Source organism: Durio zibethinus, chromosome 2 (genome assembly GCF_047325235.1).
Source record: "Durio zibethinus cultivar Kanyao isolate XHJ-2024 chromosome 2, ASM4732523v1, whole genome shotgun sequence".
In the NCBI taxonomy this organism is placed as follows: domain Eukaryota; kingdom Viridiplantae; phylum Streptophyta; class Magnoliopsida; order Malvales; family Malvaceae; genus Durio; species Durio zibethinus.
This window is the reverse complement of record NC_143163.1, coordinates 2,515,460-2,653,189: the sequence shown is the minus strand read 5'-3', so window position 1 is coordinate 2,653,189 and position 137,730 is coordinate 2,515,460. Positions and strand designations below refer to the sequence as shown.

Here is a 137,730-nt window from a genome sequence, read left to right as displayed (position 1 = left end):
AATTTTTTTCTCTTAGAATTCTTCTTTTGCAAGTCTTATTATCCATCAAATAATATTTAATCAATCCCAAACAAATATGTTATAAGATTTGAGTCACTATTTCCAACAGTAGCTATATATCAAACTCTTTTAGGATTCATTGATTCCATTCTAAACTTCTTCCTATAAGCATGTCTGATACATCGTGCTCTTTCAAGTATTGATTAGAACTGAAAACCAATATTGGATACTTAAATATATAACCTCGACTGAGTGCAGATAAAACATGCATATACCAAATGTACTTCACTATAATCTACAAGTGAAAATCAAGAGGGAAAGTTCTAGGACATAGCAACCCTTTTGTCATTTGTGTACAATTCAAGCTCAAAATGCTGGCAATGTGTCCGGCGAGAAGAACTTTTTTGCAGTTTTGCTTGCTGCTACTGCTATCACTTGGGATAAGCAAGTAGCTAGGACTAGCATACTATAGCTACATACCATGCCAGCAGCTTACTTATATAACGATACTGATACGTGTATGCAGCTGGGTTTATTTGAGTACGTACTTATACGACTATGCCATCCAAAATAATGAGTTGAAAAGTCCCATAGGGAAACAGTGTGACCCACGTTATAAAAATGAAGTTGGGAACTATCGAAGGAGTCAACAAGCAAGGTCAGTTCAGAAAGCAGGATTCAGGATACCCCACACAAATGGATGCATCAAATTTTCAACAGATGAAATGAATTTTGGGTATGGTATCCCAAAAGATGCTCAAAGTTGGTTTGTCGTTGCTCGCTGGAATCTTCATTGCGGTTTCGGCAGACTTCTCCAGTGGGGGCACAAAAGATATTCACCCAGTCCGAAAATGGCTATTTTGTACGAGTCATCTCATCTTTATTTTTATGCTAGTGTGACCCGTGACTTATCCTTGATGTCCTCCCCTATATATGGCCTACACGGGCACTAATTTGGAACTTTAAATTGACAACGGTGGAGAGGTTGCTCTACTTTAGACTGGGATCAAATCCTGTCATCACCCTGAATGGTTAAAGAAGCAGATGGCTAAACTTTGTTGTCTAATATAGCCATTGGACAGGGTGAAAAAGATTATTTGAAATTTTGATTTTTTGATGCCATAAAATTACCCAGGAAGAGAAACTGGTCTTAACCATGTTGTTAAGGAAAACTTCCTGCTTCCACTTCAAGTTTTGATACAATATAAATTATATAATACAGCTAGCTACTTCAAATATTGTACAATTTCAGGGATTGAGTTTCATTAATGCCTCCTTAGACACCAATGCGTGGTGAAGTGGATACCACATTACCAAAAAGCAAGGAAATGATTAGTTGAATTTGAGCAGGTTTGACACGAGGTCATTCTGCTTTTTTTGTTCTCCAATAGGAGAGTTGACAGCATCTTTTATTCAAAAGTTTACATAATCAAAAGTTGGACTATTGAAGCATGGAGCTACTGTTTCACATCCCTTCCATCTATTCTAGTGGGCAGGGGCTATGCTTCTACAATCCGACAAAACAAGTTCTAGCAGAAAAGAAAATTCATGGGTTTCAGAGAGATAGGTTGTCAGGCATAAGCACTTTCTAGTTTCTCCTTATAATTTCACTAACTCATTTATAAATTGATTCTTACTTTTCTACTCAGGTGAGCTGGCAAGGAAAAATCTATAGGATAATCTAAATTCTTTTTTTTTTTATTGAAGTGAAAAAAAATTGCAGTTACAGTCATCTCAACCTCAGGAATAATTATCATGATTATGATTTTCTAGAGCTCATTCACAAATTAGATAGAAGCTTTTTTGTGTTTTCTACAGGTTGCCCAAAATGCAATGGCCACTTTGGTAGATTTATTCTTCCCTAGTTCATGACTAGTCATAATCAATAAAGGCTGGATAAGCTTGCTGTAAATAAATTATAAGGGTGAGGAAGTTTCAATGCTGAACAATCTAGTTGAAAAAGGGGACATTATCTGGCCTTATCCATGAAAAGGAGACTCTTCAATAGTATGTAATAATTCTAATTGTACAGTATGACTACGATATTCTTAACTTAATTCTCTTTTTGTGTATATTATATATATAGAACACTCCTGGTATAAACTTTTACATAGTTCATAACTATCAGAATTTCTTTTCTTGTAACATGATATTAAGAAATTTTATTTATCTAATGAAGCAAGGATAACCTACTACAATGTTTCAATGAACACATTCAAGATCACATTATTTTTTATATATAACAATGTCTTAGATTTTGATCCAAAATTAATTGGAAATCAATTTGGATTTTAGTTATATAAATTCTATTGGTTGGAAAGTTAGTTGATAATTAAATTTGTTTAACGGATAGATATATTTTAACGGGTAAGAATTTTTAATGAATAAAATCTTTTGAGGATCATGTAAGAGGGCTTTTATAGATATATGGTGGATCTTAACTTTAAGATTTATGATAGAATTATAATTATTGCGTGATTTGCCAGAAATGAATTTGTAGGAATGTGAGAAAAAAATTACGAAAAATACCAGAGTTTGGGGTAAAAAATTATTTCATATGTTTAAAATTAAATTTTTTCTGTACTTTGATTTATTTCTCTTGTCATTAGATGTAAGAAATTATGATCGGATCACGTTAAATATTAGCTTTTTTGTATGTAATTTATTTTGTGTTAATCTCCAATATATTTCTACTTGAAAATCCCAACACAATGCTTGTTTAGCATTCAGGAAACATATCATCTCTGGCATTCATCATTTGAAATGCATGCACGTAAGGTTAAATTTGCAGTGCAGCATCCTAGATGGAGACAATCAGATAATAGTAGTATGGCAAATTTTTTTTGCAGACAAAAAAGGGGCAGGTTCATTCCATATGAAGCAGATTGCAGTCTTTCATGCACGAAATATTCAATTAAGGGATGCCAGAATCTTCGCTTCAAATCACGGAACTGTGTCTTGCTTTAATATGAATATATTACATATGAAGGAATATGGATTCAAGCTTGCAGCCGGAAGGAACAATGTCAACAGATTCAACATCACTGTCATATATGTAGACAGAAATGAACGTGAAACACTGAATTACCCTGACAAACCGCTTTAAATTTTTACCTTTATTCTTTTGTCGTGTTACTAATTATTCATCCGTACACCAATAATAAATTAGTACCTTAAGGGGACAGCACAGATTGGATTGCTGCAAACTTCTGTATTTTAACCCTCTGAAAATTACACCAGGCATTAAGGACAATTGTTTGAAGAAACTTAGAGCAGAAATGGACAAAAAGCAATCAGAAAACGTGGTTTGAATTTGAATCATTCCTTTTTTTCTTTTTTTTTTTTCATTTTACTCATGCCTATCTTCACTGTAACCCACCCCCTGGTTTAATTTGTTTCTGCAAAAAAAGTTGCAGTATTATAATCCATATAGATTAATTTCTTGAGTTTCTCATTGCTAACTAAATCCTACTGCAATTCATAGAAATGAATATACAACTTTTGTGTTTGTTAATAGAAATTGAACTCTTAATTTTAATATCAAGAATTCAATCTGGGGCAACCTCAATTATCAAAAACATAACTAAAAGTAAGAATTTCATTGCCTGCAGGATGATAACTCTTAATTCTAAAAATGATAAAATCTGGGGTGACCCGAACAATCAAAATCATGACTGAAAGTAAGAATTTCACCGCCAGCAAGAGGTGGATCCCAGGTCTTTTTGCTAAGCCAAGAAAAATTCCTTACCGGCAAGACTAAAACATACTACTCATCTTTACTAGTATCAGCACTTACTTTAACCTTTTCGTTTATTTATACGATGGACAAATCTCTGACAACCACAGGATAAATCGTCCATGTTATTTCGCATTGCCTGTAAAACAAAACTATTTGGCTATTGTTCCTTTTACTATCAGTTAAATTCTTCCAACTTACATCTGATCACATGCATTCAGATCATTTATACAGAATCAGAAAGATTTCACAACCTTACCGTACGCCATTAGTTGTTGAAAATGAAAGTTTAACCAACCATTTCACGTTTAGTGTACCAGAAAAAAAAGTAACTCGGATGCTTCCAACTTTGAAATGATGAAGATAAGAAATAGACAGAAGAAAAAGTGATCTGCCCTTCTTTTTATTTTTGTGCCCCTGTATAGCAACAAGAATCCATGGTGCCCAGCACGTAATTCAAACCTTCAAGGCCAAACTTGTCTTATCGAAAGTTAGGCTACCCAACACTTTATATGTATGTTTTTTTCTTGAGAATTCTATTTACATTTTTTTTTTTATATATTTCACTATTAAATACATTCTAAATTCAAAGTTAAATTTTTTATTTTTACTAAATGCACTCCACCTTTCACTTTCTTTGTTCCCTTCATACCCTTTCACTCCTTCATTTTCTCTTCTTCTCTCTTCACTTTCAATAAAATCAAAATCTTAAATCCATCAAACTAACCCTAAATCACCTATGTTTTTTAGTTCTGCACTAATTAAAACTAAAATTTTTAGCTTGTTTTCAATTGATTTTGTTGAAATTTGGAGGAAATACATGTAAATATAAATTAAGATTTACAGTAAAATTTAGGTAAATTGTCAAAAATACATTTTCAAAAAAGCTTAAAACTTCTCAAAAATCAAAAAGCCTAAAAGTTTCTTGACAATCTATTTTCTTATAAAAGCTTTTAAATTTTTCGAAAATCTATTTTCAAAAAGACTTAAAACTTCTCAAGAAATAAATTTTCAAAAAATTTTAAAACTTCTCAAAAATCTATTTCCGAGTGCCGTAAAGAATAAGAGAAAAATAAATATATGAGGTGTATGAAGGTAAAAGTATAATTTATTAAAGAATAAATTTTATATTTAATATGTGGATATTTTTAAAAAGAAATTTAAAAGTGTATAAAGAAGTTTGGGTGATACATTTAGAAGCCCCTTCTCTCTTCCTTCATGTCTTTTCTGGCTTGAAATGGAGAAAAATAGAAAGCCTAAAATACCTTTGTTGCCTGACAAACTCACAAGAGTGGAACCTGAATTTTGGTATTCATTACAGTGCATGAAAATCGAAAACTACTGTAGAAATCAAAATTACTCAGTATATTTCAACTATGTCATACCCATCAAACTGAAAATACAAAAAAATAAATAAATAAAAATAAAATCTGTAACATTATCCTCGTCACAGATTCTAGATGCTAAAACATTTTCAATTGGGTGATTGATTAATTTGCTGAAGAATATATCGATGACATCGAATCTTGTGACTTTTTTTTGGTGGGTTTCTATAAGCAGGATGCATATGCCATTTTAGTCCTTGGTCTCTGTTTAATTCGATAGATGCAAATATTTGTGGGGACATTGAACCTCTTCCTGCAATCTCTTTCATTGTCTCTGTTTGTGTATTCTCTCTTACCAATAATGCTTTAATTGAATTCAAATTCAAATTTTAATTAAATGTCAACAAATTTAGAATTCAAATTAATATATGTAATTTTTTTTGAAATTTTTAATCTATCGTTAAATTTTTTATCTTATTTTATATCTGACTGAAAAATATATTACACGCATAGACTCTTTCAAATCTATAATTTTTAAATACCAACTTCAATTACATATCAACTAATCTAAAGGATAATCAACACTAATACATGTAACTCCTTTTCTATAAAACATAATAACTTGAGGAATTAAAAATAAAGTGTCAATGATGTCCTTGTTGATTTAGTTTTCTTTTTTTTTTTTTTTTCTATCATAATGTGAATAAGTAACTTAAAAGCTTAAAAAGGTAGTTTAATAAACCACATCAATTTTTGGCAAAAATATGTATACATTTTAAAAAAACTAAAGCAAATCAATAAGTTCTTATTTGGTAATAAAGTCCATAAGTGAATTACCAAGTTATAATATCTAAGATTGTTAAACTATAAATTTTTGGAAGGATTAAAGGCAACATGCACTTTTACTTTTTTTTTTTATTCTTAAGAATATAAATTAGTCTATAATTTATAACTTGTAAAATAAAAATGATTTCTCAATCACTACATGAAAATAGATATTTAGTGACTGTTTTTTAGCGACGTTTTTAAATAAACGTCACAAAATTTTATGTTTTTATAAGATTAGCGGCATTTTCTTATAAAATGTCACTAAATTCTTATATAACAACATTTAGATTTAAAAACACAATCAAAAATATATTTTTGTTGCGTTTGTTGATCTAAACACCGTTATATATTTTAATTTTTAATTGAAGAGAATTTTTCAAGGCGTTTTTTGGCCAAAACTTTTTTGAATAACCCAAAAAAAATTGAGAAAAATTATTGAAGGTATTTTTAATAAAATATGCCTTGAATAATCCCCTCTAATTTTTAATTGAAGGAAATTATTAAAGGCTTTTTTGATAAAAAAATACCTTAAATAATCTATTTCAATTTTTAATTGAAGATGATTATTCAAGGTATTTTTTGTTAGAAACGTCTTGAATAATCATATTCAATGTTTTGTAAGGGATTATTCAAGGTATTTTCTGGCCAAAAATACTTTGAATAATCTCTCAAAAAATGAGAGAGGATTATTGAAGGCCTTTTGATAGAAAATGCTTTGAATAATCCCAAAAAATTAGAAGAAAATTATTCAAGATATTTTTTTGTCAGAAACGCTTTAAATAACCCAATTCAATTTTTTATAAGGGATTATTTGAGGTGTTTTCTAGCAAAAAACATCTTGAATAATCTTTAAAAAAAATAAAAAAAGATTATTCAAGACGTTTCCCCAAAAGAAATTTGAGAGAATTATTCAAAGCGTTTTTAGCCAAAAACACTTTGAATAATATCTTAGAGGGGATTATTGAATGTCTTTTTTACCTAAAGCGCATTAAATAACCCCACTTAATTTTTTATAAAGGTTATTCAATGTATTTTCTAGCCAAAAATACTTTAAATAATCTCCTAAAGAAAATTAGATAAGATTATTGAAGGTATTTTTTGCAAATACACCCATTTTATTTTTTGGGGGATTATTCAAAGCATTTTCTAATAAAAAAAGTCTTAAATAATCCAAAAAAAATTAAAGGAGATTATTAAAGGTATTTTTGGCCAAAAATACCTTCAATAATCACACTTTTCATTGCTAAATTTCTCTTAAATTTCAAACCCGCGAGATTCCTATTATGTTTTTTTTTCTTACTCATTTCTTCTATTTTTACTCATTTTGGGTTGTTTTCTTCTCATTTTCTGCCCAAGTTTAAGTCAGTCGTGGTCAATTTTCATTTTTTTTTCTTTCATTTTTGTAATTTTTAAATTAGCTTTCTTGCATTTTGGGTCAAATCCTTAAACTTTATGTCTAATTTATTAGGTTAAATCCCTAAACTTTTTGTCTAATTTGTTGCATTTCTGTCGTCGTTCAAGCTCCATTTCAACATTGACAATTTTTTGTGTTTGGCTGTTCTTTTTTTTTTATCAATTTATTTTGTTATTACAATTTTGAGTTTAATTTTATTTTATTGATGAAAAAAATTCAAGATAGAACAGAAAGAGAAAGAAATAGGATTTTTCTATAAAAAACTTGAAATTAAACATTGAATTTAGTTACAAACATGAATTAGTTTTTTTTTTCAACAGAATATTTTGAAAATTACTAAAAAATTGTTACTTGTTAACATGAATTTGTTGATTTATTCAAGATATCCTTAGGAAACCATTCTGAAATAGTCTATTATGTTTTTTTTAATCTCATCTCGGCATTTATTTTATTTATTTTTTTCGATTATAATGTTTGATGAAAAGACTTAATCTTACTTGAAATGATTCGTTCTATATGAAAACCATCAACAACCGAAGATAGAGAATAAAAAAAAAAAAGATATCTATAGTCATTTGTTAATACTGCAAGGTAAAGTATTTGTCATATATTTAATCTTCCTCTGTGACATTGTAAGTTTCTAGATGTGTGAATATTTTTGTATAAATTTTTTGTTGATGTTATCTTTGTTCTTTTTAGATTTTTTATTAATATACTAAAATAATTTGAATGTTATTGCATGTATTAATCTTTGTGTTTCATTCGTATTTGAACAAATTATATATTTATAATATTCAGTTTATGAATTTAAGTTCGTTTTTATTTCTTTTAATATTTTTTATTTAATGATAATAATTAATATTAAAAAAATTAAAAAATAAATTTATTAATTTAGCGGTTTTTGTGCCTAAAAATGTTGCTAAATGCCAAAATATAACGACGCTTTCTACTATAAATACTGTTAAATTTAGTGACATGTTTTACTATAAACGTCGCTAAATTTAGCGATATTTTATAATAAAAATGTCACTTTTTTAAAAACATCATTATTTTTTTCGATGTAGGTATAAACAACACTTTTAATGACATTTATAAATACTACTAAACGTAAAAAAAAACGTTGCTAAAAACTTAATCCCCTATAATGAATGTATCGTATGCTTGCATTTGTTACTCGATGGCAAATGGATTGGTTAAGATTATATTGATTCATATTGTTTCAAATTTTAGTTATTTTAACTTTAAGTTTGAATCTTTTTGAACTCATTTAAATTTGGGTGGAATTCATTAATAAGTTATATTAAGTGGGTTTAAAATTAAAATTTTAATATTTATAAATTTTTTAATATTTAAATTATGATTCTTTTATCAAAAAAATTAATTTTCATTAATCATATGGAAGGAACAATGAAAATTTTTTTGAAGAAATAAAATTATATATATTTTTTGTCAAAAGGATAAAATGAATTTAAATTCGAAAATTAGTTTTAAAAAGCTTGAATCCAAATTTGATCAATTTCGGTTTGGAAAAATAAATTATGCTTAATACCAAACTAATTTTCTAGTTGAAGAAAAATTAATTTGGCAAACGTCAATACTTGAATTGGTTTCCACATTCCTTTAGAGGAGCGTGTTTTTAACTTCTATAAAACTATTTGAGTCGTTTTAACAACATTTTATTTTTGTCCGCATAGTGGTGGAGCGTGAGTGTCACAGAGTATAAAACGCGCTTTGAACTTTTTTAAAAACTTTCATATTCATATTACCAGAGTTTTGTAATAATTTATGGACCAACCAATTCAATTCCTATATATAACGCAAGAAGAGTGGTGGTTTTATTTTTGGACATTGGGAGAAAATCTCGCTTGACCGTTACAAAACTCTCCGTCTCTATACCCCTCTCCCTCTTTTCATTCATTGGCGGCGCCACCAATCCTTCTCGGCCACCGCCACTGCCTCCACGACGGAAAACCAGGCAATTCTAATGCCAAGAACCTCATCCTTCACAGAAATTCCTTGCACATCTTTAATTTAACCCCAAGTTTTTTCCGGTTCTGGTTTTGCATTTTCTTTTTCCAGGGTCCAAGACTCAAAAACAATAGAAATTCTCCATATATAGAAGCATCTATCTCTCTCTCTCTTCATTCGTCAAAATCTGACCCTTTTTATATGGAAAGTGGGAATAAATAATTCACCGTTTGGGGCCAAACCTTTGTCTCTTACCCTTCTTTTACTCTTCCTCCGGAAAGGATCGTTGTCATAATTTGATTTTGTCATTTGAAAGGTCCTTGCTTTTGTTTCCGGGTCCGCTTAGGCCATGGCGGACATTGTGAAACAGATCCTGGCAAGGCCAATACAAGTGGCAGACCAGGTGACCAAGGCCGCGGATGAAGCACAATCTTTCAAACAAGACTGTCAAGAGCTTAAAGCCAAGACCGAGAAGCTATCAGGCCTCCTTCGTCAAGCTGCACGTGCGAGCAACGACCTTTACGAACGCCCAACACGCAGAATCATCGATGATACTGAACAAGTCCTGGACAAGGCCCTAGCTCTTGTCATCAAATGCCGTGCAACTGGTCTCATGAAACGAGTTTTCACCATTATCCCTGCGGCAGCCTTTAGGAAAATATCAATGCAACTCGAGAATTCTATAGGAGATGTTTCATGGCTCTTACGCGTGTCAGCCTCGGCTGATGATCGTGATGATGAATATCTCGGTCTTCCTCCCATTGCAGCCAACGAACCGATATTGTGTCTTATATGGGAACAGATTGCAATTCTTTACACAGGTTCATTAGATGAACGATCCGATGCTTCTGCTTCGTTGGTTTCTTTGGCTCGGGACAATGATCGATATGGTAAGCTAATCATAGAGGAAGGAGGTGTCCCTCCTTTATTGAAGTTGGCAAAGGAGGGGAAACCGGAAGGTCAGGAGAATGCAGCAAGAGCAATTGGGTTGCTGGGACGTGACCCGGAAAGTGTGGAACAGATTTTGAATGCAAGCGCTTGCTCGGTGTTCGCGAAAATCCTCAAAGATGGTAACATGAAGGTTCAATCTGTGGTGGCTTGGGCAGTATCAGAATTGGCTGCGCATCACCCCAAATGCCAGGACCATTTTTCACAGAACAATATAATTCGGTGTCTCGTCAGTCATCTCGCCTTTGAGACCGTTCAAGAACATAGTAAGTATACCATTGTGAGTAAGGAAACAATGTCTATTCATTCAGTTGTTATGGCTAGTAATACTCCAGAGCAAACTAATAAAAAGGAGCACGAAGATGAAGATAAGCTACGTAACAATAAGAATATAGCTCACCCTATGGCGAATCAAACACCTAGCCATATGCATAACGTGGTTACTAATACTATGGTTATGAGAAGCCAGACTCCGGACAGTTCTAAGACAACGCAACCAAACAACTCTTCTACAAATCACCACCATGTTAACCATCCCAAAGGCAACCAGCAAACTGCCAAGTCACACCAGCACCATCCACAACATGTTTCATTATCTGGAACTAGCATTAAGGGAAGGGAATTTGAAGACCCAGTCACAAAAGCACAAATGAAGGCAATGGCAGCAAGAGCTCTCTGGCAGCTTTGCAAAGGAAATCTTGGTATATGTCGTACCATAACGGAATCAAGAGCTCTATTGTGCTTTGCAATTTTGTTAGAGAAGGGCGCCGATGATGTACAGTCCTATTCAGCCTTGGCATTAATGGAAATCACAAGTGTGGCTGAGCAAAATGCTGAATTGAGACGCTCCTCTTTCAAGCCTACTTCCCCTGCTGCCAAAGCTGTTGTGGAACAGTTACTCAAAATCATAGAAAAGGCAGACTCAGACCTCCTCGTGCCTTGCATCAAAGCCATTGGAAACTTGGCCAGGACTTTCCGAGCAACTGAAACAGGGATAATTGGGCCATTGGTGAAATTGCTTGATGAAAGGGACGCAGATATTTCTATGGAGGCTGCCATTGCACTTAACAAGTTCGCCACACCTGAAAACTACCTCCATGCCACTCACTCAAAAGCCATTATCAATGCAGGAGGCGCCAAGCATTTAATTCAGTTGGTTTACTTCGGTGAACAAATGGTTCAGTTTCCTTCTTTGGCCCTGCTTTGTTACATTGCGCACAATGTTCCTGACAGTGAGACCCTTGCACAAGAAGAGGTGCTTATAGTACTCGAGTGGGCATCCAAGCAAGCCCATCTATCTGAAGATCCTCATATTGCTGATTTATTACCAGAAGCCAAAAGTAGATTGGAACTCTATCAATCAAGGGGTTCCAGAGGATTTCATTAACTTTATCGTTTTGGGTAAGAATATTTTCTGAAGTAGTTCAGTTTTGTAAGTTGTATTCACCCACCCTGATGAACTGTATATAAATTAGCATTGATGTCAACACTGTTATGGACTTATGTAGTCGTGTAGGAGACACTTATGGCTAATAGGAGCTATAGCTCATGCTTCTCACCTTTACTCTCTTCTTTTTCTCCTTTTTAGTCTCGTCTGTTATCTTTGCTGCTGGCAGCGCCTATCATCCATTATCTGCTTGGAACTGGCTTTGAAATCTTGCCATTGGCATTGTTTGCTGGTAGCTCTTATAGTTTATACTATCATTGCTCTTTAAAAAGTGTGGTTGGCAAACCCTGCCTAGGTCATAAGACTCGTATACATCAATCTCAGGCCAAATTTTGGACAGCTGAGAATTCTAAAAATTTGGCATGTATTCTTAGTCTCAAATTCGTTATTTCATGGTAGTCCGATTTAGTTTTTTTTTTTTTTTTTTGGCCAAATTTGATGGTGGCAGTGAATGATTTGTAGAATTTAAGTCATTAATGAAGCACATTTTAAATGATGGTATAGTTTAATTGAAACAATTTCAAAAGCTGCTTTTATTGCCTCATATTTTTCTTTATCTGACTATTAACATCACACTGTTCATGAACATAAGAAGTATTCCTTCTTTTTTTTTTTAAGCTCTATTCCCTTTTATGAATTTTGAAATTGAAATTTGTTTGTTTAAACACTGGGCACAGGACATTCAATTATTGAATCTGTGTCGGTTCACTTTAGAACCTGTTCGGTTCAGATATAAAGAGGGTTTCCATTTTGAGGAACTGCTATTTAGTCAACGAACAGAGCATACAAGCCAAATTTGTAAATCACTTTGCTTTGAATTTGTGCATGAAAAAAAAAAAAAAAGTGTGGCGTGCCGAGCCAATGTTGGATTAATTTTTGACAAACACTAGTCCTTCCTACATTTTCATGTGAGACAAAAATTCATGATGATTACTGGACAACTTTACATATAAATGATAATGAAAGAACTTGGACACCACCATTTCCTCGTGCATATCCAAACAAAGTTCCTGTTTTCTGCTTTTGGAGTTTGGTTTTGATTAGATAGATGAAGCTTGCTTGATGCTTGGTTGCTTGCTTTTCGATAAGTCTAACCGGATAACACATTCGAAGAATTTTCTTCATCACAACTGTTCACGAGTAAGAATTACATTCAAATGACGTAAACCTCTCAGGCTCTGGGTGAGTTTTCTGGCACATGAATTGATGGTTAAGCTGTACATTTTAATAAGGCCCAACTTGGAGTCGAGTCTCAATAAAAAAAAAAAAAAAAAACTTGAAGAAAAAGTGGGTTGGGCAAAAGACTGAAACAGTACGGCAAACACGGTTATAAAACATCTGGGCTTTTTGGGTGCCAATGTCCATGTATGATGTTTCTGAGCCTAAGCTTTGAACTGATCTAGTAATGATTTCGTTCCTGATACAACATCTGGTTACGAATTTCGTTCTATTATGCAACAACCTTTCCTACTGTGAAGGACCTGACTGATTTGGTGGGTTGTGGAAAATGAAACTTTGAATTGGAAAAGTGGAAAAGGAAAGGGGTTGAGCAAGGAAGGAACAAAGGCAGGAGCGAAGGAAGAACAAAAATGCATCCCGACTGCGTTCAGGCTGCGCTGTTGTTGTCCGGATCAATGACATATAGTACGTTATTTTATCACATGATTGATGGAGGAAGAAAAGGAAGTTGCAGTTGAATCAAACTTACCATCAACGGGTGAATGATCGTTATTTCTAACAAAAAAAAACCTATTATTATGAAAAAAATATTGTATTGTATTGTATTTATTTATATATTTATTTTAGCCAATTTTTGTTTTGCTGGTTTGCTATTATAACCGCTAGGGATATATAATTTTGTTTTGGGTTAAGCTTTCTGATGCAGGGGTTCAGGCCAGATTCAAAAGCTTTTAGATAGGCCTAGTCGCCTAGACGTGGGTAGACAGCAGATAGATCTGTAACCTTTTAAATACCGTAAAGTCCCATCAGATTTAAACTCCTAAAGACCAAATAGACTTAAAAATATTTAAACTATTTTATTTGGATCTAATCCTTTAGAATAGTTTAATTTTGATCTTTATACTATAGTGCAGCTGTAACTTACATGAAAGCATTACATGGATATTACCTTGGCAAGTCGGATAGATATTTTTTTACAATAGTTAATGGAAAGGTATAACAAAATTATCAAAATGAACCATTTTGAAGGAATAATCCGTCAAATCCATCAGCTTGTTCTTTTAATTATCCTAAATAAATAAACAAATAAAAAATTTAAAAAAATTGAGGATCCAGATTAAATAATTCATAAGTTAAGTATAAAAGTGGAATCAAAATAAAAAATTAAAAATGTTATTAAATGCACTCCTTTTTTTCACATTTTTTTAATTTTTTATAAATAAAATTATTTAATTATTCTTTTAATAACTTTATAAAATTTTATAATTTTTGAAATTTTATTTTCAGAAAAATTTATGATTTTATGTGAAAAATAATGGATAATTAAATAATTTTACTTATAAAAAATTTAAAACAAAAACTGAGATGTGAAGAGAATAAACTGAATACATTTAGCAATATTCAAAAAAAAAAAAACTGTTTTCCTTTTCCCAATTGTGGGAAAAATGCCTTGAACCTCAGCATTCAAGCTATTAAAAATCAAGTTTGACTTTTTTTTATAAAAGATATCTTTTTTTATTGATTAATAAATTATTTTTATTAAATTTACTTTTTTACCAAATAAATATCAAAAAACATGTAGATTTACCAAGCACTCCTATAATGCATTGCAATGAAAATTTGTAACATAACCAAATATCAAAGTCTTTTGGATATTTTTTAAAATATGAGGGTTAGACAAAATGTTTCAATCACTTTCACTAAAAATTGAATTTTAATAAGATTAATATTTGATCTCCAACAATTATCATTTTTTTTATTTTCTATAAATTTTGACATCTTTGTATCAAAAAATAAAAGATGCTTAGATTAATTAAGTTTAAAATAAGCATATGATAATGAGATTATTAGTTTATAAATAAAAAGAATGGGATAATACTAAAACAAATATCCTAACTTAAAAAAATTTAATTTTGAATTTTTATTCCATTGTAATTGAGGGAGATTTGAGAAAGTTCTGATAGTTTATCATCAAGTTCATCTAAATATGAATATTTATTTATTTCATTATAATTATATCAATTAAATTTAAAAATTAATAAATAATATTTAATTTTCATAATTATTAATAACAATTCCTCCATGTATTTTATCATCCAACTCATCTATATCAAATTCAAATATAAACGTCAACAAATCAAAAAGAATTTACACATCATGAAAGTTAGCATTACAATAAAAAATATAATCTTAATTTTATATAATAAAAATAAAAAAAAAAACTTATTTCAAAATTTTAATTAAGTTTGGGAACTCATTTGAGTTTTACCATAAAAAATAAAAATATAAAGTTTATAATCCTCCCTTATTATTTAAATTTTCCTTACATGTTGTAGAATATTGAAAAAGAAAATCAGAATAGATTTGCTAGGATAATAGAGAATATTTTATCTATAATTTCAATTATAATATTAAAATTATCTAATCATAATAAAATTAAAAAAATAATACATTAAATAGATTTATTATAATAATATGAGTAGTAAATATTTTAATTATCATTAATTAGAGCCATAACAATCATTTAAGTAGTAATTAAATTTAAGGAGTTGTGTAAATGATGGTACAGAAGCAAGTCAAGACCCCATTGAAATGTCCCATCCAACACATGCCTGTCAGTCTCAGACTCAGAGTTTTTACCCCACTCCCAAATTTACCCTTTGACCACCTTTTTTTTTTTTTCTCTTAAAAATTCACAATTTACAAACTCCTTGCAGTCTGCAAAGCAGGAGATAGACGGCATAGTCTTTTCAACAGATTTTTTATTTTTACTGCGGCTCCCATCAAAACAACTTGATCCCTCCTCATTCACATGATCACATCTGTCCTCTCAGGACTCCGGACCCTTTCGTAACTTAAAATAATATTCCCTCCATCATATAATCAGACGCTCCATATTCCACATGATCCAAATCCCCAGCCGTCCGATCCCCTCCTCTGAAACCCCGCCGTCGCCATGATCCCCCCATCGATAAGATCCTCCCCTTAATTTTATTAATTAAACATTTATTATTATTATTATATTTCCAATGCTGACGTGGCAGTCACACCATTTGCGTTGTTCTGACCTGCACTATAAAATTCCCACCTCGCTTTCGTTTCTGCGTCTTTCTTTGTTCTCTTCCTTCGTTCTTAGGCGGGGGGATTTTGGTCAGGGTTTTTAGATCTGGGCTTTGCAGAAAAGATGGGCGAGAGTAGGATGACTGGGAAGGTGAAGTGGTTCAGTGACCAAAAGGGGTTTGGCTTCATAACCCCTGACGAGGGCGGCGAGGATTTGTTTGTTCACCAGTCTTCGATCCGTTCCGAGGGTTTTCGTAGCCTTGCTGATGGTGAAGAGGTCGAGTTCGTTATCGAGTCTTCTGAAGGTCGCACCAAGGCTGTTGATGTTTCTGGCCCCAACGGTAACCCCGTTCGTGGCACCACCAGATCCAGTCGCGGCGGCGGAGGTGGTTATGGTGGTGGTGGGTCCGGGGGTTATGGTGCCGGTGGTTACGGTGGTGGAGGAAGGAGAGGTGGGTATGGTGGTGGCGGTGGTGGCTATAGCGGAGGTGGCAGCGGCGGTTATGGCGGAGGTGGCAGCGGCGGTGGAGGATGTTTTAAGTGTGGAGAGATGGGACATATGGCAAGGGATTGCACACAGGGTGGCGGTGGTGGCGGAGGTAGATATGGTGGAGGCGGCGGTAGCGGCGGAATGGCCTGCTACAACTGTGGAGGCGCTGGGCATTTCGCCAGGGATTGTCCAAATAATGGCCGTTGAGGTGGAGTGGGTGCAATGTGTGTTTTTCACTTTTACCCTAACCGTTCCTTTCTTTTTCCCTTTCGGTACTGTTTCTGTCGGTTTCGTTTTATCAGTATGGTTGGCTGTTATGTTTTCTTTTTTATTTCTGAAGAAGGATTGCTCCTAGTAAGTTTGTTGTCTTTTTTGCTTTTTATTTTAGGTTTTGAATGCTGGGAAATGGTTGTAATGGGCACTTTTGTAGGGTTACAGTGGAGTGGATTTAGAATTGCTAATGGAAAAATATGAAAGGAAACTGATGTTAAAACCCTCACTGTCATCAAGTGTTTATACACATATAATATACCATCTGGTGGTTTTGTGTTTCTCTTTGTATTAACAGTCCTCTTGAAATGATTTTCAGTAGTTTCCTTTTCCTGTATAATTTGGACGTCTTGGTGATGATTTGATATCTCTGTTCGAATATTATATTGCTTTTTTGGGATTTCAATGGTTTTGGAGGGAGAAAAGGAATTGGAGGGAAAGTGGTAGGGGAGAGGGGCTGAGACCTGAAATTGTGTTAATACGGTTATTATTTGTGGCAATAAGTTCCTTGTAAGTGACATTTTTCAGCATGATACCCTTTTTCTCGGGTTTCTTTTGTTTGTTTGTTTTCTTAGACGTGTAGGGACGGAAATTGCAGATGGGGAGGAGCTGTGCTCCCATACTTGTTTTCCTTTATGCTATTTGAAAAGGGTTGGGACACATTTGGTGAATAAAGCACATGAATAATGCAACATAAAGCCATCCAATTATAGGGTGCTTCCTTGCTTTTTTTTAACCAGAAGTGGTCCATTCCATTCCTCTGCTTTGACCCCTTTCTCTGTTTTTGGAGGTTTCAATTAATGGTTAATTCCTGTTTAGTAATGTGTATTTAGTCAGTTTTAATAAAACAGTCTCGTTGAGACAGGCTGGTGGTGTTTAATGCGTGCTTCGAGTGGAAGTGGACCTCTTTGCTCCTTTTAGGAAAAGAACAGGGATGGTTGGAAATTGCCGAGAAAAAGAGAAAATTTCAGCTGCGTAGCTTTCGCTTGGGTGGATGAGCCTGGGGTTTAACCATATTGGTTTTTTGTGTTTCCACTGTCAAAGCCTTGGTTAGATTCATCGTTCAATTTTTTTCCATTTACTGCTGTTTTCCTGTTTTGTAAATTACTCTTACCTCTACCAAGAGTCTTGGGTTTTGAAGTCGAAATTTCATTGTTTAACTAATGAGATGAGATTTTCCTTGGGAACGACTTCCAATACTCAATTAAAAGGATCCCATTCCCAGTTCACACCCCTATTAAAGAATGACCTAAAAGAAGTTGGGAATGATGAAAAGGTTTGGGAGTTCCTTGGAATGAAAACTTATTATTAATCTTCTTAGCCTGAACATACATTTTAGTTGGATGTTGAGAAGGGAGTCGGCGCTATTTGTTCGACTTCAACCTAGTTTTGGTTGGAGGATTGGGGTTTGGGTTGGCTTTGAACCATCTCAATCCAAAAATCCTCCTTATAGATTCGTACTACGAGCCGAGTATAACGACGCCAATTGGACTAGGATGGTGATTGATATTTTTACAAAAATGGGGGGCCTAATTTAGCCTTACTGAATCTGATTTCCAAAACGCTGACGCCTATGACTGACGCCTGCTTAGAGCCCTGTTTAAGGATGCATTGCATTTTCTTTCATTTTAGAATTGAGAGTGGTGGCCCATTGGCTGTTGGGACACAACAATGACCTTTATTACATTTTAAGAATGGTGCCCATCACGAATCTACAATATGGACAAGAAACACTCCGATTGAACACCAACCAAAATATGGACAAGAAATTCTTAATTGCAATCCAAGTGTAGGAAAAAATATATCCAAACTGGAAAAAAGAAAATGAAGAGTGTTGCACATGAAGTTCAAAACATGACGAGTAACGAGTCAATCAAAATTGATGATATGATTTGTTGATAAAATATTAAACTCTTAATTTTAAGAATAAAAGAAATTTTCCTAATGGCTAATATTCATGCATGTAACTAAACTTTGCCTTGGTATTATATTATCAATCATTCTTTTACCAATTACCAAGAAAAACAACAATCAATCACTCAAAAAATTCAAGCTATTAGAAAAACTATAAATTTACAATCAGTGCCAGCTTATTTTCAATTATTTGAATGCCGGTGTGAAATGGGTTCCCAAGAATTGAGGTTAACTAGCAGATTGGGCTCAAATTTCTGTTTTCTGGTGGTTTTATTCTCCATGGTGGACCATCTCGATAGGGGCAAGGTTTTTTAGCGGAGAAAGGTCGAGATTGGACTCTTATCCTTCATTTGAAACTTGTATCAATCACACATATTTCTGGCCTTTATGCAAGTACTACTTTTCAAATTTACCCAAAGCCCAAATCTTAGTTATTTTGAGGAATTTTCAATTTCTAATATTAGAAATTTAAAATATATCTGAATATTAGATTAAACTTTAAACTCATATTACATATTCCTCGAATAGACTTTGATATTGGGAATGGTAGAGGAATCTTAAACTTAATTTGGACTTTCTTTTTCTTTATAAATGTAGAGTATACTAATAATTGTTGATAATTGATATTATATATATATATATGTTTTTCTACTATAGGAATAGCAATTCTTTTGTATTTTGTTTAAAATACTACTTTTTCCAAATAAATAAGAATAAAAGAACAAATAATTAACATTTATTTATGATATTAAAACTGTAAATATTAAATCTAGCATTGGGTTTTTTTTTACTTGTTAGAGATGAAATTTTGATTATTAGAATTAAAGATTTCAATTTTATTTATATCCAATGAAAAATCTAATTTTAATCCGAATAAAGATGAAAATAAGTATGATTTTAATTTTTATAGGATATGAGGATATAGACAAAAAATATAGCACTCGCTTCGTACTTTACATATATATATATATATTTATATATTTAATAAATAATTTTTTTATTAAATAATATAAATTATTTTTATAAAATTAATTAGAATTACTATATTTTTATTTAAATATATATATCAATATATATCTATAAAAATTACATAAATATACAACATAAAAAAATAACAAAAATAAATTTTAGTTTTTTTTTTGTTTAAGTTATGACTCTTTAAATAGCAACGAGAATAAAAATAAAAATATGTTTAAAATATTTATTGGATATGAGTACGAAAATATATAGAATATAAAAATTTGAGAATGAAGATGAAAAATACTTTACATGCCCCAATCCTACCTATTAATATCCCTAATTAGAATTAAGAATCTAATAATATACCAACATATCGTATAATTGATTGCAAAATCTAGCACGGTTAAATTTTCATCCCTTGAACAAATCGGAGGCAATGAAAAAGAAAAATAAAGAAAAATTTTATAGCTGCAGGAAACAGGTAGAGCATTGTCTCGGAGCTTTATATCATTTGTCTCGTTGTCTAACGAATAAAGATAAAGACTTACACTGAAAAGCCTTGAGCCTTTATTTTTTATCTAGGGCCGCATGCTCTTGCAAAGGGAATATAGTCTCTTTCTCTTGTAAAAGGAAGCTTTGACAACTTTGTTACTACTGCAACATTTTAGCTTTTTCATGGCTGCAAGATTATTAAGATTCCCACAGTAGTATTGCAGTGCTGTATCCATGTCTTACCAGCTTTATCGCCCAACATTCAAGCAACATCACCAATACCCCTTACGTCATTTTTACCTTCTTCTTTAATCATTAGGGCATGCCTGGTAAAGCCTTTTCATGATATATCATCACTTCATTTCTTATCATAATGGATAACATAGATGGAAAAAGAAAAGAAAAAAAGAATGAAAGATGCTTTCAAGTTTCAACTATTCTTTTCCCCTTTGCTGCATGAAACTGCTTTGTTGCTTGAATTATCCTTTTCAAGGTCCAACCACCAACGTCCTAGATATGAGAGATGAAGGTGGGAATCAAAAATCAAATTTCATCATAAATTTGATTCTATGGCATGCTATTAATCTCCTTCAGTTCTAGCAAAGGGTTTAAGGTTGTTGTTTACTGTTATAGCTGTCGAATTGCATGACAGATTGATTAAACATTTGTCTAGATGGCGAATTGCAAAGAACCATTTTTTGTTTCTGTTCTGTGAATCGTTTGTGGATGTTTGCTACAACTTCCTTGTCCTCAATACAGGATATACATGCTTGATACAAGCAAAGATTTCAGTACTTCATAATAGACATCCCAATTTGAAGGCTTTCAGACCCATAATTTTTTTCCTAATGAAAATTATTTGACTAAGCCTTTGAACAGAGAAAAGTATAGAGTGGAAAAATAAAAGGGACAATTCACTGCCAATTTTCTTTGCAGCAGAATCTTATAGATCTAATCTTTATTAGAAGGTTTTGGACTTCATATTCTGTCACCTTATAGTAAAGTAGATTCCACTCTTATTTTTTGTTTAACGTCTCGTGTGCTTTCCACTAGATCTGCCAAATTTGTGCTTTAGTCTTCACTTCTTTCCAAGGGTTGAGAATATCCAAAATCAGGATTCAAATATGTACATACAAACTACAAACTTGGAAGTTGAGGCATTGAACCCATAAAGCAATGGAATGCTTGACATTATTGCAAAGGGCGGGGGAAAGAGAACAACTCTTATACTCATCATGAGAAAGTGAACCATAGCTAAAAGTAGAGATCTTCAATTTTGGATACAAACTTTGTTGCCTTTTTTTTTTTTTTTTTTTGTTCTCTTGCAAATGCATTACAGACTCTCTAAGGTGACATTAACTGATTTATGAACTTCCATTGAACTCCAACTTTTATCTTCTCTGTCTACAGCAAGTAACAAAGATGATCAAAGTGTGCAAATGACACGATGACATATTCATGGTTGCAATTTTAGTTAAGCCATGAGGGGAACCCCTTGGAGTTGAGCAAATCAAGGGCTGCGAGTGTGATTGAAGGGATGGTGTAGAGGAGCAGCTGCGGTTGCGTTGAGGCCGTGGTATGGAGGTGAAGTGGGCAGTGCTGGTGGTGGGCATTGGTAACATTTCGTGAAGAGCCCAAATGTGTCAACCTGGTGTATGAAATTAGTCATGCTCGCCCATCCACCAAATCCAAATCCAACAATCAGGACCCACACCACAATAAACACGTTGATCGTATATGTCCCCACCCATCTTCCAAAGTACTTCGGTGGTTGCTCCACTGCATTCTGCTTCACAGCCGTTAATCAAATATCACATGTTAAATAATCATACATGAATCAATAAATTTAACGGTCAATATCAGCCCAAATCTCATGTTTGAACATGGGTTTTTTGTTTTTTGTGTAAATCAAAGATAAAACGTATCAAGAAAAGACAAGTTTTCTGTAGTACCCCCAGATATGGGGAATCAGGTACGAACATGAATACATTGTGATTAACAGTCGCAGCACGAATCTCGTGCCTTTTGCAACAATATTTACTGCCTTTTTTCATGAAATTTGCAAAGGCAAATAATATTACTAACTCACAATTATCAAAAAGATGTCCAAAAATGTTCAGTGTTAAATCTAGAAGATTATCAGTTCAGGAGAAAGACCCGGGACTGGTCTGCTAGACTGTGACCACACGTTACCACCCTGTTTTTCATATTCGAATTAATCAACACTTGCTCATGACATCAATTTTCAATTCTCTCACTTCTTCAGTCAAACGTTTGACTCTGACATATAGTAAAATTTTCTCAGATATCTTACATTGCCTTTTCTTACTTTAATTAGCTAATCTTTGAGGTTTGTTTATTTTCCAGTTGATCGTTTTTCAGGATGATGGAGTGGAGTGTAATACCTCTCGGGCAGTGGCTGATCTGAAGGTGAAAATGTGGGCTAGTGCAGGAATGATGTAGACAGTAAAGCTAACAAGGAGCGATCCAACGGTTGAGTTGATGGGTCCAAAGAATGGGAAAATAATAGCCAAAAACCAAATGGGAATGACCACTGGCAATCTTGCAGCTGCTCTCTTGCACAGGCTCTTGCACTCATGCATCCCAATTGCTTTCTCCCATACAAAATATAGTGGCGTGCATGCAAATCCAAATGTTATGAACTGCACATTACCCACCAAAAAAATCATCATAAAAGTGACCATTTCTTAGTATATATGATAATATTGATGTTATGGATGGATGTACCAAAAATGAATATTGTTATGTATGGATGGATGGATCTAGTAATGGAATTCATAAACATGCCTGGTGGATGAGCATTAAAATGACAGCCATGTCTCTGAAGGGAGTTCTTGGGAGAAGAGAGAAGGCATTTGAGTGATTGAGAAGCATGTCTCCAAATGCCCAATAAACAGCCGCAGCCGAGGGAAGTGTCAGAGTCAGCACATACAGTGTGGCTATCAGGTATATAGCCTTGAACTTCTGGGGCTTCCACATAGCGTGCATGATCTCCCTGCATGTCCCCCACCACTGACAAAGTTAATTCTTAATTAATTAGCAATTAATTCATGCTACTACTAGTATTTATTAAGCATGCATCATTTCTTAGGTGCTAGTCTTGGTATCAGGGATTCAGGGCCTGGAAAAGGTCTGCTCTAGGATGATTAATTTTGGGTTTATGGCCTTAAGCCACTGCTTTCAGCTCCATGAACTTTACGGGCTTTTTCTGTCTGTGGGGTGTGTTGAATTCACTGAAAAAAGCTGGACCCCATCTTGGCCTCTTCTCGTGATAAAAGTGAAACTACAGGGAAAAAGATCATTGGCTTTCTACATTGAAAAGGAATAATAGGGTTTCCAAGAAGAAAGCAACTTTTAGCCTTCCACGCCTACAAAGGGCAATTTAGGATATGGATTGGTCATTAGATCATTAGATCTCCAATGGTCAGATCATGTCTAAAGAACTGAAGCTCTGGTCATTTTCAGAACGACTTTTATGCATTTATAATTCTCAACAGCTGTTAAGATAATGAATTAAAACAAGGCACAAAACATTAATTATACAATTTATTGACTTGTAACAACTTAAGCAGATTTGTAGATAACGTAAAAGACACGGATTCTAAAATATAAATTTTGTCTTACACAGTAACAGCATGTCCCCCAAATGTATAGAGAATGTTTGTGGCCCCAGTAAAATATAGCACCAGCTTGGTCGGACCAGAATGTCTAACTCCCTCAACCTAAATTTAAATCAATAAAATTCCATATTAATAATGACAATTATTACGTTTAATTTCATTGATTATACATTATGCTAATAAAATAACCTATCAATTTGCAATTGTCATTCTTGACAAGAAATGGGACAACCTGGTTTCCTTTGACCGATTACCTGGCCATGGAGGAGTGAGGCAATGGTGAGATACCATGCAGTGTAGGTGGTCATTACAAGGCCAAGAAAGGACCAGATTCTGTAATTGTGAAATGAAGGAATAAAGACTGTGGTGGCACAACAAGCCCCAAAGATGTAAGTCCAAGTCCTCTTGTCCAGATTATCATTTATGTAATATATGTTGCTGCAACATCAAAACAATAGATACCCAACAGTAAGGAATTGATTGTCAGGTTCCCTGGTGTGATTCCTACTTATTCATTTGGACACAACAATTTTAAAATATGGACACAGATAAAAGCAAAGAGTCAGAGATGAGTAGGTACCTTGCACAAGCTATGAGTTGAATGACAGATCCAAACAGAAGAAAAGTGCAGTTAAATGCCAAACCCACGTTCCTCCAGTGTTTTCCAAGGAGCCCATCAAGAACTTCAAACCACTATACAATTAAAAAAAAAAAAACGAAGGATAGAAAGTTAAGATTTTGATATTAAAAATTGCTTTTCACTATCATTTTTCTTCTATTTGAAGTTGTTTTGTATAGACTATAGAGTTGAAACCTGAATGACATGGTTCCTGAAATCAACTTTTTCTCTTTCTTTTCTTGTTCTATATTCTACATAGAGTATGCTAATGAGGTAAGCAGTCCAACTACCCATCAAACCATAAAACAGCTGAAAGAGAATGCCAGAGAGCATCCCCAACTGGGAAAATGAGTATGGCAATGTAAGCAACACTTGAGCCACCTGAAAAAATGAAAACCCAAGAAACCACAAATTTTAGTCTCTATCAGTAGTGCAAAAACACTGTCTCATAGCTAACTTCAGAGCGGAAAACCAAAGATATGACAAAAACCTGATTAGAAGCACAGCTAAACCAAGCATCATAAACAGAACCACCATGCCAAAAGAGGTTAGAAATCCTGCTTTTCATTCCCTTAGGCCTCCCTTCAGTTTCCATCTCCGCATAATTCGCAACAATCACAGTCTCCACCTCCTTATCAGTTGCCATGATCTCTTCCTTCCTCTCACTTCCTCACAGTCTTCAGCTCTGTTTTATCCACTAAATCCTCACTGTCTTTCCTCTAATGACAAACTGGGTAGTATTGTTTCAGTGCAAAGAACAGGATTGTTAGATAACAGAAGTGAAGTTGATGAAGCAAAGAGTATAGACATAGAGGTCATATATATACACGAGACATGAAGGGGGATTCCCAAAGAGTGGGAAAATGGCTGTGTTTGAAAGGTATTTTAGAGAGGGGTTTTGGGAAGCGAGTGAAGTCCACTTTTTACTTTTAGAGCTTAAATGTAATCTTTCTTTTTGTGGTCTTTAACGAAATCCTCTGGTTTTTGAGCCCTTTCTTGTAATTAAAAATTTTGTTTTTTAGTTCATTGTTAAATGAGTTTAATCTTACTTTATTAACCAAAAAATGAATTCATAAGCGAGCATGAGTGGCTTCTACGCACGAGCGGGTCTCCCCGCTTCCCCAGCTTATTATTACATTTGTCTCTATGCCTAATCTAACCTTCATTTTTCATCATAACGCTTAACATACCATTTTACTGTTAATTAAACTGATCAAGTTACATGTGTAAAAAATTTAAAATATGTTTCATCAAGATCGATACATGTATTTGCTTTATATACAAAAACAAATAATGTCAAAATAATAACTCCACACAATTTAACATTGATTTGATAAAACCTTTATTTTGGTGAGGATTTTATTAAAGATAACAACAAGAGAGATTGGGTCAAGAAAATTGAACGGATTTTTTTGTTTCGAATCAGATTTAATTTTATACACTAAATATATATATTTAATTTAATTTAATTTTAAAATATTATTTTTTTATATTCAATTCGATCTGTATATATATATATATATAATTGTAACTTTTTCAATTTGAAATTAATAAATATTATTTTTAACATAAAATGTTATTTTTATATAAATCTTATTTTTTAAATATAAATATAAAATTAAATAAATAATAAAAAAATATTTTTATATAAAAATTTTAATTCAACTCGAAATATAATTTTTTTCTTTTAAATTCAATGTTATAAAATCAGATCGAATCAAAATATGACAGATTCAGGTTGCATTGCCAACTTTAGATTTTATTCTTCCCAAAGTGAAACTTTGATAAAGATAAAAATGTCATTGCAACTTGAAGGTCTCATTTTAGAAAGTTGAAGTATGCAAATTTTAATTAGTAGGCTTGAATTAGTATTTATTTTCTTTAAATTATGAAGAGAAATTATGTTTTGACGACTAGAAGTAGAAGCGAACTCTACAATATATCAATAAATCTTTAGGTATAATATGAGTTTCAATTGCTTTTAACAGAAACAAGTAGTACAAGATTTAGTCCTCAAATTTTATAATGTTTTTTAATTGAATATGAACCATTTGTAAAGGGTTATGATAATAAAAAAAAAATTAAAAAAAAGCCATTTATGGGTTAAAATGTTAGAAGAACAAGGCACATCGGGGGGGAGTTAAAATTAAAATTTTAAAATAAAAAAGGTAAAGTATAAATATAAGCATAAGCAAGGGAAGGAGTGAAGGGAAATTATAACGAAGTAGACCGCATGATTGCAGGCAAACGGGCGTGGTCGCTTTACAAGAAGAAGAAAGGTGCTTTTATCACATGGCCAATGGCTTTGTGGACTCGAGAATCCATCTTCTTCCCCACATCCTAAAACCCAAACCCCAAAATTCCTTCTTCACATGGAGTTTACTCAATATATAGATGTTATTGGCATATTTGCTTTGAAATATCCTTGATGGTTTTTCGACTATAAAAATATTTGAAACAGAATAAAGAGTCAGCTTGGAGAAAAGGGTCTAAGTAAATGGGTTGCAAATGATAATAACCAAGTGTGCCAATTGCCATTATACCTACAAAATATATCAAACTTCAAGGTGTCAGAAAAAAAAAAAAAAAGGACTATAAGGTAAAGATCAACAATATTGAATTTTCCCTTTGCAATTTACTCTTTAGTCTTTACATTAATCTTTATTCTTTAACCATTTTCTCATGGCCCTGGTTTTCCTGTTTCTGAATTCGAGCAACTAACTCTGAAGATTATTGATTATCTCTCAAGCTATGATGATAAAACCCATCAAACTTGTGTTGATATCATTAAGTAAAAGCATGAGTTTCCAGGTCTTTAAATAACCCAAAAAGGAAAAAAAAAAAAAAAAAAAAAGCTTTTTGTTTTGGTGCAGTGCAACATATTCATGGGGCCTGTTGGGCAGCACAGCCATTCCTGATAGATCATGCTTTGCAGCCACTGGGACCGGACCAGAAACATTCCCTCTGGAACCCCTGTCTCCTTGACCATCTATACTGCACTACATAGCACCAAATTGCTGCCTGCTAACTTGTTCTTTTATCATAATCTTTGCCCTTCATCAAATTTGTATCAGGTCTTTATGTTTTAAAAAATTTTTACATTAACAATTTAGAAGAATGAAAGGTTTCTATTCATCTCTCTGATTTCAATGTGAAGTGAACTAGCTGTTGACAGAAGGTTTTGATGAGTTCATCACTGCGTTTGCTGCGAGTATTTGAAACCAAATTTCAATGGATAGTGACACTTGTTAACAACATCATTTCAAAATACCAATATTATGTGGTAAAGATGAAACACAGTATTTTTTTTTTCTCAACTAACTTCTCGTAATCATTGGAGTTAAATTCAGGTAGTGATTCAATTATTAAATTGATGATTTTGATCAGAAATTTGGATGGTGAAAGGGGAAAGTGCTTAATTCATTGAAAATAGTACTAATAATATAAAATGTTGATGAGAGTCGACAGGGCATGCTAATTGTGCTAAATTTTGTCTTTCGGATGCTGTATAAACAAGTTATTAGAACTTGGGCAATAAGACAAAAGGTAAAATCATTTCATTTCTTTTGTGATAATTTTGATTAACAAAAAAGGAATAGAGATCTTCCAAAAATGTTAATTTCATGTCAACCTGATTATGAACACAGAGACAAAAAAACATTAATAATGCAACATGGAATTTAATTTCAGCACGCCAGGGCTATAGCAGAGAAGATTGAAATTGAATGCAAAACTTTAATAAGATGATCAATAATTTTAATTTCATAAGTCAAACTATGATGATCAATAATTTTCCCTCAAATTATTGTTGGAATTAATTTGGGATGCATGAAAAATTGAATTGAATTCAACTAAACGGGTTTTTTTTTTTTTTTTAAAATCATAATCATATAAAAAATAACAAATGTTAAATTTTGATTTTAAAATTTATTGAATATTGTCTTTTAAAAATAATTATATAAACTAATTAAATTAATATATGGGTTCCACTTTGTTTTCTCTTTGCAATATAAAAATAAAATAAAATTCATGATGGCTGTTCATCAATTATGTCACTGTTAATATATATTTTGCTCTTTTTAATGATGCGAAAGCCAAATCAAGACAAGGCATCTTGCTTTTAAAGAACAACATTCAACATGTCATTAACAAGACAAATTTTATACCAAATTTAGTGAAAGATTTGGTTAATACTTATAATGTTTTTTACTTTTAATCATGATTTTTCTTCAGTAATGATTAAGGCTCCCAACTGAGTCAAACTTTAGCCATTTCCTTCTTCTTTTCTTCATAATGGAACTTTGCTTTTGGAAACCTGCATTGACTTGGTATATAGCAAAACTGATTCAATTTGTGGTCAACCTCATTAAGAGAAAATTTGGGTTTCAGTCTCACCCTTTATGTTCCAAAAGAAGTTATAATTGGCTTGAAGCCACCCATTTATCAACAAAACAGAATGATGTTTGCTTTTCTTTGGTGGACTCCATTTTGGAAGCAAATTCTAGGACTGAAAGAATCCTATACTTCAGATAACTTGTCATTTCACTTTTTTTTTTTTCCTGGGTTACAACGCAACTAAAGCTGCATTTTTTGGGTCCATTTCAAAGCACAAGAAAGCATTTCAATATGTTATTTTTTATGTTTATTGGCATTTGAATTGACTCTATGTGCTGCAAGACTAGTGCTTATTGCCTATACATTATAATAGAAAAAGGTGTGCATTAAAATCTGGTAGAAAAATCTCTCGCTAAAAGTAAGGCCCATGTTTTTCCAAGCGGGAATTATGGAGGCCCAAATTTGATTGTGCAACAAAGACCATAAAGTTGGGAACATACGTCAAACATTTGAACGGCTAAGATCAGCTGATTAACACTACCGAATAAACCGCAATATCTGACGTGGCTACAGGTGATTCAGTCAGGAGGCTTGTTTACCATTTATAACTTTTGTCCCGCGCTACATTTTGTTCAGGAACAACTGGTTTCTTCTTGTCTTTCCACTTTCCATTTCAGCAATTCTTTGTCTTAAGTTCTCAAATCCTAACATGGGAATATAAGTCACTGTCACTGAGCGGTTTGAACTTTGAGCAAAGGTACTGTAAAAAGAAACCGACCATATGTTCTCTGTTAGTTTGCTGAGAAAACGTGTGCTTTTTTTTTCTTTTTGCATGGAAAATTTCTTAATTCTTGTTTCTGGTTTTCATATTACCCTTCTGATAGCCAACTGGTATAAAGATTTGTGAAATTTTATTAGCATTTTTGGTTGTATTGTTTCTCTTATCTAAGTTTGGTTAGGTACTTAAGTAGATTTCATTGATGGCTGAATTTGTCTTTGATGATGGGAACTGGGAAACAGACAAACTCTCAGTCTCTCACAAGATCTTATTTTTGAAGAATTTTCAAACATTTGAGCAACTGGCGGCCGATGGGAAAATATTAGAATTTAAGTTAAGATATTGGTCGTATATGATAAATTAATCTTCGATTCATGCTTCTTCACTGCGTTGTCTGTCGTAGAAAGTATGATACTGATGAACCTCATAATTATTCAAGTCGAACAGGGTTTAATTTGGATGACCCCGAAGTTGGCACTTTGTTTTCAAGTTTGTTGCTATCTTTGTCTACACTAATTTTAACATTTGAAATATACACATAACAAATTTTTTTGGGTACAAATAGGACACAGCTTGGGATAGGAGAAGGGGATGTAGGTGCTGAGCAGCTGCATGAATTAAATGAGCTAAGTTCCGGGTTATATATAACACATCTTTATATCAAGTGGGGATCATTTGGGTAATAATGAATCCATTTTCTGCATTTAACATGGAAGCTTGGTGTGTATGGTTACTCCCTTGAAAAATGAATTCATTTTCTATATTTAACATGGGATTTTTGGAATCAATTGTATTTGTCAGCTCATTCTTCTTCATACTTTTTCAAAGCAATGATAGTTACTATTTCAATTGATGGCATATATTATAAGTTCTGTTTGGTGAATACTGTGGAACCTCATCATGCATTACCAACTTCTTGTTAACGACTTTAAAAACAAAATCTTCTTGAATGTTTGTGTTGTGTTTGGATAAAGAACTAGTTCACAATGGTAGGGCACTCTAATGCACCTATTTCAAAACTGTGAATCCACTGCATGAAGTACATTCAAAGAAAATAAGCTGAACCCGACTATCACATTAGTCTGAATCTAAAACAAGGAATATCATATGAGAGAAACCTTTAGCCATTGGTGATAACTGCAAATGTTGCAGCTGATAAACCTTATAGACAAGATGACCATCTCTCTCTCTCTCCCTTTTTGGTGATTATAGATTTTTTTTTTTTGTAGTGATTATAGATTATTCTTTTTTCATGTGGGATCTCTACAACATTTCAACAATCCATCTTTGACGTGTGAATGAAATTTTGTTTTTTTTTTTTGTGAAATTTTGATAAACTTTTAAACTCCTTCCGAAGGAGACTTGATTCAACAAAACCAATTTTTGATTAGAAACATAACTCAGTATAACAGCTTAGTTCTGTGGATCTATTGTATTTATGCTAGTGTTTCATTTTTTTTTTTTTCAAAATTTGGTTAAAGAAATTTTTATTATCTTGACTAACACCCCTGTTAGCAAACAGAGTCCAGATGTCTGCCACACAGGAGGGAGTGCTAGGTAGGGCCAAAGCAGAATGGACTCCATCTCGTGATGCATATCTGGTGGAGCTTTTAATTGAGCAGCACAATTGTGGACGAACAGCCTATAATGAATTTAAGAATGAAGTGATTAGGTCTGTTACACGTGATTTTAACAAGAAGTTTGGCATGAATTTAGAAGAAAACCAAATAAAAAACCGCTACAATGTGATGAAGAAAGATTATGGTGTTGTTAAAACCCTGCTTGGCCATAATGGATTTGACTGGGATGAAACTCGGCAAATGGTTGTAGCTGATGATAAAGTTTGGGACAATTATATTGTGGTATGTAACATCTTTTGAAAATTATCTTGAATTTAGTAAGGGAATCTTATACTAATTCATTTTTATAGGTACGGAGTGAAGCTAGACCTTTCCGACGCAAGAGCTTTCCCCTTTATAAACAAATGTCAATCATATTTGAAGGTAAAATTACTTGATGAGAATAGAATACTTTTTTGGTGATACTTGCTTTCTCATAAATGAATAAAGTATTGTTTGGTCTTATCACATAATAGAGAATTTGCATTTTGGTTAAAAGCATGAAACTTGCTGACACTATTGTTGTATTTGAATTTTGCGAATGTGGTGTGCACCAGCCCACTTACTTTGCGTAAGTGGTGTATGAAAGTGACTGTCTACAAAGATCAATATTCCTTTTTTTTTTTTTTTGGTATCTGTTGTAGGAGAAAGAACTACTGGCAAATGTATTCCAAACGGGGTTCCTGTGATAACTGAAGAGGGTAATAGCAACACAGAAACAGTCCGATCCTCAGATCCAACTAACGTACATACACAGGTAGTTGAGGGTACCCTTGATTCTGATTCAATAATTCGTATATGTGACAAACAACCAAAGAAAAGAAAGTCTGTTGCTCCAAGAGCTTCAGCTCATAAGAAAAGGGCATGCTATGATGCTGGTGAGACAATAGAGAATGCCATATATGAGATGTTTTCAGCAGTCAAGTGCAAAGCTTTACAAAAAGATGCATCAAATGAAAGAACATTGTATCAGAAGTGCCTGCAGGAGTTGCAGCAATTAGAAGAATTGAATGATGCTGAATTTACAAAGTCTGTTAATGTTCTCAAAGATGATAAAAATGCAATTGCATTCATGACAATTAAAGGGCCTCGACGTTTGATTTGGTTGAGGTCTCTATGGCAAGCATCCTGACCCTGAAACTGAAATGCGTTAAGAAGTTAGCTTACTTTCATACGCGAGTGTTACAATTTTTTTTACCTGCAGATGCCCTTCTGTTTTTGAGTACATTAATTCATATGCAAGACATGTTTGCTTATGATTCAAGAGACCACTTTACCTTTTCTATTTCTACTTATCATAACTCACTGGTATGTCAACATTAACTGTTTGGCAATCTTTTTGTTTCACATGCATCATTAAGTACAGAAATATAATGTATGCGCTTGTCACTTTGGTCTTTTCCGACACATAAATATCGTCATTGCTAGATGAACATGTGAAACAATTTCTACTTATGGATCTCCATTTTCAGCTTTCACTTACAGAGATCTCTAGCATATATGTATGCTTAAGCTTTAAGTAATTAAACCCAAGATTTTAGCCTTTACGTGCAACTTCAGGCAGGATATAGGGATCTGTAGACATATTCAATCTCTTTCTCTATTTACATTCATGCCAAATTGCCAATTCTGAAGTGTGACAAATGAATGGGTAAAAAAGAAAGAAGAATTTTTATCTGATGATTTCGTTTGGATACTGTGCAGCAATTGAGGATATTATTCGTTTGATTCAATCAATTAGAAAGCAAGATTCTTGGCATTTCACTCCGAATCAGTAATCACCATCTTTGCTTCTAATCAGCCATTCCAAAATTACCATATGTCACATCCATTCTTTGGTAAATCAGGGTACTAAAATCTTACCATCCAAGGTTTGTCAAATACTTATTTAGAAAAAGACATCAACCAGATTATATCAAAGCTTTAAAATATAAAAGAATTAGTTTTACGAGTTAATGTATTTAAAAAAATTTTAATATAATTTCTGAATTTAAAAAATAATTTAATGTAATACTTAAATTATGAATATATTAAAAAAATTATAAATATATCAAATAATTTTTTATATATTAATTAATGTGATATTTAAGAAATTATTTATTTATCTCGTATATCATTTGAAATTAAATAAGTTTAATAGAAAATATTACATTGATTACAAATTCAAAATTTAAATATTATATTAAATATTTTAAAATTTTAAATATCATATTAAATATTTTATTATAATTTAGAGACTTATCATAATATTTTTATTTATATGAAAAAAAAGAAACAAGGAAATAAAAAGAATTTTAACCAATGTAACGATATGACTAGTTTTAGTTATAAAGGAAAAGAACAAGGGCAATTCTAATTCGGATATTAAATTAAAATTTTTTATAAATTTGAATATAATATTAAATATTTTATTATAATTTAGGAGGAATGGTAACATTTAACCCTGGTTTAAATATTTTATTATAATTTAAGAGGAATGGTAACATTTAACCCTAGTTTTATTTGCATGGGAAAAAGAAATAAAAGAAAGAAAGAGACTTCATTGCTAAACAACACAAAATTAAGTAATTAACGACTAAAACCAAAATCAAAAGCCAAAAGGCCAAAAAAAAAAACCCACAAACGCACACTCTCGAAGTCTCTCAGCCACTACTCTCCTCGCAAGAAAAGTGAAGTTCTTTAGTTTTTTTTATTTTTGGCCTACTCTTTAAACTCAAACTCTATAATTCTCAATCTTTATTTCTTTAATGATGGATCGTCTTCATCTCTCTTCCACCATTGTTTCTCTCCTCTTCATCTCTCTCTTTTCAGGTAAGTAAACATTCAAAGACTCCATCTTTCCAATCCATGACCTTTTCTTTTCCCTTATTTGCGATATCTGCCACTGACCCTTTCCTTGTTTTCAATCGCAGAAGTGAACCCAGCTTCTTTCAAAATCGTCAACAAGTGCCGCCACACGATATGGCCCGGCTTTTTATCCGGCGCCAAGACAGCTCAGCTTCCCACGACGGGCTTCGTTCTTAACCCTGGCAAATCAAGAACCGTAACAATACCCACGTCTTGGTCCGGTCGACTCTGGGGTCGTACCCTTTGCGGCCAAGACTCCTCCGGTAAATTCGCTTGCCTAAGCGGGGACTGTGGCACCGGTCAAATTGAATGTTCCGGAAGTGGAGCCAAGCCGCCAGCCACTCTCGCGGAATTCACGTTAAACGGTGACCGAGGATTAGATTTTTACGACATCAGCTTAGTCGACGGCTTTAATTTGCCTATGTTGGTCGTGGCCAAGGGAGGCAAAGGCGGGAACTGTAGCGCCACGGGTTGCTTATTGGACCTCAACGGCGCTTGTCCTTCGCAGTTACGTGTGATGCGTCCGGGTGGTGCTGGCGTGGGGTGTAGGAGCGCGTGTGAAGCGTTCGGAGATCCCGAATACTGTTGCACCGGGGCGTTTGGAACGCCTGACGTGTGTCGACCATCGGCTTACTCGTTATTTTTCAAGCGTGCTTGCCCACGCGCGTATAGCTACGCGTATGATGATGTTACTAGTATTTACACGTGTGCGGGCGCTGATTACGTCATCATATTTTGCCCGCCTCCTTATAGCAGGTGAATTTTACTAACGAACTCTCATCCATTGTTGATGTTTCGGACACTTACGGCTTTGGTTAGTCACTTTATGTTGGTTTTTTTGGTCATTTCATCAGTTGCATGATTTGAGTAACCTGCCACGCTGGCATGTTCCTGAAAATTCGGCGTGTTTTGTGGATGAAGTGCAGGTGTAGATCAATTCTATAAATTGACATGTGATCAATCCCTAATGGTGCCGTAGGGTAATGGGTTGAAATGTATTTTTCTATCATTAATTTCAATGTCTTTATTCATCAAAGACACTTTCATGGGTGGAAAATCTACTCTAGTTTAGTCATTGTTTCGATGGATGCATTGAAAATTATTGAACAAAAATATAAAAAAAATTATCTGTAGTGTCTTAATAATACACATTGTGATTGAATTTAATTACATTTACATGATTAGTTTCAAAGTTTTGATTGAATCCTTCTAGTTAGGGTTTGCTCAGCTTTTGAGATGTAGATGACTTCAGGTATGACTTATTAGTAGGGAAAGCAGTTCAACCCTTATCCAGTGAGTTTCGATCCAACCTGATATTTTAGGGTCGATTTTTTTTTTAATTGGATATCGAGTCGGATCGTGTACTAGTAAAAAAAATCCGACTCGATAGGGTGTTAGGTAAACCTCACCCGATATATATTATTTTTAATTATTTATTTAATTTTATATTTATATTAAAAACAGTATTTTATATTTAAAAAATAATATTTTATTGATTTCAAATCAGGTCGAATCAAGTACAATTTTATACAATATTGGATCAGGTCAGTTCGAGGTGAGTAAAAACCCACTCTAACCTGACCCGTTGCCATCCCTACTTATTAGAGAGTATGAGGCTGCATATTTTGGGAGCTTTAGCAAACAATTTTGCTGCTAGACAAGTGGATTAACAGGCTCAAGCCAAATGGTGCTTTGGTTGATCCATTGAACTGTAAGTTATTGGAATGATTCTTTTGAGTGTTTTGAGATTATTAGATATTATTTAAACATGAAAACCAGCTTGCAGGTGTTGATTGGAAAAGGAATCTTGATCCAGCTGGATCTTGAAACCCTTCTACTTGTAGTTCATGTGCTGTAAGTCACCTTAGATGTTTTAGAACCATTGTGGTCAGCGTCTTTGTGTAGAATTGGCTTCTTGATGGCAAAATTAGAGCTTTAATAATTCATCCAAAACTGGAAAACCATAATGATGGTGCCTTAAAAATATGAGATAAGGACCACTATCTGTCCCTAAAGAGGAGGTTGATAGGTTATTAGTAGTTTAGCTAATTTCAATTCATGAGGTCTGAATTTCTGCCATTATTTATTTCGGTGGTCCTCATTGATCAAGTAATAGTGATCTGTTTTAATAGAGGTTAGTGCATACGTTGACCTTGACACTTTAGTCCTGACAATCTATATTGTGAGCTGATGTTTTTATCAATCTTTTTGAAAGACAATTGTAATGTGTTCCTAATCTTGTATAATGTTTTGCGAATATCAAATTACAACCCGCTTTGAGTTATGAAAATGGATGTTTTAGAAATGCTTAAATGGACATGAACTCCATGTCGAGAACAATTTTCATATGTCCTGTGGTAGCCTTTTTCTCTGTTTTATCTGCTCGATATGCATACCCTTCAGAACAACCATCTATCTGTTAACCTATAGGACTTCCTGGTCATGAAAACATTAAACTAGTCTCAGGCATGCAATTTCTAAAGAAGCATATGTGAATGTACCACGGTACGTAGCTGCTATACACAAAGGCCAATTATAATTATTGCATCCTTAGAGTAACAAGTCTCTAAATTTACATTATTTAGTAGAAATACCTCATGAAACACTACGTATTTATTTGTATTTTGTGACAATTTACAGTCAAAAAGTGTTTGGTGCACGGAAAGATGGAGCACTGCTGCCACTTGTGAGTAAGAGTATGATATACCTATCAAGCGTACATGCAAATGGAGCTTCATTATCAGGTCTGCTCCAAGTGCAATTTACCGCTCGTGCAGCCTCTTCTGCTATGGTTCTTTTCCTCTTTTGGCAACTTATTTTCCCATTGTGACTAACATTGGTCTGGACACTTCCAGGCAAGTAGTAGCAAGATCTAGCTGAAGATAATGCGTTTCTATCCTGCTCTTTGCTGTACCAGTTCTCTGCCAGCATCCGATGTTTATCGCTCGATAGAAAGAACTGCAACATAAAAATGAAGATTGCCTACAGCTATTGGGGTTTCCCGTTTGCCACAAGAAATGTTGTATATAGCTATCTCCCTATACTTGTTTTTTGATCTACTGGTACACGAATGTTTTAAATTTTTACTTTCAACGTAATACATGTAAGTTTTAGCAATGTGGAATTCTGAGCAACTGGAATCTGTTTTTTTTTTTTTTTTCTTTTCACTTTGATGAAAATTGTTTCTTAGAACAGGTACTTGTACATGAATTAAACATGATCTTCTGAAGTGTTTCTGGTCTCTGGGATCCTGCGATCCTGCACTACGTTGTTGGGAACTTTCCCCTCATTTTAAACTTGAATGGCGGACGCAATTCAATTCTTTTACGGAGAATGAAAGAAAAGATACAGGGGAGACTTCGTTGTGGGCTTCCTGACCACACGTTTTAAGACTTCGTTGCTCTAGTGGTGGCCCAACTGCTTTAGAAGTATGGCAGGACCAAGGAATGTAAAAGGGTGGGACCTGTGGGCTACCTGCTTCCCAGCCTAGACTAGAGGACCAGAATCCAGCAATGGAGATTTTTAAGAAATTGGATTTTATTTGTGCGCAGAAAGTATTCTTATACTGAGAATGATTGATAGTATATCCATGTATGTTGATCGGATAGGTAAAGAGGATGGTCGAGGGGAAAAAATGGGATGGGGTGTGGGAACCTGAGTTGCTGATCCTGAAACTGAAACTACGTATCTGACACTAAACAGGATTCGTATTTAATAATGGAGAGATAGCTCCAATTAAATCTTCAAAGTTTAAACTGATACATGTAAAAATGCCAAATCCCCATCAGTAAGTACTTTTTAGTGGTGCCCTCTGACTGTGAGGGGAAACCTGGCCTGACTCCACATGGAGTTGGCTGGCACCCCATGTAAATTGCTCACATGAGCTGTAGCAAGCAATGACAATGCTGGACTGGACCAGTCAAGTGTTGCATCCCTACAACTCTCATCTTCAAGATTGCGTCAAGCATTCCAATGGGTCCACGTTATCCGTGCCTTATTTAACACCATAGATGTGAGATGTCTAACATACTCTGAGAAATTGCTTGCCTGGCCCTTGTTTTCATGCGCACAGGAGTGGCAATGGAAAATTGAAGGCAGAGATGCCTCTACTCTAATATCAATTGGAGTCTACTTTCAACTTCAGAGAAGAATTAGGCCAGTTTAGTATAAATTGGAGTATAATTTTCCTTTTCTTTCTATAAAGTTCTATGCAACCGATTCCCCCGTTGTACCTACAATTTAACATAATCATGGTATAGATTATAGGGTAAGAGTATGTGCAATTAGTGCTTAATTTAACATTTCTCAAGCTAAAACAAACTCTTAGCCCCTAAAAAACAAAGTAGCTGGCTGTGGTCTCCAATCTATATATGCCATAAATGAGTGGATCCATCGGCATTTTGGAGCCATCAAACTTAATTGGGAACGCAATAATAAAAAAATAATGAAGGATAGGAAAACATAGGCGTCCACTTGGTTGGATTCATCCACAAAGTCTGCTATAAACATGGAATGGAAGGGAAGCAAAGAACTTGATAAACATAAACTATAAAAAGAAAATTAGTGCCGAAAATGTTTTTATTCTTTAAAACTATCAGCCGTTCGCTTTAAAGAAAGAAAGATATGGAGCAGACAAAAAGAAAGAGGATCAAAGAATGGCTTGTCTCCAAAGGCATAAAGTGGAATCATAGCCACACTTCACTTTTTGACATCAGAAAAAAAAGAGCACCAGCCGTTTTTGCCTTCAAACTTCTTATTATTCCAGATAAGAAGAACAAAGCAACCATTGGTTTCTCTCTTCTCTCAGCTAATGAAGTTTATGTTTAAAAATATAATAATATAAGCAAAACAAATGCCATATATATATATATATATATTTTAATGTAAAGTAAATTATAATAAGATAAAAAAATTACATTACAAGTACTGAGAATTTACTATCTTATGGAACATAAGAAAAGAGCAATCATAATTCTAATTAAGGATAGTTATAGTACTAATCATGGCGTCTTAATCTTGCAGAGCGCACGCAGTTAGGTCAAGCCCCACTGTACTTTTAACTTATATAAAAGAAATTTTGGTTGGCTGAGACAAATCTTTCTTATACATCGATGGCCATCAAGCATATCGCTCGATCTGGCACAATCTTACCAAAACCAAGAATAATTTGTCTCTGGAAAATAATAGTAATAGTACTGTTCAGTTAGAGAGGAAGCAGGAGAGTATCCTTGAAATATTTGGCATTGACTATCACCTACCTAAGTTGAGTTTTGGTTAGATCCCATATCATAAACCCTATCATTAAATGCAGCTCACTTCAATTTATATAGATTTTTCTTGAAGTTCAAATAAACTTATCATCAACTTATATTTATTCAGATTATGTTATCATCTCATGTTTATAAGGTAAAAAAAAAAATTAGGAATATTATTTTAAATCTTTTATCTTCAAGCTTTTTAAATAATTTTTGTAACTCATGGTTTTCCTCTTTAATTTTGACTTCATATATTTTTCTAACTTTAACATAGGATCACGCTCCAAAAATCAAACTTCAACATCTTTTTAACCTTAATTTTTCTTATTATAAATCCAAATCATTCTCAAATCACCTCCCAACTTATTCCTCATTTCACCTCTATCCAAAATAACCTCATCAGGTCTTCTTCGTAGTCATTCAATTGTGGCAGAGTTACAAAAGGCTTTGACAAACGCGAAGGTGCTTCAGTAACTGCATGGGTGATGGGTCCATAACACATTGCAGGCGCTCACAAGGAAAATAGAAGGCTAGGCATAGCTAGATGCCAAGAGATTGAAATTCTCCTTCTGTTTTTTTTTTTTTTTTTTCTTGACAATAATTGAATGCTTATTATTTATTCAGAGCAATGAACTCAAAACTTGAAAGGGAAGAACCAAACAATTGTGAAAAGAATCCATCTGAACAATGAAACCAATTGCTATTTCTCTTTAATATGATGAAGATTCAAATCTTCCCTTTTCTTGACATGCTTACATAAAAAAGAAGGTTAAAGTATTCAAGCTTTAGGTTCGAATAAATTTGCTTGTGAGACTGAGGAGTTGGATTATGTAGCACGATGATTGAGTTTCTTTATTTATAGTTAAAGAAGCTATACATATTAAATGAACGAAACATTTTTATGTAAACATAAAGACGAAAAATTATAGTTCTTCAAACTCTTGTTTCCACCATAAGTAGGAGAAGAAATTTGTGCTGGATTTCATGCACATCATGGAACACGACTTTTTGTTGCAATTGCTTGGCCACCAAATTCCATCCGATCAATTCAAGCATACGTTTTACACTGTATATTCACATGGGACTGGGACTAACCGACCCCATCTGTCCTGGTTCATGTTCTCTGAAAAGTTCACTTTATGAAAAGTAACTTGATGGCCCATTGACCTTTTGCAAGTAGATGAAAACAAACAGAAAGGAAAGAAACACTATTTGTTTTTCGTTTGGGGTTTTGGCCAATGTTTCTAAATCCAATTAATTTTAGGGATGAATAACTTGGCTGGCTTTAATCGCCTATGTAATCCAATGTCAAGTGGATGGCTTCCTCAATGATGTCGATAGTTAAAAAAAATAGCAATATCTAATTATTATGTACTACAGTAAAAGAGAACGCATATCTCTTGGCTCAATATTTTTGAAACCGGACATCCAGAAGACAAAGTTCCTTGTTTCCATATCAGTTCCAATAATTATAAATAAAAAGAAGTTTCCCCAAAGTAGTTTTCATCGGAAAGTATTTTTTTCATTTTCTTTTTAAATCTTCTAAATTGTAGTAGTAATATATAGCCTTCTTCTTCGAAAGCGAAGGGAATCAAGTTTAAGTGTGTTCAGGATTGTTTTGAAGCTGGTAATAGATGTTTGGTCCATAAAGTCTCTCGAAAGACAGAGGAAAGTTTTGCCATTAATGTATTTCCCTCCAATATATACGTAGAAGCTTGAAAAACAAAAATGGTTAGTTGTTAAGCATCTTTTAACTGAAGTCCACAGCAACAGGTTGGAACTGGCCTTGGTCCCGTTTCCAGCAAAATATTTTCTTGTTCCTGTTCCGACTACATAGATTGATGAAACTTAGAGCTGGATGGCTGATACAAATTTTCTTAAATTATAGATAGGATTATGATAATCTTTTTTTTTTCGTACTCTGTAAAGAATTTGGATGAAAAATTACTTATCATTCTTCTACATTTTTAAACCGAGTAATTATGGTTAGGGAAAATAACTTTTACACTTTACCACTATATTGTGCTAATGCATTTGTCGGTGGGTGAGATGATAATGGATTTGCCCGAAATATTCATCTTCCTTGTGTTTATTTTTGGGAGGCTAAGGACAGTTTCTTTTGTAAAATTTTTTATTAAAATTGATTAAAAAATAAAAAGTTAATCTATGGATTGAAAACTTATTTTAGTATGGATAGATCAATGATTTTTTTAATTCAATTTTGTCGATTTATAGAGATTTTAAATTAAATTTTTTAATTAAAATATTCATTTAAATCTTGCACGTGTCGTCGGTAAATTAATTAGTAGGAGTCGCTTAATTTTTGGGTTCGAATTTCCTACTTTTAATTTTCTGACCTTATAATTACCATTTTCAAAATATAAGTCAAAAAATTATGCTTTTTATTGAATCTGCAATAGCAATACATAAAAAGACGAGAGCATCGAATCCGATGCGTTTCTCATAATTGCACTTCCGTCTCCAGCATGGCAACCAATTCAACGGTCAGCTAAACATGACCCGGCGTATAACAGCCAATAACAAGTTGCCACGTATCATAATTCTACCATCTCTGATCGCTCTTTTTTGTAATAATTGCGTGATGACAGGACAAGTGAAGTTACAGGTGTCACATCAAAGGAAAAGGATATGGGTGGGTGGGACCTCCTGTTTGGCAAAGCTTCATCTCTTTTTTTGACTTTCTCGTTTGGAAGAGGAAATCACGCTGTGTCGTACAGGTTCGTTGTGTGGATGATCGCATAGGAACACACAATTTATTGAAGTATAAATAAATAATTATTTTTAGTTTAGATTTTACTATCACTAGTAATTAATTTTAAATATTAGTTTTAATAAAAAAATTTTAATAAAATTTTTTTATTTATAATTATGATAATTTTTTTCTTAATTATAATAATTTTTATTATAATTTTTAATTTTATTAAAATTAATTTTATTATTCTTTCAAATAAAATTTTATCGATTTTTATAGATAGCATGTGACCTTTTATATATATATATATATATATATATATATATATCTATGATCTTATTGGTTAGTAAATTATTAACTGTGACATTAAAACTCTAGCATCTCAAGGGTGACATAATTTAGTATGTTGGGAGGATGGACTCTTGCCTTAAATTCCATCCTAATAAAATTAGTTATGGGTAGATTAAAAATAATAATAAAATTATTATAATTATAATTAAAATTTTTTAATAAATATTTTATATTAAATAAATTTTATTAAAATTAATATTTAAATTTAATTAATTATATAATAAATTTAATCGTATCACAGAAAAATATAATTAAATCCGAATCGATACTTGATTAACAAAAATTACCTTATTGTATTTCACTGGTATCATTATTTTTGAGAAAGTATGAAGTCCCTCGAACTTATAATAGGCTGGACTGAAATACGTGTTAGAGGTTTGATTGAATCACATCTTATTTTAACACAAAAAATTAAATAATTTATTTATATTAAATTAAAAAAAAATAGTGAATGAACTTTAAGTTTAAGAGTGTAAATGATACATTAAAATTTATAAATTATTCGGATTCGATTCGAAAAAAATTTAAATTCGATGCGATTATTATCGAGTCGAGCTCGATCGAATCAAATTTAAAAATTTTTATATTCGACTCGAGTAGTTCGTGAACTTAATCGAATTTTTATATTTAAATATATTTTTATTATTTTAATTAATAAAATATTTCGAGTTCGAGTTTAAATTTGAACATAAATAATTAAATTTTTATTGAATATATAAATCAAATTTATTTTTACATATTAATTTAATTTAATAGAGTAAACTCAAATAATTTAAATTCAATCATAAATTTAATTCAAACTTAAAAAAAAAAATTCGAACGAATTCGAAATAAATATCAATTTTAAAATTATGAGTCGAACTCAGATTTTTTACTCTATCGACTCTATTACATTCGTACTTAGGTTACCGATACTCCCCGTAACAATTGTTTTCCCATAAAACCTCGACTCTAGCTAGTCCACAGCTAAAGCCATAATCACCCTGACAAAACTGTAGACAAAATTATACGTGTTGCGGTCTAAACAGAGCCACTACAGAACTTTTCCAAACCTTTCTTCAATCGAATTCATGTTACCAAGTATTGATTACGAATTTATAACTAAAAAATTTTCAGTATTTATGAAAGGTTTGGAATTTACGAATTTACCAAGTATTAATTTTTTTTTTATGCATGATAGAGTGGTAAAATTCCTGTAAGCCAAATGCGAGTTCTCTCCAAGAAATATCTTTTTTTCAAGTATTAAAATTATTTTTAAAAAATAAATATTAACAATTTTATATTATTATAAGTATAAAGTATTTTTTAGGATCGAATGTGATAAATAAATTTCTTTTATCAATCAAAATTCATTTTTGAAAGAACTATTAAAGGAATAAAATTGATGTACGAAACAAGAAGAATATGCTCTTAACATTAAAAGGATAGCAACAGATCAAATTGAGTCGAGACTCGCTTTTACTTTACTCAAATTCATTTTAATTTTATATCCATAATATTAAAATATGATATAACATTATATAAATTTGTATCTAATTTTACTTGACTTAAAATTAATAAATATTTTTAATATAAAATATTATTTTAAAATATAAATATAAAATTAAATATAATATAATATATATAATTAAAAAATAATTTTTATATATATCATATCAAGTTGAGGTGAGATGAATTTATCTAAAATCTAACTTGATTGAAAATCTTATTTTAAAAAAAAAAAATTATAAATTTGCATCGTAGTCGAAATTTAATGACAGGTTGAATTGTCATTCTTAGTTAAGATTTTTGATGAGAAAATTAAATAAAAAAAACTTTTGAAAATATATATTATTAAAAAATCCCGTAGACTTGGTAATGAATGAGTTTGGACTAGGTTTACACGCCATATTCTTATAAAAAAGTTTTTCTATTTTTTAATCCAAACTCAACTCCTTATGTCAACTCATCATATTATGTTGAAATTGAACTTATAATTTCAAATTTAGATTTAGTGATTTATATATTTATATAGTATAAAATATAAAATTCGTATATTTATATTATATTTTATATTAAAATTATATGAATATAAAAATATACAATATATATTTATTTTATTAAATTAATATATAATAATTATTAATATTATAAATTTTTTTATCTTTGTATCATTTAATATATCATATTTATATCATATTATCATATCGTATTTTAACATATTATTGTAAACAATATTTTAATAACTTGATCAGTTATTGAACCGGTTAGAGTTTCAATTTTTTATTCAATCAGGGCGATTGGTTCAATAACCGGTTCAATGTTGTGGCACATTTTTGTTGGACTTTATATTTGGTATTAATTACATATTAAATATGGTGAATATATAACAAAAAGACGATGTTTTAATGTTTGACAAAGTGGTTAAAACGTTAATCCAGAGACTAAGTAGGTTAAAGGTTCAAATTTTATTAGATAAAACAAGAATGTAAAATAATCGAATCATCTTATTGAGGTAAATTAGGTTCCAATTTAATGCAATCCAACCGGTTCTTGATCGGCTCAACTATCAAACGATTTTCACAGTTTTTTCTAGATCAAATGGGTCATTGCTTTCGATTCAACCAATCCGATTTAATCTTGACAAAATTGCTTATAAAAACAAAGAATATTTATGTCTTTACCAAACAAGAAAGGAGTATTTATTTGGCCTTTTCTTTTCTACAACAAAAATTGTTTTCAAGTCAAACAAACTAGCCAGGATAGAGAAATTTATCTACCTTGTTAAAGGGTATTAAAATTTACGAAAGAAAATGCTTATTTTGACAAATATCAACACAACAGGGATGTAAATAGGAGGGATGTAGGAAGTAGGAAGTGGTATTATTATCGTTGGTAGTTTAGAATATGATGTATTTTATATTTAGTAAAAAAATAATTTATATATAATTTAAAAGAGATTACTTATGTTATTTAAGTAATTGAATTAAGTATTAGAGTAAGTCAAGTCATTGAAGTTTGCTAGAAGTTTTCTTAGTAGGTCAAACAATTTTAAAAGTCAAAGATAGGGACTTGAGCACTTAGGATATTTGTGCTTGTTTAGTAAATAGATTTAATTTTTAAATCTTTTATTTTTTATTTCAAAATATTACTAAAATTTATTTTTATTCTAAATAAACATGTTTGAATAGAGAAGAAACAACATGATGATCTGAACAAATATATATGAACAGAAAAATATAATTGTATAAATAAAGTTTCTTTAAACATAAAAATATAACTATATAGAAAGTCATGACTTTTTTACTTAGCTTGATTGATAACTGTTTATTTATTATAAACAGATCTTTTTGCCTAACTAATTTTATTACTTCTGATTTGAAGAGTTTTTTAATGTTTTGTAGTATCATATAGACATAATTGCCTTTAAGATAGTATCTTTTACGTTTTAAAGTCATATTTTTTTTATTATTATTTCTGTTTTTTTTAATTTTTTAATAATTTAAAGGTAATTATGGATACTACATCTATTATTGTCCTTACTGCTATTGTGAATTTGGAATCAAACATGAAGGTTCATTTTCAAAATCAAGATGTAATCAAACTTGATTGTTTCAATGGATCAAACTACACAGGTGGAAAGACAAAATGGTTTTTTTTATTGCATTAAATATGCTTTATGTACTTTGTACAAATTTGAAACCAATAGCAAAACCAATTCTAGAAGATTCTAATGCTATTAAGGCAATAAGAAGCAAACGTGAAAAATATAAACTAGTCTATTGAGGTTATATTTTAAATTCAATATTTGATCATCTATATGACCTATGCAGAAATATAAAAATAGTAAATGAGATATAGATTGCTCTTAAACATAAATACATGAACGAAAAGAAATGTACTGATAAGTTTTTAAACTTGAAATACTTTGAATTTTCAATAACTGATGACAAACTAATTATGGACCAAGTGCATGATTTACAAATTCTAGTTTCTAAGTTAAGTGAGTTAGAAATTAAAGTTCTTGATTCACTTCAAGTTAGAGCTATTTTGTCAAATTTTTCTCATTCTTGGAATGGATATAGGAAAAAAAGTTTTACATTCAATAGATATTTTCATTATTAAAGAATTTCATATTTACGTACCGATTGAAGCAAAAAAAATCGTGCAAGAGATGCACTCTTTCTTGGGGGTTCCAATGTGAATTATGTGAGTGAACAAAATTCTAAAAAAACTTACAAGTCTTCTAGAAAATTTTAAAACAATTTTAAAGTCAAGAATAATGTATTTAAGAAATCCAAATTTAATAAGAATAAAATGTGTTTTCATTATGGAAAGAAATGACATTTGATTAAGGATTGTATATTTAAAAATGCTAGAATTAAGATTGGTTCTAGTTCTGAAAACAAGACAAGTTTGGTTGAGTAAAAAATAATGAACTTGTTACAATTGTGACCGAAATGCAAATTAGCATGATCATTGAAGTTCATATGACTACTACAATTAAGTCAACTGATTGGTGGCTAGATTCTGGTGCAACAATTCTTGTTGCAATAACAAAGAGCAGTTGAAGACTTATGATGAATGCAAAAGACCAAAAAATATCCTTATGAGAAATCATGTTCCTGCCAAAGTGATTGAAAAATAAACAATTGAATTAAAATTCACCTTAGAGTAAAAACTAACTTTACTTAATGTTTTTCATGTTCCTAAGATTAGAAAGAATATTGTATTTGCAAATCTATTAGGTAAGAATGGCTTTAAAATTGTACTATAATATGGTAAAGTTATACGTATAAAAATGGTGTATTCATTGAAAAAAGATATTCAAATGATGGTATGTTTAAACTAAGTATTAATGAAATAAATAATGTTTTTTCTTACATTGTTGAGCATTCTTATTTTTTATGGCATGCTAGATTAGGATATCTAAATTATCAATATATGAATCATATGACTAAGCATAGTTATATAACATACTAGGAAATCATGATATTAAATGTGAAATCTATGTCAAAGCAAAAATAACTAAAAAACATTATTCTAAAATTGAAAAGAAATACAGAATTGCTAGAAATCATACATTATGATAGTTGTGAGTTAAATGGTTTATTAACAAAGGGGAGAAAAAATGTATTTTATATCATTTATAGATGATAGATCTCGTTATACTTTTATGTATCTAATGAGAATAAAAGATAAAGCTTTTCATAAATTTAAAGAATATAAATCAATTGTTGAAAATCAAAATTCATCGAACTGATAGGGGTGAGGAATATTTTTTAGATTTATTTTCTCTTTTTTGTGAAGATAGTGAAATTATTCATCAAAAGACAACCCCTTATGCACCTTAACAAAATGGTTTAGCCGAAAGAAAAAATAAAACCTTAATTGATATGGTAAATAATATGTTGTTAAATGTTAAATTACCTCTAAATCTTTGAGAAAAAAAACACTTTTAATAGCATGCTATATACATAACAAAATTATTTCAAAGAAATTCTTGAATATATCATATGAACTTTGGAATCATGGTAGCAAAATCAAATTTGGATTATTTTAAAGTGTGGGGGTGCATTGCTTTTTATAAAATACTTAATTCTCATAAATCAAAATTAGGACCTAGAGGTATTAAAAGTATTTTTGTTGGTTATGCACATAATTTAAAAGCATATAGACTTCTTGATTTGAATACTAATATTATTGTTGAATCTATTCATGTATAATTTTTTGAAAATAAGTTTATATGTGATACTAAAATTGATATGAAGAAACAAATTGAAATGATTCTTACAATTGGACATAAAAGAAAAGAAAGTAATGATTCTGTTAAACTTAAAAAGAACCAAAAAACTAGAAAAGAGAATCATTTGCATTCTGATTTTGTTTCTCTAAGTTTTATTGTCTTCCTAATAAAAGGAAATAGAACCAAAGTGCTTAATAAAACACCAATTCTACTAAATGTAGATAAAGATCTTAAAATATTTAATGAAACTATGACTTCAAGAGATGATACTTTTTTGAAAGAGGCTATTAATAATGAAATGGACTTAATCATATCTAATAATATATGGTCTTGGTAGATTTACCTTTAGGTTCTAACTTATAAGATATAAACGGGTGTTTAGAAAAAATATAATACAAATTGTTCTATACAAACCTTTAAAGCAAGATTAATTACAAAAGGTTTTAAACAAAATAAAAGGCATGGATTATTTTGATACATGTGCTCTAGTAGAAAAAATAACATCCATTAGAGTTTTTATAGCTTTGGCTTCCATTTATAAATTATATGTACATCAAATGGATGTTAAGATGACCTTTTTAAATTGTGACTTAAAGGAATAAGTATATATGAAACAACCAAAAAGTTTTATTCTTTTAGGTAATGAAAATAAAGTTTGTAAATTAATTATATCACTTTATGGGCTAAAGTAAGCTCCTAAACAATGGCATGAAAAAGTTTAATTTAACCATAATAGCCAATAGTTTTAAACATAATGGAGTGGATAAATGCATTTACTTAAAATTTACTAAAGAATATGGAGTTATAATATGTCTCTATGTGGATAGTATGCTAATTTTTAGTAGTAATATGATTGAAATAAATGAAACCAAAAGGTATATAATTTATGATTTCAAAGTAAAAAATTTAAATGAAGTTAATACCATTTTGAGAATTAAACTTAAGAGATGTAACAAGAGTTTCGTACTTAATCAAAATCATTATATTGAGAAACTACTTAATAAGTTTAAGTATCTTAATATAAAAGAAACAAAACTCCATATGATACAAGTATAAAATTAACAAAAAATCAAGGTTATGTAATTGCACAACTTTAATATGCTAGTGATATTGGAAGTATTATGTATGCTATGCATTATACTAAGCCAAATATAGTTTTTGCTGTTTGCAAGTTATCAAAATGTACAAGTAAGCCTAGTATAAGTCATTGGAAAAAAATAGAAAGAGTTCTAGGTTATCTCAAAAGAACTAAAGGTTTTGGTTTATTTTATTTTGAATATCCAGCTGTTTTAGAAAGATATTTAGATACAAGTTAGATCACTAGTATAAGTGACAATAAATCTACTTTAGGATGAATGTTTACTTTTGAAGGTGGTACAATTAATTAGGCATAAAAAAAAAACTAGTATTTCACATTTAACTATGGAATCTTAATTTATAGCTTTAGTTGCAGTAGGGAAGGAAATTGAATGGCTAAAAAATTTATTAATAGATATAGAGTTACGGTCACAACCAATAACAATTATTTTCTTGTACTGTGATAATGAAGTTACTATGTCTGGAGCTTATAGTAAAATTTATAATGAAAAATCTAAACATATTAGTCTAAGATGTAATTATATTGGATAATTAAAAAAATGAGGTAATTACAATAATATATGTTAAATCTGCTAACAACTTAATAGTTTTCCTCTTACCAAGGTGCTACCTAAAAATTTGGTAGGAAGCACCACAAGTGGAATGAGTTTAATATTCTTTTTAGACACTAATAATGAGAATTTAACTTTGAATTAGTAATCTCTAATTGCAAAGTTTAATATCTAACAATAAGTTATTGTTATATATCTGTAAGCACTAGTCAACCCATTATAAATATTTAAAATACTAATGTAAGCCACTGTATAAATGAAAGATAAAATTGAACTCTTAATAGAGTCTATGATTAAATGTCTATAGCAATTAAGATATAAATAAAAAATTTCACCTATATAAACATAGAAGTAGTGCCACTTCAATAAGAAAATTAAAAACTTTATTGTAAATGTTTACAAATAAAGATAAGCATATATCCGTAATTGTGTTAAAACGGTTATAAATTTCTGACAGAATATTAAATAATTATTATGTGTGTTATATTTTTAATTTTAATTATAAGAGTTGATGTTTAATCTGCAAACACCATCAAATTCGTTAGAATTCTAAAGTCTATACGCTAATTAAATGTTTAAATCAAAACATACATTCTTGTATTCATAATTTTTTTTATGTGAAATGTTAAAGATTAAGCACAGATATTTCAAACTAGTGAAAAATTATTGATAGTTTAGAATGTGATGTATGTCACTTTGAGTAAAAAAATTATTTATATATAATTAAAAAGAGATTACTTATGTTTTTTAAATAATTGAACTAAATATTAGAGTGAATCAAATCATTTGAGTTTATTAAGAGTTTTTTTAATGAATTAGATAATTTTAAAAGTCAAAGATAAATATTTGATTAAATCTTTTATTTTTTATTTCATAATATTACTAAAATTTATTTTTATTCTAAATAAATATATTTAAACAAAAAAATATATATAATGATTCAAATAAATATATCTAAAAAAAAATGACTGTTTAAAATTTTATTATATATTATAAACATAATTACTTTTAAGGTAATATTTTTGCACCTCAAAGTAATTTTTTTTATTTTATTATTTCTGTTGTCTTAAATTTTCTAACAATTATATTACAGTAGCTAGCAGCGGATACTGGTCAGTGTCCTGCTCAATGACCTCTCTCTGTCTCTTCTGTCATTCCCATTAACACTTTTGTCGGTTTTTCGATAATTCAATCCCTTCACTCTCTTCACCAATACCCTTCTTCATTTCTTATCACTCCCCCTTCACTCAGGGGCATAGTAATTAGTAAGGCCTCTCCTGCATTGTCCTCTGTTCCTCCATTATTGTACCATTTGCTCATTTTCTGAAACCATAAACCCAAAACTTTCTTTTCACACTCCATTCTGAATTAGCTAACTAAGCAAGTTGAAGGAAATGAAAGACATTAGAAACAGAAAAAGAAGAAGCAGCAGCAGCAAAATCCTGATGGATTTTCACTCCATTAGCTCCTCACCTTTAATTCTCAGCCTCATTGTATTAGTTGTGACCTCAAAAGGTTAAACCAAGCTCCCTCTTTTTTCGGTTTCTTTCACATTTACAGTTTTAGGAAGGGATTTATATTTTCTAACATGTCAAAGTTTTAATTTTACATTAAAAAACCCGTCATTTTTTTTATCAGGTGTTTCGGGTGCTTCTTTCACATTTGTGAACAGATGCGGCTACACTGTCTGGCCTGGGATATTAGCAAATGCAGGCAGCCCCAGACTCGACAGCACCGGATTCGAGCTGCCTAAAGACTCGTCTCGTTCGTTTCAAGCCCCAACTGGCTGGTCGGGTCGCTTCTGGGGCCGAACGGGCTGCACATTCGACGGATCCGGTTCTGGAACCTGCGTAACAGGCGACTGTGGGTCGGGTCAGGTGGAATGCAACGGACTTGGAGCTGCTCCACCAGTAACTCTGGCTGAGTTCACTCTTGGAACTGGAGGGCAAGATTTTTATGACGTCAGCCTTGTTGATGGCTACAATGTTCCCGTGATCGTTGAAGGTAGTGGCGGGTCGGGTCTTTGTGCTTCCACCGGATGTACAAGTGACTTGAACCAGCAATGCCCGTCGGAGCTACGGGTTGGGAAAGGTGATGCTTGCAAAAGCGCGTGTGAGGCATTTGGGAGTCCCGAATATTGTTGTAGTGGCGCGTATAGCACACCCACCACGTGTAAACCATCGGTTTATTCTAAGATGTTCAAGGCCGCGTGTCCGAGATCCTACAGCTATGCATACGATGATGCTACAAGCACATTCACGTGTACTGGAGCAGATTATACGGTGACGTTTTGTCCCTCTTCTCCCAGGTAATGTTTCACTAGTATTTTTGTCGTCTAAAATCTTAATCTGAAATGAAAATTTTGATATGGTTAATGATTGTTTTTATCAGTAAGATTCTTCTCCCAGGTATACATGGCTCATTTTGGTAGTTTGTAGGATTATTCCTTTTTTTTTTTTGTTTCTTTCTGTCTCTATCGCTTAGGAAATTGGTGGGGCTTAAGGGGGAAAAAGATTAAAGTGAATTATTGGTGAAATGAAGTTGTATTTTTTTGATGAGGTATAGGCTGCTTTTAAATGTTAATTGATTTGTTTGTCGAGGATGAATCTGACAAAAATTGTATATTTACTGCACGAGTAATTTATGGATTATTCCTGATATCTTGTTGTAGTCAAAAATCTTCGAGAGATACTACACCAGTTACGGAATCAACCCCAATGACAGGCTCAACATCACAAGGATCAGGGTCAGAATCTGGGTTAACTTATTCGGGTAATGGTTATGGGTATTCTGGTTCAGGGTATTCAAGTTATGGTTATGGATTCTCTGGAACTGGGTACTCTGGTTCAGGTTCAAGCTCTGAATCAGGATCTGGACAAACCATGTTGACAGATGGGTCATGGTTAGCTGGTTTAGCCATGGGAGATTCACCAAGAACAGTTTCTCCGTCTATTCTACAATCTGTACTCATGGCATCAACCGCTTTCTCTCTCTTGTTTTCATTTCTTTACTTGTAGCTTTTCTCCATCATTTTATCATGGCTTTTGTTATTTTTGTTAGTGTGAATTCTTTACAGATTCGCAGCTTTGATGGGCAAATGGGGTTTGGCTTTTGTTTGAAAAGCTGACAGATTCTTGGGCCAGTTTGTAAACCACCAGCTTCAAGATTCCCCCTTAGAATTTCAATGTAATATACATTAAAAGGTGTTGTTTCTCTAAAATTTTAGGATTTAGTAGATGAATTGCTTGATTTCGGTCTACCAATTTTGGTTTTGTCTTCTGTTTTCTTTGGCTTTTCAGTTTTGGTTCTTTGCTTCTCTTGGCTAATTGAATTGCAAAGAATAGGAGAGATCTTCATTAAAAGCATGTTTGTAACAAGAATATGGAGGATTTTGGCTGTCTTGTGTGAAGCATGCCGAACTCACAAGTTTTCAGCTCAGCTTTTGCCTTTGTCTGCCATGGATTAGGAGCCTATTACGTCATGTTATCACTTTGTTCGGTGGAAGTGGAATCAATTTAGTAAATCATATTGAAACGTGGGTTGGGTACCCAAAGCGAAAATAATCAAATGGGGCCTTAATAAAGTGTGAATAAAGTCAAGTAGTGGGACTATTTGCCCTTGAAAATTTTGCCAAATTAAGTACCTTTTGTTGAATTGGGTTGAGCTAACTTCTAAAAGGTTGTTGCAAAAATTGATCCACATCAGGTCACTTTTTGACCATCTGAGCTCCTATAATGTTATCTGATGCGACCCTTACAATAGATAAACGACTAAAATTCGGTGGTTAACTTCGCTTATTGGGATTAACGACTGAACAGTTGGCTTGCATCCATAATGGAGATGGCCTGTTACCATAGGCTCAAAGAACGAGATGGCTTGTTAAAAGAGCAGATTCCACGAGATTGAAAATATTGCTCTGAGGGTACTTTTCGATTTAAAAGATAAAATAGTTTTTATTTTATTAAAAGTTATTAATAGATAATTAGAGATGTTTTTAAATTTTAAATTTATTATTTATGTCGTGTCAATATGATATATATAATATTATATTAATTTCATTATATCATCAATTTATTTCGTAAATTTCTCAAATTTTATGTATAAATAAAATTAAGTATTATTTAATCATTTTATTTTTTTTACTTTATTTTTTTTTATCATTTATAACCAATTTGTGCTTTAAAATATTAATAAAAAAAAACTCTTTGATTTTGCCTTTAATTATTCTCTTATAATGTCAGGTTTTATTTGAAACTTGGCACAAATAATTACCTTAATAATTTCTTAATAATAGAGATGCCAAATCAATTATAATAAAGATTTTGTTGCACTGTTTCAATCAGAGAGGAAACTTGGAGGCATTATCATCAGGAACAAGCATAAAATAATGCTGTCAGAATCCAGCATAAATTAAGGAAATCGGTAATAAACAATGGACTTGAATTGATAGCTGAAACAATAAAAATTGTCTTAACAAAATGTTTCAAAGCACTGTTTTTTAAGAATAATTCTCAAGCTAAAGAAAAAACATGTCACAGGAAAACTAAATTATTTATATCGCGGGTCCTACCCACTAGCGTTCTCATCGTGACCCATAATTGAACTGACCATGTTAGCCTGTCAAGAATTCCTTTTTTTTTTTTTTTTTTTTCTGTTGATGTTATGAATTTATTATACTGTTGTTGTAGCGGCCATTAGTGATAGCAGAAGATGGACATATCCTAGAGAATCTTATCTATTGATAAAAGTAGTTGATTGAAGAAGTATAACAGATAAGGGTAAGTGGGGTTTAGAACTTTAGATCATATAAACCAGTTGAAGGTTCCTTAAATGGCATCGGATGAATCTGCTTTTAAGGTAAGCTGTAACAGGTGAGTAGGATGATTTATAAGAGGAAGCAACGTATGATACAAGCTGCCTGCTGAAGGCTTGTTTTGGAGAACATATTCTATCGTAGTGGTTTGCTGATTCAACTCATTGAAGGGACATAACCCAGCCATTTATTTGTCAGATCAGAAAACAAAGAAAGAAGGCAAAGTGGGAGAGAAAATCCTGACCCGTACTACAAGATTAGAATTCATCTGTAAGCCATTTCAGATTTATGTTCAGCTTATTAGCTTTATCATAGAGGAAACTTAAAACCCTTTACCTGATTTTGAAAGTGCTAGGTTGGAGAAAATTTTGGATACTTAATAAAATATCATGGCTTCCTTTGATTAGGAAATCGCAGATCAACCACTTTTTCGTTAAATCACAGTAATTTTCCTTCAAAAAGAATACGGATGGCATGAGAAACAGAGAAACAAGCTTTTTAAACTAAACTGCATCAGAAGGCTAAAGGTGTAAAATGATCCCAAACCCAAAAACCCGTTTAAAAAAAAAAAAAAACGATTCAGAAATCCAATTTATTAGTAAAATCAATACATGAATCTCAAAAAATTTTAACTTGGAAATGATCTAATTAAAAAAAAAAAAAAAACACTCGAAAACACGTTACATCTTTCATAAAATCTAAAAAATTATTTGATTAGTGTAAATCCTATCTTGACCCAAACTCCAAAATGCTTGAACGAAGACATTATCCAAATCTTACATGATCCCAAACCTAAACCCATCCGCTTGGCACCTCATTTATACGTCTAATATTGCACTTCAATCTTGGCGAACAAGGGTTAATGGAAACTATGGAACGAAGTTGCTCTATTTAGATTTCAATACTAAGGGCCATTGTTGAACATCAAAACTCATAGTAGCCCAATATGTATGGATAACATAGCATTTTGATAGAAACATTGTTGCCTGCTGGGTCCTCGAGCTCAATATCCATGGGATGGGAGTATCAGAATCCCCTCTTCTAACGGGTGATAGGACACTGGGCCAGAGCCCGAGGTAACCTTGATAGGCTAGTTTACACTTGCAAAAAGTATACTCCCAATTCTCCCAAATAATCTCCTTTCTTAACGTCGCAAATTTTTGTAGTCGTGTTTAATCAATTGACTAGTTTAAATTATTCAAGAAAAATATGTGTTTATATACTGAATACTGTCAAAATCTAATTTAATTTGCCCATATACAGAGAGACTAGAATCATTGTCTTACAATTGAATGCTAAAGTGTTTAGTTTCATCACTGCGGCAAAGTGAGAAAGTAGAATTTGCTGTTCTGCTTCCATAGCAGACATTTACTTCGTATTCACCCAGGAATCCATAGAAGCTGTATGAACCATGCTCATCTGTCAGCCCCTTAATCTCCCCGGTTTGCCATTCTTTCAATAGATTGTCAACCACATTACCAGCTGGGAGATTGTTAAAATTTTCATCAGTTAGGCACATTTCATAACACCCTTTAGGATGGAGAGCTGTCCAAAGCATTATCCCATTCACTGAAGGATGTGAAAAGCCTTCTCTTAATACCTGTTCTAGGTAAATGGCCTGTTAAGGAAACACAAAGCATAAAATTAATATTATGCCCTTTAAGTAATGGCTAAAATATTGATAACATCAATGAGAATTCTATATGATCACCTGTAATTCTTTACCAACCGAACTATTAATATCTACCTCTGTAAGCCATATGGGGAGTCCAAGCGTAGCCAATTTGTCTAGCACAGCTCTCATTAGAGGAGGATTTGGTATTGTAAAATGACTTTCCAAGCCAATTCCATCCATGTACATGCCACCCTGTTTAAGATCTCTTATCCTTTCAATGTAGCTGTCAACCGTTGATTTCACATCACTGCAGGTTTCCACTACATTAAATTCGTTCATGAACAAAGTGGCTAAGGGGTCTGCTTGGTGTGCAGTCTCGTAGAAATGCAAGGTTGCATTTGGTCCAAGTCGTTGCTCATAAAATTCAAAATGAAGCATCTCATTGCTAACATCCCAGTGTATGAATTCTTCTTTGTATTTGCTCATTAAGCTTTGTATCCTGGAGTTGACTGCTGCTTGAAGGTCGGGACCTGTAAGGTTCCGAACCCATGCAGGGGTGTATTTGGGGTTTTCCCAGAATATGTTGTGGCCTCTGGCTATTATTTGGTGAGCTCGAACAAACTCCAACATTTGGTCTGGTACGGTGTAGTTGGTCTCTCCTTGATCAGGTTCTGTTGCATACCATTTAAGTTCATTTTCAAACACTGCTGCATTAAATCGCTCAACAAACCAATTCTGTGAGATGAAATGAAAACAAGATCAATTTTCTAGCATTGTAGTACAACGGCAAAACAGATGTTTACCCCTTTAGACTTATACCAATAATCAAGTTCTAATTATTAATCTATACTGAGAAGGTTTACAAGCTGAACATACTTGATAGGCCATATTTCCCAGAATGGTGCTTGCTATTGCAGAACCAAATGGAAAATCCTTTGAGACTTGATCTAATGTTATTTCTGCTCCTTGCAATCTGTTTCCTTGTTGGTCTGAAACATGTATTGTTACAGCACGCTTCCTTTGCTGGATAAAGTTAAGACAGTTCCTCTTAACATCGTTATAAAAGCAATAATTCAAATAGTAAGTCTGCTTTTATCTAAGCCTTTTTGAAAGATTTGCAGTTGTCTTGACATTTTTTTATGATTGGATATTTCCATTGCTGCCCAAACGTTTCGCAAAGTTCAATCTCGCAATCAACTGGAAAGAGGACCTTAAGAATATTAAGAATCGAATTATGAACCAAGAGAAGGGTGTGGACAGTAATTACAGTGTTAATTATGTATTGCTGGTTGATCCTCCATTCCTGATCAGTAAATGGCTGTAATGAGGCACTAGCAATTGCTATATTGATATCCGTATCGTCTGAGTTCTGCGTATCCACAACACAAGAAAAAGGTCTTAGAAGAAAAATCAACCAAAGCATTTCTGGAATTCTTTTCATGAGCTGATGCTCAATTATTTCACTTCTAAAAGCCTAAATAGAAAAATAATACTTTATGCAACACGGTATCATGAACATATATTCACCTGGAATAGTAGTAAAGAGAAGTTTGAAGGTGAATCTAGAATGAATCCACCCTTCAGAAATGACCAGCATCCATTCTTAGCCAAAACAGTCCCTATACAATCGTATGTTTTGTTTTCTGTCTTCAGGCTTGCCCTAATGAGATCTGAATTTGCACCTTGTATTCTGACCCAAGCTGTTAAACACCAAGATAATAAGCCAATGCATGATATAATTGATTTTATTTCTCCGATAAATGTTTCACGGTACAATACAATTTATAAGAAGTTTTGAATTTTTTGTCAACGACAAAAATTGAATTGCCTCTACAATAGGGATGGTCCTTAGCCGAGGTCAGAGCATTGTATCAAGATTACTTTTCAAGTATGGACGGTACATTGCTTTGATTAGTTTAATGTTAAATGACTTGTCGGCTGTCATGTTCCAAAAATCCAAACCTTAAACAACGCCACCTTTTGGGGCACGGTTGATAATGTGATATACCAATCAGTCACACTAATAAATACATTGGGCATTGAGACCATAGCATAACAAAGAAACAGAAAGTGAAAGAGAAGAACTGGAGAACCTAACTGGAGAAACAGTAAATGTTGCCCTGCGTGAGATTCTTCAATACAAAAGCTGGCGTGTAAAAACCAGTTGCAGCCTCGCCAATAATGCTCGGTCTCATAACCGGAGGCTCATCTTTCAGAATCCCTCCTTGGTACAGTGGCTCCTCTGGCTGTGCTTTACACTGCAAACCAATAACATGAAGAAGGGCCATTGACATTGTTTGAAAAGTAAATCAAATAACTTGAGACAGCCTATTTAACAATATTCAGCACTGGATAATAGTCTCTTTGAACAAATAATTTAACCATATTCAAAATTTACCTCTGTGTAAGCAGTAAAATCATATAAAGGCCCACCTGCAGCAATAAAAAAACCACCAAATTAAGTTCTCTGAAAATCCCATTAGAATTGAATAGTCATACGGAACCACTGAGAGAAAGGCAGAAAGAACCATATGAAGCAGCCAAGGAACCGCTAAGAAGAAAGAAGAAAGCCAAGAAGCCACCAAAAATAAGAGAATGTTTCATGTTTCTGCATTGGAGTGCGTAAAACATACTGCTACTGAAAAAGCATAACTATTGAACAAAATGCTGCAGTTTAGATTATCTACTATATAGAAAAGTTATTCTCTTCAAGGCAATCTACAGAAGAATAAAGATTTCAAAAGAGGGAGAAAGAAGAGGGAGTGTACTTAAGGCTTGTGGTGGGTATCACAAGGAAACAGTAGCAGGCCTGTGAACACCCATGCCCTGCTCACACGTTTTACTTACTAAAAAAGGGTTCATGTGATGTGAACTTAAAACAACAATCAGTTCATTCCTTTGTTGATTACTAACTTGCCTTTGCTGCTCCATTTGTGGTTATACAGGCTTAGACTCAACGTTATATAATGTGTCCGGTGGGAAGTTTATTCTGTCATTTAGCTTTATTGACCTTTGCTTAATCTTTAGTCGCTCTTGCTTTAATGGAGATTTGGATTGTTGCTAGAAGCTAAATGATGAGTCTAAGTTAAGTGTTTTTATCTAAGATTTGGTTGCCGTTTAGTTTTAGTAGATGCCTTAATTTTTTGTTTGATTATGGAAAACACAATTTCTGGACCAATTGAAGATTGGTAATTGAACGAAAGTGACTTGGAAATAGGTGTGGACAGTGACCTTTTCAAGGTGGGGAGTGATAAATGCACCCTGCGTTGTTTTTAAGTCTAGTCCTCCATTGTCAGACAAGTGATTCTGGGAGGCTTCATGGCTTGAACTTGCACGCGTGCGTGATATTGGGATCATGCATTCACATGCTCAAAGTCAATGAAAATTAAATGCCCTCTCCCTATATGGAACCTGAAGGGTAAAACAAGATGACAAATACATAAAAACGTAAAACAATTTTGGTTTTGAGATGAGATGGAGAACCCTCAGATCTCAAACCCGGAGCATCCCAAAAGGGAAATGACAATTGAAGTGGGTATGTAGATTGTTGACAGTTTTCTATTTTACCAACCGGACGAATGTAGGCCGTCTGTTCTGCGTCGTGGCTGTGTGGCAATATTTAGTTTTTCTGCTGCTCCATGAAATGGGTAGTAGGCCTTGAAGAACTGCAATTCTTAGATCCTCAGTTGTAGCATGTCCTTCAAGCTACCAACAGTGTGATAAAAAAAAAAGCAAGTTTTTTTTTTTGCAATGACATCTAAAGTTTTTTGCGAAAGCAGGAAAGGGAGTGGGGCAAAGATTGTGTTAAATGGATTTCGACTAGGCAGTATATGTTCTTTTCCATAGATTGATTTTTTCGGCGTTCATGTTTGGGAGAGGTGGCAAAGGCCCGTGAACAGTACAAGTAACAAAGAAAAAACCCATTGAGTTTTCTATGGGCGTGAATCAATCAGGGCCTCAAAAATCTTCCACAAGCAGGCTTGGCCTTTAATAAATTAACAGCAATTTTGTAGTCCATCGGCTTTAATCTGCCCAGCTCAATCCAGAAGACAAACTTGGGTCATGTGATCCACAAGGACCTAAAACACAACAAAGGTTTCTGCGATTCCTTCTTTTTCAAACCAAAATACAGATATGGAAATTAAACAAAATTCTGAGAACTTAAAACTTGAAACATTTTCTTTAAAAACAAAAAAATAATAACAATAATCCATTCAGACTATTAATACAGATATAGAAATTATTTCAGACCAGAGAGCCTACTAATGGATTTCTAGAATCATTGATCGCCTTATAAAATGAGGAACCAGCCAATGCTGTGTACCAAGGATATCTCTGAGCAAAAGCTCATCAATCCTACCATTCCAGCCTTCCCTTTGCTGCAGAATTTTCTATCGTTGGCCATTAGATGCCGTCGATGATTTCTTCGATTTCCGACTGGTGAATATCTTGGTATAAACGTTCTTGGATCTAATTGCCAGCACAACGTCCAAAGCAAATCCAACAACCGAGGCTACAGCCATTATGATAAACACAAGACGATAACAATGGGCTCCCACACAGGTATTCCCACCTCCTGGTGTTGGTGTAGCCTGTGTATCATATAGGTAGCCAGCAAGCAGGCCAGAAAAGAGGAAAGAACCGATGGGAAGGTTGAGGATTAAAATGTTATAGAGCAAACCATAATATTTAAGACCAAATAGTTCCGAGGCAGTAGGGACTGTCACTGCTAGACGGACGCCATAGCAGATTCCAACAACAATTGAACCAATGTAAAGGCAACCAGGCATTGCTAATGCCATGAGAAGGAACCCAACTGCCATCAGGATCTGAGATGCCGCATTCCAAAGAGGCCTAGGTGTTCCAGCCTTCCTGCAGGTAGTTCAAAGTTCATAGCCCATGTTAGTTGAAAAACTCATTCAATTAAATATAGCAAATCAATGCACATGGAGTACGGTTCTTATGAAAGAAAGTCATCTCTCTTACAACTATGTAAGCTGAACTAATTAATTATTAAAAGAGATAAGCACAGAAAAATGATCAGAGGATGACAAATATCACAACTGTTGTGCGTTACAGGCATGCATCATATCCGTGACATGAAGACTCAATGCAATCACTCAATTATCCTATAACGGTATCCAAAACGGCCAAGCATGAAAGACGGCAACGACTTAAGATGCCTGTCAAGAGCTATGCTGCGAGTTCATCACATGAAACCCGTTACCAGCATAGTGTTAACTAGGTTATCTCTCTCTTCCATCATCTACATTGTCCACTTGCCGCATCAATTCACCTACGCTGTAACCAACCCTACTAGTTTCAATCATTTCAAAAACAAGATTCACAAAATTTGTGGATAACCTTTTGGCAGTCTTCCTTGAGAAGAAATTAAAATTTAGATTCAAACCTAAGCACTAAAGATGGGACCAAGAGATAAGAACAAAATAACTACACACAACAAACACATTGACCAAGAAAATTGTTGTAATTAATCAATAAGACAGCCAATTAAAGAAAATTCATCAATTGACGTTTACGCTTAAATTGTCCGCATCAAAGCATTAATATGGTGAATGTGATATGCATTAAAAAACTTTAAAAAGAGAGATTTTTTATGGATTTAATGGTCCCCTTCTTCAAAAGCATTCAAGCAAAACAGCAAAGGAATAAGCTTTGTGCTTATGACACCTATCTGTAACATCTCCATTTAAGTAACAACATCTCTACCTGTCCCCATTAATTGACTGTACAACAACTTTTTTTTTTATCTTCCGAAAGCTAGAAATTGATTAAGCGATGTAAAGTACAAGAAAGAGAAATAGGATTTCGTGTAAATTTTATGTTGAAAACAAACCCATGTGAAGATCTAAAACAGATTTCTTAATGAGAAAGAAACCAGAATCTACAGTAGATTTATGTATCCTGTAACCTTTGAAACTCAAAATAATATCCCCTTTCAAAAGAAAAAAGAAAGAAACCTACCTTATTTGTTAAAAGCATGATTGTAACATTTTTTGTTTTTCTATACTAATTCATACTTGGATTTACAAACTCCAATATTCCATCCAAAAAGGTTGACAAGATTTTAAAATAGAAAATTCCTTTGATAAATTCAAAGACGATGAACAAAGAGAAACTTTCTCCCTTCATCTTATGAACTCAACAAATCAAAGAATTTGGAAATGTATCTAGGATATATCAAGTTGGATATTACTAACAACAGAACGACTTGGACATAGTCTCTTCTATGGGCATAAATAAATGAATAAATTAAAGATAGGAATCCAACTAAAAGATGCTACAAAAATGTCATAATCATGCAAATTTGAGATACGGGCAAGGAATGAAACATTGAAACTTACTTGATAAAATACTCAGAAACTGAACCAGAAAAGATCCGTCCAAAAAAGCCCCAAATACTGGTCAGTGACACAAATATAGAAACGTCGGCGTGGCCAAGGGCCAAGCCAATCTGCGCCATGTTATTCATCACCGCTAAACCTGTTCCGACCCCACACAAAAACGACACAAACAAAAGCCAAAAGTCCCATGTCCTCATCGCCTCAAATATCGTGTGGTCCTCTCCTATCTCAGGCCTATTCTTTTCCACCGTCGCCACCTCTTCCTCCACCGAAGCAACAGCCACAGCCGCAGCAGCCACTATTTCCGTCTCCTCGGCAACAGCCTCCGTTTTCTCAACATCCGTCGCCTTAGTTTCCTCTTTCAGCAATGGTTCCTGTCGCTCCATGTCAGGCTCGAACCCGACCAAGCGCCAACTCTTTACAAAAGAATAAACCGGAACCGCCAACGGACTAGCTAACAAAATAAGAAGTATAACAGCAAAAACGAGCGAAAAAACTTGATTGGTCGAACCGATGAAATCGTAAACTAAAAGATAAACAGCGACTACAACGGCAACTATGTTAAATATTGCGAAATAGCGAGTTTCTTCATTTTCTGTAGCGATGGAGGCGGATTGGGGGATTTCACGGAGGAAAAAGATGGCAGTGAGGCAAACAGCAAAGGGAATAACGGCGAGCATGATGAGGAATGTGGCAGGGTCATCGGAGAAGAGGGCAGAGCAGAGGTCGGTGAAGATGGCGGTGCTGAGACCAACGTAGCCTTTTAAGATGCCAGAGACCGGGCCACGGTTGCGGCGGAAGTTGCGGATGCATGTTACTAACACTGCTGTGTTCATCCATGTTGTGCTGTTGCCTCCCATGCACAAGAATATGCACATCTGTAAGTAGCAAAATTGAAAAACTCAGAATTTTTGTTGAAATTGTAGAGATTTTGAACAATGAAAAAGACTCATTTTCTTGGGAATTAGATTTCAACGGAGAAGACAGGGAATCTTTAGAATTCTAGAAATTTATTAACAGTGAATTTCTATGGCAATTAGGAATTTTAGAAACTTAAACTACCATTCAAACTATCTGATAATCAATAAACAATCTAACCTAAACATGGAAAATTTTAGTAGCCCCACCACTTTTTTTTTATCACGAATACTTTCATACTATTACAGGAAAAGTTTTTTTTTTTCTTTTGAAGTATTCCATTTCATGATTCCTTTCATTACTGAAAGAACAACTCAAAGCAAGATACATTGAACGGGGTCGAATTGAGGATTTGAGGTATCAATTACTGGTATTTAGTATATACCTGCCAGTAAGGAAGGGGTTGAATTTTCTGACTGACGACAAGCCACTGAGCACCATAACCAATCAATCCTTCAATGGAACCAATAAGGATAATAACCGGCGTGGGCAAACGATCAGAGGCAAGGCCAGCCAAAAGACCAAAAGCCTTACCAACATCTTTAGCCACAGACAAATTGTTAAGCTCAAGTTGGGTAAGGCTCATAAGCGTCTTGAGAGCATCGGAGTAGTTTGAAAATGTATAGTTATTGCCTGAAATGGCCTGGACCCATACGGCAGAAACAAAGCCTAACCATTTCCAGGCACTGAACGTGTAAGTTTCTCGAAACCCCATTAACCTCTAACCTGTCTAAACAGAGCAAAACCAAGAAAACCCGAAAGGCTGATGACTGATGAGAGGATTTTGAATGGCGGTTTGGGATGGAATTTGACGTCTTCGAACTTGGGGCTGACTTTAGGTATTTAAACTTTAGAGTGCGAGTATGATGTTAGAAAATATCGAGAAAATAGAAATAATAAGAAAGAAGAAATATAATTTTTAAACGTGAAAAGTATTATTTTAAAAATAGTTATGTTTATAGATATAATAAAAATTTAAAATTTCTCAATTAGAAGAGGTAAAATTGATTAAGTAAAAGAAATCAATTTATAATAATTGAAGAGTTATAAAATTTTTATTTAAAAAATTATGATAATTTTTATAGTTCTATTTTTTATTTAAATAATTTTAATTAAATAGTTATTTTTTTAAACATATTTATTTAGATAATTATATTTTTTATTCAAATATGTTTATTTAAAAGTGTTTAAATGCTCAATTTTTAACTTTCAAATTTATTATTTGATCCACTAAAAAAATTCTTAACAAACTCAAAATAATTTGCCTTATTTAACATTTAATTTACTTACTTATATAATATAAATAATCTATTTGAAATTATACATAAATAGAATTTTTATTTAATGTAAGATATATCATATTTTAAATTATCACCGTATATACTTCTGTTGAAAAGTGTAGCCACGACGTTGACACGAACGGTTTAGAATCTGTTTTACTTGAACGGAAACTCTACGGGGCGGTGATGGTGGTGTTGATTTTTTTTTTTTTTTCATATCGACGGAACTTGCAATGGGTACAGTTCTTGGTGTGCGATTCTTTAGGTTCGATGACTTTACCGAATGATATTTGGAATTCTTATTTCTTAACGCAGTAGTTATTGACTTTTGGGCTTTGGCATGCTGTTGGTGGTCGGTGATATCTTTTGAGGTGGGGACAATTTTTTATTTGATTCAATCACATCCAAAATTCAACCAAGGATGACAAAAAGTTTCGATGCTTAAGAGCTATTTAATATGAACATAACTTTCTCAATTATTATATGCTAAAAAAAAAAAAATTACTATCCACATCAATTAATCCATATATTTGAATGCCAAACTTTCATGCTAATAGCGTATCAAATATGGGTATTAAAAAACATTTATTTTATGTTTTAAACATTTTGTCTTTATAGATCAAGAATAGAGAAATTCTTGAGCCAAAGAGAAATTTATGAATTCCCTCTTTTGTATTGGTTAACAATAATACGTTTTAATCAAAGTATATTAATCAAGAAGGTGACATATACTGGTTTTGATCAAATTTGTTGGTTTTCTCTATTAGTAGAATTTAACAAAAATTAATTTATAAAAGCCAAAAAGTGTAAAAGGGCTTTTGTTTTTATTGAGTTGATGAATTGAAAAAAATTAAAAGCAAAGCGCTTAAAGTTGAAGCTATGGGCACATCTATATCTATATCTAACTTGAAAGAGAGGGAAAGACCGGCTGATGGCAATATCCATGTGGGGCCAGCAGTATTGCAGGCACATCGCGTGATTTAGCACCCAAGCGAGTGTGGGTGGATGTTGGTTGGATTGCGTTTCTGTCAGACGTACAAGCAGGGGAAGCATTTACATGTTTGTTTCGGTTTTATCTTATAAACGGCCCATAAAGCCTGGGTTTCCATCTTAATTTTATTTCCTTCTCAAGTAACGATATAACTATGATTCACATAATCACATATGATTCCCATACATTATATGGATTTGTATGCTTTTGATCTTGCATTGGTTCTATTTCTCTGTTACGTTGTTTTATGTGGGGTTGATGTCATATTTGCTTAGTTTATTTTATAAATTTTTTTAACGTGATATTTATATTATAATTTTATGTGTTTGAAATTAATATTGTTAATTTAAGATGATGATGTGACTTTGAAATAATTACACCGTGACATATGATAAATAATGTTATATTATCATGTCATGAGACATACGTGCAGATGTTAAGTGTTATAGGAAAAATATTTTTAAAAAAATTGAAATCAATATTTTTGAAAACTAAAAATGATTTTTTTATAAAATACATTTTCATATTCAAAATATAAAATAATAATAAAAAATTATTTTTTCTTTCTTTTCTTTTTTTTTTTCGTCTGAGAAAATAAAAATTTTAAAATGTGTTTCATTTTTTAAAAAATGAATAATAAAATAGAATTTTATAATTTTTTATTTCTTTTGTTTCTTTTATTATTTTTTTTTTCTCTTTCTCCTCCCCTTCCTTATCTCTCCAATTCTCCTTTCACTATCAATTTCAGCTAGTCACGCACCGGATTTTGGCTAGACGAGTGGAATCCAGCACTAATAGTCTAAAAGCGGCCTAAACAAGTCAAAATCTGTTGCACGTTTCGAATTGGATTTCAGTCTCTTTAGGCCGATTTCGCCTGGTTTCAAGCATTTTCTAACCTATCAACGCTAGATCCGACCTTGTCTGATTAGGTCCGATTGGTGATTGATCAAAATCGGCTTAAGGAATTCAAATCGGTAGAAAAGGAAAACGAGGAAAGAAGAGAAAAAAAAAAAGATTATTTTTAAATTTTGAAACATATATACGTTAAATTAAAACAATTATTTCATAATAACGAATGTTCCGACTAATTTTAATTTATTTTGAAAATTAAAATTAAAATTTTTATTTTTAAATTTGATGATTTATATATTTATATTTTACTTTATATGTATATTATTTTTAAATTTAACGATTTATATATTTATATTATGTTAAATATTAAAATTTATGTATTTTTATTTTATTTTATATGAAAATATAAAATATAATTTTTTAAATTTAGTTAAATTTAAATATAATAATTATTAAAAATTTAAATCATATCATATTTATATCATATTTATATTATATTTTAGATTAAAACTATTTTCTTTTTTGATAAATACATCTACTACTCACTTGCATAGAAGTAAAAATGGAAAATGGGGTAAAAAGACAATTAATTCAAGCAACAAACAACAAATAAAGCACGGAAGATAAATAGGGCGAAGAAAGAAGCTTTACAACAAACAATATCCACTGGGTCAATACCTCAAAAAGATCAACTCAACTATAAAAATTTTACCACACGTGTCATACAAATAATATAAGGGTTATAAATTATTATTAAATTGATGCGATAATTAAAACTTGGGATGGGAACATGACTGATGATAAGGTACCCGAATTCCTCTTTTGATATGATTTGTGTTTTAAGGTAAGTGGGTTTCTTATAAGTTCGCCTACTTATTACCATATAAAAACCAGTGGGACAGTACTGATTCCGTGCACATGCTTCCTGCTTGGCCTTTTCGTTAAATTTAAGAAATCCACGTAATGGAGATGTTAATATACAATTGAAGCATTCTGTACGGCAAAATTAGATCTGATCTTCATCGATTTTCTCAACACATGTGAAAGAAGTTTGAATGTGAACCTAAAAGAAAAACTCAGATGTTATTAATAATAATTTATATTGAATAATCTACGAATTTAATATAATTATATAGGTCTTAAACTTCTCTTGAAAGAAAAATCAAAACCATAGAAATTAGGAACTCCTATCCAGAAGAGAGTGAGAAAGATAAGTGCAAAAATTGACTTGTAAATCTAATCTTTAGGTGAACAATGCAAACGAAATATTTTGGTCTTCGCCGTCTTGCTGTACAATTGGACGTGATTTGATATGTCTGAAGCTGTTGCCTTCATGAAACAGTAAAAAAGAAGAAAAATTAAATAAAACATGGCCCCGACCTGACAATCGACACTGGCTTTTGAGCAAGTTGCTTATCACATGGACCCTTTTTTTTAAATTTATGATAAGATCGCCGCCTTATGCAGGTACGGTCCTGTGTACTAAAAAATGTAATGACAAACTTGTCTTTATCAAAGAAGAAAGAGAAAATCATGTGGGTTTATCATAGAGATTATATTAAAGCTCTGTTTACGGTTGAGAGTCGGCTGTTTTGCCTACTCGTGTCTTGATCATGAAGATATTTTTTAATAAATTTCGAAATCACCCAACAAAGAAAATCGGAGGGCTGATATGAACTTTTTGTTTTCATTTTGAAATATCCGGAAGAAAAGAAAAAAATGACCAGCATGGAAATTTTTGGCACCATGTGCTGGTGTTTGCCATTTTTTCCGTGTGGGTCACTGAAAAATATGCAGTCGGGGCCGGGCCAGTTGCCACACCTTGCAGCCAAAGGAACCTTACCTGAGTCATTGTTTTGGTTTTTCATACATGAATGAATCATAAAGACAGAAAATCCAAAAACAATTAGTAGGTCGACACGGCCACAGCAGGAAATTGAAAATCAGGCCAAGCAGCTGCTTTTAGTCTCATACATGGATATTCTTTCTATTATGCCTTTATGCCGCTTTCATTTGCCTTTTTCACAAAACTCTCTTGAGCCCTAGTGCAAAATGAGAACTTTGCTAATTGTAGGTCTATGAATTTGATAATTTTGAAAAATATCACTAACAAAAATTATCTCATCCATTATCAACATTAGCAGAATATGTTTCGTTTTCATTGAGATTTTTCCTAGCGCTAGAGAAGCAAGTTTCACGTTCCCAAAAGTGGAAATTTAAGTTAATTAAGTTATAATAAACTTACCCCACCATTAAAGTTGTGCATAATTCAATCATGCATCTGACACACCCCACGTGAGCACCATCAAGATTAAGGCCCGAGCACCGACATGAGAAGGTCAGACCCTCGCTCAAGCACCTTGCCACGAAAAAGAGCTCCTTTGAGAATTGTCTACTGAGCCTAAGAACCTTTCGAGAGAAGTTTCTAAAAAGCCCCAGAAGATTGGTGTGAGCATTGGACATGGAAGGCTTTAGATAAGCCTAGTCCCAGGCTAAGTGTCATGAGCTAATCTTGTATAGGGTTATGACTAAGATTTAGGTTACCATGAGCTACTCATGTATAGGATCATGGTCGGGTAGATCCCTTGTGCTAGGAAAAGTGTTTCAATTTCAAACATTGTAATAGTTACTGGTAGTATAGCTCTAAAATTTTTAAGGCTCTTTAGGGGGGTGAGCCGGCAGCGTAGTGTTGGGCTGTCTCACAAGTTACTATGCGAGTTTAGGCCACCCACCAAGGGCTGCCCCTGGCCCTGGTGACGATGGAAGGTCCCGATGTATGAGTCCCATTTATAATAAAACTCATCCCAATCGAATGTCCCGATTGTTGCTTCGATGTATTTTTCTTTTTCTTGATGCGAATATGCCTTCTTATGTGTGTGCTTGAGATTGATCTCGATATGTTGTGCCTTATTGTGAATGCTTGTGACTAATCATAACTTATGATTATTTGTTCAGATATCGATCTATTGAAGGTTGACTTGGTTGGGAGCACCCATTCAAGTGCCGCACGGTCTATTGCTTGTTGAGAGAAAGCTTAGTCCGTGACACGTGGTATCAGAGCACGGTTGAGAAGTGCTAGAAAAATGGATGAGATGGCCACAAATGGTGGACCGGATCATCGATAGAGAATTGAGAAACTTGAGGCCGCGGTGGCCGTAATGAAAACTCATATGGTGACGAAAGACTGAGTGAGGGAGATCGAGACAACCCAGCGGGAGTTGTCCGATACTCTCCACAATGTGAGCGAAGAGGCTAGAGATGCCTTGAACATTCTTCAAAAGGAGTTTGAGGAGCTCAGAGCACAGGTGAGCATTCTACAAATGGCTATGGCCAGATCGGGTTCAAGCTCGATGGAAAGGGGACAAAGGCCCAAGGTGCCGGAGCCTCGATGCTATGAGGGGGCAAGGGATGTTAAGGAACTTGAAAATTTCTTGTTTGACATGAAGCAATACTTCCGAACTGTACACATAAATTCAGAGAAAGACAAAGTGACAATGGCGTCGATGTACCTCGTAGGGGATGCCAAGCTGTGGTGGCACTCCAAGTTTGTCGATGACGAGTGCCCGATTAAGACTTGGACGGATCTGAAGCGAGAATTGAAAAACCAATTTTTCCCTGAGAATGTAGAGTATATGGCTCGAAGGAGACTTCGAGAGTTGGTGCAAACCGGAACGGTGCAAGAATTTGTGAAGAGCTTTTTCACTATGATATTGGATATTCGGGACATGGCCGAAAAGGACAAGATGTTTTATTTTCTTAAGGGCCTCAAGCCTTGGGCAAGGACAAAACTACAAAGGCAGAAAGTGCAAGATGTGGCCACGGCCATAGCTGCAGTTGAACATCTTTACGATTACAATGATGGCTCCTTAAAACAAAAAAATCCTCTATCAGCTGGCAGTAGCTTTAACTTTAGAAGTGGGAGAAAGATGACTAGGTTGGACTGACCCTTCAGTGAGGGATCAGACAGGAGGTCCTTTGGTCGAGATAGCACCCAGTCCAAGACAAGCAACGTAGGGATTTTCAAGCCTAGACAACCGCTAGCTTGCTTTCTTTACAAGGGGCCGCATTGGATGACTGAATGCCCGCACAGGGGAGCCCTTAATGCCTTAAAGACCTCATCTCAAGAGTCCGTAAAAGGGTTAGAGAGCGTTGAAGAAACTGAAAAGGAGCCAGCCATGATGGGTTCAATAAGGTTCCTCAATGCCCTCCGTATCTAATTGAACACTATAAAGAAAGAGCAGAGTAAAGGCTTGATGTATGTGAACTTGACGATCAATAAGAAAGCCATCAAGACCATGGTGGATACGGGTGCAACCGACACTTTCATCACACCAAAAAAAGTAAAAAGGTGTGGTTTTCAGATTAGTAAAGACTGTGGACGAATGAAGGCGATCAATTCGCCAGCCTTTACAATCAATGGAAGCTTTAAAAGTGTGACAACCCGATTGGGGCCATGAGAGGAGAAGGTAGACTTTACAGTTTCCCCCATGGATGACTTTGATGTTGTCCTTGCATTGAACTTCATGATGTTGGCTCAAGTCATCCCTATCCCCGCCGCTAGCTACTTGTTGTTCTTAGGAGAACACCCATATGTGGTGCCAGCCAACATCCTACCAAATAGTGGAAAAAATTGATTTCAACTTTACAGTTTAAGAAAGGGATAAAGATAGGGGAACCCTCTTTTGTGGCGGTGTTGATTTACAAAGAAGGGTCGAAAGTAGAATCAATACCTGATGGTGTGAAAAAAATATTGGAAGAATTCGAAGAGGTGATGCCAGAGATGTTGCCTAAAGTTCTACCCCCTCGACGAGTAGTGGACCATGAAATCGAGCTCCTCCCAAGAGCGAAACCCCCTGCTAGAGCGCCCTACCGCATGGCCCCGTCAGAGTTGGCCGAACTAAAAAAGCAGTTAGATGAGTTGCTACAAGTCGGGTTCATCAGACCATCAAAAGCTCTTTTCGGATTGCCAGTACTATTTCAGAAGAAGCACGATGAAAGTTTACGATTATGTATTAACTACAGGGCCCTGAACAAAGTCACCGTAAGAAAGAAATATCCCATTCTTCTTATAGCAGACTTGTTTGATGAATTGAGTCGGGCTAAGTACTTCTCCAAATTAGACCTGAGATCTGGCTACCATCAGGTCCGAATCGCTGATGGAGATGAACCAAAGACCACTTGTGTGACACGGTATGGTGCATTTGAATTTTTTGTTATGCCTTTTGGACTGACCAATGCTCCTGCCACATTTTATACATTGATGAATCAGATGTTCCATGACTACTTAGATAAATTTATAGTCATCTATTTAGATGATATAGTGGTATATAGCTCCACTTTGGAAGAGCATCAAGAGCACCTGTGCCAGGTACTTCAAAGATTACATGACCACCAGTTATACGTAAAAAGAAAGAAGTGTGCATTTGCTCAGACCCAAATCTATTTTCTCGATCACATTATCGAACGTGGCCACATTCGAATGGACATGGGAAAGGTTAGGGCCATCAAGAAGTGGACAACATCGAAGAATATTAGTGAGCTCCGCTCATTTTTGGGACTAGCCAACTACTATAGAAGGTTTGTGGAAGGGTACTCTCGCAAGATTACAGCCCTCATGGAGCTATTGAAGAATGAGCGTAAATGGTGTTGGACGAGCGAATGCCAAGAGGCCTTCGAGGGATTGAAGGATGCTGTTATGAAGGATCTCATCTTAGCTCTTCCTGATATTGAAAAGCCCTTCAAAGTTCAGATAGATGCATCTGATTTTACTATTGGAGGAGTACTTTTGCAACAACATCACCCGATAGCATTTGAAAGTAGGAAGCTAAGTGAAGCTGAAAGGAAATATACGGCCCAAGAAAAAAAACTCGCGGTGGTTCACTGCTTGAGGGCTTGGCGACATTACTTGTTGGGTTCACACTTTGTCGTGAAGACAGACAATACGACCGTTAGCTATTTTCTCACCCAACTAAGGCTTACGGTAAAACAAGCTAGATGGCAGAAATTTTTAGCGAAATTCAACTTTTATTTTGAGCACACTACTGGAAAGACCAATCAAGTGGCCGATGCATTGAGCAGGCGAGTAGATCTAGCGGCCCTTAGAAGAATTACCCTAATGACGGCTAGTAGAGCCACTACAGACATTCACAAGTTGATTGGAGATCACTTAGGGAAAGACCCGCAAGCTTGTGCCATCCTGAAGCTAGTGGAAGAAGGGAAGTCCAAGTACTTCTGACAAGAAAATGGGGTCCTATGAACTAAGGGACCTCGAGTATTTGTGCCAAGAGCAGAAAGTCTGAGACAGATGCTAATGAGAAAATATCATGACACACCATGGGCGAGACACTCGGGTTGGCAACGCACTTTGGCGTTATTGAAACAGGGATACTATTGGCCTCACATGCGACAAGATGTGATGGACTATACGAAGACCTGCCTTATTTGCCAATAAGACAAGGTTGAAAGGAGGAAACCTGTAGGCATGCTTGAACCACTACCAGTACCCACCAGACCTTGGGAAAGCATCTCCCTCGATTTCATTTCGAGCCTACCCAAGGTTGGTGACCTTGGAGCGATTTTGGTGGTAATTGATCGATTTTCTAAGTATGCCACATTCATTCTCGCTCACAAGTATTACACAGCAGAAGACACAGCTCGACTATTATTCAAACATGTGGTCAAATACTGGGGCCTCCCTCAAAACATTATCAGCGATCAAGATCCGAGATTTACGGGGTCCTTCTGAAGAGAACTTTTCAAGATATTAGGGTCTCAACTCAACATCTCCTCAAGCTATCACCCCCAAACCGATGGTCAAATGAAACGGTTCAACGGATTATTAGAGGAATACTTGAGGCATTTTGTTTAAGCTAATCAGAAAGACTGGCCTTCTATATTTGGACGTAGCTCAACTCTACTTTAATTTCAACAAAAGCTCTTCCATCAATAAAAGCCCATTTGAGGTGATCATCGAACAATTACTAAGGCTACCCCACACTTCTTTGGAACAATATGGAGGAAAGAATCTGAGAGCCTTCAATCTCAGCAAAAAGTGGAAACAAAACACAGAGATTGCGTAAGCCTACCTGGAGAAAGCATCAAAGCGGATGAAGAAATGGGCAGATAAGGGTCGTAGAGCTCAACAATTTCAAGCTGGTGATTTGGTTCTTGTCCAACTAGTTCCTGAACAAATCAGGTTCCTGAGAAAGAGAGATCGTAGACTGGTGCGTAAATATGAAGGTCCAGTAAAGGTCCTTTCTAAGGTGGGGAATGCTTCTTACAAAATTGACCCACCAAAGTAGATGAAAGTGCACCCAATATTTCATGTGAACAACCTGAAACCTTTCCATGCAGATCCTACAGATGCTAGTTGAAGGGAGCCAACCAAAGCCATCATCACCATGAAGCCACCCTCAGAGCGTCGAGTCGAAGAGATCTTAGCTGACAGAGAAACCAAGATATCTCAAAGACTAGTTTGGGAATACTTAGTGAAGTGGAAGGGATTAGGACTAGAAGAAACCAGCTGGGAGAAAGAACACGACCTCCAGAGATTTCAAAAGAAGATTGAAGAATTGTATAAGGTCATGACCGAGACTTAGGTTGCCATGAGCCACCCATGTATAGGGCCATGGTCGGGTAGATCCCTTGTGCTAGGAAAAGTGTCCCCATTTCAAACATTGTAATGGTTACTAGTAGCATAGCTCTAAAATTTCTAAGGCTCTTTAGGGGGGATGAGCCGGCAGTGTAGTGTTGGGCTGTCTCATCGGTTGCTATGCGAGCTTAGGCCACCCACCAAGGGCTACCCCCTGGCCCTAGTGACCGTGGGAGGTCCCGATGTATGAGTCTCGTTTATAATAAAACTCATCCCGATTGTTACCTCGATGTGTTTTTCTTTTTCTTGATGCGAATATGCCTTCTTATGTGTGTTCTTGAGATTGATCTCGATATGTTGTGCCTTATTGTGAATGCTTGTGACTAACCATAGCTTATGATTATTTGTTCAGATATTGATCTATTGAAGGCTGACTTGGTTGGTAGCGCCCATTCAAGTGCCGCACGGTCTATTGCTTGTTGAGAGAAAGCTTAGTCCATGACACTAAGCGTGCGGGCATAAAACCCTCTGGAAGAACCAGATACGCAACTGAGCAGAGATATTGTAGCGCCCAGATGGAGAAGACTCTAAAACCTGTTAGGTGCGGGCACTCAGCAGAAGTGCCTAGACCAAACCCAGAGACTTGGTAAGGTGCCTAAAACAAGCATGTCTTTAAAAAGGCCTTAATTATTCCTGTTGGGGCTTGGGCACCCTAAAACTCTCTAGTAAGCCCTTAATAGCCGTACATTTGGAATCATTTAAGCCATAGGTACCAAAAGCGCTCAAGTATAAATAGGATAGCGTCTTTTTCATTTGTATAGATATATATAGATACATACATAGAGAGATAGAGAGGTGACAACAAATGAACACATAAAGATTGTGTTCCAAGAGCAAGTGTACATAATTCATCCTTGCCTAAATCATTCTTTTCTTAGCTTTCTCCTAAACTCTTAGGAGGTTGAGTTCCAGCACAATCGATTAATGCATGAAACAAAGTTGGTTAAAAGCTTACTTAGGCATATGAAAGGTAATTTTCCGCCCAAGATCACATGGTAGCTAAGCTTCAGCTTCCGACACGTGACACATGCATATGAAAATTATCGGCATAAATTTCGTGTCCTAAAACTAACAAGTAAAATGGGGTTTTTTTTTCATTGAGGCATAGGTTTCTCAACCAAAAGATATAACATTTTGGAAATTGAAACCATAAATATCACAAACTTTATAAGCATTAATAAAAAGTTTTTATACTTTTAAATTTTAGAAACGGTGTTAAAAAGTTGAGATATGTGTATTTTTTATCAAATTAATTTTTGATGAATTTTTAGCATACAAAATATATATGTAGAATAATCTTTTTAATTTAGTTGATGAAGTCTAAAAACTTCATTAATAACATAATTTCTCTTAATTTATTTACAATATATATATATATATACAAAATATTATTGAAGTTTTGAAATTATGATTGAGTCTTAATTTTTTATCTTGTGTAAATAAAAGTAATATAAAGTATAAAATGCAAGTTGCCACAATATTTGATTTGGAGTACAGTCCATTTTTGTTACTCATCTTCTCTAAAAATAATGTTTGGATCGTTTTTCTCTAGTTGAAAATTTTTACTTTTTATTTATTAATATTTTATTAAATTAATTTATATTTGAAAACTTTTTTCATTCAATGTTTTTGAAAATTATTTTTAAAATTTTAATCAATTATATACTAAAAATAAAATAAATTTAAATTTGAAAAAAAATGACCAAAAAAAGTCAGCTTAAACAGAATCTATAGAACAGAAAAAGTATAATATATGTTAAATATAAAGTTAAACCAATGTTTCGTCGTGAATTGCATGTGCAATATCTTTTCACAACGAAATTGGATTCGTCATCCAATCCAACTAATTTGTCATCAAAGTTATTAATTAAATTAATATTTTTTTAATAACATGATTAAAATAATTATTAAAATTTATGTAGCAAAGGTAGAAACGGAAAAAGTCTGCAAATAAATAAAGCCGAATTTATATATAATTAATCAGCATCTGAATCATAATAATTTATTTAATTCAATGAGATTTTAATTAATGACAATAGATACATCAGTCATTGGCCCAAATCGAGCAGCGAGGCTTCACTCTTCGGCTGTAGCCCGCTCAAGCCCAAGCTCTTCGATTACAACAATTTGAGTTTTGAGGTGCGTGCCATGAAACTGCACAGAGCAGGGAAAGTTGGTCAATTTCAGTTTATGGGTTTTCGTTTTCACTTTTCCTACTTTTCATTTTTCACGACTTGAGTGCGATATTAAACTGGGTGCCAAGTGTTTGTAAAATTGTTCGTGTTAAAAAAAAAAAAATCATTCCAAGTTTAATATTCATGGCTAATTCAGATCAGTCACCCTCAAAGCGACTTTGCCTTTCCAATGAAGAAGAGGGTCAAAAAGACATTGATCGCATCAGCAACTTACCAGTCTCGGTTCTTTATAACATCCTGTCCTTTCTTCCAACCAAAACATCCGTTGCCACCAGCATTTTGGCAAAGAGATGGGCAGATTTATGGACTAAAGTTCCCGTTCTTTCATTCAGCTCCACTGATGCCCGTAACAGTTCAAGGTTTGTGAAATCTGTCTACAAAGTATTAACACAAATTATTCGCCAGTTTAGCGTGGCTTGCAAACCTAATATTAGAGTTGATGAAGAGTATTTAAAGACTTGGATTAATGCTGCGATTAGGCGTGATGTTCAAGAGCTGAAGCTCAACTTGTGTTGTCAACACGTCAGATTGCCTGGCAGTGTTTTTGCTTGCAAAACACTCGTGTCTCTCGAGTTGTACGATCATGTTTTGGATGCCCCAGCAAATGTTCATTTCCCAATTCTCAGGATTCTTCGACTAGAGCGAGTAAGATATGCAAGTGATGACTGTTTGAGCAGGCTACTTTCTAGTTGTCCAATTCTTGAGGATTTGACTGTGGAGAGGGTCTATAATGATAATGCACTTGTTCTGGACATTAGTGTGCCTTCATCGAAGGGAATTACTGTTAACTGACGACGTTCTGAAACATGGTATGATATTCGTGGGTACAAGCTACTGATTAATGCCCCACTGCTCGAAAGGATAGCATTGAAGGATGAAAACTATTGTGATTTTCTGGTAGAAGATTTACTCAACTTGGTTGAAGCAACTATTGAGGTTTTTGTACTGTGCAAACATGAATACAGAGTATTCAGGTTCCTTAAAGAGATGGTAGCGTTAAGTTTCTGTCTTTATCAGAACACACCATCCAGTCAGTTTGTTTTCGTATGGCTATGTTACTTCCTGTGTTTCATAATCTGGTCCGTTTGGAAATTAAAACTAGCTGTCAGTATTGGCATGGCCTGGTAGCCTTCCTTGAGTGCTTAGATAATCTCAAGACAATGTGTTTCACAGTATACCCATGTACCACACAGGTGGTAAATGTGGTCAGTCACTGCCAGTGAGCGTTCCAAAGTGTGTTTCGATGAACTTGAAAACACTTAAATTGACTGGGTTTTTTAACAATGAATGTGACTGGAAACTCGTGCGATATATTCTAAAGAATGCCAAGTTCTTGAAGCAAATGAAGATTGGGATTTCCTTGTGTTTGAAGAAACGGCGTCACCTTCTTAAAAACTTATTGAAGTACCCTAGGGCCTCAGTGGCATGTGAAATTGGCTTGTCCTTTGACTCATCAAACGAAGAAATTCATTTGTGACTGAAACGATGAGTAAATCCAGTTTGGCTACACTGGTAATGCATGTAGTCTAGTATTAGAATCTTTTGTGGAAAGTATATTACTACTATGTTCGTCTTCAGCTCGGTGGAGTCAGTCGCATGAGCTTATGATCTGAAGCTTTGCTCTTTAGCTTATTGCTTAAATGTATTTTCACTTTTTTTGTTGAGACAAACTATTAATCTTTTGCTACAAAATTCTATCTAATTATAATTTTGTTAATTGTGCTAACAGTGGATTCAGAGCCTTCTCATGTATGAACTAGGCTAAATAATTTAGGGTTAATTTAGCACTGAAGTTGAAGAGGGCTTTTGCATTTGAGAATGGCTTTTGATTCAACCTCAATATTTAACAATAAAAAATTTGATTTTTCATTTTAGAAGTACGGTTTGTAAATCCAAATAACAAAGTTTTTAAAGAGATGCTTTTGCATTTAACTACAATTTTTTGGATAAAATAACCTTACTATCCTCGTATTATTAAATTTTATTATTTTGCACATATATTTTTTTAAACATTTCAATTCAGTACAGCAATTTTTTTTTATATCAATATTAAATACTTAAAAAATTTTAAATTATATTTTTATCATCATAATTTTAAATACTTTATTTTTAACTCAAAAACTTTTTCCACTGTAACATAATACTAATCTAGAGTGTCAGACCTTAATAATTTTGTAATTAGCTATATGTAAGTTAGCAAAATTATTTAAGCTAGTATTTGGTATCTTTTATAAGATCACTATGATAATATAATCACAAGTTAATTTTATCACTCGTAATTTAAAATTATTTTATTTGGTTAACAGTTATTAATTTTTAGTAATTAAAGATTATTATATTTAATATTATTAAAAATTAAAATATTATTTTATTTAAAAATACAAAAATAACAACGTAATAATTATGCAAGATAATGATTTTAATGTTAATTAAAGATAATAACTTATTAAATACTAGTTATATTTTATTTATTTTACAATAAAATATAATTATATTATTAAATTAATAAAATATTTATTGATAGGTAAACTAATTTTTATAATATAAATTATATAAAAAATATTTGAATGAAAAAATAAATTTATTTATTAAATTCATAATAAAAGAAAAACAAAAAGATTATATTATATATAAAATATTAAAAAACACAAATTATTTTTGAATTTATTATAATGAATACTAGTTTTAAAATATAAAATAATTTATAATGTAAAATAATTTTAATTTTAAGATAAAATATGATTTTAATTCACATATTGAATGAACAATATTAATAATGATTAATTTTACATATTATTTTATTTCGATAATCAAAGTTTTTCATATTTTAAGATGACCTTTAGATCACCCTAAAAAATAATTATCTGATCACTCATTATAATTTTAAATCACTATCACATAATAGCATAAAGTACTTATGAAATTTAATTATCTAATCGTTATATATAAATTACCATCATTTTTTTAATGAAGAACCCTAAACCAAACGCTAGCCAAATGATTCAAGAGAATTATAGCGGAAGACTGGGCGAGCGGCTAAAGCCAGGCCTATCTATAAGCAAGGCTGGGCTCGTATCTGTTCTCCTTCCCGCCTGCTTGTCTCTGATGATGGATTACACGATAATACACCCAGAAAACGTCTAAAATTTATCTTAAACCATTCTCAATCTCAAAGTTATGCTCATAATGGCAGTTTAATTAAGCAGTAAAACTTATTATTAAGCTTTCAACTTTCATTAATAAAATAAAACAGGGTCCCCAAATTCTTTCAGTTGTCTTCATAGGCGACTCAGACTCTGGGAGTGATAGTGTTAGAGAAAAAGATCAAACCTGGGATTTATTTCTTGTCTTTGTCATTCAAATAAAGGTTTATTGTTAGTAATTACGGAAAAGAATTAAACAAACGAAAAGATGCGCCTGGAGATCTCGATTTTGGTACAGCCTCGGTGCCTTCTTCTCTTCATTGTTCTCTCGATTTTCATCATATTTTCGCTTTCTCAGGAGCTAAACGGGTGTGCTCTTCTTCTTCTCTAAATACCTATCTTTCGGATATGTGCAAAATATGTGGTATTTGGATCTGAGTTTCGATTATTTTAGTTATTTCTTGAATTTTGTACGGTAATACAGATTTGTGTTTTCAATATAATCTCATGAAATTGGTGGGATTCGTTACGTTTTTTTTTTCTTTTAATCTGTTTGTAATTTTTTGATTTTTTTGGATATAGTTTATTTCAAATTCAATTTTTTTTGTATGGTTTATTTCAGTTTGAATGGTCATGGTTGTAGCTTGTTTATGAGATATTCTTTTCATGAACCTGGTCGTTTGCTTATTTTTAAGTTTGAACCTTTAAGAAAAAGAATCTTTTGAAGTATACTCTGACAAAGCTTTTACTTTGTTGAGACAAGGATGAGGTTGCAATTTCATTGTTTTTTTTTTTTTAAATCTAATATTGCTTTGCTCTTCCAATTTAGATAGGTTAACGCAAGGATAGTTTATATTACCTGATTCTTTCTAAATTGTTGCTTAGGAGGAAGGGCAGACTGTAGAAGAAGAGCATGAAATCACCTACAGAGTATACTTGGATGTTGATATTGATGGCCAACGCGTAGGTACAATACTTTATATGTCCTACATGATCAGCGATGATAAGAAATCTTGTCTCTTTTTAGCTTACAGCGCTATACTTTGTGTTCTGTAGGTAGAATCGTTATTGGATTATATGGCGAAGTTGTACCAAAAACTGTTGGTATGTTTTAATCTTCTGTGTCGATAGTTTTATTCCTTAGAAACTTAATTTCTTGAAACCATTAGTGTACAAGCTACTCTCAGCCTTGTCATATGTAGTGAGTGAGAAAAAGCTTTCCTTTTAAAGTAATTCAGATTTATAATTTTCTTTCTCCAATTACTTCCATTTTTTTACTGTACTATAACCTGTTCCATTCATTTTTGAAAATTGTGGGTTATATATATGTTGCCCGGTTGCCTAATGCTGTTGTTTGTTCTCTGCAGAAAATTTCAGGGCTTTGTGTACAGGTACTTCGTTCTTATCTTGTTGGTTTTATACCTGTAAACAATTCAATTCCAAGTATTATTGATAGGCAGCATAAATTTTCGCGGTAAACATGCTTAAATTTTTGCTTTCAAACTGAAGGAGAGAAAGGCAAGGGTGTCAATGGGAAAGCCCTTTGATATAAGGGAACACTATTCCATCGTATAGTATCTGGATTTGTGATTCAAGGTGGTGATATAATTCGTTGTGATGGAAGGGGAAGTGAGTCAATATATGGTGGCACATTTCCTGATGAGAACTTTAAGATAAAACATTCACATGCAGGTAGTCTCATGCGTAATAATAGTTTCACTGTCTTTCTCGTTTCAGTTGGATATGACTTTATGAACACGAATGCTTTCTGATCTTAAAAGAAAAGCTTTAATATTTTCTTGGTTGTCAAGGTTCTTCCGTTTGATTGTCAATATTTCTTCAAATATTTAGTTGTTTCTCTCAATATTTTATTGCAGGTGTAGTTTCCATGGCTAATACAGGACCTGATTCCAATGGCTCTCAGTTTTTTATCACCACTGTCAAAGCCAGCTGGTAAGCTATATGATGCAATGGCATGTTGAAACTCAGCTGGAGGCATGGTGAATTAGCCAGTAAAACTAAAAATTTCTGGGTGTACAGACCTAATGCAGAGATTCTATGCTTTTAATCATCCAACAAAGCTGGCTATCTAAATGCTAATGTGAATATTTTCTTTAGCTATTCCCATTATCTGGACAACTAATGTGATATGTATTGCCTATAAAGATTATTAGTAACTGTGTGTCTGTTTATCCTGTGCTAATGGGAGATGGAACACCTCAAATTCCTTTGTTACTCTTCTCTTATTATGAAAGTAAGTTGTTGATAAAATGACCCAAAATTATAATCATTGTAAGAACTTTTCAGGTTGGATGGAGAGCATGTTGTTTTTGGGAAGGTCTTTCAAGGCATGGACATTGTGTAGATGATCGAAGGTGGAGCTGGGACTTACAGTGGGAAACCTAGAAAGAAGGTTACAATTGCTGACTCGGGAGAGATACCAAAGAGCAAATGGGATGGGGAAAAATGAAGCTACTGGTTATATTAACAGAAAATTTGTGTGTTTTGACTTTATTGATTTGTTTCTATATAATTGATTCATATTTTGCTCCCTTGTATCATTTATTCCATGAATTACTAGCACGAATTATATTCAAGACCTATAGCCACAGGTTTCTTTTGAAAATTTTGTAGCTCGCCCTTTCCAGCTATCATATTGGCAACTGTTATTAACTCAAACAATTTCAAATAATCCCAAAAATTGACTGTTAATTCATTTAATTCATGATCAGTCCATAAAAGAGCAGAAGACAAAATGACACAAGGAAACAGGGATATGGGATTAGGAGGGAAATGAAAAAATAAATCATTTACAATGCTGTTGTTCTGATCGCATATTCACATTGAATCTCCAATGTCAATAATCAGTCAGTCAATTTTCTAAGATTTTGATCTGTAAAGATGGTATGCGGTTATGAGATAACGAAATATTTATTCGGCATACATGCATTGCAGCTACTCCAGTTTTAGGTTCCCAAGCCCCAATTAACCACTTAAATCCTTGAAGTTCGACTCGAACTGCCGATTTTAGAAGTTAGAATATATACTAAGTAAGCTTAACCAGAGGGGAACCCAGTGAGGTCTGAACAGGCCACTGAGCTGTAGGACGCAAAACTCAACTTTTTCAACTAAGCTATATATTATAGGCCCTCCCTCCAACTTACTAGTGGAACGGGCAAGGGAAACTATTCTATTTGAGGCACATCTTAAGGCTATTCTCACAGCATAGCAACCGCATATTCACTAGTCATTACCAGCTCTAGCCTTGTCAAATAATTAGCTTAGTGATGATGCGCAGGCGGGAGAGGGCATTGGGCTAGGCGTACAAGTTATCGGATCCTAGAAATACGAGAAAATTCTCACGATATTCAAAGCTTCCCAAAACGAATGATTGTATAACAGAAAGTATATCTGTTAAAAGAGATGAAGCTATAAATGTTTGGTGGCATCCTTAAAAACTTTTGGCCCAAACCAAGATGTTGTTATAGAATAAATTAAATGAGAAAGCCTTGTTCTCATGAATTTAGTAATAATGACAATCTTATAGTTCATATCAAATCAAGTTCATGTCTTTAATGGAGTTCTGGAATCTGCAAATCCTATATGGTAAGGAAAAGTATTGTCTAGTCTTATCATGAAGTTTTAACTGGTTAGTTGATGTTTAATTGGTTTTTGATGCATCAAAATGATATGGTTGTATTTCAGGGTCACTAATTCGCTATTAGAAATTCCTATCTTTTCACCTTCAGAGTTGTGTAGTGCCGCTAAAAACAAATCTAATACGTTAGGAAGAGTGGGGTTCAACCTCATTGATTTTGGCCAATTAAGAGGCTTAAAGCTTTTTTTTTTTTTTTTTATCTTTGACCTAAAAGAGCCTTATTTATATAAAATCTTAAATAATAAAAAGAGAGCTGTGTAATAGAGAAATAGAAGATGGTGGCGTCGAAACCAAGAAAAAGAAAAAAAGCTAAAAAAAATAGAAAGCAAGAGAAAATAGAGAGTTGCTTGAACGATAGTTGATCTATAATTTGATTGAACTAAAATTTTGTCAGCAAGTTTATAATTTAAAGTTTTACATTCTGAATGGTGAAGATCGGCTTTGAAGCTCTTTAAAAATAAATTCAAGGTATATTTGTTGAGTCACCTATTTAGTATAATTTCTTCAATTTTCTCTCTAGTTATTGATTAGCTTTAATTTTAGTTAGAAAAAAATTTTGTATATTCATTATTTAATAGTGAAGATTTTTTGAATGTCCATGATTTTTTTCTTCTACACTGAAAGATTTTTCACGTAAATCTTGGTGTATTTTTTTTGTATTGTTGATTGTTAATTATTGTCTATTATTGTAGGTTTATTGCAATATATTACTTTTACATTGTTTTGGTTATTGCTTCAGGCCCAACAAATGGTATCAGAGCAAGAGTTATTTTGAGATATCAATGCAAAAATAGCCCAAGATAAAAGTAAATTTTATTTGTGATCATTAAAGGTAATATAGGTTTCATAATTAAATTGACAGTATCAAATTATTTAATTTGAAAGCCTATGATGAAAAATCATATATACTGTAAAAATTTGAATGAGTCAGTATTGGACAATTTGGCTAACCAGTAGATATGAAAGATGAAAGCTAAAAGAAGTTAGGTAGAAAGATGCAGGCTACAATCAAAAAATTAGTTGGTATTAATGTGTTTCATCATGTAGCATAGAAGACAGATACCCATACTATTTGAAAAAATAGCATTATATGAAATAAAAACATGTATGAATAACGATATGCTTGTTAAAAAGCTTACAACTTTATAGTATAGGGATTGACGATCGATTACAAAGCACTTGAGTGATTTTTAAGATATATTTAATCAAATGACTACTATGAAGCTTAAAATGGATGATGTAATGAAGGCGTTATTTCTTTTAGGTTCATTATCAGATAGTTAGAATACTTTAGTTGTGACTATTTTTAATTTAGCTCCTAATTATAAGGTAACATTAGATATTGTAAATGACAATATGCTTAATGAAGAAGCAAAGTAAAAAGATTTAGACTTTAAAAATTAAGCTCTGATAAAAAAGAACAAGGGTAAAAGTATAGACTGAAGTCAGAACTTAAAATATCTTAGTAAGTTTAAATATAGATCCAAGTCCAAAGATAAAGTGAAATGCTTTTATTGTGATAAAGTAGGTCATATAAAGTGATACTGTAAAATCTTGAAGCAAAAATGAAAAGATAAGAAAAATAAAAATTCAGATGATGGGAATATTACAGTAATAAATTCAGATAGTGATTTAGTTACTTTGATTTGTACATATAGTGACTGTAGTTATGTTAATGTTCTGACATTGAGTGGATAGTTGACACATGAGTGGCATATCATTATGTTCCTAAGAAAGGTTACAACTTATAAAGCATAAGATTTTGGTTGCACTAAAATAAAAAATAAAAGTGTGTTACAGATTGTTAGGATTGATGATATTATTATACAAACTAGTACAGGCTATATGTTGACTTTGAAGGATATTATACACATTTCGGATATAAGAATGAACTTGCTTGCTATTAATATCCTTGATAAGGAGGGATATGATTATCAACAAAAAAATAGGCAATGAAAACTTCTTAAAAGATCTATGGTAGTTGCAAGGAGAAAATTATACTACACAATATACAAGATATAGATGCAACTGAATGGTAACCAGATAAATTTTATTGAGAATGATGCTTCAGCAAACTTATGACGTAAAAGACTAGCACACATGAGCAAGAATGAGTTATAGGTTTTGGCAAGGCAATCTTTCATTTTTTTGACCAAAGATATATCTCTCGATTTATGTAATCATTATTTATTTAGCAAGCATCGTAGAGTTTCTTTTTGTAAGAGTTATTAGAGAAAAAAATAAATTAAAATTAATTTATTCTGACGTATTTGATGCCATTGAGGTTGAGTCATTGAGTGGTAGTAGGTATTTTATTACTTTTATTAATAATACTTCATGTAAGATTTAGGTGTATATGTTAAAAAATAAAAGTTAAGTATTATAGTATTTTTAAAAATTTCATGCCATGGTGAAAAGGATGATAGAGCTACCCTTGAAGTATATTCGGATTAATAATGGTAGAGAATACACATTCAAAGACTTTGAAAAGTACTGTTCAAATTATAAAATCAAGTATGAGATGACAAAACCTGAAACACCATAGTATAATGGTGTAGCTGAAAGGATGAACCATACCATTATGAAAAAAATTAGATATATATTAAGGATGACAAAATTATCAAAGTCATTCTAAGGTGAAGTAGTCAACACAACTTATTGTTTGCTTAATAGATCACTATAAATTCTTTTGGACTTTGACATTCTTAAAAAAGTATAAATAAGAAAATATACTTCATACTCTCATTTAAAAATTTTTAAGTGTAAAGCATTTATGCATGTGCTGAAAGAATAAAAGTCAAAACTTGATAGTAAAGCCATACAGTATGTGTTTATAGGATATGACAATGAAAATTTTGACTATAGGATATGAGATCCAAAGAAGAAAAAAATAGTCAGAAACAAAGATGTAATTTTTCATGAAAAAAAATCATAGCAAACCTAAAAAAAAAGAATATTACAAGGATTACTATTAAGTGTAATGTTTCAACACCGACAATGGTTTCACAAAAAAGAGTCATAAATGGTGAAAATGAGTAAGAAAAGGACATGGGGATATGAATGAGCCAGTCATAATTAGTGATGAGTCAAATATAATTAGTTTTGAGCAAAGAGAGCAATCCTCTCTACTAGAAAATGTTGAGTACGAGAGCTACCTTCGGTATCAGGTATTATAAAGTTTTAGCCTAGGAGATCTATTAGAGAGCACAAGCTATCTACTAGGTATGCAAGTTCATATATTATTTTAATTACCAGTAAGAGAGAGTTAAAAAGCTTTCAAGATATGTAGGTTACTCCAAATAAATAGCACTGATTAAAAGCAATGAAAGAAGAAATGAAGTTATTATGAAAAAATGATACATATGATCTTGTTAAACTTTCAAAATAGAGGAAGTTATCGAAGAATAAATAGGTGTTCAAGTTGAAAAAGATGATGACAAACTAATGAGGTACAAAGCTTAATTGGTGGTAAAAAGTTTTTCTTAGAAATTAGGCATCGATTTTGATGAGATTTTTTCTCTAGTTGTAAATATGAGTTTCATTCGAGTGGTACTGGTATTAATAGCTAGTTTGAATTTTGCGTTTGAGTAACTTGATGTCCAAATTGCATTCTTATATGATAACTTACATGAGAATATTTATATGAATCAACTTGAAAGTTTTGAAGTAAAGGAGAAAGAGCACCTAGTTTGCAAACTAAAAAAAAAAGCTTGTATGGCTTGAAACAAGCTCTATTACAGTGGTATAAAAAGTTTGATTCTTTTATAGTGAGCTATAATTATAAAAAAATGACGACAAATCCTTGTGTGTATGTCAAAAATTTTTTTAATGGTAACTTCATTATTTTCTTATTATATGTTAATGATATGTTGATTGTGGGACAAGATACTGGTATGGTTCGTAGGTTGAAAGAACAATTATCTAAGTCTTTTGACATTAAAGATTTAAGTCCAGCAAAATAGATTATCAGTATGGATATTATCTAGGATAAGAGAGCAGAAAAGCTCTGGTAGTTACAAGAAAAATATGTTGAATAGGTGCTTAGTAGATTCAACATGCAATATGCTAAATCAGTTAGCAGTCTACTTGTCAACCATTTCATCTAAGTAAAAAATCTTGTCTAGTGACTAAGAAAGAGCAATTAGCTATGCCTTGTATTTCTTATTCTTCTGCAATCGATTTTTTAATGTATTTTATTATTTGTACATGACCTGATATTGTTTATGCAGTTGATGTAGTAAGTAGATTTCTTTTTAATTTGGGAAAGGTTCATTGAAAAGCAGTGGAATGAATTTTCATATATTTGAAGGGCACCTCAAAAATGTGCTTGAGTTATAGAGTTTCACAATCAGTTCTAGAAAGATTTACTGATGCTAATATAATAGGTGATATTGATGGTAGAAAATTTACTTTAAGATATTTATTCACTTTTGCAGGAAGAGTTATTTCTTAACAGTCTAAGTTACAGAAGTGTATTGCCATGTCAACTACAAAGGTTGAGTATATTATAGCAACCGAAGCAGGTAAAGAAATGCTTTGGATGAAATATTTTCTTTTTGAATTGGGATTAAATTAGAAAGAGTATATGATATTTTGTGATAGTCAAAGTTCTTTATATTTGAATAAGAGTGCCATGTACTATGCTAGAATGAAGCATATCGATGTTAGATATCACTGGTTACATTCGGTGATTGAGAAACAATATATGCTGTTGAAAAAAGTCTGTACTGATAAAAATATAGCAAATATATTGATTAAGATACTTTTCAGGAAAAAGCTTGAGCTCTGCAGTAACATGGCTAAAATAGGTTCCTTGGCCAAGGTAAGTTCCAAATAAAATTGTTATAATGATGAATCTTCTCCTAATGGGGCTGGAGAGGGAGATTGTTAGGAAGAGTGGGGGTCAGCTCCATTGGTGTTAGTTAATTAAAAGGCCTAAAGCCTTTTTTTTTTTGTTTTTGACCTAAGAGAGCTTTACTTATATAAAGCCTTAAACAATAAAAGGGGCTGTGTAATAGAGAAATAGAATATTGTGACGTCGAAACCAAGAGAAAGAAGAAAAATCAGGAAAAATAAGGAGAAAAAAGAGAAGGAAGAGTTGGTTAAACTAAAGTTGATCTGTGATCTAATTGAGCTGAAATTTTGTTAGTAGGTTTATGATTCGGAGTCTACATTCTAAACGGTGAAAATTAAGTTTAAAGCTCCTTAAGAACAAATTCAATGTGTATTTATTGAGTCACTTATTTGATGAGATTTCTTCAATTGTATCTTTAATTGTTGATTGGCTCTAATTTTAGTTAGAGAAGAACTTTGTATATCTATTATTTGATAGTAAAAATTTTTCTTGTGATCTATTATTTTTTTTCTCTACACTAAAAAATTTTTCACATAAATATTGATATGCTTTATTTTTTTATGTTGTTAATTATTAATTATTACGTATTATTATAAATTTATTATGATATATTATTTTTATGTTATTATATTTATTGCTTCTGTTCCAACATAATTATTCTCCATTTCCAGATATAGCAGTAAGCAATTGAACCTGCCAACGCTAGTCATTACCCTTAAATTTTCTTTTTTGAACTTGGTTTTTTTTTTGTTTTTTAGATTCTCCTGTGACTACGTTAATCCAATATATGGCATATTAAATTGTGGAGATCGCATTAATTGATTCACGTGAGTTCACATCCCCTTGAGTCAAAAGTCGGGCGCCATTGCACCAAAATCATAGGTAGCCAGCAAGTCAACTTCACCACATCCAGACGAATCTTGCATGCCTTTTGTGCTCGAAGGCCTTCTAGCTTCTCCCTCCCCAGTCCCCACTTGTTGAATCCTCTCATTTACGCTACATGTCCCAATTCCCAGCCATATATAATGTGTTAAGTCATGTCCTCTCTGTTTCTGCCTACATTGGTAATTCCATTAGCAAGGATTCGAAGCAATGAGAATATTGGATTCCCTTACAGCCAACTGAAAATACGTTTGGACTGCTAGTATCGAGTTCAAGTTCCTCCAGCTCAGTACACTTTTTTCTATAGAAGCGAGTAACCCTACCATTACTCTTCTATCAGATTCATACCTTGTTGACATAGAAGGTATCCAGCCTATACTCCATTCCATTTCTGGTCTAGTTAGCCCAAAAACCTGCAAAGGAGGCATATGTTGGCACAATTTTTTGGTTCCAAAATTGTTTGTAATGAAATAGATACACAGACTATAAAGCAATTAATCCTTATCTTTCCCCACTTTCTATCTCGAAGCAGTCATTTCTCGTCATCTTGTTCCACAAGGCTAATGAAATGTGGATACGCTCGGTTTCTTGAAGCAGCCATTAGCAGATACATTTTCAGCCGTCCTACTACATTAACATTCATGTCTATTATCCACGATGCCACATGTTTCTGTTATCTCTTTCATTTTTTTGTTAATCATTCATAAATGTTATGTATAGTTAAAGACACGTTTTACAAAACCCCAAAACGCCATAATTACCATACAGTTGCAAGATCGATATGGGTAAATGCCCAAGTCCTTGTCATTTGAGTGCATGACTATGTAAAGTTTAAAAAAAAAAAAAAGGCAAGTAATGAAACGAACAGCATTGAATTCATTTTTCTCTAGTTGATAGAATAATGCCTTCACTTTCAATTTCCAGGTAAGTGGCATCCACTTCAAATGCTCACTCAATCAGAATAACTATTTAAGACATAATGGTTAGTTGACCAAAATAGATGTCGAGTCAACAAATTTAATGATTGAATGTTTAATTATCCTTAATCTAGCATTTAATGGAAATTTAGAAATTGATTTTTTTTTTTAACAATTATGGTATAAAGACTAAATCTTTAGTATTAAAATATACCAACCTTAGACTTCAACAGCCAAGAATTTGCTTAATTATGTACTTTACGTTTGCGCTCTCTCAATTTCAGATGGTCCTATTGCCATTAATCGGTTTTGGATTTCCTTTAATCTCTATTGGTAATTATCATCCCTATGCCGACATTATTGGGATGGTTTACATGATGACGGTTACGCTGCTTCACTTTCTCACTGATCTGATCAGCTTCGGAAATATTTTGGTAGCTATAGCTTTGGCAGCCATCTCTACCAAGATAAGAGGGCGTCCTCAAACTTCTTTTGCTGTCGCACGTATTGTTCTAACCAATTATTTCGTTGCTGCTTTATGTCCTGTCGTCAGTGGGAATTGGCTGCTTACTCTACCTCCACTCTCATCGATTATTCCTTCAACTCTTGCACTGCTGAGTCAGATTGTCTTCTACCATACTAATTTTTTACTCATCATTTTAATTCAGTTTCTTTGTCTTATACATACATATACATGTACCATTATGTATGTAATGAGAAATTAATACAAGAAACTGATACTTGAAAAAATTTGTAAAAAAACAAAAATTACAAAAAGGGAACTGAATTAATTGTCATTGATCAAAATTGTTTCTTGTTTGGTGCATGAGCTCATTCCAATTTGGTTGAACATTAAAGCTAAGTTCTAATCCAAGAATTTAGGGATGACAAGAAAACCCGAATTCAATGTGTGCTTTTAAAAAAGAAAAGTTTGGGCTGGTTTTTTCAAAAATAAAATAAGGTTATTGTTTTGTGTTATTATCTAATAACTTTTGTGTTATATTATTAATAATATTATTATGGAGTTGAATTATAAATTATTGGTAATATTTCTTGAAAAATTAAAAGACTTTTGTTTATTGAAGAATTTCTTACTTTTAAATTTTACTATATATTTCGTTATCAATTTCATTTTCTTCTTACGAAGGTATATGTTATATTTTGGTTTTTTTTTTTTGTTTTTTTTTAGGTTGCTAATTAAGATTGAAAATTTTCATTTGATAAGAGTAAAAAAATAAAAATGTTTTATCAAGCAGAATTAAATGATTTCTTTTTCTTTAATTTTCTCTTTTGCTATAATAACTGTACATCTCTCACGAATTACTTGATTTTTGCTCTGGTTGGATGCCAGCTGCCTCCCATGAGTCCTTCGAAGACAAAGCTACTATAAAACGTCAGATTTTTTCTTGGACTCGTGTTTATCTTTTTCTCTTGTATTTTTTTTTTTTTTGTAAATTACACATTTAAATCTATTATTTTGATTCTATCAAAAGAAATCTGTTACTTTGCATGATAATTTTACGGCATGATTAATTGGATTACTAATTTGTTCTTCCTTGTAGCCTTGATAAATAATAGGTAGGCAACAATTAAATATATTTTACACAATTTAGTTTATATTCATAGTTCAATTAGTAAGTGAAGAATTTTTTTTTTTTTTAATTTCGAATGCATAGTATTGATGTGAATAATTTTTATGATCGCTTTAACAAATTGTGTTTTATAAAAATATGGAAAATATAAATAATTTATAAATATGCACAAAAGATGTATTGTTTTGATCGGAAATACCAACATTATGACATGAAATACCAACATGAGAAAGTCACATTATAAATGGGCAAAATCAGTCCAATGCCATATGAAAAGAATTTGAACATTTGGGTAAGGTCGAATTTAATTACCATCAGATGAAATTTATCGTAATCTCTGAAAATAAAAAAAAAAGGAAAAAGACCTTTAATCAAAATTAATTATTTTAAAGAATTTTCTTTTCGGAGATATGAACAATACCCACGTGGCATTCATATCTTCTTGATACCACCATAACCAAACCCACTGATCTTCGTTCCAGACTCTCATTTGGTTTCGCTGAACCAACAGTCAAAATTAGGGAAAAAAAAACCAAAAAACAATTAAAAATTAAATCCAGAAAAGAAAAACAAAAAAAAGTCTTAAGGTTCTCTGTATCAAATCAAATCAAAGCAGAGTACTCTTTGTTTGCAGACATTTTCTCTCTCTTTGAGTCGTCGCTGCAATGGGCAGCACAGAAGAAGAAACCACCTCCAAACCCATAAACGACGCCGCTTTGCCAACCGAACCTCTCCTCTTCAAACCCACGACCAGCTCCACTTACCCATCTCCTTCAATCGAAGAATCAGTTCAACCCGACCCCTCTGAACACGACCTCACCCAATTCCTCCAGATCTCTTTCAATTACGGACCCAGACCTTTCAAAGACCTTCCTTTCCTCATCCTCTTCCTTCTCTTAGTCCTCTGCACTTTCGCTTTTGGTATTTTCTCAATTGTCCATCGAAACGCCAACTACTCCAACGTCTCGAGCTTCACCTACGATTCTAATTCCACTTCTTGCGTTCAAGACTCTTCTTTTTTATCTAATCCAAGTTGGGTTTTTGAAAGATCACTTTTTTCGTTGTCGAGTTCCAGCCTTTGGACAAGTTTAATATGGACCCTTGTCATAACTTTAGTTTTAAGTGTACCAATTTGTTTTCTTTTGCTTTTATTACTCAAACGTTACACAAAGCAGATCGTTTATGTTTTGCTTCCTTTCTTTATAATCATGCCGGTTTTCTTTGATGTTTATTGGTTCGTTGCTTGTACTTTGAGCTCCTCTTGTAGTGATTCTTTCCCTTTGGTCTATAGAATTTTGGTGCTTGTTTTTGTTTTATTGATAGTTGGGATTATTGTTTGGATCATTGTGGCTAACTGGCATCGAATCGAGTTGACTGTGAGGATTATTGGGGTTGCTTCTGATGCGCTCTCGCGGAATTTAGGATTGTTTTTGGTGATACCATTGTTGACCCTTGGATTGGTGGTTTATTATGCGCCAATTGTTTTCTTCTTGGTGTTTGCTAGGTTTAATGGGAAAATTGTGGCTAAAGAATCGAATGGGGAGTTTACTTGTGTTTGGAAACAGGATAGCTGGGTGCCTGCTTATTATACATTGGCGATTTTGACAATGTTGTGGTCTTTGACTACAATGGTGGAAGCTCAGGTTTATGTGATCTGTGGCACCATTGCACAGTGGTACTTCTCCAAGGATGATACGAAACCTAAGCGGAGTATAAGAAGTTCTTTGAGGTGACTTGCTACTGTTTTCGGTTTTTCTACATAATGATCCATGCATTTTAATTTATTAATATAGATGGTCTCTACTTTTCTATGAGGGTAGCTGAAATTAAGCTTGAACTGCATTTTTTTTTTTTTGTTGCTTCTGATTGGCTGCTTTGGAGACATGCATAAAGTATCAGTACCAGATTGTATTGATTAATTATCAAGATTATGATCCCGGTGATCAGCTTAGGATAATAGTAATGATACATAGTTGATAACATAGATTTAGATATGGTTTTAAGCGGCACTGATGTATTCTAGTAAAGAGTTTGTACTTACTATTGAAGATCAAAGTCCTGGAAATTCACTTTGGTTTTGATTTATGGATTCAACTTGACATTGTTTTTATATTTACTAGCATGAACTGAAGAATGTAATGATGATCTGGTGTCTAACGATCTCTTGGAGAGCTTGCTTCTCCACTGGTGTTTCTTTGTTATGTTTTCTGTGATACATAAAACTCATCTAGTTCCTTTTTGCATCTCTATAGTGTGTTAGATTGGCATGAAAAGAGGGCTACTTCTCTAGGTTCGTTGCTGAAGTTGCCATGTCAAAAGACAGCATGTTAACTTATTTTCTAGAATGATTGAATTGCTGTCTATTAGTTCCTTTTTCGATTGAAACTAGGTAGCTTTTGTCCAATAGGCAGCATGTTTAACTTCTTGAACCATATTGTCCAATGATTTAACGAGTATTATATGTTGATAAGATAATTTATGAGGGATATCTTAATGAAATATCTGCAATACTGAAAGTCAAACCAGACATCCTTATAAGGCATCATTTGTCACTGTTGATTTTTAAACAGTTAGTTTTCTGACTAGCAAATTGTCACTCGTTAATTATAACATGTTAATCTTTCTACTGTTTTGGTTCTAAACACTTGCAGAAATGCATTTGGTCCTTCTTCTGGCACTGTCTGTTTATCTGGACTGCTTATTGGTGCTGTTCGAGTGGTGCGTGCTGCTGTTGATAGTGCAAGACAAGAAGATGTTCCTGGAATTGTCAACCTTGTCCTGCGTTGTTGTGTTAATGCGCTGCTGTCTGCGATAGACTTTCTTAACAAGTTCACTATCAACTTTGCAGCAATAACTGGTGAGGCTTACTGCACATCTGCAAGGATGACATATGAGCTTCTAAGGCGTAACCTACTCTCTGCTGTTTTTGTGGAGACTGTATCAACTCGTTTGTTGGCAGGAATTATTTTTGTCTTCTCATCTGTTTACGCAATTGTGGTGAGTCTCTCATCATTAAATACAATGAGTTGCTGGGCCTGTTATTCTTTTTCCCCTGCTTTAATTTGAATTACCTGAAAATTACCTGATAATTGAATGGCATATACGCAGGCATTTGCTATCTTACAGGGTGTTAGTGATCTAGGGGTTAAAGCATACATCGTTGCTGTTCTTGCATGGGTGCTGCTAATCGTGGTGCTGGGTTTCTTTGTCCATGTGCTAGACAATGTGATTGACACTGTTTACATCTGCTACGCAATCGATAGGGATAGAGGAGAAGTGTACAAGCAGGAGGTTCACGAGGTTTATGTTCATTTACCCATCAGTAGGAACAATAGATCAGCCTTTCCTTCTAGAACAGTTGGTGTATAGATATACCCTGTAAGTTTGTAACTTCAAAATAATGTGTTCTTGTTGATTTATCATTTGATTTCTGCACGAATGTTGTTAACTGCCTGTTGGCAAATTGTGCATACAATCATAATCCCAATCGCTGCATTGTACACTTTTTTGAAGCATGTTCAATAAAGAGCTAATTTGTTTTAACTGACAGGGAAATCACCTTTTATATTTAATTTTACTTGTATTTTCACTCTTTTTAACTTGCATACATAGATAAAAATTGGCTGCTAAAGAGTGAAGATGTAGAGTGATTTTGGTAAAAGTTGGTTTAATTTTAGGAGCAAAATTGGCTGCTAAGTTCATGACACCATGCTCAATTTTTTAGCCCTTGACTATTTGTTGGTACCCTCATCCTTTGTAGTAATATTTTTTATACAATTAAGTTTAGGTGAGAAAAAATTATTCCAATTTAGAGTATGACATGTCACAAGATTTTGCGATAATTTACATTGGACTTTCCCGTCTTCTGTGGAAGAAAACTATTGACAATGAAAATTGAATCATGCGAAATATAATTATCTTTTGTTACTTATATTAACCTCGAATAATATTAAGATTTTTATTTAATACATTGTTCATATATAAATTTTATATACTGAATAATATTATTTTATTAATAAAATAAATAATATTATTTTATTTTATTAATAAATAATTTTTTAAAAAAATATTAATTTTAAAAGTTAAAATTCACTTATTAATGAACTGATTTCATCTAATTTGTTAGCAGTATATAAAATTTGTAAAATTATAATGTACCGTATATATAAACTCGTAATATTATAAGGGATTAGAAATATAAGTTATTATTATACGGAGAAAATATAAAGAAATAGAGCAAGAAGCGAGGAGGGGCATATCGGTAAAAGCGAAATTTAAAGTTCCCCGTATTAAAATCCCTCGAGAATTTATCACCGACAATAAAGCAATTCAACAAAGCCATCGTTGGTGAAATTGTGGTGTTTTCTTTTCTTCCAAGCCAACTTCCGTTCTGTCTTCGCTTTCGAAACCATGGTTCTCGAGGTAAGCACTGCAATAAGATTGCTCCTTGATCTCCTTCTTCAACCCATCAGTTTCTGCACTCTTTTCATCATTTACTTTCCTCAAATTAATTATCGGATTCAAATTTTAATCAGAGCGTTTTTTTTATCGATCAATCAGGCGACTATGATATGCATTGATAACTCGGAATGGATGCGAAACGGCGATTATTCTCCGTCTCGATTTCAAGCCCAAGCTGACGCCGTTAGTCTTATCTGTGGAGCTAAAACCCAGGTAAAATTATTGCTTTACCTTAAGCTATTCTGCTAATCTTGTTTATTTATGAATGTAATTACGCTAGGGTTTTTTTCTTAATGAGAATTGGGAAATTGATTTCCTTTAATAAATTAATGGCAGTCTAATCCGGAGAACACAGTCGGGATTTTGACGATGGCAGGCAAAGGAGTACGTGTATTGGCTACTCCTACCAGTGATCTCGGCAAAATCTTGTCTTGCATGCACGGTACTTTTAATTTACCTATTCTCTCTAAGTTAATTTCTTTTGAGTTATATACGGAGATTAAGTTTATTTATGTTAGGATCATTAGTTAAAGGTGGGTTCTTTGAACTACTACATGTGGTGAAAGAATGTGCTTGCTTTTGATTTACCAGCTTACTGTTATACTGGAAGATAAAGGTTATGCAAGTTGGATTTTTATGTGGTTTTAGTTTTACTATATTGTTGTTGGGAAAATAGATTACAATTCAATGTAAACTTATTTGTGTGATTGTGTTCAATAGAAGACATGACATGTATGTTGAAGAATACCTGCTTGATTTGTTTTATGGCTCACTATTTGGATCATATGAGTACGTAACCCTAGCAAATTTTACCATATATGTAAGATTTATGTTTGCGAACCTTTGTAAAAGAAGAGCATCTTTTGCGCTTACTTTATAAATGGAGAACTTGTTCTTGCTAATGGAGTTCGGCTGTTACATTTAGTGTAGTTTGTCGTTTTATGCAAAGCAGCTTGATTAATGATTAATCTCTTATATTTTGTTTAAGTATTTCTGAATTGAAGGTCATCTACCTTCCCCTCTTCTCTTTCCCTCTCTTCATCATCTTCTTTATATTTATTTTTTAATGTTTTACACAGGTCTTGAAATTGGGGGTGAGATGAACCTAGCAGCTGGAATTCAGATTGCTCAGTTGGCTCTGAAACATCGCCAAAACAAAAATCAGCAGCAAAGGATTATAGTTTTTGCTGGAAGGTATATTGTGTTTGCCTTTAGTTTTGCTTGTTTACTTCAATTCAGATGTAACTTTTTTCCTCTTATGCTTTGTGCTTTCAGTCCTATTAAGTATGAAAAGAAGGCATTGGAGATGATAGGGAAGAAGCTGAAAAAAAATAGTGTAGCTCTTGATATTGTTGATTTTGGTGAGGATGAAGATGGAAAGCCAGAAAAGTTGGAGGCTCTTCTTGCATCTGTTAATAATAATGACAGTAGTCACATAGTTCATGTTCCTCCCAGTCAAAATGCACTTTCTGATGTGCTTATCAGGTTTTCTTCTGATTCTTTGTTTTCAAGTTTTTCGCTTCTCAAGAATATACATACACATTTGAGTAAGAAGATATCAACTCATGTGTCTTAGGCTATATTGCTTACTTAATAGTGATTGTATATCCATATGCCAGCTCACCTGTGTTCACTGGGGATGGGGAAGGAGGAAGTGGCTTTGCCGCTGCTGCTGCAGCAGCAGCTGCAGTAGGTGGTACTTCTGACTTTGATTTTGGTGTGGATCCAAATATAGATCCAGAGCTGGCTCTTGCCCTAAGGGTTTCCATGGAAGAGGAGAGAGCAAGGCAAGAAGCTGCTGCCAAGAGGGCTGCTGAGGAAGCCACTAGACAAGAAAAAGGAGAGGAAGAGCAACCACTGTCTGACTCACAGGCTGCAACTACAACTACAACTACAACTGAAAAAGTTGCTGATCCAATGGTATGTATTACTTTGAAGTCAATATATGATACCATTCCACAAATTATTCTGTCAACATTGGATAGTACAACTTAAGTTTCAAATTGACTTTGGCTAACTGATGTTTGTGGCAGGATGAGGATGATGCTTTGCTAAAGCAGGCCCTTGCATTGTCAATGAATATCCCAGGGTCTGATTCTTCTATGGGTGATGCTGAGATGTCTGAGGCAACTAATGACGATCAGGAATTGGCCTTGGGTATGTCCTGTTATTTGTTGGATGTCTTAATATATCAGGGTGTATGCTGCATCAAGCTACTTGATCACCTTTCTTTTCTAAGGAGAAAATGGTCTACTAATTGTTTTGTTTCTGAAGAATTTCAAACGCTTCCACAGATTCTGTTTCACATAGATGGTCCAAGCGAGTGCAGTGTCTATATTGGTCCTGGCTAGTCCACAATATGTATATCTTGCTAAATCCTACCAATCAAATCCTACCATACTAGGTTTAGTTCATATGCTTAACACAATCTTTTAGCTTTAATATAAGGGTAATAGACTAATAGTTACAGATTCCTTACGGCTTGCAGCTATCTTAATGTATATACAGTTGAGTGTGTCAAGGTTTTGCGTTATATTGGTTTTCATTGGATTTTTTACTGGTTTAAAGTGCTTGGCTCCAAAGTCCTACTTTTAGATGTATAAATTTAGCCAAATGCATGCATCAATATCATCTACTTCTAAATTAAAACAAAATGGTCTCGTTTCTTGCATGCAGCACTTCAGATGTCCATGCAGGACAGTTCAAAAGATTCATCGGCACAATTAGATGTCAGCAAGGTGTTGGGAGATCAGTCTTTTATGTCATCCATCCTTTCATCGGTAAGTGTAGTTAAATATGGCTTTTTTAAACCCAGAATCATTTCTGCGTCAGTTACCTGCATTCTGATGTGTTATGGCTTTTACAGCTTCCAGGAGTTGACCCAAATGATCCAAATGTGAAAGATTTACTAGCATCTTTGCCAGGCCAATCCGAGGTGTGTTTCATTAAATTTAGCATGACCTAACATGAGCTTCAAACTCAGTTTTCTGTTCATTGTGACGTTTCTACCACACACGCATTAAATGTTTACCTATTAATAATAGCTGAATGAATATCTCACCTTTTCTAAAACTACTCCAAAAAAATCTGCTTTGAGCTAAAACTTGCTGCTTTGTGGAAGTGGCATTTTAGATTGGTACTTTAGTAGTTACTGATATGCTGTAATTTTTGCTTGCTAGCAGTCGCAAGAAAAGAAGAATGAAGATGAGCAGCCAAAAGATGACAAGTGAAGAGCTATTAGACTGCAGCTGAAGGCAAGAGTTAAAAGTGCGGAATCCTAATCTACTTTTCTATGGTGGTTGATGTGTCGGCCGATTTGTAACTGAGATTTCTGTTTCTCCCGACACAAAACACACTAGAGGAGTTTGTCAAAACTGTGCTGTGGACTCAGTTGAACATTATCTTTTCTGTTCTAAAGCGCTTGAAGATCTATCAATTCATATGACTATGGGATTAAGGTGTTAACACTCATGTCTCAACTTTTATTTGATTCAAAGGGAAAAGTAGGATTTGTTGGTGTTTGATGACCAATTCCAATTTTTCCGATCTGACTTGCCTTAATATACGTTTAAATATGAAGACGGATATTGCATCACTCAAATTTCTAGGGCCCAACTGTTCATAGCCCCTGTTTGCTCCATTTCAACTTTGAAGAGGCAAGCCTAACAATTCGTGAAAGATCTGACGGTGGGCCGGATAAAAATTAAAAGGTTTTTACCTTTCTGGCTCCATGTGAAATGTGCAGCTGTTAGAGCTTGTTGCCCGAGGTGCCAGGTGCTCATGAGATAAACAGGAGCTTCCTGGAATAACGCAAGAAGAGCTGATGCATTTTATTTATGGGAAAGCTGGTTCCAATCATCCATCAGAATTTGCAACATTAGTAAAAGAACCGTTTTAAAGATAGATGATCAACATTTCTGGTCCTCGGTTTAGTTAAAATTTAATTCAGGTCCAAACTCTCAAAACATATCCGAGAAAAGAGTCTTGCCAATGCCAACTGCTTAGTCATCCGTAACTCCCTTGAGATAGTCTAGTCCACTTAGCTGGGCCATCGTTTCTTTTCAAGAGTGGCTATAAAGCAAAGCAGCCAGCATTTTCCTGAGTAGTTTTGAGGTAGATTAAGCTGCACCATCAAATGGAAGTAATTCCATTAAGAAGGAGCTGGTCACAAACGGCGAGATTCGTGGGGTCGACCCCTCCCAAAACAAGCCATTCCACAAAACCCACCACTAAAAACTAGCCATCACCTCATACACGTTTAATCAGAGTTTGACACGTTAGAAAAGGTGGTCGATCGGACACCTGTCGTGGGCCTAATTAAAATAGTTTCAGTTTTCCACAGTGGAGACCCACACCCACCCACATGAAGGTTATGTCTCCCCATCCTCGTCCATTTCTTCCCTTGCAAAAAACTCTTCTGGGTGTTAGCGTTTGTACTACATGCAAACTCGCATCAATCATCTTTATCTCTTGCCATTAGCAAATGGCAACACTATTTTATGAAAAATGATTGTTGGGTTGTTGCCACAGTCACCTACACATTCTTTAGACAAGTTTGTGGAAGAACTCGAGCCTAGGGATATGAAATCTTGGAATGGTGGGTGCTAAAATTCTGTTCATGAATATAAAAACAAAGTAATGATAAACCAAGTAGGACGGGGCAGGGGCGGTGATTGGAGGTACATGCATGGCAATGGCATGGATCATGGATTCATTTATATCAAGAAAACGCCTTTTTTTAACATTCATTTCTTTTAACCTTCTAGTTTTAACTTTGTCTTCATTCTTCTTCACTGTGGGTTTTTATTCACCTTTGCTTTCACGCAAAGAACCCTTTTGAGGAACACGAAGATAGAGAAATGGGGATTTGTGGGTGTGCTATCCGAGATGGGACCACCGTATTTTTCTACATAGGCTGTGTTTTCATTTATAACCAGACTTTTCTCAGTTTTAGAATCATCAAATTTTAAGAAAATTCTCTTGAAACTCAAAAGAACATGCATTTTCAATATAAACAAAAGCAACTTTTGTAATTTCCCTTTCTGTTCCAGTGTCCATACGTTGAATTGGTACCTTGTTAAACTTGATGAATGATAAAGGTTGCATCAACATGCTCTTTGCAGCCCACTGAATTGTTTTATGCATCTTACCCATTGTAACATAAATGTTCATAAATTGTGGTTTTTTGACTGATTTACAAACCTCATTAAAGCAACTGGAGTGGTATTTTAATCTGTTTTTGACTTGGGGTCCTAGTTTTTAATGATTCAATAATGGTGATTTGTTTAGCATTGGTAAATTTACTTTAGGAACAGGAGATAGGGTAAATTGAACCAGAAAAAAAGTTACTGAACAGTGTAATTTATTAGCAAATTTTTTTGAAAAGAATTTACTTAACTGAAATCTGCAAATTAATTGATAATTATGTCAGAAACAAAGATTTAAATAACACATTAATTAATTAATTAATCAAGCTAAATTTATAGGCCAAAAAAATTAAGCTAAAACCAAACATCCACGAGTTTTAGTTTGAAAATTTTTTAGTTTTAATTTAGGAAGTTTGAGTTAAAAGTAGATTTGACAATTTAAAATATAATATAATGATACAATATAAAAATAATACGAATAAATAATATAAAAATAATACTATTTAAAATTTTAAAAAAATTATAAATAAATTTAATAAAATTAAAAAATTATATTTTATGATTTCGTGTTGACAACACAAATTGTAATAAATTATTTTTATATAAAATATAATATAAATATAATATTTTATATGATATAATAATACAAATTATCAAATTTAATTAAAAAAAAAAAAAAGGAGTGACAGTGGTTTTAGTTTTACCATATGGCCTAGGCAAAATATTTGATGAAAAGTTAGGGACAGCTGCACATCATTGTATAATTGAATTTTAAAAAGTCATCAAAAGTTAAGCAGTTAGATTTCATAATTGAGAAAAAAAATAATGTTAGTTGCTTTAAAAGATGATTGTTTAGTAAAATAAACAGTGTTTTAATTTTTAAAAATTTTATTTTAAAATATAAATAATTATTTAAAGAATATGATACAATATTAATATAATATTAATATGGTATAAAATATCATATTTAAGTAAATAAATTTAAAATTACTTCTATTAAGAAATAAAAATTTTAAAATTTTCCTCTCCGTGAAAAATTCAAACTTATCCGGTTCGCTTTATTAGGAAGGCGAAAATAACTAGAAAAAGAAAATAAAGTAGGAAACCAACTCTCTTTATTCATTGACCGAGAAGATGGTTCAAATTTATTGCTCAAATTAATGGGCTCCGGAAGTTTTCTAATTTTTTTTTTTAATAAATCTCTTATGATTTGTCATTAATGAAATAATTTATAATACCAATTATATCTTATATTAATTGACGTATTATTAAAATTTACATTTGAAAGTTATGAATTTAAAAAAATTTAAGCGCGTAATATTTTTTAAATTAAATACATAATTGGATAAGAAAGTTTAAAAATAAATTAAAATCTTATAAAAATAAAATAATTCATAATTTTTTAGTAGAAATAGAGAAAATAATTATAAAATTTTATTTTTAAATTTTAAATTTATTAAACGTTAACTTTTTTAAAATAATAGTATAAATTAATTAAATTAAATTTTAAAATTTTTTTATATTTATTGAAAATTTCTCTTTCTAACCAAATTAATAAGCCTTTCATTAGACTAAATAATTAAGTACGACACTAATATAATTCTAAATTGCTAGTTATATAGTTGTCACTATCACGTTTTTTGTTCTTACCTTTTACTTTCAAGTACAAATTTTCATATAATTCAGGTTTAGTACTTTGATAAAAGAAATTAATAAATAAATTATATCATAAAATTGAATTAAACTTATTTATGAATAAACAAATCTATAATTAGTGTTTAATTAAATATTAGTAAATTTTGTTAATGGTTTTATGACACTTTAACATCCTTCATAAATATCAATTATATTTTTCATAAACTGAGTTCGATAATATTAATAAATTACATCACTGTTTTTCCCAAACAAAGCTATTCCCTCGACAGAACATATCTAGTAGGGTTACAATTGTAATTATTAGTGAACTTTAGTGGCATTTCCAAAACTTTTTCATTATATAAAGTCCATTACAACCTTCAGTTTCAAGTGTCAGCAACAAAGAGAAGACAAAGATTGAGCTAACTCAAACAATTCAACAACAATGGCTATGGCTTTCAAGATGGTACATCCCATTTCTTTTCTTTTTTTAATTAATGTCATTTTACCTGTAATCATCCATAATAATTCAGTGTGTTTGGGTGTATGATACTGTACAGGCTACGACTGGGATGTGGGTCACTGATGAGTGTAAGACCTCATTCATGGAGATGAAATGGAAGAAAGTGCATAGATATATAGTGTTCAAGATTGATGAGAAATCAAGGCTGGTGACCGTCGATAAGGTCGGCGGCCCCGGCGAAAGCTACGATGATCTTGCTGCTTCATTGCCTACCGATGATTGCCGATATGCTGTATTTGATTTTGATTTCGTCACCGTTGATAATTGCCGGAAAAGCAAGATCTTCTTCATTGCATGGTCCGTCGCTCTTTCTACTTCGTTATATATACTAGAATTCAAATCGTATAGTACCTTTCGAATTGTCCATTTTGTCCCTTCTAACATAGGCACTTAATTATTTATACAAGGGTAAAATGCTATATAATGTATTGAATATAAAATTTAATTTAATTGATTTATATAATCACCTTTAAATATATGAATAAATTTTTATTTAAATTTTAGTATTTAAAAAAATTATTTTCAAATTGTGATATTTTTTGTATAAAAAATTAATTAGCATATTATTTTATCTAGTGGGTTAATAATACGTAAATAATTGAGATTTTGATTTGTTTTTTTTTTGGAGGGGGAGGGAACATTAATTGGGTACATTTCATAAATTGGAATCTAAGCATCTCTATGCCTTAGGATTATATTTTATTTCTAATAATAACATATAGTATGATTTGATAGCTTAGTCAAAATGCAAGTGAGATTGATCATCATTCACCAAATTAACACTCGACCTTTTTAGTTTATCTTATTTACTAATCCAAGAACAAATTTCCATGGATTTAAATCTGATGGTCCAATAGGTCCCCAACGGCATCAAGAATCAGAGCAAAAATGCTGTACGCAACATCCAAAGATGGGCTGAGGAGAGTGCTAGATGGCATCCACTATGAAGTTCAAGCAACGGACCCAACTGAGATGGGGATGGATGTGATTAAGGACAAAGCCAATTAGTAGTGATTAGGAATATAAATCATGTTTATGAGCATCTTACTTTTATTTAATAACTCCAACAATATGTGCTTTCTTTCTTTGTTGTTGTTGTTACTTTTTTGCTAGATTTTTAGCACTAATGTAAGTTAATCTTATAATATGTAATAATATTTTGATGTCCCATGTGCGCTACTTTGAGGACAAAACATCCATCAATTCCACTTTTTTAATCATGAAAAAAGGTAAAAAAGATGGAAAATTTTTGGCCTTTTAATGGTAAAACACCAAATGCCCCATGGGTTTTCCTTCCTTTTCACTTTCACTAATAAAATAATAGGCTGTAAGAATTGCTTGTTGGGCAATCAAGTCCTAAGTTGGGGCAGATCTCCTTTACCAAAACTAGTTCATTTATGGGGATAATAATCCTTTTTGAACTTACTTTCCCATCTTTCACCGTTTATTTTCAATTATGAAAATGCAATACTTCACTGCAAGATTTGCTAAATATTAGAAAATGAGATTCCAGAAGTGTAAGAAACATCAACTTTTATGCTGATAGGTAACCCTCGGGGTTTGATTTTGAGCATGCTATTCTGTCCAAAAGGAAAAAGCTGGAGAATTAAAGCTGTCTACTGCTAAAAGAAAGTTGGCAGTGACATGAGAAAATGAAATGATCCAATTTTGGGTTTTTTTTTTCTTTGCGGGGGTTGCCCAGCTCACGACACCCAAACCATAATGGATTAGATTGGTGACTGGTCCTTATGAGACGATGATTCAAGTCACCCCTGACTAGGAAATTAACAAATCAACAAAGATTGGCAAAATATGCAAAATAAAAAATGTTGTTTACAGGTAGCAGTTTTCATATGCTTACTGGATATGAATCTAGCCATAACAAGTTACTTCAACTGTCCTTAAAATCATATACATGGCATGTCCAGTTGATTTCTGAGGTTTCTGCAGTAGTATAAAGACTGCATGCAATAAATAAAATGGTGACTAGGAAGATAGCAGAACAGCGAACACTCAAACAAGAGATAGGTTATGAATTCTGTGAAGATGGAAATCGATGTCATGGGCCATATATAATTACCACAAATAATTATGGTTTGGCACCTAACTACTTGAGAACATTGTTCATGTATGACGTTTTTCATTCTCCTGTTTGTGCACCTTTTTGTCTTGTCAAACTTATATTTTATGATCTAGCAGTTAGGTAACCTTGATTTTTGGCAACTAATCATGGATAAAGCTTGTGAATTCAAAGATAGAGAGCATCCTTTTCCTTGCTTTGATTGCAATTGTACTAACCATTCTGTTCTTTCATTGAGGAGGATAGCTGATTACTTATTGTAACCTCTAATGCTTTAATGCTATTACCATTTTAGGGTAATCCCTTCATTACCATATGCTAGCGATAATAATTCTAAGCATTTATAGTAGGGCTATTCAGACTGTGGAGCAATTTGGGTAAGGGCAGTTCATCTTGAAAGGTTGGTATAATTCTATGATTAAACAATTGCCCTTGCTCTCTCCCAAATTCAAGCTTCAGCCTTCAATTAAAGACATGATTTGTAAACAGACACCAAATTGTGACAACCCATCAAGAGCCTGGCCCTTCAATAAACCAAACTTAATTGAAGCTATATGCAACATTTTAGGCCTTAAGGACTGGACCATCAAGCTGAACTTGCCTAGTTACCTATGCAAAATATTGGGCCTCAACTTTTTTGTTTTTTTCTTATCAAAACTTTCTAAAATCAAGCTGAATTCTGTCGAACATGCATGCATTTGAAGTTGACAAAGTTATTGATATGAATGTCACTGTATGAGTAACGATTTGTGAGCGGGAAACCTTGCTTTTGATATAGTAACTGTTCAGACTTTAGAGTAACATGATAGTGAATCAATCATTTTAACACAAGATTTACTCAACATTAACATGAAAGTAAAAATTAAAATTTAATTTAATTGATTTTATAATTATTTTTAATAAATATCATTTAACAGGTCACATTTCAATTTCAACATTTACAAACTACGATTCATATTTATCGTAACAGTTTTGGGACCGTCAGACGTAAAGTGTTTTAAAATCGAAAAAAATAAAAGAGAGTCGCCACCAACCTTTGTTAGGGTATAATTGATCACCCAAAAGTTTATCTTTTTAATAAAACTATAAAAGCGAGTTTAAAGTTTATCAAAAAGATAAATTTTGATTTACGAAAATTAGGTTGAGTTCGGGAGTCGGTTATGTGTGGGGAATGATTAGCACCTCCACAACGCCCATAAATTGATACCATTTAATCATGCATTATTTTCGAAGTTGGATAAAATGGTTTTGACTTGAAATTTAATATTAATTTCTTTCGTTTAAAAAAATATTTTTGCTAAAATTTTTATTTAAAAATATTAAGAAAATCTTTAAGTTAAAGAATTATATTAAAATTTTCCAATATCTAAGCAAAATTTAAAATAACTATTTTCACTTAAGATTTAATACAGCAATCCTTAAAATAAAATAACACTTTTTATAAAAAATTGTTGGTGACTTTCCAACATCTAGCCAGAGTACCAAGAATTATTTCCTTCGGAATGTTATTTTTATTTTGTTTTAAAATTGCATATTTTTAAAAACAAGTAAATAAAAAAATATTTTGTGCGAAAAAAAAAATAAAGGATGATACTATCAGGTAACAAACAAATATACAAAATGAGTGCAAACAATAACAAATAAATGCATGTAAGCTAATAGGTGCTATGTATAATTAAATGCAAATTTGAAATTAGATTCTTAAATATTATGAGACCATCTTGACTCCTCAACTTCTAAGCGGAGTTTAGATGCGACTGTTCATATTTAAGATCTCATTTTATGTTATTATACTTTTTATTTATTGAATTTTTCGATTCATTATTAAAGTTCATTAAGGACTTGCAAGAAAAACTTAATGGAATAAAGTTTCTTAAAAACTCCATCATCTAGGCGACATTCGAGAATAAATTACTCCATTTGAGATTTTCGCACATATCTTTAAAGTTTCAGAATGGTTTTAAACTTGGGTATGGGTTGAGGTTTTAAAGATTTGGTGAGTTTCAGGTAATTATTTGGGTTTTTGTACCAAATTTGGGATTTTTAAAATTTTGGATTTTAAGGTTTTAGATTTTAAGGTTTAGGATTTTGGATTTTAGGGTTTGAGATTTGGGATTTTGATTTTAAGGTTTGAGATTTGAAGTTTTGGTTTTAGGGTTTAAAGGATTTACGGTTTAATTTTAAGGTTTGAAGGTTTGAAGTTTTGATTTTAGAGCTTAGAGGTTTGGGGTTTTGATTGTAGGGTTTGAAAGATGAAGGTTTTAATTTTAGGGTTTGGAAGGTTTAGAGTTTCATTTTTAAGGTTAGGAGGTTTAAGATTTAATTTTAGGGTTTGAGAAATTTAGAGTTTCGTTTTTAGGGTTTGGATTTTAAGGTTTTGGATTTTAGGGTTTGGAAGTTTTAAGGTTTAATTTTAGGGTTTGAAAAATTTAGAGTTTCGTTTTTAGGGTTTTAATTTTTAAAATTTGAGGTTTGGGGTTTGGATTTTAGGAGTTTTGAATTTTAGGGGTTTGGATTTTAGGAGTTTGAATTTAAGAATTAGTGTTTAAGGTTTCGTTTTTAAGAAAATACGAACATCTCTAAAAATTTCCAACATCTAAGTGAATTTTTGGAGCAAGTTCAATTTTAGCGATTTTTTAAAATTAATCAAAAATTTCTTATATATATATTTTATGAAAATTTATTAATAATAATTTTTCAACATCTAGGTGAAATTATTTTTAGGATATGTTTTATTCCCTCTAACATCTAGGCATAAAAAATAAAAAAAATATTTTATTATTATTATTATTTTAAAGCATTTTTAATATATATTTTTAATTATTGTCTTACTTGTTTTTATTTTTATTATTATTAAAACAATTAAATATTTATCCTAACAAATTTAAAAATTCATCATACATAAACATAAAAAATACTCAAAATAACAAAAATAATAATATATAAAAAAAATAAAAAATAAAATTTTTTTTACCTAAATCGGACCGATCAACGGTCTGATTAACGACGGTTCGGTTGGACCGAAAAAGGTTTAGTTTGACGTACGGTTCGGTTGAGCCGACTGAGGAGCGGTTTAGTCAGGTTTAGTTGAACCGATTCACTGCGGTTCGTCCAAACCGACTGAAAGGTGACTGAGGCGGGTTGATGGGTCAGTTTGCGCAGATCTCGGGTCAGGTTCGGTTCACGCACGGATCCTCTTATACTTGAAACGACGTCGTTTTGGTCATATGCTCAAAACAACGTCGTTTTGCTCCTATGTTTTCTATAAAAGTCAAATTTTTTTAATTCATTTCACCCTTTTCTCAGAAAAAAAAAAGATTTCTCGCCAAAAAAATCCTCTCTGGCTTTGGCCAGAATCCGACGTCTGTCGCCGCCTGGGTCACCACCAACGATCGTTGATGGTGGTCGTTGGTTGTCGAAAAATATCAAAAATACTCCCAAACGTTTACCTCAATGCCCTCTTTTCAGATCCAACGTCCGTTTTGTCAAAAACAACTCCGATCATCGTAGATCGAGGCTTAAAGTTTTCTACCTTTTTTTTTTTTTTCGAAATGAAACTGATATATATTTTTTGCTTTTGCAGGTAGCTCGACGCTGGGTTCCTCCCTACGAAGAGGATTGTGTTTGTTTTTTTGTTTTTGTTTTTCTGTTTGTTTTTTTTTTTTTTTTTGGTTAGTGTGAGTTTTGTTTAGGGTTGTTAAAGGGAGATGTTTGACTTGGTGTTTGAGCTCGAAACGAGAAGATGCTGAGAGCAATATCTCTAGAGGTTTCGAAGATTTGTCCGAAGATTTTCGAGAGAGGGTATCTAAGAGAGGCTGAGAGGGGATGTCCGAGAGAGGTTAAAAGGGAAAACGTTGGGAGGTTTTATAGGATTGAAAATGGTGATAACCAATAGAGCATACGTCCGGCGAGTTATGGATGTAATGGCAAGGTAAGGTTGATGGTTTCGAGCAATTGAGCCAAATGAAGTGCATGAGTTCTGATGAGATTAGAGATGGTGGTGATAGGGTGGGTGGCAATGATGGCATGTAAGGCACCACTGTCATCATGATTTTTTTTTTTTTTTATCAATTATCACTTTTATTTTTATTTTTTATATTAATTAAATTAATATTATTATTATTATTATTAAATCAAAGATTGAAAATTGTAGATCCGGATAAAATTTGATGTCTACAATATTATACCTAATGAACATTAACATGAAAGTAAACGAGACAAAACTATATCTAAAATGGAATAATGGACTAAATTGGTTTTAGAAACACAATTGTCGATAATTACGTTAAATGCAATCAAAATAATTATACAAAAACATAGCTTCAGAGAATACATGAAAGAATTAGTTACTAGACAACCCTTTTACGCTTTGACTTGAGAGATTATATTAGAGCTGCCCAAAAAGAATCATTTCCAACGTGAAAAAGGGCAGTTTCTCCTTTTAAATTGTGTCTGACATCCAGAATTCCATGTCCAATTATCCATGACTATATCAGAGCAATTGAACATGTGAAGTGTAATCCCATTGAAACAGTAGTATCCCTCAAGGTGGCCGAAGGGGCAGAAACGTGGCACTTGAAAGTTAGCCCAGTTTTAATGTCTGCCCATCCATGGGGCTTCTGCTCGCATGTGATCTGGTACAGATGGACATCCTGACAAACAAATGTCCTCTTTTCAGCATCAACAGACAACACGTGTTCGACCGACTAAATTCCATTCCACCGATCGGTCTCCCAAAAAATCAGATATAGAATATATTTAAAAATATTCTGGAACCAGTCAACAAGCTCTCGTAGCTCAGATGGTTAGAGCACCCGTTTAGTAAGCGGGAGGTCTTGAGTTCGACTCTCAACGAGAGCATAATTGTAAAACCTTTTTCTTTTTTTTTTTTTTAATTTGTCAAATACCGCGTCATCAACCGTACACCGCCAAGTCGCCAACAACAGACACTTTATCCAGCTCAAAAGCTATCGAAATGATCACATGTCCACCAGAAAACAAAACTTGATGTACGGGGGTAATCTACACCGTCCATTTCCACGAATCGAGTGGGTTCAGTCAAATGATGATTTGCATGTTTTATGTTCGATATCAGCGACAATGTTGCCCATTTATCTACCTACGATGCCTAAAATAGAAGCCCTCAGTTTGTTTGTCTGTAGCCTTCCTGTCATATTCCCTTACTTTTAGTTAAAAAAACAGTCTCACAGATTTAATTAGATGCCTTTTTTTTTTTTATTTGAAGAAATTTTGTATTTACAGCTGTAAAGTAGATTTGCATTTAAATTTGTAAGTATAGGAGTTAAGCATTTGATGCAATCATAAATGGTTTTTATCTCCACCTCGATGAGTTACATTCAAATCCTCTTTTCACAAAAATGGCTATCTTATTAAGAACAAAAATTGTTCAGTACAGCATCTATTGCAAATTTTGTTACAATTTAAATTTTAATTTTTTATAAAACTTAATGCTAATATAGGTATAGATTATGAAAGCAATTTGCTAAAAAATTTTTTTTTTAATCTTTAGTAGTATTTATGTCCTAGTCCAACCAAATCTGCTACTGGAATCAGAAAAAATAAAACATTGATAATGATAGTCAAAATACTCTTAATTTGAAGCTTGGATTCTATAACACTGGAGTTTTTGGCTCCAATTAAATCATGGAGTGCACGTCGTCCCTCCAGTTTGTAGAAGGGTATAATGGTTCATTCGATCTTTGGATAGTCAATTATTTTATTTAAGGCAGTCAATTACTTTAACCGTAAAATAAAAATATAAAAATATTTTTAATTGCAATAATAATTTTTTTTAAAATATTCATTATCGTATTAAATTTTATTATTATTATTATTATATTTACATCTAAATATATATCACAATAATTATTCTTAATCTTAACACTATAAAAATTAATCTCTTCATAAATCATTAGTTTCAATTTTATTAAAATTAATTTAATTGTTAATGCAAATGGACCCTTAATTATTGAGTTTGCTTTTCAAAATCACATAATTATTTGAGTCTTTTTATAGTACCTGTTGTATTATACCATCAATGCTAGTGAAAAAATTACTACATTACCATAGTTTTCTCATTGCTACAAAGGTTATTTTACATTTCTTTTAAATATATCATAATTTAGATTAAAAAAATGAGTTATAACTATAGTTATTAATCTAATTTTATTACAGATCACACCAACTAGTATACTCTAATTATACCAAAATACAATATATTTAAAGATGATTTTTTTTATCAAAATTAATATCAGATAATATTTATTGTTTTCATTAGTTTTGACTTGTTTCAGTAAAGTTAAGTTAAATAGTATGTTTTGATTGGTACATGAATATGAAATATATTTTTATAATTTTTAACTTATTTTTTGTTATTTAACTATTTTTAATCAAATAAAAATAAAATTAATTGATAAAATAATATTTAAAAGTTGAATTTTTTTTATTTTTTTATACTTTATTTTTTCAAACAAAAGTTTATGATTTTATATTTTATTTTTTCAAAAAAAAAATTATAAGTATTTCAAATTTTTTTGAAAAAAAAAATTATACTGTTTTTATAAAATTTAACAATCATAAAGTTTTAATTAATTTTTTCATCTCTTTGTTTTTATCTTAATATTTATATGAAAAAATACTTATTTAAATATCATATGGTCAGATTAAATTTAAAAATATCATGAAAATTTTATGATATTATTTTTTATGTTTTTAAATTTATTTATTTAATTTGAATATACTATATATTTATTTCGTGGTTTATTAATAATATTATAATGTATAAGTTCATGCATATTTATAAATATATTTGTATTAAATCAAAAAATTTAAATTAATATACTAAAATAATTGATACCGATATATATTATTTTTTAAAAAAATAAAAAATTTGGTACAATATTAATAACTTTGATTGTAAGTATTTGAATTTGAATTTTAAATTTATTTATTATCATATTTTTTAAATAATTATATAAATTAATTAAAATAAATTTATAATTTAAAAGTTATTTATACTTGTATACCTACCAAATTTGTTTATCTCTAAAACCTAATACATTAAATTGAGTTCTGACAAGTCTTGCTGCCTGAAGTTTTCTCTATCATCTTTTTCTTATAACCAAAGAACATGGGATTAGATAAAAAGATAAATGAAGGGTAACATCCTTTTTTAGCAATATCTCTTATTTCATCATATTCAAATTCACATTGCCGATGTCCGTTGAGAGTTGATATTTGCATGAAAAATGTATGTTTCAATTCATGCAATGCTTCTTCTTGTCCAGAAAACCAAACCACTTGACTCAAATATCATCCGAGATCACCCTGATTTAGCTTCAAAATTTTGGTCTCCTTCGGACACTTAAAAAAATTTTTTTCTCCATGTTTACAGTTTATCTACCAGTCGTTTAAATGAAAGCGTGGGTTTATCTTTGTCGTCTACTTTGGGGTAGAGAATAAGAAGCCTGTTTCCTTGCACTTTTTATAATGCAGTTAGGGAATTATTAGATTCTAGTAATATTTTTATATCCGTCTGATCAAACATCAGTAGTGAACCCCCACTAATCCAACGGTCATCATTAAACATTATGTGCCAAATTCCTCACCTACCCCATTCCCATAACCATCGCTTTTACTAATTGAAAATTTAAAAATCAAATAAAATCTCAGTTATCTTTCAAACAGTCAAAACGAAGCCGTTTTAGAATAATCAATAATAATATCTCTTGTATCACTCCGTCTCTGTCGGCCAGCGAACACTCACTCACTTCACTCCTTCACTTTGTCTCTCCTGTTTTTCAAATGGCGACACTTCTCTCCAGTTTTCTTCCTTTACTGTTCCTTCTGTTCATTTTCTTTAATTTTCCAAGTTCGTTTTCCACTGATCAGACGGTAAAGACCTTCATCATCCGTGTAGACTCTCAATCAAAGCCGTCCGTTTTCCCCACTCATTATCACTGGTACACTTCCGAGTTCGCCGAACCAACTCGAATCCTCCATATTTACGACACGGTTTTCCATGGCTTTTCAGCGTCTTTAACTGAAACCCACGCCGCTTCCCTCAGTAACCACCCTTCAGTACTTGCTGTTTTTGAAGACCGCCGCCGCGAACTTCACACAACTCGCTCCCCTCAGTTCCTCGGACTCCGAAACCAACATGGACTTTGGTCGGACTCCGATTACGGATCCGATGTCATAATAGGAGTATTCGACACTGGAGTTTGGCCCGAACGACGTAGCTTCTCGGACACGAATCTTGGACCCGTTCCGGCTCGGTGGAAAGGAGTTTGCCAAACCGGAGCCAAATTTGTTGCTAAAAACTGTAACCGCAAATTAATCGGAGCGAGATTCTTCTCTAAAGGTCATGAAGCAGCTGCAGGGCTGGGTGGTCCGATCGCCGGAATCAATGAAACGATCGAATTCATGTCCCCGAGAGATGCTGACGGTCACGGCACCCACACGGCCTCAACCGCTGCTGGAAGACACTCATATCGGGCCAGCATGGAAGGTTACGCCGCTGGAATCGCGAAAGGAGTTGCGCCGAAAGCAAGACTGGCAGTTTACAAAGTTTGTTGGAAGGATTCAGGTTGTTTCGATTCCGACATTTTAGCCGCTTTCGATGCCGCCGTTAATGATGGCGTTGATGTCATTTCCATTTCGATTGGCGGCGGAGACGGAATCTCTTCTCCTTATTATCTCGACCCAATCGCGATCGGAGCATACGGTGCGGTTTCGCGAGGGGTATTTGTGTCATCTTCCGCTGGAAACGATGGGCCTAATTTAATGTCGGTTACCAATCTTGCTCCTTGGTTGGTTACCGTTGGAGCGGGAACAATCGACAGGAATTTCCCTGCTGACGTCATCCTCGCTGATGGGAGGAGGTTAAACGGTGTGTCGTTGTACTCAGGCGAGCAGTTAAAAGGAAAGATGTATTCGTTGGTTTATCCTGGAAAATCAGGGGGACTCTCGGCTTCTATATGCATGGAGAATTCGCTTGACCCTAATGTTGTTAAGGGAAAAATAGTAATTTGTGATCGCGGGAGTAGTCCGAGAGTGGCTAAAGGTTTGGTTGTGAAGAAAGCTGGAGGAGTCGGCATGATTCTTGCTAATGGTGCTTCAAATGGTGAAGGATTGGTGGGTGATGCTCATCTTTTGCCCGCTTGTGCTCTTGGGTCAGACGAAGGGGATGCTATCAAATCATATATTTCATCATCAGCGAATCCAACGGCTACCATTGATGTTAAGGGTACTGTCATTGGTATCAAGCCTGCGCCTGTTGTGGCTTCCTTTTCTGGCAGAGGACCCAATGGGTTGAACCCTGAAATTCTTAAGCCGGATTTGATTGCTCCTGGGGTTAACATTTTGGCTGCTTGGACTGATGCTGTTGGTCCAACTGGGTTAGATTCTGATCAACGGAAAACAGAGTTCAATATTCTATCAGGAACCTCAATGGCTTGCCCTCATGTTAGTGGTGCAGCGGCTTTGCTTAAATCTGCACACCCTGATTGGAGTCCAGCGGCAATTCGATCCGCTATGATGACTACCGCAAGTATAACTGATAATAAGAAACAGCCTATGATTGATGAAGCAACTGGGAAGCAGTCGACTCCTTATGATTTTGGTGCTGGGCATCTAAATCTAGATCGTGCAATGGATCCGGGACTTATTTATGATATTACTAACAATGATTATGAAAACTTCTTGTGTGCTATTGGTTATAGTCCAAAGTTAGTACAAGTTGTTACGAGATCTCTGGCAGTTTGTCCAATGAAGAAGCCTTTGCCTGAGAATCTTAACTACCCTTCAATTGCTGCATTGTTTTCAACCACATCAAGGGGTCCGACGAGCAAGACGTTTATTAGGACCGTGACTAATGTGGGTCAAGCAAATGCAGTTTACGTCGCCAAGATAGAGGCACCAAAAGGGGTGACTGTGACAATGAAGCCGGTGAAGTTAGTGTTCACACCAGCGGTTAAGAAGAGGAGCTTTTCGGTGACCATAACAGCAGATAGCAAGCACCTGGTGCTGGATGATGCTGGAGCTGTTTTCGGGTCACTGTCTTGGACAGATGGGACTAAGCATGTGGTGAGGAGCCCCATTGTAGTTACTCAACTCGATCCCTTGTAAACTAGTGACCTTTGGGATTCGATCAATGTAGGTTTTGATCGATGAATTGGGTCACTTTGGTAGATGGTGGTTAAAATATTGAATCAGGGGAGACAGTATAGCGTAAGTGTAGAAGTTGCTATGCATAATGAAGGCGAAGCACCACGTTCCTTTTTGTGTGTTTTGTTTCGGGTAGGATTAGGAGAGCCTTTCAAAAACTGGTTTTGAGGGTGGTTTAGTGTGAGTTTTTTCCTTTAATTTTACTTTATTATTATCTCCATAATCTTGTGTATTTATAAACTTGAGAAGTTTATATATACAGAACAGTGCTAAGAAAATTATCAGACAAAAAAATCTCTATCACTGTGGAGCAAACCATATTTTAATTCAAGGGTCAAAATTGTTTATAATTGACTTATCATTTACCACCCATTGTCCCATCAAAACCAAGGGGATTGGGGGGATGAAGTTAACAGGACTGCTTAATCTTGTAAATAAATGTTGAGGAGATCATTGTGGGGTCAATAAGGTGACTCAGGTCACTGGCAAGAAAGTCAAGAAATGCGATTGCTGAAAATTTCAAGCAGAACAGCCCATGCAATGATCTGTCAGTCAACTGATGGATCGTCATTCCCGCAGCAAATATGGCTTTGTCAAGGTGTTGGTTTTTGGTTATTGATTCACTCGATATCTGGTAATAAATTGCGGATTGAATGCCCGGCCCTGCTGTGCTGACTATTCTTGTTTTGGCTCTAGCTCTAAAGCTAGGAACTTGTAGTCGTTGAAAAGGTTGTCACTATTGCTTTACCAAGCAATGAATTAGTTCATTTATAAAACCATATGATTATATAAACTCGTTTGTCTTCGAAAATCTAGCTGTCAATCATTTTATTTACTCCGCTGATTAAGGAGGCAAAGCTTTACCACCTCAACATAGAATTATAAATGTTTTACATTTCAGTAAAGAATTGCATGTGCGCTTTTTTTTTTCCTTCCAAAAAGCTTTCACTCATGGCGGATGGCATTCTTCAACAAATTCTCACCATTTCTTTGCCGGAGTTTCTTGAATTATCATTGGACACTTTGGTCAATGGAACCAACTGGCAACCGCCCTTTAATTTCTAATCAAACAGGAAGGAACAAAAGAATATGAAAGCACAAAAATTAAAGGAAATTAAAGATGAAAATGAGTAACCATTTTTCTCTTTTGCTACTCGACAGTTTTCATCATTAAATTTTCTTTCGGCCTCGTGCTTGGGCACCCCAGAAGGGCCACTTTAGCTCCTTTAAAGGCATAACATGGAATAGAATTACACCCCCATTAGATTTCCATGATCTTTGCTTTCAATCTAATTTTTCTGTCAGCTAGCCCCATATAGATGCCCTAACTTTATTCTTTAAAATTGATAGAGGAGAGGGTCCTATATATAGGACTTTAATTTCTTTGAATGATGAGGCGGAAGATGGTGGGCTATAATCTTTCATGGCGGAGGATAACATTTCGAATAAGCACTCAAAAGAAACAAAATTGGTTGGCCGACCACATTAAATTTGTACACATCCAAGTCACTATTCTGCCAAGTTGGAAACCTCTTGGGCTGGGCCCTTAGTACCTTGAAATAATGTATTGTTCATGGAGTGCTTGATTTGTGTGGATCAAATTGCAAGGTTCTATGTAATACATAAAGTCCAATCTATTAATTGTCGAGGTCGTTTTTTTTTTTTCAAATTTTCTTTCCTATTGCGGGAAAAGAAAGACAGAACAGCCATGAATTGGGGAAATTGCCAAACTATTGTTTGGCACGGCGAAGAGAGACCCTATACGAATTTGGCCTGAGGGTCCTACGCTAAAATTAAGAGTTCTACGGAAAGGATTTGATTGCAAGTCAATTTATATATATATATATATATATATATATTTGAGATTTTTTGAATTTAAAATTTGATTATTGAACAAATTACGTGATTGTTGTTGACTGTAAGTAACTTTTTCAGCTTTTGTATTTTACTGTAACATTTGATAAGGATGGATTCGATTTAATAATTATCACGAGAATGATGAATTTCAGCACATTTTACTCACAATAAGTCAAGATCATCTTTAACAATTAACTTGAGTTTATATATTTAATTGGCTCAAACAAAAAAATTAAATAAATAATTCACGTAGGAGATTGGAAGCACATGAAAAGGAGGATTCTTACTTTTGATATGATCTTACCTAATACAACCTGCTAAAAGGCAGATTTGTTACTTTTTGAGTGAGAAAATGAGGAGGTTATTGTAATATATTTTCAACATTTTTTTTTTAATACAAATCCTTGTCTACACATCATTTTGGAGCAACCGTTGGACTTACTTGAATTCAGCTTATTCGAATTGAATGTGCATTTGAAGTGGATGAGTAATGGTTGGGTAACTCCCTTCTACAGAAAAAAATCTCATGGGCTGAAGCAACTTGAAGAACAAGATACTAGCAGTCCAAACGTAGTTCCAGTTGGCTGCAAGAGAATTCGATATCCTCATTGTTTCAAACCCTTGCTAATGAAATTACCAATGTGGGCAGAAGCAGAAAGAACGTTTTTTTACCATATAATATATAGGACGTGAAGCATTAATGAGATGGTTCAGCAAGTGGAGAGGGAGACTAGCCAGGCATGCGAGACTCGTGTGGATGGGGTGAAACTGACTTGCTGCTGCCTGAGATTTTGGTGCAACGGGGAGATGTGAAGGCACGTGGATCCAAGGCATCTCCACAATTTAATATACCATAGAGGGGATTGATTAACCAAGTTCCAAGGGTAATGGAAGCAGAAGGAACACGTTAGTCAATATGTTATCTATAATCCTGGTTCAGTTTAGCACTAGCTATTACCTAGAGAAACGACAAAACATAAAGTACTTGGAACAGCGTTTTGCTCAAGGGCAGTTCCTTTACACAGGTAATCACAAGGTCAATCTCAATCTCTTTAGTCACATGAGAAGCTAAAATAAAACCAAGTTGAGAGAAAAATTGAGAGTTGTGATGAGCATTGGCAAATTCAATTACAGGATGATAAATTTCGAAGATATTGTTGCAGATAAGATGCGTATTTATAGCAGTTTGTGTAAGCCATTACTGCTATATGTGGCAAAAGAAGCAGATCGTATTCGTTTCTGGTCCTGCTGCATAACTCTAAAGCTAAATTTATGACAAGAAGACTTCCTCTGTAAACGTATTCTATAAGAAAGTCTAGGTTTCTGCCAACAGTTTTGCCACCAATACATACATACTTGTGATCTGTCGATTCAGCCAGAGCTTTGCAGCTGCATCTCGCTTCGACTGACATATATAATTGGAACATCAGAAAATTTTCTCACATATCGGGTATTCTTTCTGGTCATCTATGGAATATCAGCGTTCATGCTATGTATTTGCTTTCCTCAAATCATTCTTGAACACCATCAACTTCGTTTGATACTACGGCCATCCTTTCATAAGGTACTGAGAAGTTGACAAAAAGTCTTCCAAGATCCGGATACTCTGGTCCAAAGCCCTTAGGTTTTACCTAACCGGTTACTCCTCTGTTCCATCACCATGAATAGAAGTAGTACACAAGCTGCTGTGTATAGCAAGTCTTTAACAACCACTTACTGAATCGGCAAAGCCATCAAAATCCATCTGTTCCAATATCCAGATTCTTTTCCCCAACATGGGATGATCTGGGCAGAACTCGTAAAATTTCCTTAGGATAAGCTGCTACATTCAATAATAGTCAGACCCAAAGTTATACTATTTGCACGTTGACAGATGGCCATGTACAGTTATCCTTCTCTATACTTCAGAAAATCAAGGATCTTCAACCACCGTCATAAGAATTCCTATAGAGCAAGCTAACTCCTGGCTTCTTAATCAATGCTTTCTTCTGCATGCCTAATCTCAATGCTTCTGAATCCTGAAACCTACCAACAGAAGCATAAACATTTGAAATGAGCACAATTTGATCTGATCCCCTAGGCTCCAGCTCAAAGACCTTTCTTGCTGCAAATTCAGCTAGCTCCACATTACCATGAAGCATGCAGCCACTCAAAAAAGCCTTCCAAGCATTAGGACCTATCCTTAATTGACTAACAAAACTGCTTGCATCAGATAAACAGCCTGCTCGTGCAAGCAAATCAATGATACAGCCATAATGCTCTTGGCTAGGCCTTATTTTATCATCTTCCACCATTTTATTGAAAATAATCAGGGCATCATTTATCAATCCTCCATGACTACAAGCGTTCAATATGGACAAATAAGTAGCACCGTCAGCCTCTTCTGCACCTTTCCTCATTTCATGGAAGAGAGCAAGGGCTGTTTCTCCTTGACCATTGATACCATACCCATTTATAATTGCATTCCAAGAGACTACATCTTTAAGATAACCCATCTCCTTGAAGACAAAGTCGGCAAGGTCCATATTGCCGCATTTTGAATATGCTGATATCAGAGTATTCTGAAGCGATCTATGGGAAGAGTATCCAGCTTCGAAAGCACAACAATGGAGCTGCTGGCAGAGCTCAAAAGCAGCTATATCACAGGAAGCTGTTAAAGCACTCATCAGCATTACTGAATCGGAATGATAGTATCCTTCCTGTCTAACCTTAATAAAGAGATTCAGAGCCTCTCTTGAGAAACCATTTTGTAGATATCCTGAAATTATTGCTGCCCATGACACTAAACTCCTCTGAGTTGATTGATCAAACAAAGTTCTAGAAGAATCTATATCACCACATTTAGAATACATTGTCATAATTGAGTTCACAAGTGGAAGCTCTGATACAAATCCACAAACAACAGCCTGGGCATGGGTTTGTTTTCCTTTCCTCAAATCACCTAAGATTGCACAAGCTGAAACAAGATTCATAACAACAATAGCATCGTAACTCACCCTGCTAGCCTTCATTTTACAGAAAAGCTCTATAGCATTAGTAGCATATTCATGGTTGACTAATAAACCCATCATTGTTGTCCAACTGATAACATCTTTGTGTTTCATGCCCTCAAAAATTGCTGTAGCAGCATCCAAATCCATCAAACAAGAGTACATGTCAAGTACTGAATTATTGACTCTTATATCCGAAGCAAGACCAAACTTAACTATTAAACCATGGATTGATTCGCATACAGCTCTCAAGTCTAAACCAACACAACTCTGAATGATAGATACTGCAGTAGCCACATTAGGAACCAAACCACATTTCCTTAACTTCTTAAATAGTAAAATAGCCTCTTCAAAGAGTTCGTTGGTTACAAACCCTGCAATCATAGCATTGCAAGAAACCAAACCCGGGTTCTCCAGTTCCATAAATACTTTATACGAATCGCTTATATTTCCACATCTAGCATAAGTATTAAACATTGCAGTGCATACAACTAAGTCGAAATTTAACCCACATTTCAAAATTAGTCCATGAATTGATTGCCCCAACAGAAAGTTTTGCAAGCCTTTAATGCCAACAAGAAGACCAACAACAGTGAAAGAATTAGGAAATAAACCCGATTTTCGCATATGGGAATATGATTCCATGGATTTTATGTGATGCCCATTTATTGAATACCCATGAATCAAAATGGACCATAAAACTATGTTTCTTTGGGGAATTTGACCAAACAATTTCTCTGCTTCTTTGACTCTCCCAGCTTTAAGGTAATTACTCAAGAGTTTGGAGGCGTTATATGAATTAATGCATGGGTAAGGAGGTTTGAAAGAAGTGGAGAAGGCATTAAAACGAAGAAAACCGGATGGGTTTCTCTTGATTTTGCTTAAAATCATGGAAATTCAAGGCGATGAAATATTTAAGATTTAGTCAAATAGTTTTTTTTTTATTTAGCGAAAGGGGGTTTTGTGGGCTTTTCCTGCCGATCCAAACGATTACTTCGGCTTAGCGCATAAAATGTACTTATCAGTTACTCTACTTAAACCTGGGCGTTTTGGGCTTTTGACCGGGTTTAATTTGTGACTCTTTGTCTCGAAGCAAGCTTTGAATATGAAGATAAAATTGTCAAACTAACCAAAACACGGATGCTTGTCCGTTGCCAATAAATGACTTTAAATGACAGATAAGTGCCACTGTCGTGGCGCGGCTTCTCCTCTCAATTCCACATGCAGCTCGCTTTGCATAACCCAACCGACACGTCGTACAGTTGTATTTTGCTTCGACCCTAAGTCTGTCCCACCTTAAATTCTCTTCATCTCCGAAGCCAAAATCCAAGGAACAGATCAAACGAAACAGATCTCAAAAACCCCGAAGTGATCAAAGTCGAAGTAACCAAACAAACAGATTCATCCATGTCTTCTTGTCCTTCAAAACCCTCTCAAAACCGTTCCTGTCTTTACCCCCAAGTTGATCTTTCAAACCCTGACGCCACTTCTTTCTACAATTCTTCTTCTCCTTCTTCTTCCTTGTACCCTTCCATTGACATGAAAGATTTAGCAGAAAACCTCTTCCCAGAAGACGACACCGTTTTAGTGACCCACCTAGATTCTCAAGAACAACTCCTCCTTAAGGTCCCTGGTGCTATAGTTCACCTTATTGAACGAGAGACGAGCGTAGAGCTTGCTTGTGGTGAGCTCTGTATTGTTAGTCTCCTTCAAGGTGATAACATTGTTGCTGTTTTTGTTCGTATTGGTGATGATATTCAATGGCCTTTGGCTAAAGATGAGCCAGTGGTAAAGCTTGATGCTTCCCACTATTTCTTTACTCTTCGAGTACCGTCAAATGGGTCGTTTGGGGATGGTAAAGATTGTAAACAAACCGAGGAGGTATTGAACTATGGCTTGGCAATAGCTGCAAAGGGACAAGAGGGTTTGTTGAAGGAACTGGATAGAGTATTGGAAACTTACAGTTGTTTTTTGGTGCAAGAAGTGAAAGGGATAGAGAACTGGAATGTTGTGGATACGAGAAATGTGGCGCCAGAGGAGTTGGAGAGAGAGGAAAAGAGGGAGTTAATAGTTGGCAGTTCAATGGCCTACTGGACGACTCTGGCGCCTAATGTTGAAGACTATAGCGGGTCCATAGCAAGGGCAATTGCGTCGGGGTCAGGGTTCGTTGTAAAGGGGATTTTGTGGTGCGGCGATGTTACTGTGGATAGGTTGAAGTGGGGCAATGAGTTCTTGAAAAAGAGGATGAAGCCAGGTTCAACCTCGGAGATTAGCCCTGGGGCCTTGAGAAGGATGAAAAGGTTTGTTTCTTGATCATATAAGCCTTTTTGCTGATAAATTTCTTTTACCCTTCCTCCCTCCTTGTTGAAACCGTGTCCATTTCTTTTATGTTTTGTCCTTAGTGATCTGTTCTAAGTTCTAACAAAAAATCTTTTGGTATTATTTATTGATAATTTGGGAATTTGCTTGAACTGCTTAACTTTTGATCCTTTGGAAAGTTTAGTTACTCCTGAAACAGAGATATACTGTGGCTAAACTAATGAACTGCTTAACCGTCAGCAATCTGTGTCAAAATCTTGTGAAAAATTTCTTGGATCGTCAAAAAACAAAAAAATAAGTTCGCAACAAAGGTGTGATCTGATCACTGCCGTTGCAAGAAATTAGAGGACGAATTATTAAGTATCATGGGAGTTTTATGTTAGTGTCTGTTGTCATAAAAATTCTTGCATGTCTTTAATTATTAAGTTAAATTCTAGATACATAACTTCTTTTGTCTGTGCAGGACAAATGTCAGTGCATTCCTTTACTAATTCTTTGAACGAATGAGTTTAAGTAATGGGGGATACAATCCTGCTATATTCTTGATTATTTCATGTCCTCTCTGTATTTTTTTTGCGGCCTACTTGTTTATTAATTTGTAGCAGCCTATAATGGATATTGTGTACTTTTCAGGGTTAAGAAGTTAACAAAGATGTCAGAGAAAGTGGCCACTGGAATTCTTGCCGGGGTAGTTAAAGTGTCTGGATTCTTCACAAGTTCAATCATCAACTCCAAAGTTGGCAAGAAATTTTTCAAGCTGCTGCCTGGAGAAATCGTTCTTGCTTCCTTGGATGGATTTAGTGAGTTCTTTCTTCTCATGAATTTTACCTTAATTTGTTATGACTGTGATTATAGTTGTCTGCTAGGATGCCAACTCCATGCCTGCTATTGCTATGAATCTCAAATTACTGTGTTTTAAAACTGAGTAATAGTATTCTTACATTTTTCTACTTGTATGTCCATTTAGGTAAGGTTTGTGATGCTGTTGAAGTAGCTGGAAGGAATGTCATGTCTACCACATCTGTTGTGACAACTGGACTTGTTTCACAAAGGTACGTTTCTAAAAATAAAAGTTGATGATTTGAATTGTACTTGTCATAATAATGATCATCATGTTTTTGACTATTGTCACTGGATAATGTTCATCATCATGTTTAATTGTTTATTGTGCCACTGATGATTTCATTAGTGCAAGACAAAAGGGCTTAGATATGGACCTAGATTGGCGAATATGTGGTATCTATCCAAATTTACCTATCTTACTACTTGGAGAAAGAAGACAGTCTGATTGTGATATTGTTGTTGCAGGTATGGAGAAAGGGCAGGACAGGTGACAAATGAAGGGCTAGATGCAGCAGGACATGCAATTGGAACTGCTTGGGCCGTCTTCAAGATAAGAAAGGCTCTTAATCCCAAGAGTGTTTTGAAACCCACAACTCTTGCTAAAGCTGCTGCACAAGCAAATGCAGCTGAATTGAAGGCCAAAAATACGAAGTAATACTGAGTTTAGAATTGCAGTTTTTCAAAGGTTGAGCTGTTTCTTAGAATTCAAGAAGGCGGTTGTGTTTATATGTTTGTTTCATTATTCATTGTAATGAATGTTGTACAGTTACTAAAAGAGTTCTCGGAATCTGGCAATTTGCCTAGCCTAGCCAATAGCAGCAGAGGTGATGAAGAAGCTGCTTTGGTTCTTGACGAGTGATAACTGTAGAGAAGTAGATACATCTTATTCCGGGCAGAAATTGTATTTGATACATTTTAACACCTCACATAATTATTAATTTGTTGCTCTTACTCAGAAGTCACAAGATATCATTGAATAGATGATATTTTTATAAATTCCTACTGCACTTAACTCATAAATTCTTGGACTATCATGACTCAGTAACTAGTTTCAAATGGCTTGTAAGTCTTGAGATCCAGAACAACCCCAGCTACAGAACCAACTGCAGCAGCCACTGTGACAAAGAAACAAGCCACGCTGATTATTCGGAGACCAAGCCATCTGCTTGTTCCTCGTCCAATCTTCTTTTGAGATATATACATCTCAACAGGGAAATAAACAGTTAATGGCCAGAATCCCATTGCCCCGAGGAATCCAACAACATCATTGAAAAATGGCATGAGCATGGCTATGAGAGTTGTCATCACAACAAATATTGTCCTCCATACTAGGCGGAAGAGGTTAAGCTGGTACACACCTCCAAAAGGGATAGGTATGTCATATTCTGCTGTCACGAAGTCACTCTTTGGCCACTTTTGAGCACACCATTTTTCAATAAATGCAAACAAGGGCTGGCAAAAGACCTACAATTTCACATTTATAGAACTCAGTTCTGAACAAAAGTTAATCAGAATTTCCAGCAGAGCATGTTAGCTTATCAAGGTGATTCACTTTACTATGTGATAAATAATTTGACAGAACGTACCTGATATGCGCCAACAAGGTGGACAACAATCGCTACGTTAGCAATGTCTAGCAACCAGTAAGGGTTGTAAAATCCAAATCCAGTCAAAAGATTTCCAGGGGCGAGGTCTCCGAAGGCTGCATATCCCATGCAACCACAGAGTAAATAAAACACAGTTGTTACAGTGATGCTGAATAAAGTAGCCTTCTTCATTGTCTTGTATTCTGCTGGAGGAGATTTTACTGTATCCTGCAGGAGCACAGGTCATGTTATTACTAATAGGCAACATTTCCAAGTTACAAACTACTTCTTATGATCCTCATACATACCTGAATTTCAATAAGGATTATAGAATAGGAGTATGCAAAAGCAATAGCTCCCAGTGCTTGCAAAGTCCTCCATATCTTTTGCATGCCAGTAACTGTTCCAGCATGTGTTACTGTACCTATGCTGATACCCATAAGGCTTCCATCAAACCTCCCGTGTTCTGCAAAAAGGTGTTCGTAACTCGTTTCTATTCATATATAGAAAATTATAGACGCATGGTGCCACCAAATTGCTATACATATACTTTATTTCTAATTCTAGTAGATACTCAAGGAAAAGAAGTAAACCATTTCCGTTTAACTTTTTCAACTGTTCAAAAGTTGGCTTAACAACTGCTGTTTTAGTGAAGGGAACATAAATTACTATCCATGTTGGTACCTGCAACTTTGCCAATGCCAAGTCCAAGACCAGCCGTTGAATATGTAAATGACATAATAGCTGCAACTATGGAAAGCCACCATACGTGACTAAAGTCTGGTATCTGAGAAAAAATCACTTCCGCAATTCCAAATGATATCATATACCCGTTGCTTGACATATGACATGGATCTGTTCCACCACTCTTGTGGAAACAGTTTGATCTCTTGATCGCCCTAAACACATTAAAATGGATTATATACACTCGATTTTAGTTCTTTGTAGGTAACCATTTATAGGAAAGGATTATATACAAGCATTTCAAACTAATGAAATTGCCAAAGCAGAGAAAAGTTGATGAATTTAGTCAAGATAACTCACATCATACTCACTGATGCAGCTATTGTATACCCAATTGCAACACCAAATAAATTCAGGTATTGGATCCATCCACATAACTTGACCTTCCATCCTCCTGCAATAACAAAATATATCAAAAATATTGGCATGATAACTTTTATACTATTATGATTTACTAGGGTAATAATGCTGTACAAATTTTACTTGCTTGATAATGATTTATAATAAACACTAATTCAGTTACCTAAGTGTGCCTTGACAGCATCCATGTAGGTATAGTTTCTTTGTCCAGTGATAGGGTCACCAGACCTATAACACTCTGTTAGGAGGTTGGAAGTGTAGAGATTGACAAAGGCGAAAAGTACCAAGACAGTTGGACCTGCAACCCAACCAAGCTGCGCCATGGCCCATGCCAACGACAAAACTCCTGACCCGATGACAGCAGTTATAATATGTGATGTTGCAGTCCAAAAAGTGCCTGCATCCACATATTTGTTGTAGTGTGAAGGACTTCAAAAAGAAAGGTAATAAGCATACTAGAGCTATATATCAACCATATCATAGTGTTACCGGTTCTCTTCAAGCGGCCATCATCATCAAAACACTTGGAATAGTTGGCTTGAGTGTTCATTGCTTCACTCTCATTCTGAGCATTAGGCTGAACTTCTACTTGTAAGTAGTGCCTAATATCATGCCTTTCCTCGATCTAAAGCATAAAAAAAAACATCAATGTTAGAAGAACTGAAGAACAACAAAATGGAAAAGAAAATGTTCTTGATGAACAAGGTGATGAAGAGCATATTACAGCGCCATGGTGAATCCTACTTGGCATAGTCCGACTCCTAGGCAACATGGTTGAGATTAATGGAAGATAAAAAGATTGCACTGTAAGAGAGGGTAGCTAGGAAAAGCTAAGAAGCAGAGGATGGTGGATGTTACATGTTTTGTATAAAGGGCTTTTTATAGAAGAAAATATACTGAACAAAGTGGAATATTGTTATGGGTCCAAACGTCTTGATTAGCAATCGTGCATATAACACGTTTACCCCTCTCTAAGACATATCCAAAAATATCTTCTTTGTTGATAATCAAATCAATGGAAACATCTATTTCAAATGGGAGGTTTACCTTTTAACTGTTGTCCTACTCCTGATTGCTCCAACATTATTGCTTTATATTGAGTGCTTGTAGTTCTAATTATGTAAAAGCGAGTTTTTATTTTTTATTTTTAATTTAATCCACTTGTTTTTGCTGTTACAATGGCTTTGGGTGTTAATAACTCTCTCTATATCAATTCTTTATGGTATCCAAATTATAGATAATCTCCTTTTCACTTTCTTTCTTCCATTATTGTTGCTGACATCAGATAGCCATGATTCATCGTTGTTTATTGCTTTCCCACATTTTACAGCTCCAAGAATTTAAACACAAGGTCACCAGCATGCCTCAATTGGATTCTGCTGTACAGGAAAGTGGATGGCCTCGGATAAGGCCATTCCCTTTCGTAATTTTCTCCATCCGTTGTGTTTTGATAGTTATTCTGGTTATTATTTAGTTCAATATTCTATGAACCTGTCCAGTCTTAAAACAAACTTCATTCTCTTTTTGTCACAAATTGAAGAGTCTGGGTGTCTTTGATTGTTGAAAAAAACATTTCACTGTCAAACTTTGTCACTTTTTACTTTTAGAGAATTGCAATAATTATTTTGAGGCACATTAAATGAAGTCGGAAGAAATTTCCGCCTAGTATCTGGCTTTATCTTACCCAAAAAAAAAACCAACACCACAAACCTAATTACATTGTTGGTGGCATGGCATGCATCTTTTTCTTTCCGTAGTGGATGGTGGGTTAAGGTTCATTTTCATTTGATCTGATCTAAGTGGTAGATATGTCGACTTTCCACCAAGGGAAATGAATTGAATAAACATCCTAATCTTTTATTCCTTTTGCCATTAAAGAGGAGATTTTGGTGTTCTATTTTTTGACAACTTGAACTGAAATAGACCTTCCGCAACACTTGCTTCGCATGAAAGTGGAGTGGCCTTCGTTTTATCTTCGTGTTTTTATGTTTTGTTTTTGACAATCCCTTTCCTTTATCAAGGAATAATCATATGAAAAGAAGCATTTTTTCAGGTCAATTATCCTTTCATGAAGCTTCGGTCTTTCCCAACAATGCTTGCTGACACTCCCACCACAATCAAAAGCCCCCAAAACCTGAACATCCATATCGTCTCTTGCTTCCTAGCAAGCTGCTCCTTCTTTTTTCTTAGATATTCAAATATTTAGTGATATTTTGCGAACTTGGATTGATATTTTATGAATCTAAGTAATCTTTACAACTTAATACATGCATTTCACATAATTGTTAAACTGCATTAATCTTCTTGTTAACTCAATCTGAGAGTCGTATCGATAGGCTTGTTTGATGTGTGTTGACTCCTCTCTGACAATAGCCATGGCCCGATGACATAGAATCATTTCTCATTTTACTCGGCCTCTTGATTTAGACCACTTTGTTTCTGAGTCCACGGCTTCACATACTTAAATCAACATCTGATGAAATGAAACCAAATAAAAGTTTAAAACTCTGCAACATATTTTCCTGCTTCTTGGCTCAATGAAAAAATTCATTTTTTTCCCAAGAAAAAAATGATTATCGAACATTACTTTTCGCTTTTCACTATGGCAGAAGTAAGAAAAAAAAAAACTAAAAATATGTGGTTCTCGAGAGTCTCTCAATGGCATCATATTTGTTTTGGCCAATGAAACAACTAGAAATGGTGTGGCCTGGCTAATTGGTCGGGAATGTGATTTCTCCATCGCACTAAACTTCGAAAGAGAGCTGACCCAAGTCCACGCTTCCACACAGTTCCATTTTCGTGGAGTAATCGTGTGAAAATTTGTTGATTGCTCCAAAAATGGAACTCGTAGTCGTTGTACCCCTTCATTTCCAATAATTTTCTTTCTCCTCTTTGATCATTGTCGTTCGGATTTTGAGCGCAATCCACTTTATTTTGTTTCTTTTTCTCCTTTTGCTAAGGACGGATAACACATTTAAGTCTAATCATGCCTCCTGTCCTCGAAATACCTATTTTGCTAGCAACGGCATATTTGTATAGTATAAAATATAAAGATTAATATATTTATATTATATTTTATATAAAAATTATATATAATAATAGATGTCGATATAAAATTATAAAATATAAATTTTTTATTAAATACATATATAATAATTATTATAATTTTAAATTATGTTATTTTTTTATTTTATTTTTATATTATATTATTATATTATATTTTAAATTATTAAATTTAATTATTACCGTAAAAAATTTACTAAAGTCATTTCCTCGTGCAAAAGACGTTTTCTTGAGAAAAACAACATTTCTTAATAATCTAATATGGTTTTTTTTTTTTTTTTTTGGGTCTCTTCAAAAAGTATTATTGCTTTCCTAATAGCAATTCTTTTTTTTTTTTTTTTACTTACGCAAGTAAATATATATGTATTTTATATATCTTAAAACTTAATCTTTTTATTTCCAAATGACATTACGTCATATTTCACAATTTTCAAAATTAAAACCTTAAATCACTAATGCCAAACGAGTTTGTGTTTGTTTTCATGCATTTTGCAAATGAATAGAAATAGTGAAATGTATAGTATTTCTTTTAGTATTTTACATCAATACTGAAATATACATAACCCACATTTCTATGTATATTATAATTTTATTGTCCTTATAAAAGATAAAAAAAAAAATTCATCTTTAATCAAAGAAGAACAGAAATGGAACTATTTTGTTTAAATTAATTCCTATTTGTCTAACAGATTTTAGTGGTTTCGGTTTAAATAAATAAAATTAAGACTTTAAAGACTTAATTGATGCAATAAAAGGATAACGATTTATTTGAAAAATATGAGAAATTATAAGGGTGCTTTCAGTATTTTAGCTAAATAAAAATAATAAAAGAATTAACTATATTTTTATACTTAAACTTTAAAAAAATATATAAATTTATATCTAAAAAAATAAAATGTATAATTTACATCTTAAATTTTCAATTACGTATTATATTTACTAAAACTTTAATTTTGCTAATTCTGTTAATTTATATATATAATATTTGATAAATATTATCAAATTATTTATTCACTGCGTATATTATCAATATTCTTTTTATCATGTGACATTTATAAAACATTTTTTATAAAATATTAAAAATATTTTTATTTAATAAATAATGTACATATAATAAAATTACACTGATTAAATGACATATAAATGAATTAAATTTACAATATTTAAATTTAAATATAAATAATATATTATTTAAAATTTTAAAATACAAATTTTATTTTTTATTTTTTAAATATTTTTTTAAAAAATTTGATTATAAATAAGTTACTTAATTTTTTAAATTATAATAAAATATATCGTATTTAATAATTTAAAATAAATTATTGTAAATTATATATTCGAAATTATGATAATAAATGATATCGACGAGACTCAAATTTTTTTAAAATACAAATTTGTACGTCTGCCTCGTTCCAAAAGTAAAATTAACTCGTAATGAAAAAGGCCAATAGAGTACAACGGCGTCGGTACAGCGATTTTCACAGTACAGTGTCTTCTTGGGCTATTTGGCTTGTCCTCGTTCAAAAAGTAAAATTAACTCATCATAAAAAAGGTAAATAGAGTAAAACGACGTCGGTACGGCGATTTTGGCAGTACAGTGTCTTCTTGGGCTGTTTGGCTTGTCCTCCAAGTTTTTCCACTCAAAAACACTCTTTCAGATCGCAAATCAAAACCACTCGAAAACCAAAGTCAGATATTTCAACACAATTGTTTGTTGAATAGCAGGAAAAAGAGAAAAGAAAGAAGGAGTAATTATATAGGAAAAGCAGAAACAAAATAAAAAATGGCGAGATATGATCGAGCAATTACAGTTTTCTCCCCCGATGGGCATTTATTCCAGGTGGAGTACGCTCTCGAAGCCGTCCGTAAAGGTAACGCTGCCGTTGGAGTACGCGGCACCGACATCGTCGTCCTCGGCGTCGAAAAAAAATCCACCGCCAAGCTCCAAGACTCCAGGTATAAATTTTCTTACACACGATAGTTTTTTCTGATTCAATTTGTTGAAATATTTTCCCTTATTTATTTCATGATTTTTTTCTAATTAGATTAATTCTGGAACCCTCTAATTATCGTAGCTTCGAAGAAAAATCGTAACTTTTTTTTTTTTAATTTTGAATGCTTGTAATAATGGGATTTGCGAACTTATATGCTCACTATAATTTATTTGTTATTTTTTACTCATAGAACTGTTAGAAAGATCGTGTCTTTGGATGATCATATTGCTCTGGCTTGCGCGGGTTTAAAAGCAGACGCTCGCGTCTTGATCAATAGGGCTCGAATTGAATGCCAGAGTCATAGGCTCACAGTTGAGGATCCTGTAACTGTGGAATATATAACACGATACATTGCTGGTCTGCAACAGAAGTATACACAGAGCGGTGGTGTGAGACCATTTGGTCTTTCGACCTTAATTGTTGGTTTTGATCCGTACGCCGGTGTTCCTTCTCTTTACCAGACTGATCCATCGGGAACATTTTCTGCTTGGAAGGCTAATGCAACTGGGAGAAACTCTAATTCGATGAGGGAGTTTCTGGAGAAAAATTATAAGGAAACTTCTGGGCAAGAAACAGTGAAGCTAGCAATTCGCGCTTTGCTTGAAGTAAGTTTTTCTTTTCAAATATGCTTGTATGCCTTGGGCTTAGTAGTTTTAGTTAACGTTCTAAGTGTGACTACTTACTATTTTTAAGTTGGATTTACTGTCTTGAATGCATGATGTGTTCTATTTGCTTCAGTTTTTTATGTTGGTATTTATAGATATAAAATGCTCTCTTAAGCAAGGTTGCTTGCACAGCATCCGTTTTAATAAGAATTCATTACTTATAATTATGGAGTACAAATGTAAGTGAAACTCGTTTCTTCTTATATCAAATAATATATGGTTTACCTTTTATGTTAAAAATTTTGACAACAAAAACTGTGGGATTTTCCATTCTTACACTGTATTGATGATTTTGATGTTACTTGCTGTAATGGCTTGGTTAAATATATTATGCGGTGCTGTTCTTTGGAGGGTTTCACCAGTTTCTTCCTGGTAGTTGTCATGAGATCATCATCTGTCTCATATCTCATTTGTTGATTGATTTCATCACGTTTTCCTCATTTAACTTTTAACTATGACATTTCTAAATTTAAGTTTCCTTGGAAACTAAAGTGTGGTGGAGAATTAGCTGCATCTCAGATTGAGTTATGTCTTGAATTCTCAGGCCAAGGCCAAATTCTTTGTTCAAATTTACTCAGCTAACTAGTTTGTGTAAGCAGTACACTTCTGTGCCTTTCGAATAAGGTGTTATGGACTTCTTAGGGATATACATTTTTGATGTATAGATTATAATCTGGTCATGCCTAAGTAACACAGTTTTGTATATTAAGTAACACAGTTTTGTATTTTAGGTTGTGGTAATGGTAACTGCCTTATATAGTGTTATAGCTGTATGTTCTTGGTTAGTGGAACTATGTTCTTTCTTGGCTATACATGGCCTATTGCTTAAGTTGAGCCACAAATGCTAATCTTTTCTTTTGAAGCCAGCTACTTGATGTAGGATGAAGTTACCATTAGTTCTAGTTTGAACTTTAACTACTATTTTGATTTATGGAGCAATGCCTGATGAGTTGGTTACTGATGTACAGTTGCTTCACATACACCTGTTATGCTGACTGTGAAACAAATTTGTCCAGCGCCAATGGTGGATTTATAAGGTTTCACTAACGGTTGATGATCATGTTTGCATGAATCCTGGGCCAAAATAAATTGCCTGGCATAATTTCATTAAGGGTTTTGCTAACCAGTGTTCTAAGAACACTCTTTAAGATTACATATATAGTAATACGTTCTTTCAATGCACTGGGAATCAGCATATTAACTGTTAAATACCACATTTAATGAAAGAATATTACTATAAATAGGATATTAACTAACCTTAAATAATTCTCTTAGGGCACTCATTAGCAAAGTCCTTTCTTTAATAAATTAAATCTGTTGTTTTGATTTGTCTTTGATTGTAGCATGGATGAAAGTATTTTTCTATTTTACCTTAATAACCTGTGATTTATGTTTTATATTTGTGTTTTTTTCTTTAAAAACAATTAGGTTGTTGAGAGTGGTGGAAAGAACATAGAAGTTGCCGTGATGACAAAAGAGCATGGACTGCGACAACTAGAAGAAGCTGAAATTGATGCCATTGTTGCTGAGATTGAAGCAGAGAAAGCAGCTGCAGAGGCTGCAAAGAAGGCCCCCCCTAAAGAAACCTAGTTCAATTTCTCACATCTCCTTGGTCTCGCCTCAGTTTACTCTTCATGGTTCTCCGTTGAAACATTATTCAGTTATGTCAATTGGTTGGATATGTTGAATTTTGCTACGTGCAAAACATGTATTTTCAGCATCATGCTTCTGCTTGTTATACTTGATTGTTGTTACAAATAGAGTAAGGTCAACTCTATCTTCTTTTTCCTTTCTCTTTAGTTATGCTTTCCATCTAAAAGAGAACAAAAAAGAAGGCAATTCTTATTGATCAATAACCTGCGTTTTGATTGGGCTCTCATTTTCAAAGTCCAATTTCTCTTGTTGCTGCAAGCCTGTTTTGCGTGTATTCTTTTTGAAAGATTGACCAAGGCTTTATTTGGGTGGATGGGGAAATTAATTGTAGTGAGATTAAAAATAATAATAAAAGTTATTATAGTTGTAATTGAAAAAAATTTACGATAGTTGTAATTGAAAAAAAAATTTAATAAAAAATTTATATTGAATGGATTTTATTAAAGTTAGCATTTAGATTCAACTGGAGATAAAATGAGATCAATGACACTTACGAGGTCTGATGAAATCCAAATGGGGCCTAAGGAAATTGCCAACTCTTCCCGATTAATGTTTCTGTCTCGCCACGTTAGGAACGACAGATGAATGTTGGATTTTTCAGGTTCTCCGACTAAATTCCCTCTCACTTTTAACTTTTATAGAGGAATGGGAACTGTTTCCTTTTTCTTTCGGCCAGATATTGGAATGATGTTGGCCCATTAAGATATAAGAATGCTATATCTTTTAGGCCCAATGATGGAAATGGGTCGGAGTTGTAGCTACCTGCATCCAAGCTGCTAAGCACATTTTGGAACTACCGGAATACCGATCGCCTTGGCTCGACAATGTTGGCAAAGAATCAAAGAGTGCAAGATCTTTTCAGGCTCAAAAAGATGGCTTTCAATGCTGACAAGATTCAAATGAAAATTTCATCATTGTGAACCAAGTTACTAAGATAGGCGGCATCCACTGCTTCAAAATTCAGAAACAGCTCGAGTCCTGGTTTCCACTTACAAGACCACAACCATCATTTAACAATACCAATAACTTTCCACCAACAAATTTTTCAATAGAAAGAATTATCCTTGCAGGCCTCAAAAAGTTGTTGGACAATGTTTCTCTTTTGGTTACTGCAGTCTGCAGATTCAAAACCTTAGTGGATGAGAATCTGGTGGTAGATCTTGTCAGGTTCCACTGTTACATTAAAGGTTACAACTGGAACCAATCATGTTAATGTTATTACTTTAAATCCCATTTAGCTAATAATTTGATATGCAAAGTCTAATGCACCATAATGACAAATGAAATCAATATCAAAGGGGACATTTATCCATTTAAAAAGGAAAAACAAAAATAATGATTCAAAATTCAAAATGAATTAACCAATAATTGTATAGCCTATTGATTAAATGTTGACTTTCAATTTCAATAATTAAAATTCAAATCTTAATAATTTTAAGTAAAAGAAATTAAACGAATATTTTTCACATTTTAAACTAACTTAACCTGTTAATTACATACGTTAAAGAGCAAACCTAACCATATAAAATCAAGAATAAATCAAGGGGGTCCATTTTAGTAAGGTTTGCGGGATTTATTGCTTTTTCTGTAGACTTGGGGCTTGGCCTACGGGCTACATCATAAATACAAGGAATTTGCTTCTTTTTTTTTCTCCTAACCTTGTTATTTATAAAGTGGGGTAGCTCAGGTACGAATTAGGCCAGTGGGTCAATTAAAAGCTTTGCATTTAGCATTAAATCGACCAAGCAAACAAACTTTAGTTTGTGCCGAAAATGACCAGTTTTGGCTTGAATTCCTATCCAACTTGGGTGAATGAAAATGTGGGAAACTTTAACCTACTAATTGATAGGCCTCCTTCTAGAACCCTTGTTAGTTGTGAGCAGCCCTACCATATTTGTTCCTCTGCTAGTAATAGTTTGATTAGGGAAAGGGAATTATACCTAAAGTTCGTCTTACAATTATCTCGAATATTATTGGTTTTTAAAGTACATGTACAAATGATCAGATTTATTAACCCAAACTTTCAATGAACTGTTAATAAATTAATCTTGATCATGTGTTTAGGACACCGAGGAATATCTATGGTAGGAAACTATGAATGAAGAATATGATTTGGTGGATTTGGCTCACAAAAATGTGGATATGCCCCTAGCTGGATTACGCTCTCATCTCTTCTCTCTTGCATTGATTTAGGTAGATAATGTTATTAGAAAGATGTTGGGCAGGTAGGGCGATTTATGTGGACAACAAAGTGGGAAAATAGCATGGGCACAAGGGGGGCCCAAGAAATTTAATGCAAAAAAGAGAAAAAAAATTTTATATAAGAAGGTGAAGCTTTTTGCTAATATCTGTGAAGAGGACAAGATGGTTGACCATAATGTTGTTGTTGTAAGGAGGAGAGAGTAAGGAGTCCTTGCATTTGCCGTGCTTTGGGATCAGTCACTCTCAGACAAAGGATGACTACCACCTAACCATTTCAACACTATACATCTCAGCCACACACTCTCACGTCTTTAATTTCTTTTCTTTTCTTTTTCTCTCTCTTTCTCATTCCTATTATCTTCCGTCATCATTATATGCGGGCATCTCACCTAACCTACTAGAATTTTGCTATCTTAAGCCGGCTGTGTAGCGTGCCCATCATTAGATTGTTTCGGTTTAAATTGGAATTCCTCAATTAATAATATTAATTGATTTTAAAGTTAATATTTAATTTCGATAATACAAAATTGTATTTTAATTCTTTTTTTTTTATAATTTAATGTATTTAAAATTTTATTCATGGTTCTTTGTAAAATGACCCATTCTTGCATTCAATTTCTGTTCATATATTTGACCTTTACAACGTACAATGTTGAAATGATTGCTGATTTTATGGTTTTTAACTAAAAAGCTCTAATAATTGAAGGAATTTATAATTAAAATAATTTATTCTTACAAGTTCAAAGTTTTGAAATGCTTCTTCTATAGTTGATGATAGTGAATTCCTACCTAATTGTGTCAAATTACTAATATCAAGTACCTTGAATTTTGTACGTAACGTGAACGTGGAATTAGTATATGAACAATATAAAAAAATGTTAATTATAGCCCTAATTGACTTAGACTAAGAATTAAATACTAACTTATAATTTATAAATAATTAACAATACTTTGATTTAATAAAAAAAAAAAAAAAGAAGGCTTACATTCCAATTTTATTTTATGTGAATTTGATTTAATCTCATGTTAAATTTATTTAATTATGTATTATTTTAATAATTTTTTATACGAATATTCCTTTAGATCAAGGTCATTTCTATAATCTTGATGAGAAGCCAAACAAATTGATATATAGAACATTGAACATTGCTTTGTCATATATATATATATATTTACATTTACATCATGGAAAGGGTCAAATGCAACAAGTCAAAGCTGATAGTATGATCATTGTGATTTTAGGCAGGACTTTATAACTTAAGCAACAAATCATATATATGTTGACATTTTAAAAGAAAAGATTCATTGTTTCATCTTTTTGAATAATTATCTTTCCGACTCCAAACAAACATATCAATTGTTAAATTTTAAAAACTTTGTATTAAAAATTTTAATTCGAATTATAAAGTACACGAGACGAAATTTATGAAATATAAAGGATGTTACTTTTATTCTATAACCAATATTTACATGTTAAAAAAATCTTTTAAAATAAATAATATTAAGACTATTAAAGGCACAAAAATAAGTTACTTCAAAAACTAAAATGAAAATAATTGAGATATGAATTTTTAATATGTTAAATGTTATATTTTATGGCATTAATTAAATAAATTAAATCTTAAAAATTTATCATGAATAAATTTTATATTATTTTTAAAAAATAAATAAATTTTATGAGTCCTATCAATTGTTTTCTAAATAAATATGATTTAATATATCCGAATTCGATCCGATTTTATGCTTTAGTATACTCGAATCTGATTTTATCCTATTTTTTTATACCCAAACTCGATCCGACCCTACACTATGTAAATCATACCTGATCCGACCTGAAATTAATAAAATATTATTTTTTTAATATAAAATATTATTTTTTAAATATAAATATTTAAAAATATAATTATATGAATATATATAAATAAATAAATAATTAATTAATTAAAAATAATTTTTTATATAATGTCGAGTCGGGTCAAATTTTAAGTATACCAAATCTCGATTATTCTTTAATTATATCTTATCTGATTCGACTCGAAGATTAAAATTAAAAAAAAAAATTTAACTCTATAAAATCAAATTAAATCGAAATCTGTCGGGACTGGATTAATTGTCGTCCCTATTGAAGTC

The 137,730-nt window shown here is 33.4% G+C and overlaps 17 protein-coding genes, 1 non-coding gene and 1 pseudogene across 28 annotated transcripts; 14 read left to right on the top strand and 5 right to left on the bottom strand.

The window, feature by feature from the left end:
- Window positions 1–9,112: 9,112 nt before the first annotated feature.
- LOC111308231 (uncharacterized) lies at window positions 9,113–12,454 on the top strand. The gene has a single exon (XM_022906545.2). It carries the CDS (start codon window positions 9,621–9,623, stop codon window positions 11,604–11,606), a length of 1,986 nt encoding a protein of 661 aa, XP_022762280.1. The 5' UTR covers window positions 9,113–9,620; the 3' UTR covers window positions 11,607–12,454.
- A 3,338-nt stretch (window positions 12,455–15,792) lies between these two features.
- On the top strand, window positions 15,793–16,946 carry LOC111308230 (glycine-rich protein 2-like). The gene has a single exon (XM_022906544.2). The coding sequence runs from the start codon at window positions 16,030–16,032 to the stop codon at window positions 16,600–16,602; it is 573 nt and encodes a 190-aa protein (XP_022762279.2). The 5' UTR covers window positions 15,793–16,029; the 3' UTR covers window positions 16,603–16,946.
- A 4,309-nt stretch (window positions 16,947–21,255) lies between these two features.
- LOC111308229 (auxin transporter-like protein 5) lies at window positions 21,256–25,198 on the bottom strand. Of its 2 annotated transcripts, none has more exons than XM_022906543.2 (8): window positions 24,782–25,198; window positions 24,487–24,672; window positions 24,253–24,365; window positions 23,927–24,110; window positions 23,677–23,774; window positions 22,840–23,047; window positions 22,437–22,694; window positions 21,256–21,817 (listed from the first exon to the last, which is right to left on the bottom strand). In XM_022906543.2, exons 1-8 carry the CDS (start codon window positions 24,935–24,937, stop codon window positions 21,542–21,544), a joined length of 1,479 nt encoding a protein of 492 aa, XP_022762278.2. In that variant the 5' UTR covers window positions 24,938–25,198; the 3' UTR covers window positions 21,256–21,541. The 2 variants fall into 2 exon arrangements, with proteins under 2 accessions (XP_022762278.2, XP_089601616.1); XM_089745490.1 differs by having other exon boundaries at window positions 21,301–21,820; window positions 24,782–25,073.
- Window positions 25,199–29,263: 4,065 nt separating this feature from the next.
- On the top strand, window positions 29,264–32,411 carry LOC111308761 (uncharacterized). Its single transcript, XM_022907338.2, has 4 exons — window positions 29,264–29,383; window positions 30,927–31,266; window positions 31,335–31,407; window positions 31,668–32,411. The coding sequence occupies exons 2-4, from the start codon at window positions 30,934–30,936 to the stop codon at window positions 32,153–32,155; spliced, it is 894 nt and encodes a 297-aa protein (XP_022763073.1). The 5' UTR covers window positions 29,264–29,383; window positions 30,927–30,933; the 3' UTR covers window positions 32,156–32,411.
- A 1,159-nt stretch (window positions 32,412–33,570) lies between these two features.
- LOC111308760 (thaumatin-like protein 1b) lies at window positions 33,571–36,987 on the top strand. Of its 4 annotated transcripts, none has more exons than XR_016328742.1 (5): window positions 33,571–33,834; window positions 33,936–34,626; window positions 35,378–35,724; window positions 36,511–36,614; window positions 36,726–36,987. XR_016328742.1 is itself a non-coding variant. In XM_089745470.1 (4 exons), exons 1-4 carry the CDS (start codon window positions 33,771–33,773, stop codon window positions 36,731–36,733), a joined length of 867 nt encoding a protein of 288 aa, XP_089601596.1. In that variant the 5' UTR covers window positions 33,575–33,770; the 3' UTR covers window positions 36,734–36,987. The 4 variants fall into 4 exon arrangements, 2 of the variants coding, with proteins under 2 accessions (XP_089601596.1, XP_022763071.2); XR_016328741.1 differs by having other exon boundaries at window positions 33,575–33,834; window positions 35,378–35,581; XM_089745470.1 differs by lacking the exon at window positions 35,378–35,724 and having other exon boundaries at window positions 33,575–33,834.
- Window positions 36,988–50,661: 13,674 nt separating this feature from the next.
- LOC111308228 (Pathogenesis-related thaumatin superfamily protein) lies at window positions 50,662–53,320 on the top strand. Of its 2 annotated transcripts, XR_016328738.1 has the most exons (4): window positions 50,662–51,078; window positions 51,202–51,871; window positions 52,235–52,749; window positions 52,863–53,320. XR_016328738.1 is itself a non-coding variant. In XM_022906541.2 (3 exons), exons 1-3 carry the CDS (start codon window positions 50,958–50,960, stop codon window positions 52,578–52,580), a joined length of 1,137 nt encoding a protein of 378 aa, XP_022762276.2. In that variant the 5' UTR covers window positions 50,662–50,957; the 3' UTR covers window positions 52,581–52,822. The 2 variants fall into 2 exon arrangements, 1 of the variants encoding a protein (XP_022762276.2); XM_022906541.2 differs by lacking the exon at window positions 52,863–53,320 and having other exon boundaries at window positions 52,235–52,822.
- A 2,213-nt stretch (window positions 53,321–55,533) lies between these two features.
- Window positions 55,534–58,875, bottom strand: LOC111308227 (endo-1,4-beta-xylanase 5-like). Of its 3 annotated transcripts, none has more exons than XM_089745457.1 (8): window positions 58,760–58,875; window positions 58,390–58,424; window positions 58,090–58,249; window positions 57,519–57,691; window positions 57,259–57,360; window positions 56,868–57,014; window positions 56,088–56,726; window positions 55,534–55,994 (listed from the first exon to the last, which is right to left on the bottom strand). In XM_089745457.1, the coding sequence occupies exons 3-8, from the start codon at window positions 58,184–58,186 to the stop codon at window positions 55,659–55,661; spliced, it is 1,494 nt and encodes a 497-aa protein (XP_089601583.1). In that variant the 5' UTR covers window positions 58,187–58,249; window positions 58,390–58,424; window positions 58,760–58,875; the 3' UTR covers window positions 55,534–55,658. The 3 variants fall into 3 exon arrangements, with proteins under 3 accessions (XP_089601583.1, XP_022762275.2, XP_089601582.1); XM_022906540.2 differs by having other exon boundaries at window positions 58,520–58,836; XM_089745456.1 differs by having other exon boundaries at window positions 56,124–56,726; window positions 58,520–58,836.
- A 1,192-nt stretch (window positions 58,876–60,067) lies between these two features.
- On the bottom strand, window positions 60,068–64,090 carry LOC111308759 (protein NUCLEAR FUSION DEFECTIVE 4-like). The gene is made up of 3 exons (XM_022907335.2): window positions 63,660–64,090; window positions 62,357–63,234; window positions 60,068–60,863 (listed from the first exon to the last, which is right to left on the bottom strand). Exons 1-3 carry the CDS (start codon window positions 63,987–63,989, stop codon window positions 60,383–60,385), a joined length of 1,689 nt encoding a protein of 562 aa, XP_022763070.1. The 5' UTR covers window positions 63,990–64,090; the 3' UTR covers window positions 60,068–60,382.
- A 12,006-nt stretch (window positions 64,091–76,096) lies between these two features.
- Window positions 76,097–78,021, top strand: LOC111308008 (F-box/FBD/LRR-repeat protein At1g16930-like). The gene has a single exon (XM_089745430.1). The coding sequence runs from the start codon at window positions 76,367–76,369 to the stop codon at window positions 77,033–77,035; it is 669 nt and encodes a 222-aa protein (XP_089601556.1). The 5' UTR covers window positions 76,097–76,366; the 3' UTR covers window positions 77,036–78,021.
- Window positions 78,022–79,237: 1,216 nt separating this feature from the next.
- LOC111308226 (peptidyl-prolyl cis-trans isomerase CYP21-1-like) lies at window positions 79,238–81,937 on the top strand (annotated as a pseudogene). The gene is made up of 7 exons (XR_016328730.1): window positions 79,238–79,759; window positions 80,272–80,353; window positions 80,443–80,490; window positions 80,754–80,777; window positions 80,896–81,078; window positions 81,264–81,339; window positions 81,694–81,937. The product of XR_016328730.1 is annotated as a peptidyl-prolyl cis-trans isomerase CYP21-1-like (transcript).
- Window positions 81,938–91,884: 9,947 nt separating this feature from the next.
- LOC111308758 (uncharacterized) lies at window positions 91,885–94,833 on the top strand. The gene is made up of 3 exons (XM_022907334.2): window positions 91,885–93,019; window positions 93,942–94,287; window positions 94,399–94,833. The coding sequence occupies exons 1-3, from the start codon at window positions 91,956–91,958 to the stop codon at window positions 94,657–94,659; spliced, it is 1,671 nt and encodes a 556-aa protein (XP_022763069.2). The 5' UTR covers window positions 91,885–91,955; the 3' UTR covers window positions 94,660–94,833.
- Window positions 94,834–95,608: 775 nt separating this feature from the next.
- Window positions 95,609–99,275, top strand: LOC111308757 (26S proteasome non-ATPase regulatory subunit 4 homolog). Of its 2 annotated transcripts, none has more exons than XM_022907333.2 (10): window positions 95,609–95,712; window positions 95,851–95,964; window positions 96,088–96,193; window positions 96,831–96,945; window positions 97,027–97,236; window positions 97,371–97,671; window positions 97,785–97,908; window positions 98,428–98,531; window positions 98,618–98,686; window positions 98,934–99,275. In XM_022907333.2, the coding sequence occupies exons 1-10, from the start codon at window positions 95,701–95,703 to the stop codon at window positions 98,979–98,981; spliced, it is 1,203 nt and encodes a 400-aa protein (XP_022763068.2). In that variant the 5' UTR covers window positions 95,609–95,700; the 3' UTR covers window positions 98,982–99,275. The 2 variants fall into 2 exon arrangements, with proteins under 2 accessions (XP_022763068.2, XP_089601530.1); XM_089745404.1 differs by having other exon boundaries at window positions 98,931–99,275.
- Window positions 99,276–102,925: 3,650 nt separating this feature from the next.
- Window positions 102,926–104,224, top strand: LOC111308224 (actin-depolymerizing factor 5). Its single transcript, XM_022906539.2, has 3 exons — window positions 102,926–102,999; window positions 103,094–103,353; window positions 103,914–104,224. The coding sequence occupies exons 1-3, from the start codon at window positions 102,979–102,981 to the stop codon at window positions 104,062–104,064; spliced, it is 432 nt and encodes a 143-aa protein (XP_022762274.2). The 5' UTR covers window positions 102,926–102,978; the 3' UTR covers window positions 104,065–104,224.
- A 5,698-nt stretch (window positions 104,225–109,922) lies between these two features.
- TRNAT-AGU (transfer RNA threonine (anticodon AGU)) lies at window positions 109,923–109,996 on the top strand. Its single transcript has one exon. It is a non-coding gene; the product is annotated as a tRNA-Thr (tRNA).
- A 2,859-nt stretch (window positions 109,997–112,855) lies between these two features.
- Window positions 112,856–115,602, top strand: LOC111308756 (subtilisin-like protease SBT1.6). The gene has a single exon (XM_022907332.2). The coding sequence runs from the start codon at window positions 112,961–112,963 to the stop codon at window positions 115,283–115,285; it is 2,325 nt and encodes a 774-aa protein (XP_022763067.2). The 5' UTR covers window positions 112,856–112,960; the 3' UTR covers window positions 115,286–115,602.
- Window positions 115,603–118,255: 2,653 nt separating this feature from the next.
- LOC111308753 (pentatricopeptide repeat-containing protein At4g13650-like) lies at window positions 118,256–121,205 on the bottom strand. The gene has a single exon (XM_022907328.2). The coding sequence runs from the start codon at window positions 121,060–121,062 to the stop codon at window positions 119,104–119,106; it is 1,959 nt and encodes a 652-aa protein (XP_022763063.2). The 5' UTR covers window positions 121,063–121,205; the 3' UTR covers window positions 118,256–119,103.
- A 294-nt stretch (window positions 121,206–121,499) lies between these two features.
- LOC111308755 (protein EARLY-RESPONSIVE TO DEHYDRATION 7, chloroplastic-like) lies at window positions 121,500–124,329 on the top strand. 2 transcript variants are annotated; one of them, XM_022907331.2, is made up of 5 exons: window positions 121,500–122,471; window positions 123,124–123,290; window positions 123,458–123,542; window positions 123,680–123,726; window positions 123,799–124,057. In XM_022907331.2, exons 1-5 carry the CDS (start codon window positions 121,579–121,581, stop codon window positions 123,822–123,824), a joined length of 1,218 nt encoding a protein of 405 aa, XP_022763066.2. In that variant the 5' UTR covers window positions 121,500–121,578; the 3' UTR covers window positions 123,825–124,057. The 2 variants fall into 2 exon arrangements, with proteins under 2 accessions (XP_022763066.2, XP_022763065.2); XM_022907330.2 differs by lacking the exon at window positions 123,680–123,726 and having other exon boundaries at window positions 123,799–124,329.
- Window positions 124,198–126,931, bottom strand: LOC111308754 (amino acid permease 4-like). The gene is made up of 8 exons (XM_022907329.2): window positions 126,748–126,931; window positions 126,513–126,648; window positions 126,187–126,420; window positions 125,964–126,057; window positions 125,604–125,818; window positions 125,228–125,385; window positions 124,920–125,147; window positions 124,198–124,797 (listed from the first exon to the last, which is right to left on the bottom strand). The coding sequence occupies exons 1-8, from the start codon at window positions 126,793–126,795 to the stop codon at window positions 124,372–124,374; spliced, it is 1,539 nt and encodes a 512-aa protein (XP_022763064.2). The 5' UTR covers window positions 126,796–126,931; the 3' UTR covers window positions 124,198–124,371.
- Window positions 126,932–130,714: 3,783 nt separating this feature from the next.
- On the top strand, window positions 130,715–133,533 carry LOC111308752 (proteasome subunit alpha type-7). The gene is made up of 3 exons (XM_022907327.2): window positions 130,715–131,042; window positions 131,271–131,685; window positions 133,174–133,533. The coding sequence occupies exons 1-3, from the start codon at window positions 130,870–130,872 to the stop codon at window positions 133,333–133,335; spliced, it is 750 nt and encodes a 249-aa protein (XP_022763062.1). The 5' UTR covers window positions 130,715–130,869; the 3' UTR covers window positions 133,336–133,533.
- Window positions 133,534–137,730: the final 4,197 nt, after the last annotated feature.

Excerpts from the sequence above, each read along its gene's own strand:
- LOC111308231 (XM_022906545.2), top strand. The coding sequence starts at position 9,621 with ATGGCGGACATTGTGAAACAGATCCTGGCAAGGCCAATACAAGTGGCA.
- LOC111308230 (XM_022906544.2), top strand. The coding sequence starts at position 16,030 with ATGGGCGAGAGTAGGATGACTGGGAAGGTGAAGTGGTTCAGTGACCAA.
- LOC111308229 (XM_089745490.1), bottom strand. The coding sequence starts at position 24,937 with ATGGCAACTGATAAGGAGGTGGAGACTGTGATTGTTGCGAATTATGCG. Across the intron at positions 24,366-24,486 it reads TCAGGAACCATGTCATTCAG|TGGTTTGAAGTTCTTGATGG; the intron begins GTTTCAACTCTA and ends TTAATTGTATAG. Across the intron at positions 22,695-22,839 it reads TTTTAATGCTCATCCACCAG|TTCATAACATTTGGATTTGC; the intron begins GCATGTTTATGA and ends GGTAATGTGCAG.
- LOC111308761 (XM_022907338.2), top strand. The coding sequence starts at position 30,934 with ATGTCTGCCACACAGGAGGGAGTGCTAGGTAGGGCCAAAGCAGAATGG. Across the intron at positions 31,267-31,334 it reads TTTGGGACAATTATATTGTG|GTACGGAGTGAAGCTAGACC; the intron begins GTATGTAACATC and ends TCATTTTTATAG. Across the intron at positions 31,408-31,667 it reads AATGTCAATCATATTTGAAG|GAGAAAGAACTACTGGCAAA; the intron begins GTAAAATTACTT and ends TATCTGTTGTAG.
- LOC111308760 (XM_022907336.2), top strand. The coding sequence starts at position 33,771 with ATGATGGATCGTCTTCATCTCTCTTCCACCATTGTTTCTCTCCTCTTC. Across the intron at positions 33,835-33,935 it reads CTTCATCTCTCTCTTTTCAG|AAGTGAACCCAGCTTCTTTC; the intron begins GTAAGTAAACAT and ends TTTCAATCGCAG. Across the intron at positions 34,627-36,510 it reads TGCCCGCCTCCTTATAGCAG|TCAAAAAGTGTTTGGTGCAC; the intron begins GTGAATTTTACT and ends GACAATTTACAG.
- LOC111308228 (XM_022906541.2), top strand. The coding sequence starts at position 50,958 with ATGAAAGACATTAGAAACAGAAAAAGAAGAAGCAGCAGCAGCAAAATC. Across the intron at positions 51,079-51,201 it reads ATTAGTTGTGACCTCAAAAG|GTGTTTCGGGTGCTTCTTTC; the intron begins GTTAAACCAAGC and ends TTTTTTTATCAG. Across the intron at positions 51,872-52,234 it reads TTTTGTCCCTCTTCTCCCAG|TCAAAAATCTTCGAGAGATA; the intron begins GTAATGTTTCAC and ends ATCTTGTTGTAG.
- LOC111308227 (XM_022906540.2), bottom strand. The coding sequence starts at position 58,622 with ATGTTTTACGCACTCCAATGCAGAAACATGAAACATTCTCTTATTTTT. Across the intron at positions 58,250-58,389 it reads ATTTTACTGCTTACACAGAG|TGTAAAGCACAGCCAGAGGA; the intron begins GTAAATTTTGAA and ends ATTGGTTTGCAG. Across the intron at positions 57,361-57,518 it reads TCTCTTTACTACTATTCCAG|AACTCAGACGATACGGATAT; the intron begins GTGAATATATGT and ends GTGGATACGCAG.
- LOC111308759 (XM_022907335.2), bottom strand. The coding sequence starts at position 63,989 with ATGGGGTTTCGAGAAACTTACACGTTCAGTGCCTGGAAATGGTTAGGC. Across the intron at positions 63,235-63,659 it reads AACCCCTTCCTTACTGGCAG|ATGTGCATATTCTTGTGCAT; the intron begins GTATATACTAAA and ends TGCTACTTACAG. Across the intron at positions 60,864-62,356 it reads GTTTCTGAGTATTTTATCAA|GAAGGCTGGAACACCTAGGC; the intron begins GTAAGTTTCAAT and ends AACTACCTGCAG.
- LOC111308008 (XM_089745430.1), top strand. The coding sequence starts at position 76,367 with ATGGCTAATTCAGATCAGTCACCCTCAAAGCGACTTTGCCTTTCCAAT.
- LOC111308758 (XM_022907334.2), top strand. The coding sequence starts at position 91,956 with ATGGGCAGCACAGAAGAAGAAACCACCTCCAAACCCATAAACGACGCC. Across the intron at positions 93,020-93,941 it reads AGTATAAGAAGTTCTTTGAG|AAATGCATTTGGTCCTTCTT; the intron begins GTGACTTGCTAC and ends AAACACTTGCAG. Across the intron at positions 94,288-94,398 it reads CATCTGTTTACGCAATTGTG|GCATTTGCTATCTTACAGGG; the intron begins GTGAGTCTCTCA and ends GCATATACGCAG.
- LOC111308757 (XM_089745404.1), top strand. Across the intron at positions 98,532-98,617 it reads TGTCATCCATCCTTTCATCG|CTTCCAGGAGTTGACCCAAA; the intron begins GTAAGTGTAGTT and ends TGGCTTTTACAG. Across the intron at positions 98,687-98,930 it reads CTTTGCCAGGCCAATCCGAG|CAGTCGCAAGAAAAGAAGAA; the intron begins GTGTGTTTCATT and ends TTTGCTTGCTAG.
- LOC111308224 (XM_022906539.2), top strand. The coding sequence starts at position 102,979 with ATGGCTATGGCTTTCAAGATG. Across the intron at positions 103,000-103,093 it reads TGGCTATGGCTTTCAAGATG|GCTACGACTGGGATGTGGGT; the intron begins GTACATCCCATT and ends GATACTGTACAG. Across the intron at positions 103,354-103,913 it reads AAGATCTTCTTCATTGCATG|GTCCCCAACGGCATCAAGAA; the intron begins GTCCGTCGCTCT and ends ATGGTCCAATAG.
- LOC111308756 (XM_022907332.2), top strand. The coding sequence starts at position 112,961 with ATGGCGACACTTCTCTCCAGTTTTCTTCCTTTACTGTTCCTTCTGTTC.
- LOC111308753 (XM_022907328.2), bottom strand. The coding sequence starts at position 121,062 with ATGATTTTAAGCAAAATCAAGAGAAACCCATCCGGTTTTCTTCGTTTT.
- LOC111308755 (XM_022907330.2), top strand. The coding sequence starts at position 121,579 with ATGTCTTCTTGTCCTTCAAAACCCTCTCAAAACCGTTCCTGTCTTTAC. Across the intron at positions 123,291-123,457 it reads TGCTTCCTTGGATGGATTTA|GTAAGGTTTGTGATGCTGTT; the intron begins GTGAGTTCTTTC and ends ATGTCCATTTAG. Across the intron at positions 123,543-123,798 it reads ACTGGACTTGTTTCACAAAG|GTATGGAGAAAGGGCAGGAC; the intron begins GTACGTTTCTAA and ends TTGTTGTTGCAG.
- LOC111308754 (XM_022907329.2), bottom strand. The coding sequence starts at position 126,795 with ATGTTGCCTAGGAGTCGGACTATGCCAAGTAGGATTCACCATGGCGCT. Across the intron at positions 126,421-126,512 it reads TGGCCGCTTGAAGAGAACCG|GCACTTTTTGGACTGCAACA; the intron begins GTAACACTATGA and ends ATGTGGATGCAG. Across the intron at positions 126,058-126,186 it reads TGCTGTCAAGGCACACTTAG|GAGGATGGAAGGTCAAGTTA; the intron begins GTAACTGAATTA and ends TTGTTATTGCAG.
- LOC111308752 (XM_022907327.2), top strand. The coding sequence starts at position 130,870 with ATGGCGAGATATGATCGAGCAATTACAGTTTTCTCCCCCGATGGGCAT. Across the intron at positions 131,043-131,270 it reads GCCAAGCTCCAAGACTCCAG|AACTGTTAGAAAGATCGTGT; the intron begins GTATAAATTTTC and ends TTTTACTCATAG. Across the intron at positions 131,686-133,173 it reads CAATTCGCGCTTTGCTTGAA|GTTGTTGAGAGTGGTGGAAA; the intron begins GTAAGTTTTTCT and ends AAAAACAATTAG.